We start from the raw sequence: 144,179 nt of genomic DNA, 5'->3' as shown, positions 1-144,179 counted from the left end.
GATGTACAATTGTAGACTTCAAGTTATCGATTGGTTCCTTGACAAAATGTACAAGTAACCAGTAAATTAACAACAATATCGACCGAATCTACAGATTGATAAATGCTCTAGTTTACATCAATAGATCGAATCCTATCCTCCAATATTTAACATTTGCAGTAGACTACGTCGAAACTGGTGGATGGATTCCTTGAAAGGTCGATCAGACTGAAGGAAGATATCCACCACCCTATGTCCCTCTGGATTGCCGTCCAACCACTGGAGCACGAAGAGCAGGAAGTAGAGCAAGAGCGACCGCAGCACTGTCGACGTTGTTGGATACGAGTTCTGCAGGAAGTCCAACGCGAGCGCGATGGGCACAAAGGCGGCACAGCCAAACATGTACGATGTACGTGACTACGCACCTGCACCACTCCGCCGCCTCCGCGGTGTCCGCCATGGATTCCGTTGGCCGTCTTGAAACCTAGATATCCCAACACTGGAAGGTCGGTCGGTCCAGCTGCATGCACCCAATGACATGCGATTATAAATCCAGCGTGTACGTGGAGTTGTGGACACGTAACTTACTTATCAATTATCATCATCCAAGTATAAGGTTGTGGTTAGGTCTCAACCGACTGAGATTTGACAAATCTCAGTCAAGTGATACAACATGCAAAGGAGAAAAAGTAAAAAGTAAAAAGAAAATTTTGCATGATTTTTTTTTGAATGGTCATGGGGTGCGGGATCCCTCCTCATCTGAATATATTGCTCAAAAAGCTGTCAAAGTCAAGAGTCACTCCTTTAGCTTTGGCTGATCCGGTTTATAAGGGAAACGAGATCGAAAACCTGAACAAGTTAGCCCTGTTTATGAGGGAAACCGGACCAAAAACCATACAAGTGTAACGGAAGAAGAACGAAAAAAGACGCCCAAGACAAGGCACGCCTAGCTAACAGACAGAAAGACCATCAGCACGGAAGACACAAGTATATATGGGGTGTTGTTGAGGGATCACAATACCAGAACTTTGCAAGAAGCCTGACGCACCGCACTGGTGTGCATGCCGAGCCCCACAGCACAACTACTCGGGAGCACCCACAACCAACGAATGCAACTAAACATGAACTTTGATTGGGAGCTCTGCCACGGAAATTCGGAATGATTAGCAAGCTGGGGAGACATCTTGCGTCATCAATGGGCAAAGATGAACCGAGACATCACCAAGAGCACAAAGCTCGCCCCAACACATCGGTAACCGTGGGAGGGTCTTGAGCACGGCAACAGGGCGAGACACCTTCATGAGGGGAAAATAGATGACTGCGCTGCGGCGCCAAAAGCACCGCCGCTGAACCCCAAAGAACACCGAACAACCACTGTCGACCCCAAGCGGCCGCACCACCACCACCACCATCATCACCGCAGTGAGCAACAAACAATCATCGACCATACAGCCCCAAAGGTGAAGCCATCAAGAAGGTCCACGATGCCGGTTACGCCGCCATCATCCGTATCTGGAAGATCTGGACTAGGAGTTTCCCCCGCAGTGGCGGAGCTACGGCAAGGCCGAATTGGCCGTGGCCCGCCCAGCCCATACGATTTTCCTGCAGTATATACGTATTTTTGGCCAATGAAACACAACCCCTAGAGTAATTTCCTACGGCCGGCCCGCCCAGATTTCTGGGCCAAGCTCCGCCACTGTTCCCCCGGGGTGCCGACGATCAAACTGAATCTACAGATTGCCGTCCTAGCCTCCAATACTCTAGTTCACATCAATAGATCGAATCCTATCCTCCAATATTTAACATTTGCAGTAGACTACGTCGAAACTGGTGGATGGACTCCTTGAAAGGTCGATCAAACTGAAGGAAGATATCCACCACCCTATGTCCCTCTGGATTGCCGTCCAACCGGCAACCACTGGAGCATGAAGAGCAGGAAGTGGAGGAAGAGCGACCGTGGCGCTTTCAACGTTGTCGGCTACGAGTTCTGCAGGAAGTCCAACGCGAGCGCCATGGGCACCAAGGCGGATCAGCCAAACATGTACGATGTACGTGACTACGCACCTGCACCACTCGGCCGGCTCGGCCGCCTCCGCGGTGTCCACCATGGATTTCGTTGGCCGTGTTGAAACCTAGCTATCCCAACACTGGAAGGTCGGTCGGTCCAGCTGCATGCACCCACTGACGTGTGGTTATAAATCCAGCATGTACGTCACCTTACATATCAATTATCACCATCTAAGTACTTTCTCCGGTTCTTTTTACTCTGCATATTAGGTTTGTCCGAAGTCAATCTCATCCAACTTTAACCAAATTTATATAAAAAATTATAGACATTCACATAACAACACCAATATCATTAGATTCATCTTGCAATATATTTTCATATTATATTTATTAGATATTATAGATGTTAATAATTTCTAATATAAATTTAATCAAACTTAGCAAAGTTTGACTTTCGGCAAATCCAATGTGCAAAGTAAAAAGGACCGGAGGGAGTATAAGGTTTCAGTCAATTGACATTTAATCAAGTCTTAGTCAAATGACACAATATTCCACAAATCTTAATGTAAGATATCGCGGAGATAGCATCGACTGAGAAAGTCTCAGTCGACTGAGATTTAAGACTGTAAGTATAAATCTAGTTAGAGTCGTCAACACGTACGACACGGTCTAAAGTGTCGATCGATGGCCGATGTCATCCAGCTGAATAATCCCAGCGAGGACGACGACGCCATTTAGGTGGTCGCGGCGAAGCCGAACGAGTGCAGCCGGCTTGTGTTCATCTGCATGGTGGGTTCCTTTTTCCTCGCGCTCGGCCTCTTCTACTGGCTCGCCGACAATCTGTTCCACGGCTACATGATATCTCGTCATACTTTGGTGGGCATGCTGCTAGATTTTCCTGCGTTCTTCACCATGGTCCCCGCCATGTTATGGATGGGCGTTGCCTTCGTAGCTCTCGTGGTCTAGTCTCGAGTGGTGCGCCGGCAACCCGGAGGGGCAACGGCGGGTGGATGTATCACGAGCCGAACGAGTGCGGCAGGCTTGTGTTCATCTGCGTGGTGGGTTTCTCCTTCCTCGCGCTCGGCGTCTTCTCCCGGCTCGCCGACTATCTATTCCAACGCTACGTGGTATCTCATCATACAGTGGTGGGCGGGTTGCTGGACTTCCCCGCGTTCTTCAGCGTCGTCCCGGCCATGTTCTGGCTCGGAGCCGTCTTTGTAGCTCTAGTGGTCGAGTGGTGCGCCGGCAATCCGGAGGGATGACGAGTGGTGGACGTGCTGATCCAGTCCGATGGATGGCTGTATCACGAGACCATCGATCAAGTTCTGCAACGTGTTTTTTTCAATGAAGGGTGGTAATACGTTGATATTAAGTTCTATGTCCTTGGTTGGTTCCGGACTGATATTTTATTCATCGGAATTGCTAAATCATATCTACATGAAATTTAGTGATGGCTCGCCGTTAAATTTATTTGTGCTCTAAATCTCGTCTAAGTTCCAGTCCGTCCAATTTATTTGTGCTTTAAATCTCGCGCAACGTTTGATCGTCGGTTTGTTTGTCGGCGCGTTGTCGCTTGCGTTGCTTTGTTGGCTCGTTTCATTCTTTTTGGGAGTGTCTATTTAGCACTTGACTGTTTTTCAATTCGGTAACATTCACATTTCCTGACAAATAAACAAAGGACACTTGTATGCTAAACTGCACCTGGTTTCAACTAAACCTGAACCACAATACCCTGGACCACAGCGAACAGCTGCTCATCAGCTTGTGACCCACCAAACAGTCAAACATTGGCGGAAATCCCAGGAAGATCAACAGGTCAGAGACACTTCTACTTGTACCCAAATTCTTCAACTTCTTCACCCGCTTCACCTTCTTACATCGAAAATCTGAAAAAGAAAGGCATCAGAGAAACTAGATACAAATTACAGTCCAAGATTTACACTAGCAGAACTTGCCAACTTACACTGCAACTGCCTAACAATTACACTGCAATAGTCCAAGACTTGCAGTGTAAATCCCCTAGAAATTATATTCCACATACACAGGAATTGACACTGAAAACTACCAGAGATTTAAACTTGCCAAAACTTGTCAGCTTACACTGTAAAATACCTACAAATTACGGTGCAACTGCACAAGAAATACAGTGGAAATTGCCTAGAATATACAATGTAAATTACGCTGTAAAAATGAACATTTACACTGCAAGAATGTGGATGATCCAGGGTTTACAGTGAAATAACCCAGGAATTACAGTGTAAATTGCCCCTATATTTACACTGTAACTTCCTGGGCAATGTAAAAACACATGGACTTACACTAGAAAAAACCATAGAATTACAGTGTAAAAGCATCTGAACTCACAGTGTACATACAGACTAAAAATACAGAGTAACTACAGCCATACTACCATAATAAATACAGTGTAAATCACCAAAGAATCTATGCTAGAAATACCCAGGAACTTTTAAAATACAGCGGAAATACCAATATCCTCCTAATTCTCAACTTTTTATACAGATCCAGTTAATTCATGGGCTACTTGCACTATTACTGATAATTCTTTTCCAAAAACGCAGATGGGGAGCATGACAAGAACAATAAGGAGAAGACGATCTACTGTCAATGTCACAAGAAGATCTCATTCTAAATGTGATTATCACTAAATGGCAAAAACACAGAAGAAAATGTTGTGTACATCAAAATCAAAATAGCTCAGACAAAAAATACATTGCAGGAATCGTTTTCTTTTACCACGCTCCTACAATCAGACATTATATACAAGGTAAGAAAAACAACTTTGAAATACAGTAGTGGTACCAAACTGCTTGACAAAAGGAGTGTTTTCTTAGTTATGCTATTCCAGCAAGAACTCCAGTTAACTTAACATGTTGCTTGCAGGTACATTCGGCAAATGGGGCTACATCAACAACACAATTAAGAGTAGAGGACTCCAGTAACAAAACACATAACAGCAACAACCCAACAATGCATTCTAGAGTAAGTGAAACTATTGGTGAAAAACTCATGATCTGACAAAAAAGTGACAAACTTACATCTTGAGAACTCCGCTGCAGACATTGGAAGAAATGCAAAACGAAGCTACACCAAGCGAAGAAAGCGCAGCAGAACCAAACCCCTGGAACGCAGGCCTGTGTGCCACCATGAATTTGGAACAGGTGGGCACATTAATAAAATTTCAGAAACAAGTGCATATCATACAAGTTGAAACTAGTAAGAAAATAAAACTGAAACAAAATACTAAGTATGCAGGAGACTGAAGATGTCCACCCCAGTTCAGCAGCAACAAAAACAAACTCAAACACTTGGACATAACAATGAAGAAAGAGAAAGGGGAGAAGCGGATCACTCACAACAAATGCAAACTCCAAAGATGATACTAACGGAACGTCCTGGCGAGAGACTTTCCGAATCTTACCCATTAAACCAAAACCTATAAATTACAGAGCTGAAGCATGAATATTACACTACAAATTAGGACATATCCAGAAATGATCACATAAATGTCAAATTATTAGTTACATATTTCTGAAAAAGTTGACAATCTATTGCATGAATCATTTTCAATTTTTGATTCACTGCTTTGCTACAATCTGACATCATATACAAGGTAAAAAAGAACTACTGTTATGCATAAGGGAAAAAGGTGTAGAACATTTAGGTTACTCTGGTAGTACGTGATTTGTACAAAAAGAGGAGAAATGAAAATTCATCCTGATGCTTGCAGGTACACTCAGGAAATGGCCCTATGAACACGTATCAGCTAAGGGAGGGAGACTCCAGGAAACAAGCCGATAGCAGCAATAGCGCATAAATGGACACAAATGTAAGTGAACTTCATGCTGAAAAATACAAAGGAAATAAAAGAAATAACAAAGAATAGATTAACTTACTCTGCAGACATGGCAAGAAATGCATCAACAAGATACAACAGCCGCAGAAGAAGCAGCAGAAGCCCTGTTTGAGAACACGGATTTAGAGTAGGAGACTGAAGATATTGATCCTAGAGCAGCAGCAACAACAGCAAACACTGATCTTACAGCAAACACAAATAAATAAAATTTTACAGAGCAATGTGGCTGAAGTACAAGCTAAATCTCGGAACAAAATACACTGTAAGGGAGCAGAAAATTACAGAGCATGCCACACAAATTATAGTCCAAAAAATCAGTGCAATTACAAGGCAAAAATTGGGCACATTACAGCGTAATACTGAAGAAATACAGTGTAAGTACGTCAGGCATAATATACTGCAAGTACCACTAAAAATACAGTGTAAAAACCAATATAAATACAGTGAAACTTTGAGCCAAATTACACACTAAATTAGGCAAACCAGAGTAAAAAGGCATAAGAATTACACCAGCTAAAAACTGAATATAAATTATAGAATAAATATGGGATGCAGAGGAAAAGCATAGGAATTACAGCGGGCCATTTGGGGAAATTACAGTAAAACGCACAAACTCTGAGAGATAAATTACAGTGTACATATAAGGTAATTACAGTGGAATAGCACATGAATTACAGTGGGCAATTCAATAGGGAAAATTACACTAAAAAGGCACAGAATTACACTGGCATGGGGATTACACAGTAAATAGGGTATATTGCACTGTAATTACATGAAAAATACACTGGAATTACAAAGAACATGGGGACTACACTGAGAAAAGGCCTAAATTACACTGTAATTCTAGGGCATATTACACTGATATTACAAAGAAAGAACCATGGGAACTACACTGAAAAACTGGGTGAAATTACACTATAATTCTAGGGCATATTGCGCTACTACTAAGTACTGGGTTTTTTAACAGCCCTGAAATCCCCATCTCCTCGTCCAAGTCACTCCTCTCCCCCGTCCCTCTCCTCCTCTCTCTCCATGGCGCTCCTTCCCATGCGCGTCTCCTCCTCCATGGCGCCCAATGAGGCCGTCGCCTTACGCCGCCGGAATCCAGGAGCTCGCCGGTCTTCCCCCTCGCCTCCCGCCACCACACCGAAGCACCTCACCACCAACGACTAGCCCCGGTGCTCCCTCCATCTCCTTCCTCCCTCCCTTCTTTCTATTTTCCCCTCTGCCCTCTGGTTTCACTTGCCCTCCCATGTCCATCCCCGTGCAGGTCATCGCCATGGATGAATAAGAGCTCTCTACCTTGGCTGTCAAGAGGATCCCCACACCACCGCCTTGCTCTGACATGGATCTGGTCCCTCTCCAGCAACTGCCACGGTATCTGGTCTGCCACTGCCCGTCCGCGCCATTGGAGACCCCTACCGTTGCTACCTCTTGAGCACTGCGTTGGTTTTTCCCCGAAGAGGAAGGGATGATGCAATAGAGTAGCATAAGTATTTACCTCAGTTTTTGAGAACCAAGGTATCAATCCAGTAGGAGGCTACGCGCGAGTCCCTCGTACCTGCACAAAATAAATAAATCCTCGCAACCAACGCGATAAGGGGTTGTCAATCCCTACACGGCCACTTACAAGAGTGAGATCTGATAGATATGATAAGATAATATTTTTGATATTTTTTATGATAAAGATGCAAAGTAAAATAAAAGCAAAGTAAATAACAAAGTATTGGAAGATTAATATGATGAAGATAGACCCGGGGGCCATAGGTTTCACTAGTGGCTTCTCTCAAGAGTATAAGTATTCTACGGTGGGTGAACAAATTACTGTTGAGCAATTGACAGAATTGAGCATAATTATAAGAATATCTAGGCATGATCATGTATATAGGCATCACATCCAAGACAAGTAGACCGACTCCTGCCTGCATCTACTACTATTACTCCACTCATCGACCGCTATCCAGCATGCATCTAGAGTATTAAGTTAAGCATGCATCTAGAGTATTAAGTTAATGAAAACAGAGTAACGCCTTAAGCAAGATGACATGATGTAGAGGGATAAACTCATGCAATATGATGAAAACCCCATCTTGTTATCCTCGATGGCAACAATACAATACGTGCCTTGCTGCCCCTACTGTCACTGGGAAAGGACATCGCAAGATTGAACCCAAAGCTAAGCACTTCTCCCATTGCAAGAAAGATCAATCTAGTAGGCCAAACCAAACTGATAATTCGAAGAGACTTGCAAAGATAACCAATCATACATAAAAGAATTCATAGAAGATTCAAATATTGTTCATAGATAGACTTGATCATAAACCCACAATTCATCGGTCTCAACAAACACACTGCAAAAAGAAGATTACATCGAATAGTTCTCCACAAGAGAGGGGGAGAATATTGTATTGAGATCCAAAAAGAGAGAAGAAGCCATCTAGCTAATAACTATGGACCCGTAGGTCTGAGGTAAACTACTCACACTTCATCGGAGGGGCTATGGTGATGATGTAGAAGCCCTCCGTGATCGATGCCCCCTCCGGCAGAGCTCCGGAACAGGCCCCAAGATGGGATCTCGTGGATACAGAAAGTTGCGGCGCTGGAATTAGGGTTTTGGCTCCATATCTGATCGTTTGGGGGTACGTAGGTATATATAGGAGGAAGGAGTATGTCGGTGGAGCAACAGGGGGCCCACGAGGGTGGAGGGCGCGCCTAGGGGGGTAGGCGCGCCCCCCTACCTCATGGCCTCCTTTTTTGTGTCTTGACGTAGGGTCCAAGTCTCCTGGGTCTTTTTGTTGAGAAAATCACGTTCCCGAAGGTTTCATTCCGTTTGGACTCCGTTTGATATTCCTTTTCTTCGAAACCCTAAAATAGGCAAAAAAAACAGCAATTCTGGGCTGGGCCTCCGGTTAATAGGTTAGCCCCAAAAATAATATAAAAGTGGATAATAAAGCCCAATAATGTCCAAAACAGTAGATAATATAGCATGGAGCAATCAAAAATTATAGATACGTTGGAGACGTATCAAGCATCCCCAAGCTTAATTCCTGCTCGTCCTCGAGTAGGTAAATGATAAAAACGGATTTTTTTATGCGGAGTGCTACTTGGCATAATTTTAATGTAATTCTTCTTAATTGTGGTATGAATATTCATATCCAAAATATTCAAAATAAAAGTTCATATTGACATAAAAATAATAATACTTCAAGCATACTAATAAAGCAATTATGTCTTCTCAAAATAACATGGCCAAAGAAAGTTATCCCTACAAAATCATATAGTCTGGCTATGGTCTATCTTCACCACACAAAGTATTTAAATCATGCACATCTCCGATGACAAGACAAGCAATTGTTTCATACTTTTGACATTCTCAAAACTTTTTCAATCTTCATGCAATACATGAGCGTGAGCCATGGATATAGCACTATAGGTGAAATAGAATGGTGGTTGTGGAGAAGACAAAAAGGAGGAAGATAGTCTCACATCAACTAGGCGTATCAACGGGCTATGGAGATGCCCATCAATAGATATCAATGTTAGTGAGTAGGGATTGCCATGCAACGGATGCACTAGAGCTATAAGTATATGAAAGCTCAACAAAAGAAACTAAGTGGGTGTGCATCCAACTTACTTGCTCACGAAGACCTAGGGCAATTTGAGGAAGCCCATCATTGGAATATAAAAGCCAAGTTCTACAATGAAAAATTCCCACTAGTATATGAAAGTGACGAAATGAGAGACTCTCTACTATGAATATCATGGTGCTACTTTGAAGCACAAGTGTGGTAAAAGGATAGTAGCATTGCCCCTTCTCTCTTTTTCTCTCATTCATTTTTTTTTATTTGGGCCTTTTCCTTTTTTTATGGCCTCTTATCTTTCCCTTTTTTTCGTCCGGAGTCTCATCCCGACTTGTGGGGGAATCATAGTCTCCATCATCCTTTCCTCACTGGGATAATGCTCTAATAATGATGATCATCACACTTTTATTTTCTTGCAACTCAACAATTACAACTCGATACTTAGAACAAAATATGACTCTATATGAATGCCTCCGGCGGTGTACCGGGATATGCAATGACTCATGAGTGACATGTATGAAAGAATTATGAACGGTGGCTTTGCCACAAATACGATGTCAACTACATGATGATGCTAAGCAATATGACAATGATGGAGTGTGTCATCATAAACGGAACGGTGGAAAGTTGCATGGCAATATATCTCAGAATGGCTATGGAAATGCCATAATAGGTAGGTATGGTGGTTGTTTTGAGGAAGGTATATGGTGGGTGTATGATACCGGCGAAAGGTGAGTGGTATTAGAGAGGCTAGCAATGGTGGAAGGGTGAGAGTGCGTATAATCCATGGACTCAACATTAGTCATAAAGAACTCATATACTTATTGCAAAAATCTACAAGTTATCAAAGCAAAGTATTATGCGCATGCTCCTAGGGGGAATAGATTGGTAGGAAAAGACCATCGCTCGTCCCCGACCGCCACTCATAAGGAAGACAATCAATAAATAAATCATGCTCCGACTTCATCACATAACGGTTCACCATACGTGCATGCTACGGGAATCACAAACTTTAACACAAGTATTTCTCAAATTCACAACTACTCAACTAGCACAACTTTAATATCACCATCTTCATATCTCAAAACAATTATCAAGCATCAAACTTATCATAGTATTCAACACACTCATAAGAGAATTTTATTATTAATCTTGTATACCTAGCATATAAGGATTTTTTAAGCAAATTACCATGCTATTTAAGACTCTCAAAATAATCTAAGTGAAGCATGAGAGATCAATAGTTTCTATAAAACAAATCCACCACCGTGCTCTAAAAGATATAAGTGAAGTACTAGAGCAAAACTATATAACTCAATTGATATAAGCGAAGCACATAGAGTATTCTAACAAATTCCAAATAATGTATGGCTCTCTCAAAAGTGTGTACAGAAAGGATGATTGTGGTAAACTAACAAATAAAGACTCAAATAATACAAGACGCTCCAAGCAAAACACATATCATGTGGTGAATAAAAATATAGCTCCAAGTAAAGTTACCGATAGAAGTAGACGAAAAGAGGGGATGCCTTCTGGGGCATCCCCAAGCTTTGGATTTTAGGTGTCCTTAGATTATCTTGGGGGTGCCATGGGCATCCCCAAGCTTAGGCTCTTGCCATTACTTGTTCCATAATCCATCAAATCTTTACCCAAAACTTGAAAACTTCACAACACAAAACTTAAAGTAGAAAATCTCGTGAGCTCCGTTAGCGAAAGAAAACAAAAGACCACTTCAAGGTACTGTAATGAACTCATTCTTTATTTATATTGGTGTTAAACCTACTGTATTCCAACTTCTCTATGGTTTATAAACTATTTTACTAGCCATAGATTCATCAAAATAAGCAAACAACACATGAAAAACAGAATCTGTCAAAAACAGAACAGTCTGAAGTAATCTGTAGCTAGCACAAGATCTGTAAGCCCAAAAATTCTAAAATAAATTTCTGGACGTGAGGAATTTATCTATTAATCATCTGAAAAAGTAATTAACTAAATAGCACTTTCCAAATAAAAATGGCAGCAGTTCTCGTGAGCGCTAAAGTTTCTGTTTTTTACAGCAAGATTAACAAGACTTTCCCCAAGTCTTCCCAACGGTTCTACTTGGCACAAACACTAATTAAACACAAAAACACAACCTAAACAGAGGCTAGATAAATTATTTATTACTAAACAGGAGCAAAAATCAAGGAATAAAAATAAAATTGGGTTGCCTCCCAACAAGCGCTATCGTTTAACGCCCCTAGCTAGGCATAAAAAGCAAAGATAGATCTAGGTATTGCCATCTTTGGTAGGCAATCCATAAGTGGCTCTCATAATAGATTCATAAGGTAATTTAATTTTCTTTCTAGGAAAGTTTTCCATGCCTTTCCTTAACAGAAATTGGAATCTAATATTTCCTTCCTTCATATCAATAATTGCACCAATCGTTCTAAGGAAAGGTCTACCAAGAATAATAGGACATGAAGGATTGCAATCTATGTCAAGAACAATAAAATCTACGGGCACATAGTTCCTATATGAAACAATAAGAACATCATTAATTCTTCCCATAGGTTTCTTAATAGTGCAATCCGCAGGGTGCAAGTTTAGAGAGCAATCATCAAAATCACGGAAACCTAACAAATCACTCAAAGTCTTTGTATCGTGGAAACACTGGCACCCAAATCACATAAAGCATACAATTCATAATTTTTAATCTTAATTTTAATAGTTGGTTCCCACTCATCATAAAGTTTTCTAGGGATAGAAACTTCCAATTCAAGTTTTTCTTCATAAGATTGCATCAAGGCATCAACGATATGTTTACTGAACGCTTTATTTTGACTATAAGCATGAGGAGAATTTAGCACGGATTGCAACAAGGAAATACAATCAATCAAAGAGCAATTTTCATAATTAAATTCCTTGAAATCCAAGATAGTGGGTTTAGCAACATCTAGGGTTTTAATTTCTTCGATCCCACGTTCATCAATTTTAGCATCAAGATCTAAAAACTCCGAATTCTTGGAACGTCTTCTAGGTAAAGGTGGATCATATTCAGTCCCATCATTATTAATATTCATATTGCAAAACAAAGATTTAATAGGGGACACATCAATAACTTTTAGATCTTCATCTTTATTTTCATAGGAACTAGAGGAACACGCTCTTATAAAGGCATCTTTTTTAGCACGCATCCTAGCGGTTCTTTCTTTGCACTCATCAATGGAAATTCTCATGGCTTTGAGAGACTCATTGATATCATGCTTAGGTTGGAATAGATCTAAGTTTCAAAGAATCAACATCAAGAGCAATTCTATCAACGTTCCTAGCCAACTCATCAATCTTAAGCAATTTTTCTTCAATCAAAGCATTAAAATTCTTTTGCGAAGTAATAAATTCTTTAATATTAGATTCAAAATCAGAGGGCCTATTATTATAATTTCCATAATAATTGTTGTAGGAATTGCCATAATTATTAGAGGGATTACTAGGATAAGGCCTAGGATTGAAATTTCCTCTATACGCGTTGTTACCAAAATTGTTCCTACCAACAAAATTCACATCCATAGATTCATTACTATTCTCAATCAAAGTAGACAAGGGCATATCATTAGGATCAGAAGAAACACTTTTATTAGCAAATAATTTCATAAGTTCATCCATCTTTCCACTCAAAACATTAATTTCTTCTATCGCATGCACGTTTTTATTAGTAGATCTTTTAGTATGCCATTGAGAATAATTAGCCATAATATTATCGGGGCGCCGCCCCTCCCTCCTTGTCCAATTCGGACTAGGGGGAGAGGAGGCGCGCGGCCTGCCCTGGATGCCCCTCCTCTTCTCCACTTTAGGCCCATGAGGCCCATTAACCCCCCGGGGGGTTCCGGTAACCCCCCGGTACTCCGGTTTTATCTGAAACTTCCCCGGAACACTTCCGGTGTCCGAATATAGTCGTCCAATATATCAATCTTTATGTCTCGACCATTTCAAGACTCCTCATCATGTCCCCGATCTCATCCAGGACTCTGAACTCCTTCGGTACATCAAAACATATAAACTCATAATGAAACTGTCATCGAAACCTTAAGCGTGCGGACCCTACGGGTTCGAGAATAATGTAGACATGACCGAGACACGTCTCCGGTCAATAACCAATAGCGGAACCTGGATGCTCATATTGGCTCCCACATATTCTACGAAGATCTTTATCGGTCAGACCGCATAACAACATACGTTGTTCCCTTTGTGTAACGCCCTCGATGCGGCTATATCTCCCACGTGTCGAAGCACGACTTAGAGGCATAACCGCATTGAAAGCAATGTCGCAAGTGAGGTAATCTTCACACAACCCATGTAATACATAAGGGAAAAGATACATAGTTGGCTTACAATCGCCACTTCACACAGTTACATGAATGAAGTGTTACAACATCCAAATACAGTCAAGGTCCGACTACGGAACCAAAATAAAAGAAGAACCCCAAATGCGACACGGTCCCTGATCGACCCCAACTGGGCTCCACTACTGATCAACTAGAACGAAACAACACAAAGGACAAGATCTTCATTGAGCTCCTCCTGAGCTTGGTTGCATCATCTGCACGGACTCAACGGCACCTGCAAACTGGTTATGGAAGTATCTGTGAGTCACGGGGACTCAGCAATCTCACACCCTCGCGATCAAGACTATTTAAGCTTATGGGTAAGTTAAAGGTATGAGGTGGAGCTATAGCAAGCGACTAGCATATATGGTGGCTAACATATGCAAATGAGAGCAAGAAGAGAAGGCAAAGCACGATCGAGAAACTATGATCAAGAAGTGATCCTAGAACAACCTACGTCAAGCATAACTCCAACACCGTGTTCACTTCCCGGACTCCGCCGGAAAGATACCATCACGGTTACACACGCGGTTGATGCATTTTAATTAAGGTCAACTTCAGGTTTTCTACAACCGGACGTTAACAAATTCCCATCTGCCCATAACCGCGGGCACGGCTTTCGAAAGTTCAAATCCCTGCAGGGGTGTCCCAACTTAGCCCATCACAAGCTCTCACGGTCAACGAAGGAATAGACCTCCTCCCGAGACATTCCGATCAGACTCGGTATCCCGGTTCTACAAAACATTTCGACAGGGTAAAACTAAACCAGCAACACCACCCAGATGTGCCGACAAATCCCGATAGGAGCTGCACATATCTCGTTCTCAGGGCACACCGGATGAGCAAGACGTCGGGTAAGCCAGCCCAGAGTTGCCCCTGGTAGCCTCGGACATCGCTCAGTTGGACCAACACTCAGAGGAGCACTGGCTCGGGGGGGGTAAAATAATGATGACCCTTGGGCGCGCGACCCCCAAGGGAAAAGAAAAGGCCAGGTGGAGAATGGTAAAACCAATGTTGGGCATTGCTGGAAGAGCTTTACTTAAGGCGAACTGTCAAGGGGTTCCCATAATAGCCCAACCGCGTAAGGAACGCAAAATCCGGGAACATAACACCGATATGACGGAAACTAGGGCGGCGAGAGTGGAACAAAACACCAGGCATAAGGCCGAGCCTTCCACCCTTTACCAAGTATATAGATGCATTAATTAAATAAAATATATTGTGATATCCCAACAAGTAAACATGTTCCAACAAGGAACAACATCTCCATGTTCCAACAAGGAACAAACTTCAATCTTCACCTGCAACTAACAACGCTATAAGAGGGGCTGAGCAAAGCGGTAACATAGCCAAACAATGGTTTGCTAGGACAAGGTGGGTTAGAGGCTTGGTTCAACAATATGGGAGGCATGATAAGCAAGTGGTAGGTATCGCAGCATAGGCATAGCAAAAGAGCGAGCCACTAAGCAAGCAAAGATAGAAGTGATTTCGAGGGTATGATCATCTTGCCTGAAATCCCGCAAGGAAGAAGAAACGAGTCCATGAAGAAGACAAACGGACGTAGACGAACGGTTCCTCACAACGCGACATTATCGGAACCAACCCGAAGAAGCAACACCAGAAAAGAGCAAACAACCTAGAAAATAACCACCACATAGACATGGCATGATGCACAACCAAGTATGATGCATGTCCGGTTTAATGTAGCATGACATGGCAAAGAGCACAAACAATCCTACAAATTAAGTGGAGCTCATTATGCAACGGAGTTGCATATTGAAGAAAACACCACATGACTTATTTAGTTCTCTCTCGTTTATGTACCCAACAAGATTAAATGTTGTTAGCATGGCAAGAGGTGAAACATGAAGAAACTATCTAATCTAGGCAAGTTTAAATGAGGCCGGAAGCAACGAACAACAATTCCGGTAAATCCCCATATGCATATTATAGATTTGGTACTGTTCTGCCCTAAACACAATTTTAGAGTTATTAAACATGCAAAGCAAGTACACCATGTTAAACTAGGCATTTTTCTACCCCAATTACATATAAATTTTATTAAATTCGGAGTTACGGTTATTTAGTTACGAAATAAACCGTTTTAGCAAGTTATTCAAGCAAATTTAAACAAACAACATTTTAAACATTTTAAACATAGATGAAAGTGGCATATTATTAAATTAGACAAAATTCTAGAAATATTACATATAAAGTTTGTTTTAATCCGATGCACGGTTATTAAGTTATTATATGCATGAAGTTTAGGGACCTCTATGTAAAACAGCAAACTCCTGGATAATTAGGAAAATCTCTAGAACTGAAAAAAAACGTAACAGGCTGAATCAAAGGCATGTTGGGCCAGCAGTGCGCAGGGCGCTGGAGGGGTTCTGCTCACCTAGGGGCTTTGGGCCAAGTTGAAGAGGAAGCAGGCCGGGGCGCTTGCTGGGCCGGATCTACAGGCGCTGGAGGGTTGGCAGCCCAGGCGCGCGCTTGCATGAGGCGCAGTCAACGGGGCGAGCGGCTCCGCTCGTCTTCGATTTAGAGGAAGCAGGGCGCGGCGCTAGTCTTCTCGTTCGAAGCAGAGGAAGCCAGCAGCAAGAACTGCAGCGGCAGGCTTGGCGCGAGACGAACCCAGGCGGACGCAGCAGGCCTCCGGCGAGGTCAGCAGGGCGAGGACGGCGGCGACCGGACGCGGGAGCGGGCGAGGGAAGCAGCTGGGTTCGGATCCGGCAGCCGGCGTCCCGTTGTGGAGCAGAGGACAACCATGGCCTCGGGTCTCTATCGATGCGACGACGACGGGGAGGCAGCGGCAAGCTCCATGGGACGGCGCTAGAACAGAAGGAGAGGAGGGCCTCGGCGTTGTCTCTCCGACGAGGCGGCGGCGCGGGGATGGTTCTGGCGAGGGTGAGGAGGCAGGAGGCGCTGGAGGTCCACTTCAACGGGGACACGGCGGATCTCGCCGAGGACGGAAGAATTGGAGGTGAGGCGGCCGGGTCCGGTGGGTGGCGGCACCAAAGCTTGTCAGACGGGACGGGCTGGTGCGACGGTGACCTGCAGGAGCTTGACGGCGACTGCTGCTATAGAGAAACAGAGAGAGATATGAGCGAGGGACAAGGGGAAAGAAAAGGCACGGGAAGATCCAGAGGAGGGGGACGCGACGTTCCTGCTAGTTGCTGGCGAGGAGTGACTTGGAGGCCTCGGCACGAGGAAATCGGCGAGCGGCGCGGGTTGGTTGGCTGCAGAAAACGAGGTGGATCTGGATCAGGGAAGAACCCGAGGTGGGAGGAGACAAGAGGAGTGGCTTCGGTTGGCTGGAGATTTGGATCGGGAGGGATGGATCCCGAGAGGGATTTGGTGGAGTGGCGGCGGCGATGGGACAAACCCCCAAGATTTTAGGGTCGCTGCCTAGGTCTATATATAAAGCACTGGATTTTTGGTTAGGGGCTATTAGGACCCTCCGATCGCAATCAGACGATCGTGAAAAAAAATAGCTAGGGGGTCCAAATAAGAAAACGGTGACGTTTTGTAGATGTTTGGGGATGATCCGGACACAACGGTGGCGACTGCTCGGGTCGGGTCCGGGACAATTTTCGGACGCGCGAGGGGTGGGCCGTGGGCTCACGAGAGAGGTTAGGTTGGACCTGGCGGTAGGTAGCCTGTGCAGACGGTCTCGAGCTGAGAGAAGAGAAGAGAGGGAGGCCCGGCGACTGTTTCCGGAGACCGAAAACGTCCGACGAAAAGGACCGGCTATACTGCCGCTATAGTTATCCGTTGGGCTATCAAACGAACTCTGAACGCGATGAAACTTGGCGGGCGGTCTACTGACAACAAAACAACACCACACGGCAATTCTCATCCCATTCCGAGAACATTTTCCGACCACTTATAAAATACTATTTCAGACATGCCGCGGGTGCGTGCAAGTGTGGTTGGGCTCAGAACGGACAACAGAGAGAACTCGGAGAACCCGGACGAATGCAAGTTTTAAAACATGATGATGCAGTGCACATGATGACATGATGAGATGCAACACGCAAGCAAATGACAAAGCAATAACAGCGAATAAGCGGAGGACACCTGGCACATCGGTCTCGGGGCGTCACAACACTCCACCACTACGAGAGGATCTCGTCCCGAGATCTAGAATGGCACCTGAGGGAAAAACGGAAGATAAAGAGAAGAGGTAAAACTAAGTTGCTTCTTTGACAAATGAGTGAAACCAAAGAACCTTGCGAGGTTGAACAAATTCGAGACAGAATACAACGAAGGTGAACAAGGTTGAAACCTCCGTTTGGGAAGAGGAACAAGGAACCTTACTAGACCCTTGTAGGTTGAAAGACATAAGAAAAGTGTTACGATGGACAATAGGTACATGCAAGCACTCCGATTGAAACGAGATGTACAGGAACAATAAGGATCAATTTACGACAACACTCCGATTAAAAAAAGATAGAGAAGGAAAAAGAATGATATAATTTGGGCAGCATTCCGAAAGAAAAGGAATTGAATATGAACTTGACAAGAAGAGAGTATGCTTGATGAAATCAACAACACACTGTCTTCGGAACTATTGAAAGAATGGCCCAAGGGGTAAGAAAGATCTCAGACAGCACTCCGGTTGAGAAGGGAGTCAACATTTGATAAGATGAGAGAGCTCAAATGAAAACACGACACTCCGGTTGGATGGATAAGCAAAAGAAAGAACATGAACTTCACAATACGAGATGATGAGTGAAGAGAGCATCATCACAATGCCTCCGGAAGAAATATAAGAATGGAATGAACGAAGGGAAAAAAATGAGAGCACGCTTACAACAAATGCTAGAACGGAGTTGTTGGAAAACCAACAACGAAAAGAATAAGATTGATATGGTCTTATGGAATACATCCCAAATTATGAGGTGACAACCTGCCACTCACGAAAAAAGAATTGGATTGATAAGAACAAGGGGACGAGAAACTTTTTTCACCGGGAGGATAAAGAAGAACTTGGGTCCTTTATAAGCACCATAGATAGCAACAATCCCTAGGGAAAGCTTTAGGTGAAATATAACCCAAGGTAACTCCAATGACGAGATTGATGGATTTAAAATACCTCATTCTTAATAATATGTGAATCATGAAACATGAACTCAAATTATCAAGAATGGCATAATACCACCTCCAAAGATACGGAAGAAAGAATTGCACTCCGGATAGCAAGATGAAGAATGCTTGAGCTCCCTAGAAATGAATCTCGATGAAAACTTTGAGAAGGAATTAAATCCTTGATGGATCCATCATGTAGAACCTTCATGAAGAACTCCGGTAATAAAAGAATGATCCAAACTAATTGAATGATGACAAGAATAAGATTGAAGCCTCGCAATGATTTAGATAGAGATCTCCGTGACAATATAATTGAAAGAGGTTGGAACTCCAGGAAAAAGATAAGATGAGCAATTGTGATCAAGAATTTGATGAACCTCCGGAATAATTGAATTAATCACTTGGATGGAGCAAGAATAAGAATTACATTATGCTTATCCTTCACGAATTTAAATTGATGACAAGCAACAGATTTGGCATACTACTTATTCTCATAGAAAAGGATTAAAATAGATATGGCGCAAACTAGAGAAGGTCTTCAACGAACCACCGGAAGGATTGAAAACAACGAATAATTGATATGATACACGAAGGAAGAAAAACTCTTGAACGAACCACCGTAAGGATTGAAAATGAACGAAGAAAAGATAAAGAAACACCGGGAATAATTAACAATTAAACGAAGATGCTTGAGAGAATTTAGATGTATGAGAACGAAGAGATTATGAGCTGATTAGAGAATCCTTGAACGATGCACTGGTAAAATTTAGAGAATGATAGCTGAAAGCTGAGAATGAATAATCCCGAAATGATGGCCTTCGGAGAATCAAACTGAAAAGACTCCTGAATTACTCCGGATGGGTGAGAAAGAATTCTGACAATCGAAAACAATTATGAGAGGATGGCAACAATCTCGAATGACGAATCTTGAAGAGAGTGGAGCAAGGTTGAAAGAAGAATCTTCTTCGGTCTTCCAAACTGAGAATGCCGACGAGAAATACCATCATGACTTATTTAGGCACTCCGGAAGAATCAAAACGAATAGGTTGAGCCAACGATGAAAAGAATTCGACAGATCTTGGAAAAAGACATTTGACTGATGATAAATCATTCTTACATCAAACATCGAAAATAATTTTGAGGATAGCTCCGGAAAAATAAGAAGAGTCAGGTAAGATCCTGGAAATAGACCTGTGGGTTAGAGCCCACTCAAAAGAAAACACCGTTGAAATGATTTAAAAGAGAGGATTGCGCCGGTTGAATTAAAAGACTTGAATGAGATAACATCCTCGAAAGAACTTGAACGAATGTAGAGTGGAAACACGAATCTTCGAGATATCTTGAGCACTCCGGAACAAAAGAATAGCAAGCGGGGAAGATTAAGAGGTGCACCGGCATAAGTAAGCATTGAAACGAGGAAAAAGATATGCTCAACAAAGCTTGACTTGAAACCACCAGAGAAGAAAAAGAGCAAATAATGATGAACTTGAGGCTCCGTTAGTCTCTTCATGAGAATCACCGGATAAGAATATTGACGGACAATGATGGAGAGACTTCACAAGAATAAAAAGGATACTTTATTAAGAAATCTTAGTCCTTGAAGAAAACAAGGGTGGGAGGGTGGAAAAAACAAATACAATTTGGAATGGATGCAATGAACACCGTTGAGAAACTTAGAATTGATCTTGCGGATGTTGAAATGATCGCATCCACTTGAAGAGAAGCATGCCGGTGAAAAAGGATTGACATGACAATCTCAATAAACGAGAAGGATTGGTATCCACATAGGAATATGAGAACACCACTTGGGGAAGGTATGAAATCAACATTTGACTTCGAAGCAACTCGAATACCACAACTCAAAACAAAACAAAGGATTGGCTTGCAGAATAAGCCGGAACAAACATATGATAGAGATTTCGTCCGAAGTTTTCGTGGTGGGGCCTACAGGGGCTCGATCGTACAACACCATCATGTACAAGGCAGTGCACATGACATACGAAGCGTCCCCGAGTCGGCATAGCCAAGGACTCTTTAAGACACAACGATACCACTGTAAAACCGACCGTGAATAGGCGGACCACTAGACGTCGAACCCCAATTTCATATCATACGTCTGTCGGAAAGATATCCTAAGAGCTACTTGAATTCCCACTTATAAACTCCCGAAATTTTCCGGTTATGCAATCAGGTGTTGGGGATACAGGGGAAGCATAACATCTCACCCAAAACTAGCAAATCCTACATCCAGCTGTATCCATCCTTCAACACATAACCAAGCAACCTTCGGAAATCATCTACCTCAACCTTCGAAAAGCATCCGTTATACAAGTTATGGCAATACTCCCGAACTCCCGCCCCAGTACTGGGTGGCGTCGAGGTTATCTCACCAACGAACTGCATAAAAGAGATTTTCGATGTCGGCGTACTAAACTCAGGTATTCCAGAACTGCAACGATAAAATTATGACGACAACACCTCGGAGCTCAACTCCCCAGGACACTTCCACAAAACCCCTGACAGGAGGCACCAAGACAATGTTCTCGTCACAAAACCATCGAAACGATTCCAAGATACCCGCGTGATCCTAAAATTTTTTTTAGTGAAATTTGAGAAGAGAAGAGTCAAAACTCTACATCAGGATGCCTTACCAGAGCGATGAGGAGACTAGGAAGTAAAAAGAATTCCTAAACTCTCCGATATATAATTCCTAAATGACTCAAAACATTTTTCTAGACTCAACAACGGCTGCTAATAACGATCAAGCAGTGGGGGCTCCTAAGGTCGGGGAAGGCTCTGATACCAACTTGTAACGCCCTCGATGCGGCTATATCTCCCACGTGTCGAAGAACGACTTAGAGGCATAACCGCATTGAAAGCAATGTCGCAAGTGAGGTAATCTTCACACAACCCATGTAATACATAAGGGAAAAGATACATAGTTGGCTTACAATCGCCACTTCACACAGTTACATGAATAAAGCGTTACAACATCCAAATACAGTCAAGGTCCGACTACGGAACCAAAATAAAAGAAGAACCCCAAATGCGACACGGTCCCTGATCGACCCCAACTGGGCTCCACTACTGATCAACTAGAACGAAACAACACAAAGGACAAGATCTTCATCGAGCTCCTCCTGCGCTTGGTTGCATCATCTGCACGGACTCAACGGCACCTGCAAACTGGTTATGGAAGTATCTGTGAGTCACGGGGACTCAGCAATCTCACACCCTCGCGATCAAGACTATTTAAGCTTATGGGTAAGGTAAAGGTATGAGGTGGAGCTGCAGCAAGCGACTAGCATATATGGTGGCTAACATACGCAAATGAGAGCGAGAAGAGAAGGCAAAGCACGATCGAGAAACTATGATCAAGAAGTGATCCTAGAACAACCTACGTCAAGCATAACTCCAACACCGTGTTCACTTCCCGGACTCTGCCGGAAAGAGACCATCACGGTTACACACGCGGTTGATGCATTTTAATTAAGGTCAACTTCAGGTTTTCTACAACCGGACGTTAACAGATTCCCATCTTCCCATAACCGCGGGCACGGCTTTCGAAAGTTCAAATCCCTGTAGGGGTGTCCCAACTTAGCCCATCACAAGCTCTCACGGTCAACGAAGGAATAGACCTCCTCCCGAGACATTCCGATCAGACTCGGTATCCCGGTTCTACAAAACATTTCGACAGGGTAAAACTAAACCAGCAACACCACCCAGATGTGCCGACAAATCCCGATAGGAGCTGCACATATCTCGTTCTCAAGGCACACCGGATGAGCAAGATGTCGGGTAAGCCAGCCCAGAGTTGCCCCTGGTAGCCTCGGACATCGCTCAGTTGGACCAACACTTAGAGGAGCACTGGCTCGGGGGGTAAAATAATGATGACCCTTGGGCGCGCGACCCCCAAGGGAAAAGAAAAGGCTAGGTGGCGAATGGTAAAACTAATGTTGGGCATTGCTGGAAGAGCTTTACTTAAGGCGAACTGTCAAGGGGTTCCCATAATAGCCCAACCGCGTAAGGAACGCAAAATCCGGGAACATAACACCGATATGACGGAAACTAGGGCGGCGAGAGTGGAACAAAACACCAGGCATAAGGCCGAGCCTTCCACCCTTTACCAAGTATATAGATGCATTAATTAAATAAAATATATTGTGATATCCCAACAAGTAAACATGTTCCAACAAGGAACAACATCTCCATGTTCCAACAAGGAACAAACTTCAATCTTCACCTGCAACTAACAACGCTATAAGAGGGGCTGAGCAAAGCGGTAACATAGCCAAACAACGGTTTGCTAGGACAAGGTGGGTTAGAGGCTTGGTTCAACAATATGGGAGGCATGATAAGCAAGTGGTAGGTATCGCAGCATAGGCATAGCAAAAGAGCGAGCCACTAAGCAAGCAAAGATAGAAGTGATTTCGAGGGTATGATCATCTTGCCTGAAATCCCGCAAGGAAGAAGAATCGAGTCCATGAAGAAGACAAACGGACGTAGACGAACGGTTCCTCACAACGCGACATTATCGGAACCAACCCGAAGAAGCAACACCAGAAAAGAGCAAACAACCTAGTAAATAACCACCACATAGACATGGCATGATGCACAACCAAGTATGATGCATGTCCGGTTTAATGTAGCATGACATGGCAAAGAGCACAAACAATCCTACAAATTAAGTGGAGCTCATTATGCAACGGAGTTGCATATTGAAGAAAACACCACATGACTTATTTAGTTCTCTCTCGTTTATATACCCAACAAGATTAAATGTTGTTAGCATGGCAAGAGGTGAAACATGAAGAAACTATCTAATCTAGGCAAGTTTAAATGAGGCCGGAAGCAACGAACAACAATTCCGGTAAATCCCCATATGCATATTATAGATTTGGTACTGTTCTGCCCTAAACACAATTTTAGAGTTATTAAACATGCAAAGCAAGTACACCATGTTAAACTAGGCATTTTTCTACCCCAATTACATATAAAGTTTATTAAATTCGGAGTTACGGTTATTTAGTTATGAAATAAACCGTTTTAGCAAGTTATTCAAGCAAATTTAAACAAACAACATTTTAAACATTTTAAACATAGATGAAAGTGGCATATTATTAAACTAGACAAAATTCTAGACATATTACATATAAAGTTTGTTTTAATCCGATGCACGGTTATTAAGTTATTATATGCATGAAGTTTAGGGGCCTCTCTGTAAAACAGCAAACTCTTGGATAATTAGGAAAATCTCTAGAACTGAAAAAAAAACACGTAACAGACTGAATCTAAGGCATGTTGGGCCAGCAGTGCGTAGGGCGCTGGAGGGGTTCTGCTCACCTAGGGGCTTTGGGCCGAGTTGAAGAGGAAGCAGGCCGGGGCGCTTGCTGGGCCGGATCTACAGGTGCTGGAGGGGTGGCAGCCCAGGCGCGCGCTTGCACGAGGCGCAGTCAACGGGGCGAGCGGCTGCGCTCGTCTTCGATTCAGAGGAAGCAGGGCGCGGCGCTAGTCTTCTCGTTCGAAGCAGAGGAAGCCAGCGGCAAGAACTGCAGCGGCAGGCTTGGCGCGAGACGAACCCAGGCGGACACAGCAGGCCTCCGGCGAGGTCAGCAGGGCGAGGACGGCGGCGACCGAACGCGGGAGCGGGCGAGGGAAGGAGCTGGGTTCGGATCCGGCAGCCGGCATCCCGTTGTGGAGCAGAGGACAACCATGGCCTCGGGTGTCTATCGATGCGACGACGATGGGGAGGCAGCGGCAAGCTCCATGGGACGGCGCTAGAACAGAAGGAGAGGAGGGCCTCGGCGTTGTCTCTCCGACGAGGCGGCGGCGCGGGGATGGTTCTGGCGAGGGTGAGGAGGCAGGAGGCGCTGGAGGTCCACTTCAACGGGGACGCGGCGGATCTCGCCGAGGATGGAAGAATTGGAGGCGAGGCGGCCGGGTCCGGTGGGTGGCGGCACCAAAGCTTGTCAGACGGGACGGGCTGGTGCGACGGTGACCTGCAGGAGCATGACGGCGGCTGCTGCTACAGAGAAACAGAGAGAGATATGAGCGAGGGACAAGGGGAAAGAAAAGGCACGGGAAGATCCAGAGGAGGGGGACGTGACGTTCCTGCTAGTTGCCGGCGAGGAGTGACTTGGAGGCCTCGGCACGAGGAAATCGGCGAGCGGCGCGGGTTGGTTGGCTGCAGAAAACGAGGTGGATCTGGATCAGGGAAGAACCCGAGGTGGGAGGAGACAAGAGGAGTGGCTTCGGTTGGCTGGAGATTTGGATTGGGAGGGATGGATCCCGAGAGGGATTTGGTGGAGTGGCGGCGGCGATGGGACAAACCCCCTAGATTTTAGGGTTGCTGCCTAGGTCTATATATAAAGCACTGGATTTTTGGTTAGGGGCTATTAGGACCCTCCGATCGCAATCAGACGATCGCGAAAAAAATAGCTAGGGGGTCCAAATAAGAAAACGGTGACGTTTGTAGATGTTTGGGGATGATCCGGACACAACGGTGGCGACTGCTCGGGTCGGGTCCGGGACAATTTTCGGACGCGAGAGGGGTGGGCCGCGGGCTCACGAGAGAGGTTAGGTTGGACCTGGCGGTAGGTAGCCTGTGCAGACGGTCTCGAGCTGAGAGAAGAGAAGAGAGGGAGGCCCGGCGACTGTTTCCGGAGACCGAAAACGTCCGACGAAAAGGACCGGCTATACTGCCGCTATAGTTATCCGTTGGGCTATCAAACAAACTCCGAACGCAATGAAACTTGGCGGGCGGTCTACTGACAACAAAACAACACCACACGCCAACTCTCATCCCATTCCGAGAACATTTTCTGGCCACTTATAAAATACTATTTCAGACATGCCGCGGGCGCGTGCAAGTGTGGTTGGGCTCAGAACGGACAATAGAGAGAACTCGGAGAACCCGGACGAATGCAAGTTTTAAAACATGATGATGCAGTGCACATGATGACATGATGAGATGCAACACGCAAGCAAATGACAAAGCAATAACCGCGAATAAGCGGAGGACACCTGGCACATCGGTCTCGGGGCGTCACACTTTGCCATCGGTATGTTACTTGCCCGAGATTCGATCGTCGGTATCTCAATACCTAGTTCAATCTTGTTACCGGCAAGTCTCTTTACTCGTTCCGTAATACATCATCTCGCAACTAACTCATTAGTTGCAATGCTTGCAAGGCTTATGTGATGTGCATTACCGAGATACCTCTCCGACAATCGGAGTGACAAATCCTAATCTCGAAATACGCCAACCCAACATGTACCTTTGGAGACACCTGTAGAGCTCCTTTATAATCACACAGTTACGTTGTGACGTTTGGTAGCACACAAAGTGTTCCTCCGGCAAACGGGAGTTGATAATCTCATAGTCATAGGAACATGTATAAGTCATGAAGAAAGCAATAGCAACATACTAAACGATCGTGTGCTAAGCTAATGGAATGGGTCATGTCAATCACATCATTCTCCTAATAATGTGATCCCATTAATCAAATGACAACACATGTCTATGGTTAGGAAACATAACCATCTTTGATTAATGAGCTAGTCAAGAAGAGGCATACTAGTGACGTTTAGTTTTTCTATGTATTCACACAAGTATTATGTTTCCGGATAATACAATTCTAGCATGAATAATAAACATTTATCATGATATAAGGAAATAAAATAATAACATTATTATTGCCTCTAGGGCATATTTCCTTCAATCTTAGCGGGAGGAAAATACTTAGAGATAAAAGCATCTTTGCACTTATTCCATGAATCAATACTATTTTTAGGTAAAGACGAAAACCAAGCTTTAGCATGATCTCCAAGCGAAAAAGGAATAGCTTCAATTTAACAATATCATTATCCACATCTTTCTTCTTTTGCATATCACAGAAATCAACGAAGCTATTTAGATGGGTAGTGGCATCTTCACTAGGAAGGCCGGAAAACGGATCTTTCATGACAAGATTCAGCAAAGCAGTATTAATTTCACAAGATTCAGCATCGTTAAGAGGAGCAATCGAAGTGCTAATAAAATCATTGTTGTTGGTATTAGTAAAGTCACACAATTTAGTGTTATCTTGAGCCATCGTGACAAGCAAGCAAACTAACACACAAGCAAATAAAAAGCAAGCAGGCAAAAAGAGGCAAATAGAGAAAGAGAGGGAGGATAGAGAGAGGGGGGCGAATAAAACAGCAAGGGTGAAGTGGGGGAGAGGAAAACGAAAGGCAAATGCCAAATAATGTAATGCGGGAGATAGGGATTGTGATGGGCACTTGGTATATTGACTTTTGCGTAGACTCCCCGCCAACGGCGCCAGAAATCCTTCTTGCTACCTCTTGATCACTGCGTTGGTTTTTTCCCGAAGAGGAAGGGATGATGCAATAGAGTAGCGTAAGTATTTCCCTCAGTTTTTGAGAACCAAGGTATCAATCTAGTAGGAGGCTATGCGCGAGTCCCTCGTACCTGCACAAAATAAATAAATCCTCGCAACCAACGCGATAAGGGGTTGTCAATCCCTACACGGCCACTTACGAGAGTGAGATCTGATAGATATGATAAGATAATATTTTTGGTATTTTTTATGATAAAGATGCAAAGTAAAATAAAAAGCAAAGTAAATAACAAAGTATTGGAAGATTAATATGATGAAGATAGACCCGGGGGCCATAGGTTTCACTAGTGGCTTCTCTCAAGAGCATAAGTATTCTATGGTGGATGAACAAATTACTGTTGAGCAATTGACAAAATTGAGCATAATTATGAGAATATCTAGGCATGATCATGTATATAGGCATCACGTCCTAGACAAGTAGACCGACTCCTTCCTGCATCTACTACTATTACTCCACTCATCGACCGCTATCCAGCATGCATCTAGAGTATTAAGTTAATGAAAACAGAGTAATGCCTTAAGCAAGATGACATGATGTAGAGGGATAAACTCATGCAATATGATGAAAACCCCATCTTGTTATCCTCGATGGCAACAATACAATATGTGCCTTGCTGTCCCTACTGTCACTGGGAAAGGACACCGCAAGATTGAACCCAAAGCTAAGCACTTCTCCCATTGCAAGAAAGATCAATCTAGTAGGCCAAAACAAACTGATAATTCGAAGAGACTTGCAAAGATAACCAATCATACATAAAAGAATTTAGATTAGATTCAAATATTGTTCATAGATAGACTTGATCATTAACCCACAATTCATCGGTCTCAACAAACACACTGCAAAAAGAAGATTACATCGAATAGTTCTCCACAAGAGAGGGGGAGAACATTGTATTGAGACCCAAAAAGAGAGAAGAAGTCATCTAGCTAATAACTATGGACCCGTAGGTCTGAGGTAAACTACTCACACTTCATGGGAGGGGCTGTGCTGATGATGTAGAAGCCCTCCGTGATCAATGCCCCCTCCGGCGGAGCTCCAGAACAGGCCCCAAGATGGGATCTCATGGATACAGAAAGTTGCGACGGTGGAATTAGGGTTTTGGCTCCGTATCTGATCGTTTGGGGGTACGTAGGTATATATAGGAGGAAGGAGTACGTCGGTGGAGCAACAAGGGGCCCACGAGGGTGGAGGGCGTGCCTGGGGGGGTAGGTGCGCCTCCTACTATTGGAGATCGTAGCAGAAATTTAAAAATTTCTACGCATCACCAAGATCAATCTATGGAGTAATCTAGCAACGAGGGGAAGGGGAGTGCATCTACATACCCTTGTATATCGCTAAGCGGAAGCGTTGCAAGAACGCGGATGAAGGAGTCGTACTCGCAGCGATTCAGATCGTGGTTGATTCCGAACTAAGCGCCGAACAACGGCGCCTCCGCGTTCAACACACGTGCAGCCCGGTGACGTCTCCCACGCCTTGATCCAGCAAGGGGAGAAGGAGAGTGTCGGTGTCAAAACCGGCGGATCTCGGGTAGGGGGTCCCTAACTGTGCGTCTAAGGCGGATGGTAACAGGAGGCAGGGGACACGATGTTTTACCCAGGTTCGGGCCCTCTTGATGGAGGTAAAACCCTACGTCCTGCTTGATTAATATTGATGATATGGGTAGTACAAGAGTAGATCTACCGCGAGATCAGAGAGGCTAAACCCTAAAAGCTAGCCTATGGTATGATTGTCTGTATATATCTATCGACTAGCCTGGCCTCGGTTTATATAATGCACCAGAGGCCTAGGATAACAAGAGTCCCAGCCGAATACGCCGGTGGGGAGGAGTCCTTGTCTTGATCGCCAAGTCTTGTGGAATCTTCCTTGTATGCGGCAGCTGTCTAAACTGGCCCATGAGTATATGGCCATGGGGGTCCTCGGCCCAATCTAACAGATCGGGAGATGACGTGGTGAGTACCCCCTAGTCCAGGACACCGTCAGTAGCCCCCTGAACCGGTCTTCAAGTTAGGGACGCTCCTCGATTCTTCCGAACCGTTCTTCATCTTCGGTTTTTGGTCTTGAAAACCGGTTCAACAAATCTTCTCATCTTCGATCTTGAGGGTCGCCGAAATGCATTCGACGAGTTTATACGCCGGGTATCCGAGGAGCCCCTTTAAGTTTCCGGCCTTTATCAATGCCTTGTTATTTTTATGCCAGACCTCGGGTTTGAAGTTGTTCCCGGGAGGCAGTGTCCTCTTGCGTCTGAGCTCCAACGCCGGACTGCATTCGAGGTATCTTTTGTAGACGAGCACCAACGCCGGACCGCTTCCGAGCTCCAACGCCGGAATGTATCCGAGCTCCAACGCCGGACTGTATCCGAGCTCCAACGCCGGACTATGTCCAAGCTCCAATGCCGGACTATGTCCAAGCTCCACCGCCGGACTATGTCCAAGCTCCAACGCCGGGCTGTCATAAATCACCTTGGTTCAAAAAATTTGAAGGAGTTTAGCCGATCTTAATGCCGGAAATGCCCTTTATGGAGCCAGCCACTAGCGCCCGAACTTTATGCTGGACTGCTTCCGAGGTGGTGCACCACCCCGAATGTGGGCCGATTTTTTATCAATATTTTTTATTGGTGTAGTTTATTCTCTGCCGAGATATACAGCCAGTAGCCCTCAAGGTGTGTATCGGTCTAAAACCCGAGATGCACCTGAAGGATGACGTAAGACCGCTGATCCCAGTAGCTGCTGAGACTCAAGTTGATTTGCAAAATCGGCCTGAGGATCAAGTCCTAGCTCAGCAGAATACTTCGGGACACAAAAAGCGGCGTGCTCAGTCCTCAAGACTTAGGTTGGGTGCGGTCGACCAACATGAGGATCAAAATCTCCTCGGAAACTATATTGCACATAAAATTTTCTGCATTGGACAGGCAATGCAGTAGCCCCAGAGACACTGGTCGGGTGGCAACACTAGATCAGGGGATCGATGTACCCCTTCAATATTTGTAAATAATAAGCCCGAAGCCCAGTAGCCCCCGAGCCTTAATGCGGGCACGGGTGGCTGAATTAAGGATCGATATCCATAGTAAAATCACAAATTATGTGTAATGACTCTATGTATCCAAGTACTTTACATCATTAATACTCGGATCCGCATTGTACAAAACTTTGTTGACCGACCATCGGCTTCCACCTCCTCGGCCAGTAGCCGAGGAGTGTTCGTTCTACTTTATAAAGCCTTTATGACGGCAAAGATTTACGACAAACAAGGCAATCTGAACACACGGTTTTATAAACAAAGGTACGCAGAGAGATATGTTATATTACTGTTTAACATAAGAAATGTCTTCCAAAGAAAATAGTTCCGCTATCGGTTCCTTTCTTTGGGTTGTCATGCTAAGCATGATCATAAAACCTCAGCTCTAATGTAAGAGCAAAATATCAAAGATTTAGTTTGGGAGGCCAGTTAATAGCCCCCAGTAGTGTTCGGCGACAGTCGAGGTCAAGCCGTAAACACTTCGGCCATTGTGATGAATGGCCCATCATTTAACACAGTCATCAGATCGCTGACCAGTTTACGCTTATTGTGACAGTCAGTTTTTGGCTTACTCCACTGAGGTGCTTAACCATGTGAGCTGGAAGCACAATCACAGTGGTTCTCCCTTTGCACACCTAGCCGAACAAAGCGGAACGTAGGAGGCAAGCGCAGGAGCCGGGCAACCCAACTATTGACCAAAGACACAATTCGAAACTGATGCATATATAGCAATATCCGAGAATGTTTTTGCCGAATCTCTAAAGGTGTCCGGCGTTGCACTGCGAGACTTGTGCTGAAAACACACAAATAGTTTAAAAGTGCCATAAGCTTGGAAAACCAAAAAACGTCAGTAAAAACTTGACGTCCGAACAAGATCAAGTGTTCGATGCCAATCCAAAAATTGGCCTTAGCAAAAGAAGTGCTTCTGTCGTGCTTTAACATGATACATCCTATCTCAAGACTTCAAGCGGGTCAGCCTACGGCTTCAACCTCCTATCCCGAGGGCGGAGTACTTCTCATTAGGCCAGTTTAGCAAACTAAACTCTAGCGGCTTTGAGAGAGAAATTAGGCTCCCCGGCTAGTGACCACACGCTCGTGTCAACAAAAGGAGTGATAGATGATGATGATGATGATAATAATAATAATAATAATAATAATAATAATAATAATAATAATAATAATAATAATAATAATAATAAAACTTTGCAACGACTAAGAAGAAGAACACTTATCATAAAACGGCTCATATAAATTTAAGAGCCCCCAAGTGACTTTGGTAAAAGAATGATTGCATGTACCGAAGTACTTATATCATATCTATGTTCAACCGAACTTTAAACGCGTCTTAACCGACCATCGGCTTCTCCCTCCTCGGTCAAGGACCAAAAAGTGTTATGTACTCCATCTGTCGAGAATATCGACGGTGTTTCCAATAACCAGGCAATCAGGCCATAAGGCTATAACAGACAAAGCGCGCTCAGGGAACTTATGCTATATTACTGCGAAGTGTAAGAAGCATCTTCGAAGAAAATAGTACCCCCACCGATACCTTTCTTCGGTGCTCATTGTTATTATGAGACTTGTGCAATAGATTTTTTGTACTCATGAGTTTCGTTGTGTGCCGACCATCATTGAAAACTATAAGAGCGCTAGCTTTCGGCTTCACCCAGTCTGAGGTCCGGCTCGGATGGCCCGATCGTGACAATCGCAGAGGTGCTCCCTTTACTCCCTAGCCGAACAATCGGGAACGTAGGGGTAAACACAGGAGCGAGTCAACCCAGTTTGCAAATCGCTTAAGTCAATATGGTGCATATTGTGGCGTAATACACGAACAAGGAACGAAGTCGTACAAGTATAATCATATGCAAGAGGAAAAGCTTCATGAAGGAAGCCCCCGGATGAATTGGGTATTTGAATTTATGCATCACAAACAAAGTTTGGACAAGGAAATTTTTTACAAGCAACTTTTTTCCAAAAAAGTATAATGCTTGGTCGAACCGAACACAAGTTAGAAATTAAAGTTTTGAGAATGAAAGCGACTTAGCTGGTTAATGTGTTCGGTATTGATGACGTGGTCCGAGCTTGACGCGGGGCAAGGTTCCATCCCCCAAGCCGGTCCCAAGGTGGTGGAGCGAAGAGCTCGACACGCCGAAGTGGCGACATAGCATGGTCAATGCAGACCGGCAGAGTGATGCCGAAGTCCTCGGATCATTTTCCTGTGCACAAAAAATAATGCAAACCGGAGATAATAGTAATAATGATAATTAAAAAAATCGTTGTATAATAAATAATTTATGCAAAGTAAGTAATAAAAGAAATATGGTCTGGCACCGAAGTCAATGTCGATGCAGGGCGTCGGCGTGATGCGGTAAAGGCGTGACAAAGCCTGAATTCACAGGTCGGTCCGAGCTCCGGATGCGGCGTTCGCCGGACTATGTACGGAAACTGACCGAACCACCATGCGACTGTCGTTAATGTGGCCACCATTTGATAGGCCTGTGTACATATGATGGACAAACCAGAGTAATAATTCCTTGGGAAAAATGAACCCAAACAAGCAAAAAATACTGGAATTAATAGCACCTGGTTTATTTGTTGTAGCAATCCGAAGGAAGGTGATTCCCAAAATTGGGACTTCCTCCGCACACCCATTGCCTGATGGGCGATAAAACGACGGCATGGCAATGCTGGCAAAGGTTGGCTCGCCGAGGCAAAGCCCTCGGCCCAGCTAACGTGACGGAGCTGGTCGGCTAGTGACGCCGAAGTGTCCGGAGTAGGTTGATGAAGAGATGACGAAGCCCCCGGTCCAGCCGAGATGTCGAAGCCTCGATGTCAGCCGATGAGTCGAGGTAGGTCGGCATGATGGACACTAGCTTGAAGAAGCAATAGTGCGGCCCTATCGATGCAGGTCGTGACGTGGTCGATGCCGGCTTAATGAAGTGACCGTGCGGCGATGCCGGTATGCCCGCTCCGTGTAATCTGTGGGGCGGCGATGTTGGTGATGATTTATCCTTCGCGATGCCGGACTCTTGTTCGGCTTGCCGAGATGATGATCCGAAGAAGTTGAGTTCGGCTCAACAAAGTGACGACGTGTCTAGCGCAGGTCGGCAGCCGTGGAGTAATATTGCCGGACTGGTTTGACACCAGCATGATGTTGAAGATCATGTTAAAAGGATCTTAAAGTTGCTGGGATGTGTTCGGGAAACAAAACACAATACCCCATACAAAACTTCCTTCAAAAGGGATGTCCGAAATCCCGTTCATAAAAAAGACGAACTCGGGTCGGATTCGTTTTCGCGCAGAAAACAGATCCAAAAAGTGATGCACTAATCGGAAGGTTCCCAGAGTTTGGACAGTAGGATCGAGCTGAAATTTTGAGAGGTGGTAGATATAGGAATTCCGCAGCCGATCAACAGTTGGATCTTTCAAAGGACGTCCGAGCTAGAAGCTGGACACCATGCCCTAAACTCATCCAGATTCCCGTCCAGATTTGACAAGGCTCTGGTATATCGCGGATTGCCAGAGATTCCTCCATCGGAACTCGACGAAATTTTCCAGGGTTGTTGTAGACTCAATTCCGCACAATTCCACCAAAGCGATCGTCAAAGCGATACTCGAGGAGGTGGTGGCGGCAGATACGAGTTCGCTGTCCAGAAAAACAGCACGGTCGCTTGAGGGCAATGTTGACGTTGAGCCCCCGAGCTCCATGGATGATTCCTCCGTGATCTTGATAGAGATCGGAGTTAATGTTTAATGAAGGCCCTCGTCCGAACATGGTGATCCGAACACGGGGCGCAGTTCTTGGTCGAACCAAGGTGACCAGTCGAGCTGGTGACGAAGATGCTGAAGTCGCAGTTGATCTGCAGGTGAGCCATCGATCCTTTTGCCGATCACATAGCAGAACTCTCAATGAAAGCACCAATGTCGGTGTCAAAACCGGCGGATCTCGGGTAGGGGGTCTCGAACTGTGCGTCTAAGGCGGATGGTAACATGAGGCAGGGGACACGATGTTTTACCCAGGTTCGGGCCCTCTTGATGGAGGTAAAACCCTATGGCCTGCTTGATTAATATTGATGATATGGATAGTACAAGAGTAGATCTACCACGATATCAGAGAGGCTAAACCCTAAAAGCTAGCCTATGGTATGATTGTCTGTATATATCTATCGACTAGCCTGGCCTCGGTTTATATAATGCACCAGAGGCCTAGGATAACAAGAGTCCTAGCCGAATACGCCGGTGGAGAGGAGTCCTTGTCTTGATCGCCAAGTCTTGTGGAATCTTCCTTGTATGCGGCAGCTGTCTGAACTAGCCCATGAGTATATGGCCATGGGGGTCCTCGGCCCAATCTAACAGATCGGGAGATGACATGGTGAGTACCCCCTAGTCCAAGACACCGTCAGAGAGGTTGGGGAAGACTCCGTCCAGCAGCAGCACGACGGCGTGGTGGTGGTGGAGGAGCGCAGAACTCCAGCAGGGCTTCGCCAAGCACTACGAGAGACGAGGAGGGAGAGAGGTAGGGCTGCGCCAAGAGAGAGATGATCTCGTGTGTCTTGCAGCCCCAAATACCTCAAGTATATATAGGGGAAGGGGAGGGGATGCGCCCCCATCTAGGGTTCCCTCCCTAGGGGTGGCGGCAGCCCCAAAACCCATCTAGGGTGGCGGCCAAGGGGGGGAGAGGGGAGGCGCACCTGGGATGGGCCTTAGGGCCCATCTGCCCTAGGGTTTGCCCCCCTCCCCTCTTTTGGAGCGCCTTGGGCCTTGGTGGGAGGCGCCCCAGCCCACCTAGGGGCTGGTCCCTTCCCACTATTGGCCCATGTAGGCCTCCAGGGCTGGTGGCCCTACCTGGTGGACCCCCGGGACCCTCCCGGTGGTCCCGGTACGTTACCGATAGCACCCGAAACTTTTCTGGTGACCAAAACGGGATTTCCCATATATAAATCTTTACCTCCGGACCATTCCGGAACTCCTCGTGACGTTCGGGATCTCATCCGGGACTCCAAACAACATTCGGTAACCGCGTACATACTTTCCCTATAACCCTAACATCGTCGAACCTTAAGTGTGTAGACCCTACGGGCTCGGGGGTCATGCAGACATGGCCGAGACAACTCTCCGGTCAATAACCAACAGCGGGATCTGGATACCCATGTTGGTTCCCACATGCTCCACGATGATCTCATCGGATGAACCACGATGTCAAGGATTCAATCAATCCCGTATACAATTCCCTTTGTCTAGCGGTACGATACTTGCCCGAGATTCGATCGTCGGTATCCCGATACCTTGTTCAATCTCATTACCGGCAAGTCTCTTTACTCGTTCCGTAACACATCATCCCGTGATCAACTCCTTGGTCACATTATGCACATTATGATGATGTCCTACCGAGTGGGCCCAGAGATACATCTCCGTTACATGGAGTGACAAATCCCAGTCTCGATTCGTGCCAACCCAACAGACACTTTCGGAGATACCCGTAGTGCACCTTTATAGCCACCCAATTACGTTGTGACGTTTGGCACACCCAAAGCACTCCTACGGTATCCGGGAGTTGCACAATCTCATGATCTAAGGAAATGATACTTGACATTAGAAAAGCTTTAGCATATGAACTACACGATCTTGTGCTAGGCTTAGGATTGGGTCTTGTCCATCACATCATTCTTCTAATGATGTGATCCCGTTATCAACGACATCCAATGTCCATGGTCAGGAAACCGTAACCATCTATTGATCAACGAGCTAGGTCAACTAGAGGCTTACTAGGGACATGGTGTTGTCTATGTATCCACACATGTATCTGAGTTTCCTATCAATACAATTCTAGCATGGATAATAAACGATTATCATGAACAATGAAATATAATATAATAATAACTAATTTATTATTGCCTCTAGGGCATATTTCCAATAGTCTCCCACTTGCACTAGAGTCAATAATCTAGTTCACATCGCCATGTGATTAACACTCATAGGTTACATCGCCATGTGACCAACATCCAAAGAGTTTACTAGAGTCACTAATCTAGTTCACATCACTATGTGATTAACACTCAATGAGTTCTGGGTTTGATCATGTTATGCTTGTGAGAGAGGTTGTAGTCAACGGGTCTGCAATATTCAGATCCCTATGTATTTCGCAAAACTTTATGTCATATCGTAGATGTTGCTACCACGTTCCACTTGGAGCTATTCCAAATTGTTGCTCCATTATACGTATCCGGTATCTCTACTCAGAGCTATCCGGATAGGTGTTAAGCTTGCATCGACGTAACTCTTTACGTCGAACTCTTTATCACCTCCATAACCGAGAAACATTTCCTTATTCCTCTAAGGATAATTTTGACCGCTATCTGGTGATCCATTCCTGGATCACCTTTGTACCCTCTTGCCAGACATGTGGCAAGGCACAAATCTGGTGTGGTACTCAGCATGGCATACCGTATAGAGCCTATGACAAAAGCATAGGGGACGACCTTCGTCCTTCCTCTTTCTTCTGCCGTGGTCAATCTTTTGAGTCTTACTCAACTTCACACCTTACAACTCAGGTAAGAACCCCTTCTTTGACTGATCTATTTTGAACTCCTTCAAAAACATGTCAAGGTGTGCGCTCTTTGAAAGTATCATCAGGCGTCTTGATCTATCTCTCTAGATCTTGATGCCCAATATGTAAGCAGCTTTATCCAGGTCTTCCTTTGAAAAACACTCTTCAAACAACCGTTTATGCTTTCCAGAAATTCTACATTATTTCGAATCAACAATATGTCATCCACATATACTTATCAGAAATGTTGTAGTGCTCCCACTCACTTTCTTGTAAATACAAGTTTCTAGCAAACATTGTATAAACCTAAAAGCTTTGATCACTCCATCAAAGCATATATTCCGACTCCGAGATGCTTGCTCTAGTCCATAGAAGGATCGCTGGAGCCAGCATACCTCTTAGCATCCTTAGGATCGACAAAACTTTGATTGTATCACATAAAACTCTTTCTTATGAAAACTGGTAAGAAAACTTGGTTTTTGACATCCATTTGTCAGATTTCATAATCGAAAAATACAGCTAATGCTAACATGATTCCGACGGACTTAAGCATCGCTACAGGTGAGAAATTCTCATCGTAGTCAACTCCTTGAACTTGTGAAAAGACTCTTTCCCACAAGTCGAGCTTCATAGACGGTAACATTACCGCCCACGTCCGTCTTATTCTTAAAGATCCATTCATCTCAATGGCTCACCGATCATCGGGCAAGTCCACCAAAGTCCATACTTTGTTCTGATACATGGATCCTATCTCGGATTTCATGGCTTCTAACCATTTGTCGGAATACGGGCCCACCACGCTTCTCCATAGTTCGTAGGTTCATTGTTGTCCAACAACATGATATCTAAGAAAGGATTACCGTACCACTCAGGAGTAGTACATATCCTTGTCGACCTACGAGGTTCGATAGCAACTTGATCCGAAGCTTCATGATCACTATCATTAACTTCCCATTCAACAGACGTAGGCGCCACAGAAAACATCTTTCTGTGTTGCATCACTCTCTGGTTGAAGTAAAGGTTCGACAACCTCATCAAGTTCTATCTTCCTCCCACTCAATTCTTTCGAGAGAAACTCCTTCTCGAGAAAGGACCCGTTCTTGGCGACAAACAATTTGCCCTCAGATCTGAGATAGAAGGTGTACCCAATTGTCACCTATGAGGATGTGTTTGTCCTCTTTGCGTTCGAGCTTCTCCGGCTGAAGCCTTAAGCATCGCAGCCCCAAACATTAAGAAACGACAACTTTGGTTTCTTGCCAAACCAATGTTCATACGACGTCGTCTCAACGGACTTAAATGGTGTCCTATCTAAAGTGAATGCAGCTGTCTCTAATGCATATCCTCAAAATGAAAACGGTAGATCGGTAAGAGACATCATAGATCGCACCATATCTCATAAGGTTCGATTATGACGTCCGGACACACCATTACGCTATGGTGTTCCAGGTGGCTTCAACTGCGAAACAATTCCACAATGTGATTGCCAAACTCATAACTCAGAAAATCCCCCTTTGATCAGATCGTAGGAACATGATCTTCTTGTTATGATGATTCTTAACTTCACTCTGAAATCGCTTGAACTTTTCAAACGTTTCAGACTTGTGCTTCATTAAGTAAATATACCTATATCTACTCAAATCGTCAGTGAAGATGAGAAAATAGCGATATCCATCGCACACTTCAATTCTCATTGGATCACAAGCATCAACATGTATGATTTTCCAACAAGTCACTTGCCCGTTTCATTGTACCTAAAAACGGGGTCTTAGTCATCCTGCCCATGAGGCATGGCTCGCATGTGTCAAGCGATTCAAAATCAAGTGACTCCAAACATCCATCGACATGGAGTTTCTTCATGCATCTTACGCCAATATGACCTAAGCGGCAATGCCACAAGAAAGTGGTACTATCATTATTAACTCTACATATTTTGGCGTGAACATGCGTATTACCATGACCGAGATTCAATGAACCATTCACATAGGGTGCATGGCCATGAAAGGTATTATTCATGTAAACAGAATAACCATTATTCTCTAACTTAAATGAATAACCGTATTGCAATGAACATGATCTAATCATATTCATGCTCAACGTAGACACCTGATAACATTTATCTAGGTTCAATACTAATCCCGAAGGCAGATGGAGCGTGCGATGGTGATCTCATCAACTTTGGAAACACTTCCAACACACATCGTCACCTCGCCCTTAGCCAGTCTCCGTTTAGTCCGTAGCTTTTGCTTCAAGTCACCAATAATAGTAACTGAACCGGTATCCAATACCCAGGTGCTACCAGGAGTACTAGTGAGGTACACATTAATAACACGTATATACTTTGTTGAAGTTGCCAGCCTTCTTATCTACCGTGCATTTGGGGTAATTCCGCTACCAGTGACCGTTGCCCTTACAATAGAAGCACTTAGTCTCGGGTTTGGGTTCAACCTTGGGTTCCTTCACTGGAGCGGCAACTGGTTTTCCATCCATGAGGTTTCCCTTCTAGCCCTTGCCCTTCTTGAAACCAGTGGTCTTGTTAAACCATCAACACTTGATGCTCCTTCTTGATTTCTACCTTTTGCGGTCTTAAGCACCGCGAACAGCTCCGGGATCAACTCCATCCCTTGCATGTCATAGTTCATCACGAATATCTAGTAGCTTAGTGATAGTGGCTAGAGAACTCTATCAATCACTATCTTATCTGGAAGTTTAACTCCCACTTGATTTAAGTGATTGTAGCACCCAGACATTCTGAGCACATGCTCACTAGCTGAGCTATTCTCCTCCATCTTGTTGGCAAAAGAACTTGTTAGAGGTCTCATACCTATCAACACGGGCATGAGCCTGAAATCCCAATTTCAGCTCTTGGAACATCTCATATGTCTTATGGCGTTCAAAATGTCATTGGAATCCCGATTCTAGGCCGTGAAGTATGGTGCACTAAACTATCAAGTAGTCATCAGGATGTGTCTGTCAGGTGTTCACAACATCCACAGACGACGTTGTAAGGGTTTGCACATCAAGCGGTACATCAAAGACGTAAGCCTTCTGTGTAGCAGTGAGGACACTCCTCGGACTACGGACCCAGTCCGCATCATTGCTTACAATATCTTTCAACTTGGTCTTTCTCTAGGAACGTATTGAAACAAGGAGCTACAACGTGAGCTATTTATCTACAACATATTTGCAAAGATAATTTAGACTATGTTCATGATAATTAAGTTCATCTAATCAAATTATTTAATGAACTCCCACTCAGATAGACATCCCTCTAGTCATCTAAGTGAAACATGATCCGAGTCAACTAAGCCGTGTCCGATCATCACGTGAGACGGACTAGTCAACATCGGTGAACATCTTCATGTTGATCGTATCTTCTATACGACTCATGCTCGACCTTTCGGTCTTCCGTGTTCCGAGGCCATGTTTGTACATGCTAGGCTCGTCAATTCAACCTAAGTGTATTGCTTGTGTAAATCTGGCTTACACCCGTTGTATTCGAACGTTAGAATCTATCACAGCCGATCATCACGTGGTGCTTCGAAACAACGAACCTTCGCAACGGTGCACAGTTAGGGGGAACACTTTCTTGAAATTATTGCGAGGGATCATCTTATTTAAGCTACCATCGTTCTAAGCAAATAAGATGTAAAACATGATAAACATCACATGCAATCAAATAGTGACATGATATGGCCAATATCATTTGCTCCTTTTGATCTCCATCTTCGGGGCTCCATGATCATCGTTGTCACCGGCATGACACCATGATCTCCATCATCATGATCTCCATCATCGTGTCTTCTTGAAGTTGTCTCGTCATCTATTACTTCTACTACTATGGCTAACGCTTTAGCAATAAAGTAAAGTAATTACATGACGTTTATGTTGACATGCAGGTCATAAATAAATTAAGACAACTCCTATGGCTCCTGTCGGTTGTCATACTCATCGACATGCAAGTCGTGATTCCTATTACAAGAACATGATCAATCTCATACATCACATATATCATTCATCACATCCTTTTGGCCATATCACATCACACGGCACATGCAGCAAAAACAAGTTAGACGTCCTCTAATTGTTGTTGCAAGTTTTTATGTGGCTGCTATAGGTTTCTAGCAAGAACGTTTCTTACCTACGCCAAAACCACAACGTGATATGCCAATTTCTATTTACCCTTCATAAGGACCCTTTTCATCGAATCCGATCCGACTAAAGTGGGAGAGACCGACACCCGCTAGCCACCTTATGCAACTAGTGCATGTCAGTCGGTGGAACCTGTCTCACGTAAGAGTACGTGTAAGGTCGGTCCGGGCCGCTTCATCCCGCGATGCCGCCGAATCAAGATAAGACTAGTAACGGCAAGTAAATTGACAAAATCGACGCCCACAACAGCTTGTGTTCTACTCGTGCATAGAAACTACGTATAGACCTAGCTCATGATGCCACTGTAGGAGATCGTAGCAGAAATTTAAATTTTCTACGCATCACCAAGATCAATATATGGAGTAATCTAGCAACGAGGGGAAGGGGAGTGTATCTACATACCCTTGTAGATCGCTAAGCGGAAGCGTTGCAAGAACGCGTATGAAGGAGTCGTACTCGCAGCGATTCAGATCGCGGTTGATTCTGATCTAAGCGCCGAACAACGGCGCCTCCGCATTCAACACACGTGCAGCCCGATCACGTCTCCCACGCCTTGATCCAGCAAGGGGAGAAGGAGAGGTTGGGGAAGACTCCGTCCAGCAGCATCACGACGGCGTGGTGGTGGAGGAGGAGCACGGAACTCCAGCAGGGCTTTGCCAAGCACTACGAGAGACGAGGAGGGAGAGAGGTGGGGATGCGCCAAGAGAGAGATGATCTCGTGTGTCTTGCAGCCCCCAATACCTCAAGTATATATAGGGGAAGGGGAGGGGCTGCGCCCCCATCTAGGGTTCCCTCCCTAGGGGTGGCGGCAGCCCCAAAACCCATCTAGGGTGGCAGCTAAGGGGGGAGAGAGAGGAGGCGCACCTGGGGTGGGCCTTAGGGCCCATCTGCCCTAGGGTTTACCCCCCTTCCCTCTTGGAGGCGCCTTGGGCCTTGGTGGGAGGTGCCCCAGCCCACCTAGGGGCTGGTCCCTTCCCACTATTGGCCCATGTAGGCCTCAGGGGCTGGTGGCCCTACCTGGTGGACCCCCGGGACCCTCCCAGTGGTCCCGGTACGTTACCGATAGCACCCGAAACTTTTCCGGTGACCAAAACGGGATTTCCCATATATAAAGCTTTACCTCCGGACCATTCCGGAACTCCTCGTGACGTCCGGGATCTCATCCGGGACTCCTAACAACATTCGGTAACCACGTACATACTTTCCCTATAACCCTAGCGTCATCGAACCTTAAGTGTGTAGACCCTACGGGCTCGGGAGTCATGCAGACATGGCCGAGACAACTCTCCAGTCAATAACCAACAGTGGGATCTGGATACCCATGTTGGTTCCCACATGCTCCACGATGATCTCATCGGATGAACCACGATGTCAAGGATTCAATCAATCTCGTATACAATTCCCTTTGTCTAGCGGTACGATACTTGCCCGAGATTCGATCGTCGGTATCCCGATACCTTGTTCAATCTCGTTACGGGCAAGTCTCTTTATTCGTTCCGTAACACATCATCTCGTGATCAACTCCTTGGTCACATTGTGCACATTATGATGATGTCCTACCGAGTGGGCCCAGAGATACCTCTCCGTTACACGGAGTGACAAATCCCAGTCTCTATTCGTGCCAACCCAACAGACACTTTAGGAGATACCCGTAGTGCACCTTTATAGCCACCTAGTTACGTTGTGATGTTTGGCACACCCAAAGCACTCCTACGGTATCCGGGAGTTGCACAATCTCATGGTCTAAGGAAATGATACTTGACATTAGAAAAGCTTTAGCATACGAACTACACGATCTTGTGCTAGGCTTAGGATTGGGTCTTGTCCATCACATCATTCTTCTAATGATGTGATCCCGTTATCAACGACATCCAATGTCCATGGTCAGGAAACCGTAACCACCTATTGATCAACGAGCTAGTCAACTAGAGGCTTACTAGGGACATGGTGTTGTCTATGTATCCACACATGTATCTGAGTTTCCTATCAATACAATTCTAGCATGGATAATAAAAGATTGTCATGAACAATGAAATATAATATAATAATAACTAATTTATTATTGCCTCTAGGGCATATTTCCAACACCTACCTTGTGGCCTCCTCTTTTGTTGACGTAGGGTCCAAGTCTCCTGGGTCTTGTTCGTTGAGAAAATCACATTCCCGAAGGTTTCATTCCGTTTGGACTCCGTTTGATATTCCTTTTCTTTGAAACCCTAAAATAGGAAAAAAAAACTACAATTCTGGGTTGGGCCTCCGGTTAATAGGTTAGCCCAAAAATAATATAAAAGTGGATAATAAAGCCCAACATAATGTCCAAAGTAGATGATATAGTATAGAGCAATCAAAAATTATAGATACATTGGAGACGTATCAACCGTCAGTGGATCGAATCATTGCCGCCATTAACATCATGCACGGGATCGAGAATTTTTGTTTTGTTTTTGAAACTAATAGTAGTAGCGCGGGTGGCACCCACGCTACTACTAACACACGCATAGTAGTAGCGCGGGTGGCACCCGCGCTACTACTAACAGTTAGCTGTAGCGAGCTAGTAGTAGCGCGGGCACCCGCGCTACTACTAGCTATTTAACCCGCCCTACTAGTAGGCTTTTTCCTAGTAGTGGACCCTCGACCCCTCACTGACCTCTCGAACACCTTCATTGTGAGCATGGTGCGGCTATTTTCATGGCTTAAAATGCGGACATGCCCGAGCTGAAGGTCATCAGCGCGGGCAAACTGCTTCCATCCGTTCTTCACGCACGGAAGGAAGCAGTTCACCCACGCTCATGACCTTCAGCTCGGGGACGTCCTCATCTTAAGCTACAACACCAGTCGGTCAGCACTCGGACTGGAAGATCCTCGACCCCTAGACCCTCGGCCCCTCAGCCCTCAACCCCTCGGCGACCAGCGATCCTCGACCCTTTTCCCCGACCCTCGACCCCTTGGCGACTGGTGATCCTCGACCCTCTGCCTCGACCCTCGACCCCTTGGCAACCGGTGATCCTCGACCCTCTGCCCTGACCCTCGACCCCTTGTCGACCAGCGATCCTTGACCCGGTTCCGTCGGCACCGACGCACCCCTAACCTCGACCCTCGACCCCTCGAAGAAGAAGAAGAAGAAGAAGAGGAGGAGGAGGAGGAGGAGAAGGAAAAAATGCTTGTGTGGCTGGAGGTGGACCCACCTGATCAGCAGGTAGCATTGCTGAACTAAAAAGTAGGTATCGGTGTTTCCTAAATCTTGCCAAACCATATGAGCTTGGGATCAAAAGAACACTTTCGCACTCAGTCCAGTTTAACATCCAGAGAGAGTGCAATGTTCAGGGGTTAGTGTAGCTGTGTAAATGGTACCGAGCATAGCCATGGGAGCTCAATACCAATCTCCAATGGTTTCACACATGGCAACAATATCCAGAATTAGAGTATAAAAGCGCTTACTGAAGTAATCTAACATTTTTTGTAATCGGCAGCAACCTAGATTTAGTTAGTTCAGCGGTGAGCAAAGAGTGCATTTTCCTTCCTTTTTAGAATATGTACTGTTTATCAAAAGAAAGTTTGGTGAGCAAACTGGTATTGATAAACTTATGTAAATGCTCCCACTTCGAAAATCCATCTCTACACCCAAGCTCATCTGCACCTGCGTTGACGAAAGAAATCAAAACAAATACTAGAAAATTCAAAAAAATCCATTTTTTGTGCAGTAGACAATTTGGTGTGTGAGGTCCGCTCCAATTTTCAAAGCATTTGGACATCTGAGGAGCTCTCAGCAAAAAAGACAAATTGATAGTCTATAAAAATGTTTACTCTTCATGTATTGTTTTGACCCGATTTGTCTTTTTGCTGAGAGCTGCCCAGATGTCCAAATAACTTGAAATTTGGAGTGGGCCTCATGCATCAAATTGTCTACCGCACAAAAAAACCTTGGAATTTTTTGAATCATATTTGAATTTTTACGAATTTTTTTAACCGGGTGCAGATGAGCCTGGGCACCGAAATGCCCTACTCCTCCCTCTTTACATACTGCCCCTGGTCCCTTTTAAAAATGCTTTTAGAGAAGCAGGAGCATATATGAATGACAGATAAATAGTTGCATGTATAATCCCTTTTAGAAATGCTTTTATAATTCAGTCTAATTTCTTCTTTCACTTCGTATTGACCTAATTTTTTGTTTAAAATAGGACGGTATATATTTGGTTTCGTTTCTTAAGCTTATGCACTTCCTTGATCATTCTCGGGTGTAGCTATACTTTGCTGCACATTTTCAAGGATGTAACTTAACAAAGTGCAATTTTAGGTGCCTGAATTTGATATATAGATACCATTTTGGGATAATGTACTTGCACCCTGATTGTTTTCATGTTGGCTTGTTTTGTATTGTAAGATGCTATACACCTTCGACCAAAACTTTAGAGGAGGTATGGAAGAACATGTACATTGTGTTGAAACCCGAAACCCTGCCTCAATGTTGAGATGACCCATCTAGATGTCCGTTTGCCATCAAGCTAAGCATCAAGTTTTTCGTTGGATTCAACCTGGCAATGTGTCCAGGCCTACAAATAGTTCAGGTTCTTAGTCCATCCTTTCTCAACAGTGGAACACTGAAGAAGTAGGTTGAGCAGAGAAACATTGTGACTTTGTGAGTGTCTCCATGTTGGATGACAACGTAGTTGAGAACAAAAAATCTCGGTTCACATTGCTTAACTTACTATATTTAATCTGCTAATATAGGTACTGAACTACCAGGTTCCTTCTATTGCAATCTATACGAAGGAAAATAGTGAGTGTTTCTTGAACCAATGTGTTAATGCACAAATCGGTGGCCTCTGTCTTCCAGATGACTATGATGTAAAAATTGAAAACGAAACAAGATTGTGTTGTAAAATGGGGCGACATAAGCTAATTGTTCGTTGCTAGGAAGTGCTTAGTTTTCCTTATTTGTAAGTATTTGTAAATATTTTAAAATTGCCGGCACAATGTTTATTTTATTTTTAGAAGTTTAGAATTGTTTTAGACCTTACATATGAAGTGGCTACTTCTACAGAAGCACAAATTTTCTTTTCATATTTACTGCTACATGCGCTGATACAAATTGATATATACAGTAAGCTCGAGAAAGGGTTCAATAGAAGTTTGATCATGTGATGTTTATATTAAATTGTTTTTTGCCAGACCAATAATAATTAATTTGACGGGCTCTCGTGGGTGCGGCATGCCGCCACGCCTCTGCCTGCCAGTAGACCATATTTATACTTAACTTCTATATTTATTTAATTTTTTATCAAACTACAATTTTCACTAGGACGTTCTTCCATAACTGTTAACATAATTAAGTAAACAAAAAATTACTAAATGTTAAGTGTGATGTTATTTGTTATACAATTGTAATGTCTATGTAGAAAGCATACATTTAATGTGCGTTTTCAACGTACTTCCCGTTAAAAAGATCAATAATTTGATCATAATGTGTGAAAAAATAGACAAAATTGCAAGCCTTCGTGGATAAATTTGAAATTTTTGTGTAACTAATATACATATATTTGTGTGTGTACTTGTTTGTTCGCATATCATTATTATCCTTAAATATCTTGGTATAGATCTCCAAAGATGTCAAGTCTAACAATTTCAAGTGGTTTCTAGTGTACCTATAACTTGATAAGCATTATCTCTTCTATATAAACTTGTTCAATATTTAGGTTAGTGTTTTCTTTAATGGTTGGACAACGTCGGATGCAAAACACGTTCGGGCCGTCTAGTCCGGACGATTGCGGACGATTTGAGAGTCGGTGTTGGAGATGGCCTAATGTAAGGCTTCGTGTTTCACTTTTCTTCCCACCATCCTTTAATCCAACCTTCCTCGCATGATGATCAATCACCTTAATTACTTATCTTCTAAACCAATTTCGTTTTAATTTAGTTAGCAAATGTCTCATCAAACAATATTACAATAAGGTAAACGACGAGTAGGATTGGATAAACATTTATTTACACAACCGCATTAATATAGGCAAGTAAATCATAAGCGAACATACTAAAATATTTATATACTGTTGCGACACCCGGGCATTGTCCTAGTTGAGATTAAAAAAAGTGAGCAGAAACCAAAAATGAGAGAAGGTGTGAGGATGAAAAAACCGGGAAAGAAAGTCAGACGAATCTATAACTTTCCTTTCAATAATCCTACACATGCAGGGGTTTTACAGGTCTGCTACAGACTCCCTCTTGCTAATTCGCTCGCCCCCCCCCCCCCTGATTTTCAGGGGTGGGCCCCTCCCGCTAATCCTAAGCCAATCTATTTGCTCCACATCATCCTGTACGACGAAACATGTAAAAAAAAGCCTGTAGCTCTAGCATTACTGCTTTCCTTTAATAGTAGAATGGTAAAATACCTTCCTCGGTCTCATGAAACGGTGACTATGTCATCCAACTTATTCCGTCTCTCATGTGCTCATGGCCATTGGTCAGCCCCCTAACTACTATGGCCTCGGTTAGTTAGGCCTTGTACAATGGGAGGTGCTTAGAGAAATAAATCAGACTTTCTTTAAGCACCGATGCTTATTTGTACAGGATAGACGCTTAACTAAGCGTCTCTCCCGTAGAAATAAGCACCGGTGCTTCAAAAAAACCCGGTTTATTTTTCTAAGCATCTCTCTAAGCACCTTCCATTGTACAAGGCCTTACTAGCCAAAACATAGCTTCTCTTTGAGCTACGAGCCACTGCACTGCCAAATTGAAAATCCTTTGTTGTGCCAAAGTTAAATGAAGCCCCTTGCCTAGTTTTATCGCTGTGATCTCGAAAAAGGATAGACGACTTTTGCTACTCAGCACTTTTATGAGGCTTTTCACCAACTAAAGAGTGCATAGAAATTGAAAAATAAAATATGTAATTTTTTCGGAGATTTTTTTAATCTATTCATCAACCGTTAAGGTAGTACAAAGTACACTAGAAGTACACCCGCAAAAGAAAAAAAGAACACTAGAAGTAAAATTTACCAGGTCCGTAGACCACCTAGCGACGACTACAAGCACTGGAGCGAGCCGAAGGCGCGCCGCCATCATCGCTCCTCCCACGTTGGAGCCGGGCAAACATTGTTGTACTAGACGGTCGAAAAGTCGTCATGCTAAGCCCCAATAGGACCAGCGTACCAGAACAGCAACCGTCGCTGATGAAGAGAAACGTAGATCGAAAAGATCCAACCTGTAGACAAAAGACTGGATCCAGACGAATCCACCGAAGACAAACACTGACCGGACCCCATGATATCCGCCGGAGACACACCTCCACATGACATTCGACGACACTTGAAGCATCACCGGGACGGGGCTAGGTGGGGAGAATTTTATTCCATCTTCAAAAAGCCACCGCCGCCCCGTCTTCTTGAGCATGGCACAAACCCTAACGAAACTCGAAAAAGAAACTATTAACAATGAGATGAAATGATTATAAAATTCATGATGCTATTAAGTTGTACATACATATTCAACTATATAACATGATTCTAAAGTTTTATGCCGAGAAGGACAATCTCGTGTCATGAGCAAGATAAATGAGTCTAGTACTCTACAGAAAGGAAAAAAAATGGACAAAATTGTCTAATTTTGCACAGGGTGAAAAAGTCGACCATATTTCCATATATTTTTATAAGCACATAAATAATTGAAACAAGAACATTGTATTTTCTTTGACACTGATTTTCACCATGGAAAATAGTTTTCCTTCATCATGTGCTTTCAGATGCACCTTCCATTTCCCTCCGAAGACCTCGTGTGACGTCAGCAACGCCATCCAACTCCCGACCTCTCCACGTGTCCATGGCCCCCACTCGCCTGCTGGCCATCGCCGTGTCTGCCTGTCATTACCAACTAGCGCACAACTCCTCCTCGTGTCTGGTCATAACCACCACATATACATGCCAAGATACCGATTTAGGAAGCATCCTATCTTGCTCTGTCATATCAAAGGTCAGATGATCTCCAAACAAACCTTCTATCCTGATCAATACTCTAAGATGCTAGATGCACCTATTTTCTTTTCATCCATAGAGATGCGCACATGCATAGAAAATGAAAATAAATAGAAAGAACGAAACAAAATCACACGAAAAGAGAGATGAAAATCACATGAAAGAGTGGAGAAAAATGTATCAATGATGAGACAAAATTTGCAAAGTGTTGTGGGAACCAAGGAAATTGAAAAAGATAAAAGCATCAACAGTGAGATGAGATGATTATAAAGTCTATGACATGATAATGCTTGTGCATTCAAGTATATAACATGATTATGAAGTTCTTACGTCAAGAAGAACAATTTCGCATCACGAGCAAAACAAACGAATCCAGGGCTCTAAAAAAGGAACAAATGCACAGAATTTGGCCGTTTCTACACAAGACGGGAACATCAGCCATATTTTCGTGTACTTTTATAAACGCGTGAACAATTGCATTTTCGTTGACACTAATCTCATCGGGGTAAAATCTTTTCCTTCATCGGGTCACGCGTGCTGCCGGATGCACCTTCCATTTCCCTCCAACGACCTCTTGTGATCTCACTTGGCAGCGACTACGCCATCCAACTCCCGGCCCTCGGCCACCCCCTGGCCACCGCGGCCTCTGCCATGTCATCACCGGGCAGCGCACATCTCCTCTTCATGCCCAATCAATAACCGCCACATAAAACACACCACATCAATACCAATTTAGAAAGCATCCTACCTGGTTCCGTCGCGTTGAGGGGCCACGCGATCTCGGAAAAGGGCATTTTCTGCGCCCCCAAGTCAACACTTCAATCGGCTGAATGCACCCTTTTCTATCTATCTGGAGAGGAGTGTACGTTGTTATACATTGGAATAAAAGTAGAAGGATGATTATAAATAATAAAGTCACGTGAAAAGCGAAGGGAAAAAGAAAGACGGTTTTTGTTTTTTGAGGGAAAAAGAAAGACGAATTAACACGTAGGCAATTTTTTTGCAAACGAGAGAGGCGAGTGACGCGACGTCGGCCACGCACGCACGCACGCGTCCGCCTGCGTCTCCCACCGGAAATCTCCACGATCCAAAATCCAACTCCACCAGAGACAGAGAAGAGAGCCGAGATCCAAAATCCAGTTCCCCTCCACCGATCCGCCTCCTCCTCCTCCTCCTCCTCCTCGATCCATCGCGCCGAGATCCAAACCCTAGCCCTCCCTCTCGCCCCTCTCCCTGGAGGGATCGGCGCCGGGCGGATGGGGTCCGACTCCGACGACGCCGACTTCTTCGACAAGCTCGTCGACGACGACGACGACGACGCCAAAGCGCCCCCCTCCTCTGCCGCCGCCTCCGCCAAGGTGCCCCCCTCTGCCGCCGACGAGGCCGCCGCGGCCGCGGACCTCGCGGCCCTCACCCTGTCCAACGGCGACGGCGACGGCGACGAGGACGCCCCCGCCACTGGAGGGGCGCCGGAGCCCGAGCCCGCGGCGGCCGTGGTGGCCCCTCAGACCGCGGCTGAAGCCCCGACTGACGCCGCGGATCCTCCGCCTCCCGCTCCTCAACCCGAGGCTGAAGCCCTGGCAGCGCCCCGTGATGCTGAGGTCCTGACCGCGGCCCCTGATGCCGGGGTCCTGGCCGCGGCCCCTGACAACGAGGTTCCGGCTGGGCTACCCGAGGTGAAGGCGGTGGCCGCTGCTGACCCCGAGGGCAGGTCGCCGGGTTCAGGGTCCGGGTCAGGCTCCTCCAAGGGCGTCCGTACCACGGTCAAGCAAGTGCAGTGGAGTCTCTTCGGCGCCGACATCACCAGCGGCACCGAGCCGGATCCGTTCAGCGACCTCCTGGCCGACGACGCATTTCTCGGAGCCGGGGTCCAGGGAGCGCAGGTGTCAGGTATGGGTGCCAGCAGTGTCGGAGCCGTGGATCACAGCTTCTTCAATCGAGCGGGCAGCAGCAATGCCAGTTCCCAGCTGGGCTGGGGGACTGGTTCAGGGGAATTCCTCGCGGATGGCGGTGTTGGTGAAGACGCCTTTTTCGGGGTGCAGGGTTCGGCTGTGGGGACTGCTGGTAGCATTGTGGCGGCGGATCATAGCTTCTTCAATGGAGTGGACGGCAATGCCAATTTGCAGTCGTATATGGGTGCTGGTGTCGTGGAGTCTGCGGATCATCAGAACACCAGTGCACAGTCTGACTGGACCGCCGGGGCTGTGGACCCCTCAGATCCCTACCCTGGCTGGAAGTGGGACGTGGCAACAGGGCAGTGGTATCAGGTGGATGCAATAGGTGCTCAAGGCTTTGCTGATCATGGCGGTGCTGTAGCGGCCTTTGGGAGCGAAAATGTTCAGCAGCAGCACCTCGGTGTTTCGTACCTGCAGAACTCTTCACAGGCAGGGTTGGAGACCATCACAGAGGAGGGCAGTGCCGCTGCCGCGAGCTGGGGCCAGGATCAGAGCAGCGCAGCCGCAGCGGAGTACCCACCAAACATGCTCTTCTATGCTGAGTACCCTGAACATTACTATGACACCAACACTCAGCAGTGGTTCACGCTCGAGTCATATCAGCAAAGTGTCTTGCAAGCTGCAACTCCGGCATCAGCAGTAGATGCATTTGCTGGGGCAGGTCACAGTGTAGCTCGTACTGGGAATACTCAGGCAAGTAGTTTTAATCAGCAGAACCAATGGCAGCATGGTTCGGTAGCCAACAGCATGCAGCCTTATACCGAGAATCAGATTAGTCAGCCGGCGTATACTGAACCTTTGAAGCCCTCTACAAATTATGGAACTGCTATCAACACATTCGTGCCTAATATCAACACATTCGTGCCTTCTACAAGTCAATACAGTGGTAGTGGCGAGGGCCACCAGGTTAGTAACAAGGTCTTCCAACCTACCAGTTATCAGAGTGCTGCTCACAAGGGTTTTGAACCGTATAAAAACAATCAAAGTGCTATCAACACATTTTTGCCTTCCACAAGTCAATACAATAGTAGTGGTGAGGGCTACCAGGTTAGCAACAAGGGTTTCCAACCTACCAGTTACCAGACTGCTGCTCATAAGGGTTTTGAACCGCATAAAAACAATCAAAGTGCTATCAACACATTTTTGCCTTCTACAAGCCAATACAGTGGTGGTGGTGAGGCCCACCAGGTTAGTAACAAGGGTTTCGAACCTACTAGCCATCAGAGTGCTCACAAGGGTTTTGAACCATATAAGATCAATCAAAGTACTTCTGCTAGCCATGACAGTGGGTCCAGGGGATTTGAGCCTTCACAAGGTCACCAGGGGTTTAAACCTTTCACGAATAACCAGAGAAGCACAGGATTTGTACCTTCCACAAGTCACCAGATTGCCCACAAGGAATTTGAACCTCCGAAAGATAATCAAGCTCACCATGTAGCACACCAATCTTCATCAGGCCATGGTTATGACTATCCAAATGGCTTTGTTGAGCCACAAAAAGGTGTTCCTGTAACAAGCATGTACCAGATGCAAACACAGACTGATCCTGCCACACACATGCATTTACCAAATAACTATGTGAGCAATGAGAACTCCATGAGCTTTCCTCAGCAGCTAGCTCCATCTCAACAACTCGGTTACTCCCACCACGAGGAGAGGTCGTCAGCTGGACGCCCACCACATTCGCTGGTTGCGTTTGGATTTGGTGGGAAGCTTGTAGTTATGAAAGAGACCAGCTCGATGACTACAAACTTTGACAGTGGAAATCAGGTATCTTCATCACAGTCTTTATAATATTCTTGTTTGCAATTAAGTTGTAGCTAATAGCTTTTACCGTTTCATTGAAGGGCAATTCTCAAGGCACGCTGTCAATTCTTAATATATCGGAGGTTGTTGCTGATAAAATTGATCAACAAGGGGTCCCTAATGGCAGTGCACTTAGCTACTTCTATGCTTTGTGTCGTCGACCTATTCCTGGCCCCCTTGCTGGAGGAAGTGCTGCAGCAAAGGACCTGAATAAATGGCTTGATGATATTATCGGAGGCTACGAGTCTTCTGTCAGCGATTTCCAAGGAGGGGATATTCAAAAGCTGCTTATATCGTTGCTGAAAATATCATATCAACACTATGGAAAACTCCGTTCACCCTTTGGGCCCGATCCATCGCGTGAGGTATTTTCTGTTTCGTCTTGGTATATTCTGTTTGGAAGTATCCATGCTTTTCCTTGAGCAGCATCATTGATTTTAGGGTACTGTAAAATCTTCACGGGAGCAATCAATGTAGTACACTGTGGCACTGATAATCCAGTCTTGCGCTGCAAGCACATACCAAATATACTCTCTCTAATACTTTGTAGGGACCTGTGATACAAATTTGGACAGAATAAATAACTTCTTGATCTTAAAAATTAGGCCTGGCACTTTTATGGGCCTGTATTCAATCACTTCTGGGCCCTGCTGGTGGATGCAGTCCTACATCGTTGTCTGCTTATTTGTTCTTCTGCATATATCATGTTGAAAGAAAAACGAATCTTGATGCTGGAAAACAGTGACATGTCAGAGTTATGTGGTAGCTGTCTACTTCTCTGATAGATGCACCCTAGGTTAGATACCAGATTCGCAGCAATCACAGGTTAACCCTGATCCTGATTGCTTGCTGGTGGCAAATTTGTCGATGCCTACCTGATGGCAAGGGCCAGGAGATATCCTTGGCACTCTCTGCCTTCTTTCTGCTGCCCTCACAGCCGGATATGGCGAGGTTAATCTCTATCCTTGAAGAGAGCCACATCCTTGGCATCCTGGATGAGATTTGCGGGGTGAGGGTTTTGGAGAGGATGGGTTGCATGAGAGGGACTAAGGGGGAGATGATCAATAGACAGTTAGGGTAGTGTGGCCGTGTGAGCGATCGAGAGGAGAAGTGCTGGCACAAAGGGAGAGGCGAGCGACAAGGACTTGGGGTTTCCTTCGCATTCAAGGGGCATTGCCGCACTGGGTTTGTTGTGTGCATCTGTCTCAGTTTGTCCTTTTCATTTATTTTTCTTTTCCATTTTATTATCATGTGGGGATCTTCTGTAGTTGTAAGTCTATGGTTTGATTGGTGTTTTGATTTTAAGTATAGATCAATATTTGTATATTAGAGCCCTTGAACTGAAAGTGTCCGGTTTAAATGAAAGAGGTATTCTCCCATTGAGCCTTATAAGTGGTGTACCACGAACTGCAGATCTAGGAATTACTCTTAATGAAACGATATTATGCTTTTCATTAAACAAAAGAGGATTCCACATTAAAGCCATCCTTTGTTAGATTGTGTTCTGCTTGAAATGGCTTCAAGTCAATCCCTATTAGCTACCTATAAGTGGTTTGTGGCCTTTTGGCCCATGCGGCATTTTTCATATGCCAAGTATTTTGGCTCATGCCTATAAAGCAGCGCTGTAAGGATTTACATTGTGAACATCTACAAGTAACTCGATTCAGCTTTATCATTTCTCGTCGCGTGCTTGAATGTCTCTTTTTAATATGATATGATATTAAAATTATCCCATGTTGCCCCAAGCCCCACCCCCAGGTGGAATAATGAATGTCTTTGAATTATTGGTAACAGGGTATGGATGACCTCATGTGCCCATATGGAATAACAAATTTATTTTTGAATTGCTGTTAACAGGGTATGGATGGCCCAGACACTGCAGTAACAGCGCTTTTTTCATCATGTAGTAGTAATAGTGCCCGTATGAGAGACCATTGCATGAAAAATATCCCCTCAGAAAACCAGATACAGGTAATTCTGTTTTCTTGGCTATCTGTGCTGTCTCATCTAGCAACTATGGCCTTGGTTGAACCAACTATTCTACTGCAGGCTACTGCTCAAGAAGTTCAAAATCTTCTAGTTTCTGGTAAAAGGAAAGATGCGCTTCAGTATGCGCAGGAAGGTCAGCTTTGGGGACCTGCACTGATCCTTGCTTTACAACTTGGTGATCAGGTCTGCTTCACTCTGTAAATCTGCTGTCCCTAGACTGCTTGGTGGCTTTGCCTTTCTTTTTTCCCTGAACAATTGATGATCTTTTCATTGACTGGTCATGCAGTTTTATGCGGATACTGTGAAGAAAATGGCTTACTGTCATTTCAAATCTGGATCACCTTTGAGGACATTGTGCCTTCTTATCGCTGGACAACCAGCAGATGTTTTTAAGCCTGAGAACCCTGTCGATGCCAATTATGCCACTTTACATACGCAGCAACAGCCTGCAGAGGTAATACACAAGAACTTATTTATTGCATTCTTGCCTGTGATTTGAAGGAGCAACAGGATGCATATTTAAATGGAACCTCCACATTTATTACTCTTGAGTTTAAATGACTTTCACTGGAAGGAATTGGAACCATGCTGTCCATAGTTTTTGTGTCATAGTGTGCTGCCACACAGAACTCTGGATCTTCTTTAGCCTGCACAATGTTTTTGTTTGTCATCTTTTAAACTGCAATTGCTTTTTAAATCCTGACATGGATTTTGCCTGACTTCTCTCGACTTCTCATTTCATGATTCTCGACATTTTACGTGGAGTGCCCGTTCTTTTTTCCATTTTAGTTACTTTGAAGTTAAATGTAGTGTGGCTTTTCTGTCCGACAGGGTACTCCTGTGGGCATGCTGAATGACTGGCAACAAAATTTGGCAATTATAACTGCAAACAGGACAAAAGCAGATGAGCTTGTAATCACTCACCTTGGGGATTGCCTTTGGAAAGAGAGAAATGAGGTTTGCATCTGTTTGAGTGTTCGTTTCCTTTACATGTTTTAGCTGAATACCTTATATTATTATATATGTATATGCAGGTTGCAGCTGCTCATTCATGCTATTTAGTTGCTGAGCTAAATATCGATCCATACTCCGAAAGTGCAAGAATGTGTTTAGTCGGAGCAGACCATCTGAGATGTCCTCGCACATTTAGCAGCCCTGAAGCTATACAGGTCTTCTAAATCTGCACACTTTACTTTGTGTATGTTTGTGGTTGTGGACATGTGCGAGCACACATGTGATGGTGCATTTGATCTTCTATGATAATAGTTGCTCAGATAAGAATAGTTGTGTATCTTGTTTGGCCCCCGTCCCTCTCCCACCAACCCATGGTCGGGCTGCAGATTAGATATGTTGCAACATCTGTCAAATTGGGATTTTATTATTTTGCTACTTGCTCTTTAGCATTCCTTTCTGGTTGGAAACTATAGTTTTTAAACTAGTGGGAGAAAAAAATATCTGCATTTCCTTCATGGGTGTTGGTCACATCTTTATTTTGCTTGGTTACTGCTCGTCCTCTCGTAGCAAGTACATTAATTTTCACTTGTCATTTGCTGTTCCTGAACAAACACTGCATTCCTTTCATTGTCATTTGCTGTTCCTGAATAAATACCACATTTTTTTCATTGGCATTTGCTGTTCCTGAACAAATACCATTGTGAACTTACAGAGAACAGAGTTGTATGAATATGCGAAAGTTCTTGGTAATTCTCAGTATATCCTCCTGCCATTTCAACCATATAAGCTGATATATGCATACATGCTTGCGGAGGTTGGGAAGGTCTCTGATTCACTAAAGTAAGTTTCTGGGCTATTTCATATCTCCTTGTATCCTAGTTATGCAAACTCATTTTAAAACTTGAATGTCCTTCCTAAGGTACTGTCAAGCATCTTTGAAGCTGCTGAAATCCTCTGGCCGTGCGCCTGAACTAGAAGCATGGAAGCAATTGTTTTCATCTCTGGAGGAGCGGATACGCACCCACCAGCAGGTATGACTTCTGTGCAGTTAATGTTGTTTATTGATCTTGAGCATTTTGTCCTGTTAACTGAGAATTGACTTGGCCACTTGTAGGGTGGATATGGCACAAATCTTGCTCCAAAGCTTGTTGGAAAGATTTTCTCAACATTTGATAAATCTTTGTCCCGCATGATGGGTACACAAACACAACCCGCACCAGTGCCGCCATTGTCACAGGGCTCTTTTGGTGACAGAGATTTCTATCCTGTTCCTCAAGTTACAAATCCTGCTCCTCCGGTTACAAACTTTGTAAATAGTCAGTCACCGATGCCTATGTCATCTTCTACTTCGGAGCAGTTTATGAGTGAAATAGCAGAAAATAGCGACCCTGACAAGAAAGGCGCTCATAGCAGAAGTGTCTCTGCACCAGACTTAAAGAAAAAACAGGTAGGTTATAAGGCATATGATTTTTCCTATCTTGTTGCATATTATAATGTGTGCATTTGAATTTAGTGGTGTATTACCTTGGTCAAGATGGTGTGGCCACTATATATCTTCTTGTCTCCTGAATTTGTCACTAACCTAATACATATGCCCACTCCAAATATACTTCTATGTGCTCGCAAACGAAGGAGCACATGTTACATTGGAATATTTTCTGGAGGTTTTTTTCATTTCTCTGTCTGACATTGACCGTCTAACAGGGTGGTGGATCAGATAATGCGCAAAGCACATCAGGTTCAGGCAGTTCGCGATTCGGATGGTTGCTGCAGAAAACAGTGGGGCTTGTTTCGAAATCTTCCAACCAGGTGTGTGCTGATAACTTCCATACTTATGCATACCTTTCGCTATGTGCAGTAACTAAAATAATGTTCTTATTGTCTGAAGGCCAAGTTGGGGGAAGAGAACAGCTTCTACTATGATGAGAACCTGAAGCGGTGGGTGGAGCGAGGTGCTGCGATCCCTGCTGCTGCGGAGCCTCCCCTTGCCCCACCTCCAACAAAAGCCTCATTCCAGAACGGCGTTCCAGATCACAACAACTCGACTGGGCCCCCCAGCGGCGGAGGTTATACACCTAATGGATTTTCAGAAGCGAAGCCTCCAAATCCTTCGGAGCCGGTTTCAGGGATGCCGCCGATGCCACCTAGCCAGAATCAGTTCTCAGCACGCGGGAGGGCGGGTGTTAGATCAAGGTAATTTTGTTTAGTTCCACCGCCACTGCCTTGCATTTTACTTCTTCACCAAGTGGCCAAGTGGGCCCAAGTGGGCTATAACATACCCTAATCTGTGTAGATACGTCGACACATTCAACAAGGGTGGTGGTGGTGGAAACTCCTTCGGAGGGCCGTCATACAACAGACCGGCCATGCCATCGGTGAACAAGCTGCCCGCCGCCAGTTTCTTCGTCCCAACTCCAGCCGCAGATGCTTCATTGCAGCCGACCGAGCCAACAGCCGACGCGCACAGCGAAACCGCAAACCAGGACGGGCCATCGTCCTCACCGGCAGTTGAGTCCTCATTCTACGCCTCCCCGCCGCCCCCAATGCAAATACAACCAGGCATGCAGCGGCACCCGAGCATGGACAACATCATGACCCCCTCTGGCAGTGGCAACGGCTCCTTCTCGAAGTCACGGGCAGCATCATGGAGCGGGACATACTCGGAGCAGATGAGCAGCACCGCCGCCTCGAGATCGCCGGACGGGCAGACCATGCAGTCCCCGCCAATGATGCCCGGCGTAAGACCTTCCCACAGCCGCTCCCACAGCAACTCGTCCCTTAATCGGTTCAACAGCGGTGGGTTCGGGGAGGATCTCCAGGAGGTGGAGCTTTGATACTCGAAACAAGGTTATGGAGAAAAGCGCAAGCGAGCGAGGCCGCCAGATTTTTCTTTCTTCTTGCTGATAGTTCGTTCTGTATTTAATATCCGTGATATATATGTCGCTAGAAAGGTACAAAAAAAAGGAGAGGAGCGGCGTCCCTTTTTTCTTTTTTTGCATGGGAAGCGTGCGGACGCCATTGTACATGATAGTTGTTCAACCATCATCTCAAGCCAGATGTTGGAGAGAAGAAATAAATGAGTATCCAGGGAGGAGAGGAGACTTGTAGCAGTAACTTGTTAAGATAGCAAGAAAGAAGCATGCACAAACTAGGTACATTTTAGAGCCTTTGATTCATCTCATCATTATGTAACTTGAGACTTTGGATTTCATAATCGGTCGCGGCTGTTCGGTCACTGCTCTTCTTTCAATTCTTATGCTGAGTATCATTTTTGCGTTTGGAATTGGTGTATATACTGTCCTAAAAGAACTATCTTGTCACATAGCTTGCAGTACTCCACCCGTAAAGAAATATAAGAGCGTTTAGATCACCACTTTAGTGATCTATGAAATATAAAAGCGTTTAGATCACTATTTTATTGATATTTACAGAGGGAGTACATAATAATATAAGAGCGTTCTTCTTCATGATCGGAATCGGCAGAGTTGATTGCGCTTCTTGACCAGTAGTGTGGACCATGGTAGGGAGACTAGAGGTGTGGTTGCGGGACGACGGGGTGGTGGCGAACGAGCTAGGTGACAAAGGTGTAGTGCTGCGGCGACAAGTCCGACGACCATGGAGGACTTCTCTCCGGTAACACTCCTCTTTCCCTGCTCTCCTTCCAGCTCTTCCCTTTGCACCTCCTCAGCCACCTCTCCTCTCCTCACCCTACAAGATTAGCACAAGTTGAAATTGCAGACACCCCCATATCTTAAGTTTCGTGGACGCTGGCGAGAGTGAAGATGAACGGATGATGACCACGGTCGTACACACCGTCCGCAACATCTTCTGCATTGCACGCGGAGGCGGAGCCATCGTCGGATGGAAAACTTTTCCTGTCGGCACTTTCTAGGGCAACTCATTTATGCCGGGAATACTTATTGCCGACATATTATATGCCCTTTAAGGCCACTTTTGCCGGCAGTTTGACCGACCTTAAATAGAATGTCATGGCGATGTAGTGTTTGCCATACTAAAAAAATAAATCTAATGTTTGATTTCTAGCGAAATCCTAATTCAAAACCCTGCCTACTCAACATGAGCACATGACATTAGGGAATAGGGAATCCAGCAATAGAATCTCTCCGACTGATGGTGGCAAAGATTTGCGGTGACTGAGAAAATCCAAGTACCATCCGAATAACAAACCAATCATGGTGATCGCCATAGAAAATCAATTACGCCTGGTGAAAGACAAGTACAATGCCATTAAGTCAGGGGTAATTATAAAATCAAACCAGTGTATTAAAAAAATACAAAAAAGTACATCATGGATAAAACATCAACATAAGACAAGAAAAACAATGAGTGAGCCTTTAAATTTGAAACATTATTCGTCCAGAAATGGGAAAGGATATACTATCCGGAATGGAGGTAGTAGCACATTAAGTTGACTGGTGTTGACAAAATGAGCAACTGGTCATGGAATATGTGTACTGTGCATGAGCAAATATGCATATATATTATGACTGTGATGTCCAAATATTGAAAAATCCTAACAGTGTGTTCCCGGTGTTTATAGTAAAAAGGAGTGTTCCAGTTGATAACTAACTCTATACTGGCACATAAGAAAATGTCACATGGTATACAGTCAGTCCATAAGCACATCATAACAATGTGTTCTGGACCGTCTCAGTTAATACTAAATGCACAAACAACAGTCTATGTGTACAGAATATGACATACCTATGTGGCAACAATATTTCAATGTAAATAGAAAATTGTTTCATCATCTCTAGGAAATGGGAAATGATCAGTAGTTGTAGACGCTGCTCACAAAAGAGACGGTATATATTCCAATAAACCAACTATTAACAGCATCGTATTTTTAAAACCGTGGTAATGTGAAAACTAATTATTTCAATGGGCGTGCAATAAATACTCCAATTTCTATAAGACATAGCTTTATCAGCCTGGTTTGCAAAAAGAGGTCAATATCTCTTTTTAAAATATACTGCAAAAATACTATACTACGGTTTATAAAAACATGGTATTTGTTGGTGCCAAACACATAAAAAATATTCAAACTATGGTTTCTACATAATCACGATATTCTAAAAAAATCCAAAAATAAAAACTTTGCTGCCAAATGCAGCTGAAGCTATAAAAGCCCCGCATATTTGAGATCAAGGACGTACGGCGTCAATCTACCAGCAACACATAAAGAACAAGCGGTATGTGGTAAGCAATCCAAACAATTAAAAAAATGATACCAGTTAAGCATGAATAATAAATACAGTAGATTAGCAGCAAAAGTGTTGAAATTTAAGCAAGGCAGACTATACCCCTATGCGCCACTTTCCCTTCACTCGCCACCTGCACGGTTTCTTCCGGTTGCATAATTGTCCTTTGTTCCTGAAACCAAGCAGAGAAGAATATCAATCAGCTCGCCTCATTGACTTGTAGCAAAAATCATGAAAAACAATGCAGAGATAGATGAAAAAAAGAGAGGTGGTACTTTTCTTTAGAAAAGAAGGATGGCTCCTGGCCTCAGCATCTCGGAGATGCATGCATACACTTTATTAATTATTCAAAAAGAGAGGTGGTACTGATCTGACTCACCAGTATTCACGAATGCAACATGTGTAGATTTGGTAGATAAGGCAACAGGGTCCAAATACGGGGCCATGTAAGATGCAACCATCCATAGGCCGTGACCAAGCGTGGGTACTAAGGTTGTATTCAGTAAGTGACCCATTTGCCAGGCTGGCCTGAACAATGGTGTTGCTGACAACAGTGGGCAATGCCCCATTGGAGGAAACAGACAGGCTCCTCACATTGTCAAGGAACAAGGCCTTGTCCCCAATGTTTGTTACCGGAATCGGGTTTTCCAATGTAATTAGATCCGCAAGCCTATGGATGATCATATGCGACCATGAACGATCGGTGTAGCCGGTCACACGGATCTGCGAGCCGCATTCTACTAGGTGGATAGGACGGGTGAGCTTGTCGGTTGGAATTGTGGCAACCAACTTGGGTGGTGGCAATGTGGAGCCATCCACATGATCGTCGTCTGGTGGTGGTGGTGGTGGATCAACTTGGAATATATCCGAGTTCTCTTTGGGATCGAAGCTCATTCGCGCCATGTATAGTTTTCCTTGAAACGATAAGGGTGTGTTGTAACCAAGGGTGTGTTTGGTTCGGGAACGAAGTGTAATGGAATGTCATGGTTCCGTTCCACTAGAATGGGTCGGTTCCATCCTTGTGTTTGGTAGGGGTAGTTCCAAGGAATGGAATGGTTACGTTTTGATGTTTGATTTGATGGTTTGGTACATGGAATGAAATGGATTTGCAAGTTCCTACAACTGCAGTCTGCCTCGCTGAACTGAACCGGACAAGAAGTATTCAGAGCGACAAAGTCTCTCCCAGTTAACTATACAGAGAACATAGCTCTGATTATTATCACAGATTTTCCTCGGATCCAGTAAAATTAATTTGCAGAATAGAGTTGTGAGCATCACCAAATCAGACTCAAGGAATTCTGTTTTGAGCATCAATGGATCGAATCCATACATCCAGGCAACGTACAAAGGTGTGAACGACCAGAACCGGACTCAACCATGAGATAAACAGCAGCTACAAGAACAGAATGCGACAGCTGAGCGCGGCGGCCGGCTGGATGCGCGGCTTGGCGTTGGCTCCCGGCGGCGCGAGCTCAGGCCTCGGGCGCGGTCAATAGCCGGCGCTTGTAGCGGCTGCTTCGTCGCTCCGTGCCGTGTGCCGCCGCTGTTGCCCCACCGCAAGACCGCCATGCACCTGCTCCTTCGGAGGAAGACGAGACAAGGGAGCCGGCGTTGCAGATCGAAAGAAGAGGGCTAGCGGCGCAGACCAGAGGAGGAGGGCGGGCGGCGCAGACCGCGGGAGGTGGGGAAATAAGAGAGACGAGCGGCATGGCAGAGGATAGGGCTGCGCCGTTGCGGCATGCGGGAGTGCGAGGAGAGGAGCGGTTCCGCGTCGTCCGCCCAATCTGGAGGTATCACCCCGTTTCGGATCTGGGCCGAATATTCGTTCCAGGGGAACCAGTTGGTGACCGTTCCACCTCTATACCGAACATGAGAACGAGGCCCAGGAACGGGTTGGACCCGTGACATTCCGGTCCATTACTGTAACCAAACACACCCCAAGTGTCCAGGTTGACATGTGCCATTGCTGATCCCGGGAGGTGGCGAAGGCGACGCGGCCCATCCGATGCAGCGCGAGCAAGACGGTGACGACTCCGGCGGCGCTGACGCTGAGGGAAGCGCAGACTCCTCTGAGGTAGTAGCACCTCTGCGCCGGGAGCAAGGCCCCGGGCAGGCCCGAGTCGATGTGCGGCGCAAGGGTCGCGAGCCGCGGGAGGTCCACGACGTCGCCCGTGAAAGGGTGGAGGAGGCGAATGGCTGTGTCCTCGTCCCTATGCATGACCAGCAGGCCGTCCACCGAGTCTAGGACACAGTGGTCCTTGAAGGCCAGGAGCTTAGCGCAGATGGGTTGAAGAAGCGGATGTAGCCGTGGAGCTTGGTGTGGGCTGGGTGCAGGCCGTGGCCCTCTGGGAACATCATCCAGCGGCGCGGGTGGAACCGTGGGTCGACGACGCCGTGGCCGCGTGGACAGACGGTGCTGGATCGCCAGTGGGAGCAAACCGCGCGGAAGCGGATATAGTCCAGCAGGTCGCCTGCCAGCACCCGCCAAGCGATCAGGCCAAGCAAGTCTTCGTTCATCGACGCCTAGGGGGAGGCCGCCGCCGTGCCCGCGCCAGGGCAGACGCTGGATGCATGTAGAGTGAGGCGCCGTCGTCGTTTGCTGCTGTTGCAGGCAATTGAGGACGATCGCGCCGAAGGGGAACCTTTCTGATGGTCCAGTAGAGACATTTTGGATCACACAAATCTTGCTCTTCACCATACAATATGAAAACACTGTCTTTAATAACCCAAGAAAAAGAAATCCAAACTTTACTGGTTTCAGCAATATAATTAGGCTACCTGTAATGGGAGTTTCATAACTACACTCTCCGTCCTAAAATAAGTGTCTCAATTTTAATACAAAGTTGAGACACTTAATTTAGGACGGAAGGAGTATCATATATCATGCATGTCAACTAAGTAAGTGTGATGATGTGACATAAAATTAAGGGTCCCGATAACTGCCACACGTGTGGTGTATCGGGTAGTTGTGCCACACGCCTCGTGTGGCCAGGGGCGGAGCCCAATGGGCCAACCCTGTAGCACAGGCTACAGGGTCCGATTTGTTTTTACGTACCAAATATCAGGTTTTTGGCCCAGGGCAACAGGGTAGGCCGGAAAGAGTGCTACAGGGCCCATAATACCAGGCGCGCCAGGCCTCCTTTGGTCCGCTTCCAGCAGCCCATCACCACGAAGCCATCTAGCAACTAGTCAACGATTTTCTCAAGAAAAAAATTAACTAGTCAACGATCTATGTGGCTTCCCATATAGCGAACAAAACAATCGATCTGAGAAAAAAGGCGTACCGCCGCGCACAGTGATTCGGCAACGTGTGCAGCGGCCGGCGGCGATCGGTCGATCCAGGGATTGAGAACCTGTGCAGCAGCGGCGGCAATCGAACCAAGACTCCAAGAGGCAAGAGCTAGCTAGTAGGTACTTCTACTGCAGCTACTCTTTCTACAGGGTTCGATTTAAAATTTGGAATTGATCTATTCCTGAGTCCTGACAAAGTGACGATTCGAAGCAGCCCGCAGCAGTAGTACGGATCCGTTCCTGTCTTCCTCGTTGATCCGAACGTCCGCACAGCAGCGGCAGCCGGCACCGGTGGCGTCGTAATTTTCTCTTCTTCTCTCTTAGCAGTATATCAATGTGTTTTTGATTTTTTTTTGTCTAGATTAAGATCATCTATTGAGTCAAATTTACCCCTTATTTGTGTTGTTTGTCCTACATATTTTTGTATGTTGCCACAATCAAGTCAATGAAATTGTTGCTAGCAGATTGAATGACCCGGGCAAGATAAAATTAATAGAACATTATCATCCAAAATCTGAAAGATCTACTCCCTCCGTTTGTTTTTATAAGACGTTTCAGAAAGTTTGCTTTGTACTGTTTTGAACAGTGTCTGAATATCTAAAACGTCTTATAAAAATGAACAGAGGTAGTACTTGAAACTGCAATTCTAGTTTTGTTATTGTAGGTTATTGAGCCTTGGTGTCTGATAATGTGTTTTGGAATTTGTGAATGCAAGACATCCTTTCAAGAAATTTTGTCGTTTATTTTAGCATTATATTGAGCAGTGTGACTGTTGGATTTTTTTAACCTTTTATAAGTCGACTTCTATTATGTTTGGTAATCCGTGTTACAAGCTATGAAACACACCTTTATTTAACGCATCGGTTGCTAGATTTATTTTTGCAATGGTTAAGTGGTGCATCAGGGTAAGATTAGCTCCAGCTCCGCCCCTGCGTGTGGCATGGACAGCAACCAGCCCATACACCTACGTGTGGGCAAAACAACTAATGCCTACACACATCTTTTTTTCCCTCCTGAACCCTCTCACACGCGTGCATGTGGACGAAGTTGATAACGCCCACACGCCCGTATGTCAGGCCTCGTACCCTTCTAGTCCCGCATGCGACGCGTGACGCCCACCGCGCGCCCGCAGTTGGCATGGTCCAGACCCTCGTCCATGTTCGTTTATCTGCAGTTGCCATGTCGCTGAACTACGGTTGCCATGTCGGACAACTGCAGTTGCCATGGTTGCTCAACTGCAGTTGCCATGTATGGTCTGATCTAATGTAGTTGCCATGATTTCATAACTTTAGGAGTTGCCACATACTAACAATAGGCAGTTGAGAGAGTTGCCATGTGCTCACAAGCATGCTAGGGCAGTTGTCATGTAAAAAGGAAGAGTTGCCATCTGCTTACATGCACGTTAGGGCAGTTGCCATGTACGTGCACGTTGGGGCAGTTGCCATGTACCATGCAAAAACACATGGCAACTCGATAAAAGAGAGTTGCCATCTGCTTACGTGCACACTAGGCAGTTGCCGTGTACCCTGCAAAAACACATGGCAATTCAGGTAAAAAAAGAGAGTTGCCACCTGCTTATAAAGCACACTAGAGGCAGTTGCCATGTGCGCTGCAAAAACACATGGCAACTAGTAGCTTACGTGTGGGAGAGGAGACGGGCGTGTGGGCGAGATGGCAAATGCCCACACACCAGCCCTTGTGCGTGACTGAAAACTGGTGTGTGGGTGAACTGCTAAACGCCCACACACCGGCCCCTCCGTGTGGTAAAACGGATGTGTGGGCGAACTATGTCACACACCACACACACGCCTTGTCCTACGTGGCACAGAAAATCAGCCAGATTGTGTCAAGATTCGTGCATATAGTATTAGACGATGATGGATGCGTGTGGTCGAGATGGTCAACGCCCACACGTATGGGCGTTAACATTTCCGAAAATTAAATGAAAAAAGAAGTGATTGAGTATCATGATAAAATTTATGTTACATGTATGATTATAATAATAAACGAAAAAAGGGATTGAGTATGATACTATACATGATACTAGTATATGATACTTCACACTATACAACCAGCCTTATGGATTCGACAAGTCATAAATCTTGATCTAGAAACTCTTTGGGGGTATCAAACTGCAAAAGATGGAGCACCTACGCACCTCGATCGTGACTGGCTTTTGTCCGGGAGGCGCAGCTAATGTAGCCCGGTACTGAATATTTATGTACCACCGGATAGAATTGGAAGCGGACTCGAAATCCTAAGCGCAGCAGAGAACGGATTGCTCCATGGGTTCCCGTCGGCCTGGGCGGGGAAGGAGAGAGAAGGGACCTAGACAAGCCTGGGTTAAGCCGGAAAAAAAAGGCGTGGGTTAATAATCTGCGGCGACGCGTTTGGAACACGGCAACGATTCGTTTCTGGACGCACGCTCTCCCTTTTCGATCGATCAATCGTTTCTCATGAAAAAAAAGAGAGTCCTTCTGCAAGGAGAAAGAAACGTCGCAATTTTTTTTTTGGTGCTCGTATCTATTTCTTAATTTATTTCAGTATTTCCGGCGATACATGTTCAGTGGGAGGAGACGTTCCCGTCGACTACGAGGTGTTTATAGCAACTTCGTAAAATCTTAAAATGATATGCCGGCTCAGTCTCTCGAAGAAAATCATAAGAATGGGGTATGCGTGTGTGCATTCATACGGGTGAGTGTATGCGCGTATATATGAGTACTTCTGTCTGTATTGTGTTAAAAAGGAAAACTGTTTTTCTGGTGTTGCTCGCGTCGGGCAGGGGATCGTCGCCATGGTCTTCTGCTACGTCGTCCAGATCGGGGGCGTGTGGGTGATCTCGTTGTAGACGAGGAGGGGGCAAGCACGTGGTTGCGTATGAGAGAAGTAGAGTGGCGACAGAGGCTCCTCTACAAGGCTCACGACGACGTCGTTGACCATGGCGAGCTCCCGTGCAGGACGATGTGACGATTAATTATCTCTCTTCTCTCATTTTCTCTCCATGCACAAATCTCGAGGCATGCTAACGGATGGCATTGATAAGGTCGTTTGGGATAGTAGTCAATATCACACACACACACACAATATGTATTGTGATGTTTTGTCAATTGCAGGGGCTTAAGAGCATGGTTAATACTCCCTCCATTCCGTTTTATAGTGCGTATAAGTTTTTGACAAAAATTCCACAATGTAGTGCGTATCTCCTTTCTCGAGCGATTTTGGACGAAAATGCCCCCCCACCTAATCGAACAGCCAGCGCCCCACCCAGCCCACCGCATCGCTCGCCTCTCTCTCTCTCCCTTATCTCTTTCTTCTCGCTGCTTTCCCCACCTCCCTCCCCACCTCGCTGATCCCCACCGATCTCCCTTCTTCCTCGCTGATCCCCATCGATCCCCACCTCCCTTGCTGATCCCCAACTCCCACAACGCTTCCTCTCCTTCTCTCATCGATCTTCTCCGCTTCACATCAGTAGCCGTCCAACAGATCTGGGCCGAGAGGTGTGGCGGAGGCGGCGGTCTTCATGGGCGGAGGAGTTGAGGGAGAGGTGAGGAGGAAGGTCCTGGCTCTGTTGAAGGAGGCAAAGGTGGCAATACAGCAAATTGAGCTGTTGCTAGGCAAGACGCCCAAGCTGGACGGACGAGTTGCTCAACGATTTGGCAAGCGGCAGCGGGAATTCGAAGACACCGAGGGGGAAGAAGAGGAGGAGGTCCCTGGCGAGGGCTGCGCTGGAGACTGGCTGGATGCCCTCAGTAAGGAGGACCTGCTGGAGTACGTCAACGGATTTGATGTCAGCCACACCAACCAAGGTTCGCTTGTGACCCAGGATGCCGATGTCGGCGTCTGTGTAGAAGATGCCTCACCCATGCCGCTCAGTTTCATTCAACAAGGTGTGCATGTCCTTGGCGGCTGCCCAAGTACAGGAACAGGATGCATGTACGGGAACAAGCTCAGTTGTTGCCCAAGTAATGGCGTGCATGTCCTTAGTACATCGAGCTTGCCCATCTTGGCCGGAAAAGAAGTGTCACCCGAGGATGCTGAGACCCAGGACGGCAAAGAGGTGTTGCCCGAGGACACCGAGACCGACGGCGTCGGAGAGTTGCTGCCCAAGGACGCCGAGACAGACGGTGTCGGAGAGTTGCTGCCCGAGGGCGCCGAGACCAACGGCGGAGACGTGTTACCTGTGGACGCCGAGGCCGACGATGACTTAGAGTTGCTGCCCGGGGATGCCGAGAGTGACGACCGTGAGGAGGTGTTGCCCGAGGACGCTGAGACCGGCGACGGCGTAGATGTGGTGCCTGAGGATGCCCAGAGTGACGACGGCGTAGAGGTGTCGCCCGAGGACGCCGAGACCGACGACGGTGAAGAGGTGCCGCCCGAGGATGCCGAGACCGATGTATTATTTGTGCCTGACTCCATGCCCGCTCACGGAGGCGACTCGCTCGATGAACGAACAATGGAGGTAAGGGATAGTATGCTCAGGTTATTAATTCCTGGTTATCTGATGTGAGTGTGTTCACCTCAAATTTGGTTGCATGCATGGACATGGTGATATGATGTGATGAGTATTTTGTTTGAAAAGTTGGTGTTGTGTAGTTTCTCAAGTGAATGTAGATAGTGTCCTCAGTAGCACGAATTGTCCTATGATGTGTATTTTTCTTATTGTCAAATGAATGCTGATAATCAGATTTCATTCACTTGCTTGCATGGACCATGACCAGAACAAATTACTCATTTTTGCTTGGTGGTTAGCTCAGTTTCATGCATGGTAATTATCATTGATCAACTAAACAAAAAACACGTCCATAATACATTGATTAATATGTCCAGATTACATTGATCATTTGAACCCAAAATATGCCCAGATTGCTAGTATGATCAAGTGAACCCAAAATATGTCCAGATTCATTGATCATTTCTTGCCAAAATATGTCCAGACTACATTGATCCATTGAACCCAAACTATGTCCAGATTGCAAACAGCTGCATGCATAGACAATGACCATGTCTAGATGGTGGCATTTAGGAACTCAATCGTGGCATTTACAATTGCTGGATCACATGGTAACCTAGGAGGGAGAAGACCAGCTCCTGCTAGAGCCATCTTTCTCATGTGTGGAACCTTGTAGTGTTGGCTGCCATTAAGTTTGAGTATCTCCCGCATACAGGACTGCAAAGTGAGGAAGATGCGGTTGCTCCTCTCAGGGGGGTACTCTCCATATGCTTGGAGCACCTTGGCAACAATGTCATCTAGTGAACCTGGGAACAACTTCTGAAATAAAGCTTGTAGGGCTGCAAAAAAACCTAGGTCCAATATGTTCAGATCGGGAGAATTTGGTGGTTGGCACATCAACGTAATGTTCCATCCATCTGCCATTGCGGCTGCACAAAACATAGGATCATTGACGGGAATATGAGTTTTGGCGTTGTCCTGTTGTATGATTATAGGATAACCGCGTTCCGAAGCAGGCCACTTCTCCTTAATGGCAGGCAGAAGTTTGTTCACCATGTAATCTTGGCTAACTTTCCTTGTCACCGCGGGCAACACCTTAGTAACAATTGTTCCCGCATCACGGTTCTTGCTATCCCTCTTAGCCTCCTCTAGGAATGTAAAAGGCCATATGCCAATCTTGCCATCAAATGTCATGTTGCCATCATCATCATATCGAGGCCTCGCCACCGCAGCAAGGAACATCACTTTTTCAATGTAATTCTTGTTTTGTGTGGTACGCTTCGGATCTTCCTCATTGAGACCCAAATAGAATTTTTGATTCTTCCGAGTGCGATAGAACCACTTCTCATCTATGTGGATGACATTGTACATTCCATCAAATGTTGGCTGTTGTGGGATGCTTAGTGGCTGAAACATAGACAAACAAAACTTAACCCTAGCCCTCTTGTTTTCTTCTGTCAATGTTGATTTGATGGCATTAGAATGCCGCCTGAGTCTGCCCTCCTTCAAACGCCTGAATAAGGTAGTCTTTGCCATGTTCAACTCATTAGCAAGATCTTGGAGACTTGTTCTTTTTCTTAGATCAATATCCTTTATAGCATCTTCATTGAAAGCAATCCTCTTGCGGCCACAATTCTGGGTCCTCTTGCTCAAGACTCCCTGGAATCCACCAGCCTTCTTTCCCTCCAGCCATCTCAGTTGTATAGTTCGCAAAGGAATGTTTGTTTCTTCGGCAATAGCTTTAGTAATTCCATGATTCAGTTTACCCAAAGAAGACCTCTCCAAGATCATGGCAAATAGATTTTGCTTTTCTTCATCTTTGTACTGCCTTCTCTTTTTCTTGCCTTCATTTGCAAATAAGTGGCATCATACATTTATTACATTGCTAACTATATGAACAATCATGTAGGAACCAGTACATGTATGCATGAAGCAGTACAAGCATGCATGATCCAGTATACATGACCACTATAAGCATGCATGAACCAGTATCCATGAACCAGCACACATGCATGCATGAACCAGTACATGCATGAATGATCCAGAATCCATGAAGCAGTACGCATGTATGCGATCAGTGCAAGCATGCATGATCCACAATGCATAGCACACATGTATGCATGAACCAGTACAAGCATGCATACCAGCTGGAGCTGGATGTCCCTCGTCGTTTCCTTCAACATTTTCAGCATCAACTCCGGCGTCGACTACATCAAGTTCAACATTCAAGTCAATGCCAAGCATGCCATGTCCGTCTTCGTCGCCGCCGCTGCCGCCGCCGGACTCCACATTCAAGTCAATGCCAGTATCGACATGAACGGAAGGTTGGCCGAGGCCGGCGTCACTGAGTGGAGGTTGGCTAGCCTGCCACCTAACAGTTGGTGATCTTCCAATGAGTCCTAACCTCGTTCGTCCGCGTCCGCTCTGGCCATGACCGCGTCCACGACTGGCGTCTCCGCGTCCACGGCCGGCATCTCCACGGCCGGCGCCTCCGCATCCACGGCCGGCGCCTCCGCGGCCGGCGCCTATGCGTCCACGGCTAGCGTCTCTGCGGCCGGCGCCTCCGCGTCCACGGCCATGACCGCGTCCAGGGCCAGGCTCAGCTTCAGCATACACATGCTCGTGAGGTTCGTCCTCTGGCAAAATAAATCAACAAACCAAGGTGGTGAGCAAATGATCAGCAAGAAGACGAGAGCACCAACAAAAATATGAACCTCGGCAGGGAGAGAGGACGTACCTTCATCCGAGACAATCAGCTCCAGATCGTAGTCTAGCTCTCCGGCAAGACGGCCGTAGTCTTCTTGGACATCTTCCCAGTTGATCTGGTTGTTTAAATCTAACTGTGCCATTGCAGGGTGAAGAACTAGAGAGAAATGAGATGCAGAGAGAAAAATGGTGTACTAGTACACTCTTGGTCCCGTCCTAGAGAGCTGATTCAAATTTGAAAAGGCTGAGCGGGCGTGGGTGGGGCTGGCCACGCAGACGTGGACGCGGGAATGCGCTGAACTTTCCCTCCAATTTCTCTCCGTGGCGGGATTACACGTGGCTGAGGTGATGTGCACATGGGGCTGGACAGAGTTAGTGGAGGGGTATATTAGACCAAAGTACATGTGCCAGCTCACTCATTGGTATTGCCGCTGGAAACTATACGCACTATAAAACGGAATGGAGGGAGTAGTATAACCAACAATCGGCTATGAAGTTGTCACATCATCTATAGCGAATCTAATAGCCAATATGTAAAGGACGTATTTACAAAGTAGTACTACTTCTTAATAGATGACCCACCTTACAATCTCACATTGTTTCTTGAAGCACGTGTTGTAGCCGGCTCTTAATCTACAATCCGTTTCCCTTCTCTTTCCTCTTCTCTTTCATACAACTCAACAAACATACAATATTTTAATCCTTACAGCCTGCTGACTGTACCTTTTTATACTTGCTCTAAGACAGAATGTCTAAAGAAAATCACTTTTGTTACCTTATGTCAGTTCTGTACTCGGCGAAGGTAGCATTTACGAGTGCGGCTCTCGGCGACCCCTGGGCAACCCTGGCAACAGAAACACTTTCTCGAGAGCCGCCGCACTAGGACATGTGGTAGAACCTGAGAACACCTATGAAACTATGACGGGTGTAGAAACCGGGAGAAACATTTACTAATAGAAAGAATGTATTTGTTGAAATTATTGATGAGTCCACGATATTGGGTGCTCGACAAACATTTACTGCACGTCAAAAAGTATATTTAAGAAAATGATTGTCGATTATCAGTTACATGCATCTCGGGACACGTGGTCTTGACATCACAGAGCCGTCAAGCATAACCTATCGTGCCACACGGCACCTGTGTGCCAAGGCCAAATTGCTTGTTCTTGGCATATGTTTGGTGACCTGAGTTTTCTTCGTTTGTCGAGTGCTCTTTGGGAGGCCCTCAGCGCAACGTCTTGCCTATGCCGTGTTTTACTGATTACCGAGATTTGGGCTCGGCTACATCGCGTTTTCCGTAATCTGGCGTGTTGAAGCTCGGCAAACATGAAAGAACTTGGTAAAGGCCTCTAGTCCTTAAAAGAGGTAATAATACCAATGATGCTTGGATTTGCCATAGATCTTTAATTTAGTGTCTAAACTTGAAAAATACGTCAAACTTGTTCTAAAACTTGGCATGAATGTGCAAATACGGTGCTAATCCCAATCATAGACGTAAAGTGTGTCATAGACGTAAAGTGTGCTGACGTGACACTATATTTGGCTGACATGGATGGGGTCCACTTCTAGAGACAAAACATAATTTTACTTGAATACTATGAGTCGGTTTGGTTCACGTCCTAGCGCTCGTGCCTGGGAGGAAGTGGTGCCTGGCGTGGACGTGCGCTGATAAAAATTTCAGCCTGCCCAGGCTAGCACGAGGAAATGTGTTTGGTTTGTGCCTGACCGGATGTACTAATATGAGTGACTAGCAAAAGAACTGCAGAAAAACCGCTATTAAAGACCGGGCTGTTGTTAGCCTGTACCCAGGCAGGCTAATGACCATGCCTGGTTATTCAGGTCAGGCTCGTATCAAATTTTTGAGGAAGCGAACCAGGCCGGGCTGGAAGCCACCAGGACACAAACCAAATTAACCCTATCTCTCTATGAGAGGTGGGTCCCGTCTGTCAGTACACAAGAAAACTGTAATGCAAAATAGTACTTCTTTGAGGTAAATGCAAAATAGTACTTACCTCACAGTGTTCGAACCTGCGAACTTTTTTTTTGAGACACTTGAACCTGCGAGCTAGAGTGGGCTAATTATGCTAGGCTGCTAGCCAACTTTCATGTGCTTTGTTCGGCCCCTCAGGCTTAATGTACTGTAAAACAAAAACTTGTGCTACTTAATGTTTCAAAGCACATGTTAATGTTAATGTTTCAAAGCAAACCGCAAAAAGAATGTAAATTATAAATCATAGTAATAGAGATTTTAATTTTTTTTCATGGTATTAATAGTTATAAGTATTATGCATATAAGTAAAATAACTAAATTTCACAAAATGTTCATGTAATACTTAGAATATCACATATTGTAACAACATTCATATAATTAAAATAATATATATGAACTATTAAAATATTTGTATTATATAAAATATTTAAAATATTTTTAAAATTACAGGTTGTAAATATTGTTTTCATTATTCAAACATTTTATTATTTATGCACACATTTTTATAATTCATAAGTATTTTTTATGAAAATATTTGTATAACTAATATTATTCAATTTAAAATTTAAAATGTATATATCAACATTAACTTTCGGATTATATTTACATTATATTAAAATCAAGAATATAAGCCATGAGCAAAATTATACACCAGTGAATATTTCTAAATATTTAGTAAATGTTGTTATCCATAATTTCTATAAATTGAATATTAGTCGTGCATGTACAAAAATGTTTGTACTCACTATATTTAAAACAGTATTTCATAAATAATAAGTTAATATTTCGTAAAATTACAGGAACATTTTTAGTATGTTATTTTATTGCATATATTTATATATTTATATTATGTGCACACGAATATTTTTGTACCACAAATCTTTCCCTAATAATAATAAAGTACGGATTGACTCCGTTGGTTCACCGTCACAATGCGCTTCTTCTTGTAAGTTTACGCTTTCACTTTGAATTTAAAACATATACACGAGATGGTACTAAAGTAAAGTTCCCAGATATTGGCTCTTTTTCCTCAAGCACCCACAATCGGTTTCCCAAGCACGATCGATCCTTCCTGACCAATGCCTGATCAAATTGTTCTAGCCCATGCGGCCCAATGAAGCCTGACGGCCCAGCTGGATAAGGATGGCCCAGTGCAGTCTGGAGGAACCAAAAAATAATGGCTGGTTTTGTGATTTGAACACACGACCTGGCAAACAAATACTGTCAATACCAGCTAAGGTACCACGAACTATGCGTTGTAAAGGAAGCCTGACCTATATATTAGTCCCACCTCGGTCCCTTACACGCAATCCTCTCAACTTAAATACGTCCTTGAATTTTCTGGATATCAAAGAGCCTTCTCAGGAATCAAAAAGGAAGGAAATAATTTGTCATGTTCAGATAAATAAGGAATGAAAGAGAATATAAGGAAGGAAAGGAGAATAAGCCGGTCCGTTCCTCCACATGATTGGAAAGAGAATAAGAAGATGAATCCTGCTGGTGAAATTAAGGAAGGAAGCAAAATATCAGTACTATGTGACGACGCACGTATACAAAGCAAGTACGGTCGACTCTTTCCTGTGTAAAAACACACGTACACAGGAGCATTAGCATAATGATGAATACACTCGCATGTAAGCCAACGGGACGACTAAATGCACCTTGTGAAATCAGTTTTTCCATAGCTAAATTAATTGATTACACAGGAAGTTACAATTCTACAAGGAGGAGGAAAGAGGGTTTTCTTTTTATGTATGAAAGAGGAATTTCGTAGAACGCAGCGATTCGGTGCTCGAGCTTAGCTGCACCTGAAATTGCTGGCGTTGGCTCGGGTCTCGTGATTCGGGAAACATACACTGGCATGTGTGCGCAAAAGTAGCGGAAATAGAGAATACAACACAGGTACGACATGAAACAGTGTCAAAGAGTGGGCCCGAAACGTATGGCTGGACGTGCGTCCCCGCGCCGATTTTCCTGGGCGGCGGACCAGAATGTTTACTTTTTTTCTCCGACCCGTGGAACAGTTCGCCAGTACGCGACGGCCGTCCGCTGCGCCTACCGGACGTCATGTGCAGGTCCGGCTGGAGAGAGGCCGGCACCAAACCCAAACCCAGATCCAAACCCTCTTGACTAGGTCGTTCTCGAAGGGGGATTGGATGATTTGCCCCACTTTATAAGGGGTTGGATGATTTGCTCCGTGATTGTCTCAATGACAGTGGCCCCGGTCCCCACCCGGTAGCCTCTCAGGGGAGCAAATGATCTTATGAAGAAGTAAAGTAGGGCAAAAGATCCAATTTCTCCGTTCTCGAAGCCTGCCGCCGCCGTGGAAGGCTTGTCCAAATCCAGCGGGGTACGGCGAGCTTCGCTAGCTCCGGCCAGTGAGGGATGGAAGATGCTAGGCTCGAGTTCCTGCTTGATGCCGTGGACAGGTAATTGAATCCTGCCTGATTGGAGATCTAGGAATTCAAGGATGGACACAGCCAACGACTGACGCTGATTCCGGCGCCCCTTGTTGACCTAACTTGCAGGATTTCGCTATGTGAAGGGTTCGCGGACAGTTTAGATGATCCAGATCCAGTCCCTCTGGCGGTGTTCCCACGAGTTGATGTAGCCCCTACTGCTCAGGTGGACTCAAATGACGGCTCAGGTTGCGGGCAAAGATGTTGGGTGCGCAGTCGCAGGGGAGCCGCAGGCAATCGATCTGATCAATCAACGGACAGGCTGAACGCGAGGCTCCGGCTTGGGCAAAAAGGTTAGCCCTGTAACTTGCTTTGTTAAGCTGTTCTTATTTTTTGCAAATGCTGTGATGGTTTCCTCCAGCTCTACATGCTACGCGGTGTGCTAGTTAGTTGTCTTAATGATTGTAGAACGAAAACAAAATGGAATTGCTAGTTTATTTTAGTTATTTTTGTGATTCATATGTAAGCTTAGTTCAGCCGGCACATCAAAATTACTGTTGTTCCCCTAATTTGAGGGTGCATAATTAGATGGGTGTTTGTTTGTGAATTCAGGTTATCGGCTTGTCATTGTGCAGCGTGTGCTGAACGAGAAGTGTGGTTCAGTGTATTTGTCGTTGCTTCTTCTTGGATGAGCAAATGATGGTAGCTGTTAGAATTGGCATCATCCTGAAAGATCTGCACTGCATTGAAGGGACACTTGCATTGAGCAAAACTGCACTAGTAGGTGCCTGCCAATTTCTGGAGACATTTAAAAGTTCAGGAGAAAATCATTGAGCAAAATTGTATTGAAGGGTTAAGAAATTATTTTTGTACATAGGTTGTGGCATGTAACTTGCATTTTCTTGTGTATCCCACACATCTCAAACCTTGTCTTTCCTTTTATTTCCTTCTTATTGTGTATTTGGCATTGGTAAATCTATAACAGGAACCTTCTTAATATTGCTAATGGTTCATCCTTATTGTGGTTCTGAAGTTACTAAACTACAAGACTATGAAGAGCCAAGGGACGGAGGGAGTGGTGGCACAAGAAACGTTGAGGAATAGTGACTACAACGAGCAAGGTGGAGGTGCAGCCAGCGATGACGAGTCGACGACGACTGTCGCATTCTCTATGGTAAGGTCTCCATCTTCTCTCCCTTTTTGTGTCAATTTGAATAATACACAAGTGCAAACAAGTTCCACTCAAGAGAAGTATAAACAAGACACAACCCTCTTAACAATGCCTTGCTGCTGGATGTACCTGAAGCCTTCTTGGCACTTGATTCAGCAGATTCTCGATTTCTTGTCACTTATTTTCTTATTTCTTGTATCACCGCACTCCCAGGTACAACCAAAGACGACGAACTGTTTGATGGTTTTTTTTGTCTTTCTCAGCTGTTGTTATATCTTAATTAGGAATTCACTTTTCATTTAGTGTTAATCTGAATACGAGAGTGGATTGAACTAGGAGTAATCTGCTGCTTCTTAATGTTTGATAATTTGATCGAGATTCACCCTCTCTAATCATTATTAGCTTGGTATATTCTTGAACCTCAACAAGTCATGAAGAATCCCATACTTCTTCCCAGTTTAATATTGGCAATTCACCCTTGTTGTTTACATATCGCTAATCCGTTACCAAATTACCAAATTGTCTAAATTTTCTTCCTCCAGTACAGTGTTTCCTTTTCGTTTCCAACTTTATTAAATCATAGTAACTTTACTGATTTGGATGAGCTGAGGATGAAAGAAGAGATCAGTGCTGCCACATGGTGCTTCCCGTTCGAGCAATTGGGGTGTGTAGAAATGCTTTATGACTTGCATTCTAGCCGATGAAGTTGTTATGCTTGTATTGTCACATTAATTAGGCCACATTTTTGTCCTGTCAGATATCAGTGTATTTTTATTTGTGTTTGCAATTATTTTACTCTTTTATCTCAATTTCTATTTGGTCTATATGGACCACGGACAATCAATTTGGATGCCTATACCCCAGTCTAGATTATATATATTTATATATGTCTTGCTAGTAATCTTATCATCCTGGAAGATAACAGCACAAAAATGTGAGTGTGCTTTACGTTTTCATTGTCAACCGTCTTGGTTTGCTTATAGTTTTCCAGCCAGCATGTTTCTATGCCAAATATGTCATTTGACCACACAAGTGGGTGTGGCGACTTAACCAAGTATCAGTCGACTAAGATGTAGACTGTTAGTCAAAAGCCCATCTATAATTCAACCAAAAATTCTATAGAAGTTAGCAAACAACCAACGTAGGAAAAATCCCTGAAGATTCTAATCCTCTGAAATTCTTATGAAAAACATCTAAATCAGAGGAGCCCTATACTTGAGAAGACGTCAAATGTGCATGGCCCATTTAAGAGCTATCATGGAAGAGGGAAAGGAGAAAACCATGCCAATCATGCTTACGAACGGATGGAGCAAAAATGTTTTAAGAGAACTGGATAAGATACCATACCACTGGTCTGAGTCGAACTAAGTGGTTGTTTGCATAATGATGGTAATCGATCTGTTTTTAGAAAACGAGATTTAGGATTATTTTTAGCAAAGTTTGTTTTACTTGCTTTTCTGTTAAGAAAGACCTACACAAAATTATGTTTGGGGTCTCCTTTGGGCTTTTGAAAGATATTTAGCCGATAAATCAGGCCGTTACGTTGGACTAGGCGCTCAACCTAGATGCCCGCTTATGAGGTTGTTACCTCATTGAAAACGCATATATTTCCAGAATGGCTGGTCCGTGCTGTGTGGGGATGAACCGATAAGGACGGGCCGTGCCGGGTGGCCGTTAAGACGTCCGTGCACCTGACGGGTCAGCCTGGCACAGAAAAATAGCTGGTCCGCGCAGATTTTTCTGGTCCGGGGACGACGTTAACGACTGCCATCGCATTAAATGCGCCAGCTTTACCGCGTTTTCTGGATGGATACAGGCCGAATACTTCGTTGAATACACCGAACGGCGCGGATCCTCATGCGAGTGGACGGGAAAGATATCGAGATCATCTGAGCACGGGCTCAGAATCGAATTTTTGAATTTCGTATTCCTACTATTTTGAATTTTTCAGCTGTTGATTTATTTCTATCTGACTTCATATGTGTTTTTCCATAACTCGAAGAGTGCTAGAGAGATATTTTGCAAGAATTGGGATCCTCAACGCAATGCATACCCTAATACTCCCTCCGTCCCATAATATAAAAACGTTTTTTACACTTCCATAATATAAGAACGTTTTTTACACTATACTAATGTCAAAAACGTTCTTATATTATGGAACGGAGGGAGTAGCATTCATGTTCCCTTTTCTGTTCATCTCCAAGGTCAAAATCTTTTATTTTCATACTACTTTCGGTGCAGAAGAAAACCGACATTCACTTAGACTAATTTGCATATCAAGCTAGGTATGCGAAGGAGGAACTCAACAACTACACATGCAAGATCACATTGATCAATCAATGTGAGCTCTTCTATAATATTAATTGTTGAATAGTTATGCAGAGGTGTAGCATTTTTGCAAAGATGGTTATACTGAAAGTACATAATTCTTATTCATGGCGGGAATAATTGAAGTGTATCATAAATGAAAGAGTAAATTCCGTTTTTACCCCTAAAGTTGATGCTTGTGACAGAAAACATCACAAAAGCATACATTTAGGTTTTTGCTTATGTTTTATGCCAAGTTTAGGCTTAAATCATTACATGCTTACTGGGATAGGAGAGTGAAGTGTTTTTTGTTTCTTCCATAGCAATTGATGGACATATTTCGGTGGTACCTTTCGAATGTTGTTATGAGACGTTGGCGGTCAATAAACACAAAAAAGTCTACCCCATTGGGAAATATGCCCATGCGTTGCAACGGGAGAAAGAAAATACCACATCTCTAAGAATGATTCAAGACCATTCACTCAGGTCCACGTTCTCTATTTTAACATAGCATCGAAAATGTCGTCACTTATCCTCCCTCCCATCCTCCCCTCCCTTATGTGTGGTCCGTAACTGCAATGCTTTAAGACTAAAGTAATATTGAAAATCCTATTATCCACAATATTCCCACGATATGCAAAAGTAATATTTGATTGTAATATTCATAATTTATTATCCATAATATTCTCACAATATCCAGGAGTTTAAAACATAAGAGCCAGTAGGTACCAAATATGAATATTTCTTAAAAACACGGGGAAAAATCCACTCAAACAACTTTACAAGTAACAAAAAAAAACAAAGCAAGGCAGCATTATTCAAACTATTTTGGTTGAAAATATAGTAAACATGCCCGTGCGTTGCAACGGGAAAAGAAAAATATCACATGTCTTTAATCCAATAACGACACCACATCTGTATTAATCTACACGGTGCTGGCATGGTTGAGCGCAAAGCCTGGACGGGTTTGAAACAGCCTCCGGCTGGCATCACTTGAGCAGCCGCACCGTGTGCAGGCCGACCATGTCGACGTATTCCCCTTGCGAGATCTACATCAATTTCTTTGGCTCGCTTTTCATGCGGCTCCTCCCTCCTTACGGCCATTGATCGGTAAAGGCGAACTTTGGGAGTTGTTTGTCTGGTGATGTTGGTGATGATCACGACTACCGGCAGAAGTGGAGGAATTTTGCCATACTTTTGAGCTCGGAGGAACCAGACCAATTTATATCAGAAGCCTGATAAATCATTTTACAAACCAATAAATCTGCCCAATGATTAACACAGCCGATATGGCATAATTTTAGTTACCCAATGGCTGCACCTGCCAATAGGAATTGAGCCCCCCATTAAAATAAAGGAAGGACATGCACTGCTTGCAGATTGACTCTAATTAATCCAACAAAAGCGGAAGGACATGCACTGTGCTGACTCACTCTAATTAAACGGCAGCTTGGTTGGCTTGTGTGTAACCTCGTGAAAGAGAATCAAGCCGTTGTGTGACTCCGCTAGCGCATTTTACTGACTATCTTTTCGGTGCTGCTTTTTCATACTGTCAATGTTTTTATTTCTCAGCGATTTTGCTACGTTAAATGGGAATTTGCTGCATATTTGCCAAAAAATATCTGGTTGATCTACATGCAGTTTCGATCAACGTCGCTCCAGCAAACAAGACACACGACATTGCAAGCCCAGTTAATGCTGCTACAAGAAGTACACAATGCTCCAAAGCTGGACCACCGTTGTTGATGTAAGGAGGACCGCATGCTGCAAAGCTCGACCACCATTGTTGTGAATTCGGATGCCACTATTGCAACAACCTTCTTCTTCGGGGTCAATCACAGGTTACGCCTAGCGACACCTATGTCATGGGTACAACTGCATATAATTTAGTTTCAACAGTAGAAGTTTTGGTGGATATGTTAATTTTTCTCCCGTTGCAACCCACGGGCATATGTGCTAGTAGTTATAATACATGACATGGCATGGGGCCTGGTTTATAGACCTTTATAAAATAATACATGCACATGAGTTTTTGTATACCACGAGATAACTACTAATATCACATGAATATTTGAATCTAACTTTATTATTATTATCTACAGATGTTAACGTGTGCACAATGCAGAGTGGCAGCATGTATATTCGTGTGATTATAATTTATAGATTTTTTTATATCTTATTTTGAAAATAATACTTCCTCTGTAAAGAAATATAAAAGCATTTAAATCACTAAAGTAGTGATATAAGTGCTTTTATATTTCTTTACGGAGTGATTATGTGCTAAATGGGCTGCATTGACTGCAGCCATCCGCACAATCATTAAAGCTGTGGGGCCAAAGTTTACTACATTTGAGCTTAGTGGCTGGCTCGCCAACCAACATACATCACTCTTTCAAACCCTGTCGGGAACCATTTTTATTTCAGTTTTCTTTTGTACTTACAGACGTGGCCCACTAGTCATAGACACATAGTATTCAACTAAAATCTTGTTTTTCTCAACAACAAAAAAAATCATGTTTTCCTTTTTTTTGCAAGTGAACTAATCCTGTTTTTCTTTTTTGCGGGTGAACTAAAATCCTGTTTCGTCACTACAAGTGGATCCTATGCCGTGTCAGCCAAATACGATGCCATGTTAGCACACTTTACATGTACGAATGGCATTGGCATCGTATTTGCATGTTCCCACCAAGTTTTAGAACTGGTCTGATATATTTTTCAAGTTCAGACACTAAAATGAATATCCATGGCAAGTTCAAGCACCACGCGTGTTATTACCTCTCCTTAACAAAAAAAGTTGCGTTCAAATCCTTGCACATGCACCGCGATTATTCTATTTGCACCGGTCCCAACGTTTGAATTCAGAAACTTTCACCTACCGACCAGAAAAGTTTAAATAAATAACATTTAGTTCTGCACAGGGATAAAATAACATATATTCACTGCCATGATTATTCTATTTGCACCGGTCCCAAGCATTTGAATTCAAAAACTTTACCTACCGACCAGAGGAAAGGCTCAATAAAATAACATTTAGTACTGCACAATGATAAAATAACATCTACTTACTGCCAATCAACATTTTTACTCGAGCATCATTGGGCGGAATCGAGATGTAGCTAGTTTGCTATCCATTTCTCCCCCCGAAACTGCACAGACGACATACAGCCGAACGACATATCCAACGGTGCACCGGTGCTGCTGCCGTGCGACGTATGGTGTGATCTCCAGCGTCGTCCACAAATTGGCTATTAGCGTCGTGTGTATAGCAGTGCTGTTTCTCCCCTGAGGAGGATACTGACGGAGACGAGATTGATGTGCCCACTGCATCCGTGATTATAGCTATAATCCCCGGCTGGTTCTGGTTTGGCTGCCGCCCCGCCAGCCATGAGGGTGAGATTATAGCTGAAAAACTCTTGCTGATCTGTAGTAGCCGTTGCCCTCTAGCTAGAAGATACTGATTTGCAGACCTCCATCGGTTGCTCATCTCGTTTTGTTGTCCTGAGGATTACAGCAAAAGTTGGTGCTGAAGGTGGACTTGCGCGACAGCAAACAGGAAAAGAAGGCGCTCAAAATAATCTCCAAACTCCCTGGTACTGCTATTATACTTCTCTTCTTCAGGTTTTCTGTCCTTGCCACTTTTGTTCCTGAATCCGACTCTAACGCATCAGGTCTCGAGTCGGTGAGTGCGGACTTGAGGGATGGGAAGATCACAGTCATTGGGAACGGCTTTGACCCGGTCAACGCGGTGCAAAAGCTGCGAAAGATGTTCGGGCACGCTGAAATCGTCTACGTCAAGCAGTTCGATAAGGAAGATGACGGCGGCCATGAGGATGAAAGCGGTGCGACTCACCCGTACGAGTTTACAGCCAGGTTCTTGAACCGTATCACAAAAAATTTCTGCAAGGAGCGTATCATTGGTTGCGGTCGGCAAGGAGTGGTCTACAAGGTACTACTCCCTCCGTTCCATAATGTAGTGCCTATAGATTTTTGCAAAAGTCAAACATTACAAACTTTGATCATATTTATAGAGAAACGTAGGTACATCTAGAAATACCAAATGCACATCATTGGATACATCATGAGTTATATTTTCAGAATGTGCATGTTTAATATTGTAGATGTAGATTGTTTTCCTTATACGCTTGGTCAAAGTTGGCAAAGTTTGACTTCCACAAAAATCTATTGGCACTACATTGTGGAATGGAGGGAGTAGTATTATTTCTCTCAGGAGCACAAAGTCTTTTTTTCCAAGGATTTTTCTAAGAGAATGAACATAGATTAATCTTGAGAACGGTGAATTTCATTGGAAATGCTAGCTTTCCTTGCCCAATCTTGATATATATATGGACCTGATAACACAAAGTGTCTCCAGAGATCTTGCCCACTTATGTTATTAGAGTCTAATAAAACGAAAAGAGAGCAGCCCTTCTCATCTTTGGCAATATCTATTATTTGTCCTAAACCATAACTGCGCTACAAAGAGCAGCAGGACCTAATCAAACCATTCCCTCTAAAACCTGCCATATTACCATCTTTGAAAAGCTCCTACCAAAGATTCAATTTCTGCAAACCAACCTTTGTGATGAAAGTTCTCAGGCACCCCATATGTTCTGACCCATACATAGAAAAGCCTGCAACATCTCCTGACCACCTAGCAACCGTGACTTAATGCATATGTTTTAACAGGGAATACAGGACAATGGAGTATGCATTGCTGTGAAGAAGCTTTATCTCATGCCAGGGCTTGACAAAGAGGAATTTAAAAATGAGTTTAATAATCTTATGAGGGTCCAACATCAAAATACTGTGCAGTTTGTTGGTTATTGCCATCATAAAACACAAGTGTTTGTTCAGCACAACGGAAAATATGTTTTTGCTAAAGTGGAAGAAGTATCTTTATGCTCCGAATACCTGCAAGGAGGAAGCCTTGACAAGCATATTTCTAGTATGATTATGCTCTACTTACACTATTATTTTGTAAGGCAATGATCCCTACACTTTACATCATGCTAATAAATATATTTTTTTAACTTCTGTAGATGAACCATGTGCTCTTCTTTGGCACACATGTTACAAAATAATTAAGGGAATGTGTGAGGGCTTACATTACCTTCACAAAGGATTCGAGTATCCTATTTACCATCTGGAATTGAAACCTACGAAAATTTTGCTGGATAAGGAGATGATGCCCAAAATTGGAGGTTTTGGTTTCTCTAGGCTCTTTGATTCAACAGAAATCACCAACACATCAGAAGTTACAGGAACAAGGTATGTTAACAACCATGCGAAGTAATCAAATTCTTGTATGGAACTTCTGTGAATATTTAAAAAAAAATTGTATCATGCAGAGCATACTTGCCACCAGAATACATCAGTAAACGGCAAATCACACCAAAGTTTGATGTATTCAGTCTGGGCCTTATAATCCTGCAACTAATGGCAGGAAAGAAGAGCTACAACAAATGTGTAGATACTTCTCCTGAAGTATTTATTGAGCTTGTAAGAAAAAACTCTATTATGAAGTGTAACAATTTTCAAAATTTCATTAATATTAGGCTGTGCCATACATATAGGTTCTCATGCCAAGAAATTATTTTTCAATTCTACAGGTACATGAATTCTGGTTAAACAGGATGCAGGGCACAATATCAAAGCATACTTCACGTGAAGTTAAAACATGCATTGAAATAGCTCTAAAATGCGTTGAGTTAGGTCGAGAGAAGAGGCCTACCATAAGCGAGATCATACAGAAACTGAATAAGATTGATATTGTTGAGTGCTCATCTATAGGTCAGTTATATAGAACAAGGGAGTTTTCATTCGAGTTCTTAGAAAATATTACAAATGGTTTTTCTGAGCAAAACATGGTTGGCCGTGGTGGATATGGAGTTATTTACAAGGTATAGTTATTACTTCATCCTCTAACTTACAAATGAACCCTGCCGTTAACTACAAGATTGAACGTTCCATAAAAACTGAGATTTTTAACAGGGAGTGCTGGACAATGGAGAAGAGGTTGCTGTTAAGAAACTTCGTCAAATGTTGTGGATTGATGATGAACAGTTTAAGAATGAGCTTAATAATCTAATGAGGGTCCAACACAACAATATCGTACGGTTAGTTGGCTACTGCCACCATACATCACAGATATTTGTTGAGTACAAGGGAAAACATGTTTCTGCTAGTATCGTAGAAAGAGCAATTTGTTTGGAATACGTGCAGGGTGGAAGCCTTGACAATCAACTTTCTGGTATGATCCTGCTCTACTTGCACTAAAGTATATTTGAATTTCCTACAATATAAAGGGTTGAGAATACGACGGAACTATTTTTTGCAGCATCTAGAGGGGAAACTTAGGTGATACACACTTGATAAGACTATTATACTTGTTATTTACATGGTAATACTAACTTTTTTTTTCACTTCTACAGCTGAATCATGCAGACTCGATTGGAACAAATGTTACAAAATAATAAAAGGAGTATGTGAGGGTTTACATTACCTTCATAATGCTGATACTCCCATTTACCATCTGGACTTGAAACCGGCAAATATTTTGTTGGATAAGGATATGGCGGCAAAAATTGGTGATTTCGGTTTGTCAAGACTTTTTGATTCAACACAAACCTATATGACACAGTCCCAAGATATTAAAGGAACATGGTAAGTTAATAACCCAGAAATGAAAGAGAGTATTTTTTTTGAAGCTCGGGCTCCATGGCATCCCTTATCCTTACCCCTCCAACATTGCTTTGAGATCTGTGCTAGCCAACTAACTTACTACATCAAAATTTCACTTTTTTGTTCTCAAATGAAACAACATCTGTACTTCAAACTTTGTAGGTCAACCAAACTTTAGAACTTCAATGTCTGAACAAAAATTTCAATTTTTTTGGTCCGACATAAATATACAAGATTAGATTTTGTTTTTGAGTTAAAAGGTTATTTTAAATATTTGTGATGCATGTAAATTTACGGAAGTTTTTTCTCTGTTGTCCTGCAAACTTTGAACCTATTTTTTTTTTAAAAGGAGGATGACCCCGGCCTCTGCATCTGGGTGATGCATACGGCCACTTTATTAATTATTCTCACAAGACCTTACAAAGTCATACAACAGTAAGACTAAAGCCGCCGTCTAAGCAACAAACTGTCGCTACACCTATCCAGTTGATGAAGGGGCGCAGATAGCCTGGGCCTAATACCAAACAGACATCGCAGCCAAGCCTAACATCTAAGACCTGAGACCCCAACCTAGCCACTTGCCGGGTCTGGGGCACAAACTGGTCCGGCGTGCTCTCAGAGGCCGCCGCCGCCAACTGCCACCGCTCCATCTTCAGAACTGTATTGATGCATCAACCTTGCTCGGTCTAGCTACCGTCGACGCCACCACGGCGCCCAACGGCACCTCCTCCCTGCGCGCAAACAGCTGAGCACGTCGCGGTCACCACTGATACACCTCAGCGCCATGCTGCGAAGTACCACCAGCCGACATAGCTTGAAGTCCTTGGAAGATCTGTCGTGCGTAGCACCTGCCAACCAGGCATGACAAAGCGTAGCACCTGTCGGTCAGGCATGACTTGACATCTCCACCGAAGCTCCATGCAAGACGAAGCCGCTCCACCTCCTGCCTCGGACTTCCTGCGCTGCTCCGCAAACGATGCTCCCAAGAGAGAAACGACACCGCATGCCGCCATCGTCCGATCTGGAACACCAGATCCTAGGGTTTCCCCCGGAGCAGCACGAGTGGGTCGACAGTAGTTACACGACAATGCCTCCATCAAGGTAACGGCGAGAACGCCGCCATCGCCTGCTGTCGGTTCGGTTTTCACCGGCAACCATGTCTGCCCTACTCGCAGCTGGGACAAGATGATGGATCTCGAGATCCGATCACCAAGCCTCTGGCCGGCCATCTCTAGAAGAAGATGACCACCACGTCCACCAGCGTCACCGCCGGCACCTCCATGGTGCCTAGAGGTCGACAAGCCCCGACGAACAGCACGCCTCGCCAGCCGCCATGGCCCAGACCCAAGCACCACCAGATCCAGATCGGATCGGGGTCAAGGGCCCCAAGCCACAGCCGCTGCGGAGGCAGCACCACCGGACGGTGCCCTCCCCTCCACCCCGCCGTAGGACCGAGTCATCGCCGGAGCTCCGCCGCGCCACGCCGCCAAGCCGCCGCTGGAAGAACTCGCCCTGCCGCCAGGGGAGAGAGAGAGAGAGAGAGAGAGAGAGAGAGAGAGAGAGAGAGGCGCCAGGGAGAGGCCCCGCCGCCGCCGGCACTGCGTGGGCTTTGCTCGGCTGTGTCCCTTGGCGGCGGCGAGGGGGGAGGGAGGGTGTTTGAGGGCCGGCGTCGGAGGGAGCTAGGGTTCCCCCGAGTCGCCTCAGAGAGGGACGCGAGGGACGCGAGGGTGTTTTATTTGGGATAAACGAAAGACACGAAAGTGCTTACATGGATCACAATGCATAAAGTGGGTGGCTAGATAACGGGTGCCATGGAGCTTGAGCTCTATCACAACTTTCCTCGGAAATAATCATAGCATCTTTTCTTGAACTTTCAGAAAAATAATTGTATTTGATCAAATGCAGTGGATACATGCCACCAGAATACATCAACAGACAGAAAATCAGTCCAAAGTTCGACGTATTCAGTCTCGGGGTCATAATCATACAAATAATGGCAGGAAAGGAGGGCTACTTCAGTTGTCCATACACCCCTCGGAAAGAATTTATTACAACTGTAAGAAAAAGGATTTCATATTATGGAAAACATTTTTTCACAATTTTTTTATTGTGCCTTACCCCTGTTCCCCACTTTTGGTGTTATTATGTTTCAATTATCTAGGTACGGTGAAAACTGGCGAACAAAGGTGCAGACAACAATGTCGCCCCATGCATCTAAAGAAGTGAGGACATGCGTCGAAATAGCGTTGAAATGTGTGGAGGATGACCGAACGCGAAGGCCTACAATAGCCCAGATTGTTAGTGAACTAAGCAACATTGGTGTTGCTAAAAGTTCACGCATCAGCCAGGTACATACTCTCTGCTCCCGTGGATCATCTCTTTTTCACCAAGACTGGCCTCATGTCTTTTGTCATCCTACTTTTATTTATATGTTCACTGCCATAACCTCTAGCTATCGACACGTGCGCTTGCACCGGTAGGAATTTTAAAGTAATAACAATAACCAATTAATGTAAAAATAATAATAATTCATTTTTTCTCTCGATTCCTACGTCATTTAACAGTCCTTTCTGGATGCAGTGGGCGAGCAAGCTGACTGCGTTGAAGACCTTGTTGTTACCCACTCACTTCAAACATTGGCTGTTCCTCTTTGTCGCAGTGATTTCCATGTTTTTCGCATGGGCTCAATTCTGCCCAGGTATATGTTGATGCATTTGTAGACGAACATGATTAATTGCTTGAAGGCACGAGTCTGTTGGATTCTATTAATGTGCAAAAACCTTCAAATTATGCAGATTCATGGTGCCAAGGCATCACAAGGAGAACGTAAACAGCAGCGCCTACTGAATGCCTTCGTCTACACGCCACAAAAGGCGGCAGCGGAGAGAATAGTTTCTGTATGAGTGCTGCTAGCGATTTCCATATTAGTTTCTTCTGTCAAGCAAGGAAATGGCTATCTTCAGTCAGTAGAGTGGTATTTCCCCTGATGTCCCAGCCGGAGCTTCTCGAGCCGAGCTGCGGTCTCGAGCTTTGGCGTGAGGCCTGCAATCAGACCATGACACCTCCCCTCTGACCACCACGGCGAGCTCCCTCCCTCCAACCGAGGACTGGCGCAAGGTGTTCGACGAAATGGTCAGAAGGAAGGCATTTTGTTTCCTTTTCTCTTCGCCTTTTTTTGGCAATAATGTGGAAATATATTTGAAATTGGTTTTATTTATGCAAAAAAAAATTTATTTGTGGATTAGCAAACAATTTCTTTGGGCATTTAAGTTTAGAGCAAGGACCAAGTGCAAGAAAGTTGAACTCCTCAAATGTTAGCAGGTTGAACCTCGTCCTCCTGAAGAACATGCTCGATTGGTGCGGCCATCTCCAACATCTTCCACCATCACGAGCCCTGCTTAAAGAAATTAAACCTTTGCATGGTGCGTGTCGCATATGACAATGTAAAAAAAAAATCTGGATGCCAACCATGTTATGAATTGGCCATCTGCATCAGCTTGTACTGAATCTGTGTGCTGGCGGTTTTCATGGTTTTAATGGGATGCCATAGCAGCGTTCCTTACAAAAAATTGAGCAAATATTCGATCATGCGCACGAATAAATGGGCCTCAGCACTGTATAACACAGTCAGACCCTAAAACTACTGGCAGAGCCTCCCTGCAAAATAAATAGGAAGAACTATCGACAAAGGGTGACAAAGGGTGTCGGCAGCGGCAATATCTTGTCTTCGCGGCGTGCGCGCGACAGGTCCAATGTTACAGCTTACATCAAGAGAAGGAGGAAGTAAACACGATGTTGCCAGAGGCAGGATCGAAGGAGGCCTCCACAAGCGCAGCCGAGTCGTCGGCTGGGTTCACTTCCACAGGCTTGCTCAGGAGCTGCACGCCTTGCTTCCAGTATCTGCTATCTGAGAGGGGTCAACAATACCAACAACACCATCAGGGAAATGCAGTAGACAACCATCAGTCTCGTTACACTTACATCTTATATGTCCCAGATACAGTTACAAACAAGGTATGAGATGAAGGTAAGATGTTTTATTTACCTGGTCCCGTGCTTATCACGATGGAGTTCTTCTCGTCGAGCACCCAGTCGATCCAAACCGCAAAGCCGTGGCACGTGCCAGCATCGGCAAACTCGATCTACGAGACCACATATGTAATACATCAGCCAGAAAACTATGTGCATATCAGGGCACAAAATTCAGTTAGGAAATTGCATGCATACTGTAGCCACCAGAGGGGCGCTTTTACATTGTGTATCTTAGTGTGCATGAGAGGCCCAAGAATGAATGATACCCGGGTTTCCTATGCATTGCATTTATGTAAACCAAAAAAGGTCAAGGCAGAACAAAATCGCTCCCAGCAGACACCTTGCAAACAACTTTGCGCTAGTATGATCTAAGTTAGCGAGATGTCATGCATTCGCATCTTAAAATTCAGTTAGAACCAGTGACAGCGTGGACCTAATAAAACTCGAGGATCTCTGTGAAGTTGAAGTAACTACCACAAAGAAAAACTCTTATTACGTTCATGCCACCAGAAAGATAACAGCAAATACCTTTGTTTTCCCAAAGCAGGAGTGAATAGGCTCAGAAAAGTTGAAGTCCATGAGAGAGTACACTTTGCTTAATTTCTGCTCAATTTTGAAAGCATCGTTAGTCACTTCTAAAAGAAATGATATGATACATTTTCAATGTGTTCAACCTCGAGACTGTATTTGTTGTACCTTCGTATAACCGCATTGCCATACATAATAGGGAAGACAAGGACCTTGCTGCTCTCCAGGAAGATCACCGCAGGCTCCTAAAGTCTCGTTAACAACCAAGTGGTCAAAACCCTCGACATCTTTAAGGCTGCGACGGCTCCTCCACAAGTCCTGCAGCACCCCAGTTATTTGAGGAAAAAAATAACTCTGTTCTTTTGCCCAAAAGAAAATAAAGAGTGATTTGTGGGAAGACTAACCGGAAGAGACATGGCGCATAACTTTAATACTCCTTTGCAAGGCATTATGAGTGCATCCTCGGATAACATTGAATGAAACAGAGTTCTTGCATTCCTAAAGTAAAAATAACAGGAGCAGATATTGGCATCTTCAATCGGCATTACAACACAGAACAATAGACATCAAAGGCCTTCTCATTTAAAATGTGGGTTCCATGTTCTAAAAAATATGATTAATACTTGGTGAATTCAATGAAAATTAGATGAATAGGTGTGTTTATCCTACAAGGTACTCAAAACAACAATATGACCCTTCCAGCCTAAACTTGGATCAACAAACCTAAAATGGTGGCAACAGTTAAAAAATAAAGCCTATTTCCCTAGTGAAGAGGATATAGAAGTTCGTTTCTTCGCTTGTTAGTTAAGGCATATGTGAACAGATGCATGAACGTATACGAGCAAACATGTGCTTCTCTGTTCAAATTGAGGGTGCATTATTTTCTTTTACAATACTATGTTGCCACAATTGCACCATACTAGTACTAGAAGGAACTCTCAAAATAAAAGTACTAGATAAAAGGAAACATTTAATAGGGTGCCACATTTTCATTAAAATATGGGCTTGAGAATAACGAAATTATACTCCCTCCGTTCATTTTTGTAAGTCGTTTCAGACAACTCAAAATAGGCTATTTTGCACATTGTCTGAAATGCCTTCAAGGCCTTATAAAAGTGAACAGAGGGAGTAGTATAAAAGTGAATTTTAACTATCAATCAGAACTACATCAGTTTCTGCCAGGCCGGAAGAATCGATGAGGAACAAGGAGACAAAGAATCAAAAGAAAATATACTAACAGAAATACAACAAGTAGCACAACATGGAACGGTGTTTGAACTTAAAGTGCAACATCAACTGACTGATTTGTTAGTAATGGTGTGAAGCTTAATCTGTTAGATAATGAGTACTAGAATTTTGAAGTAACAAACCAGAAACGCAGGTTTTGCCATGGAAGCATTCCTTCACTGCCACAATAAAATGGTTCGCCCACTAATAAGTTAATCTGTGGAGATAAAATGATAGAAGATCATGAGAAATTCATAATAAAAAAAACAGTACGAATCCTTGAACTACTTTTGAAGCCAGAGTATAGACTAGCAGCAAACCTTTTTATGTTCCAAGTCATCCGTTGAAATAGATGCCGCTCTTTTACCAATCACTTGAATTTGATCCATGGAGAAATTGTTTGCCTTTGCAACAGCTTGGAGATATGTTGCACCCGTGTCCCGTAGACCAGGAAACATGGCAATGACTTTTGAAGATGGTGAGAGAGAAGAAACTAAGAGAGCCAAGAATATACTGTCATCAGCCACGAAACAGGTTTGCGGAGATCTGTCACTCAGCTGGGCAGAAAAACATTGAATATGAATAGACGATGTTAGAATAATGTAGGTAATCTGTATCAAAAAGAGAATGTAGGTAGCATAAACCATGGAACTGATCCTGTGCTCCAAGTGAAAGATACTAGATTCCATGAACTAACAAGGCAACAATATAGCTTCCAGATTGTCGAAAGGGTAAAAATCCCTACAGTCCATGCCCGGAGGGACCAGCTAATATTATGAATTGAAAATTTGAATATGATTATGCAAGCACAGTTTTTTCTTCTGTTTTTCAAATGGCCAAACTGCCAAACTGCAGAAACTATTGAAACCCTGAATTCATTTCCAAATGTTGGCAGATCATTAGAATATTTTTTGCATCAGCAGATCTGTGGAATTCTTTTAGAACGTCGAAGTCTTAAATTAACATCCTGATCCATTCCTAACAGCGGAAAACAGAAGTTTGTTGAAATCAAGTGTGCAATGCAACAACATAATATCACAATCAAATGAACTGGTGTACTTACAACATTTTTAATTGCTGTTATCAAAGCTGATCTCCAATATATATCACCATAAAGTGCTATCCTTTCTGGCAACAATGTTAGATTGTCAGCTTTCAAGCTTCCATTGCATGCTTCATCATTGGGGTTTAGTAGCTGATAAGAGATGCTAGTTAGATTATGACTAGCCCTTAGAGAAAGAGTTTGATCTTTCATAACAGGAGTACCCATTCCTTGTGTAAACCAAACACAGTGCTTCCAGTGATCACACCAATCCTTCGTGTCTATAAAGATAAAAGGAAGATATCATTTTAAGTAACTTTAGAATGCGAAACAGGGTGACTTCTATAAGGTCTACATATCAAATACGCTAGTTCAAGCAAGTGGTGTCAAATGCTAGTGAACTTAAGAAGAACGTATATTCTGAAAACAATCATATGCCCAAACCAGTTACTTCTTCAACATATTAAGGCATAACACCGCTATATGACTTCAACATATCACATCACTAACAAATAACAATACTTGCAGCAATGCTATTAACATCGCTAGCATAACACCGTGCAGACACATTAAGGCATAGGTAAGCAACCATGGATGTGCATTGGGACACTATCCTGAACATTCACGATACACTATACCAGAAAAAAAAAAGCACTGATTCCATTTAAACCTTTGCAGTGCAATTGTGAACTTATATATGGTACTTAGTTCCATGGATCAAATGCACAATCCCCTTTAAAATTTAATGGTATGTTGACATTTAGAATTTTATGTTTTTCAAGTAAATTGTAGGCCAAACATATGGTGATATAGAAATTTCCTAGGTTTTGTACTGACTGCTGTGTAAGTACTATATAGGTGCAGTGTTAAAGAAAGCTATTTCTTCAACATATGGCAGTCAGTTCCACATAACATCATTCTAGATAGTAGATACCCACATGGCCCAAGTCCAACATTACCAATACATCAGGGAAATGCAGATAAATGTTGGCCAAAACATGCCAACAATATTAGCCTATCAATCTAGGGAAATGCAAAATGACACTGAAAAATGCAAAAGAACTACTTAAGATGACAAAAGTCTTGATTATTTAACCAACCATCAGCGCATTGTGGTAGATCCTTGATACTTGATTGCCTCACCCATTTGGGAGCTGTGGAGTAGAAGATTGACCCAGCAGAATCTAACTGAAGCACCCACCTACATTTGAAGACAAAATATTCATTCAGCGCACTTTTAACTATAAGGTGATGAAAGAGACTACCAGATGCTGTACTTGCCATGAAATAATAGCATGAACACAGCCATCACCAGTTGTTTTAATCGTGATCTTGTTTTCACGCTGGCTCTCTGGTCGTTCCGAAAAGTCAAATTCAAAAACTTTGAAGGGTTCTGACAGCTAAAGCAAAATAAGTTAGGACCTAGGACAACAAATTTCCTGAACATGCAAAATAATCGTGCATAGCATACCAATCGTATCTCATCTTCTAATGGGTCACATTTCATTGCATGTTGTTGCAGCTTCACAGAAACAATATTTTCCATCCCATCAGGAGTAAGCCAGACACCATCTGCAGCATTTGCTTCATTGCTGTGCAAATCATGCATCTTCCACAAGAACGGACTTTCGACTAACTAGGATGCCCAAATAAAAAAAATCCAGTATAAACCAATCACACATTGCTTCCATAGAAAATGTTATCCAGATGAAGTCGTATTGAACAAGTGGAGGGAACGGACCTGCCCGTATGTAGTTGCTCGATATGGGACTGTCTTTGGATTTTTCACCAATAACGAATCATGAGCTTGCTGCAGAGTAGGTATCAGACCCTCACCCAACAGCTCAGAGTCAAGAATTTCACTCACCTGAGAAACATAAGATGTTTTGTCAACTATAATGAACTTTATCTGCAATAGCAGGACAAGCCTAATGCAAAAGAAGTGCCAACTCCGCATAAATCCCTAACTGCATGAATAATAGCTAAGGAATATCACAAGAAATGTTAATTCATCAAATAAATAAATAAATCAATATAACTTCTTCCTAATAAGGAAAGTGCCTACTATGTTGTCGCTAAGTGTGAACTGACAACTGAAATAGCCAAATCTGAATGATGCTGGCAATCCAGATTTAGAATGTAGTGATACAGTTGAATTATATGACAACAAGTATGAGTACTATACTAGGTTATTTGACTGAGCATAAATATGTATAATACTGGAGCAGGTTCATGTAGTAGAACAAGAAAGCCAGTTGAGCTAAAACAAAAGCATACCAGTACATCAGCTCGTGAATCAAGCTCGACTCCAACTTCAAGCTCATCTGACCGCTTATGGAAGAGTTTCACCTTATTCTCCATCCCGTTGGCTCTCAGTACCCTGCGCGTCAACTTGCCCATGGGAAGGTAGGATTCACATGCCGACACGCTGCCCCTGCCTTCGCCTCCAACAGCCCCCAAAGCTCGCGCAGACATCATGGAGAGCAGCCCTGTCCCGGCTCTGAGCCATCATAAGCATTAGCATCCACTCTGTTTTCTTTGTGATATCATAGATCATGTAGCCAACACAGCTGATTTGTTTTCTAAACCAACATGTCCTTAATTAACAAGAGGACCAATTAAATGCTAATGGTTATTTTTCAAATGTTAATGGCCTTGATAAACTTGTCTGAATGTCCCAATGTGACCCAAAGTACATGCTCCAATGAGTGTAAATGCATCGATGGGCGCTCACCCGATGTCGAGGACGCGGGCGGAAGGGTCGGAGACCGCGGCGTCGATGGCGCGGCGGTAGGCGCGGTTGCGGGCGGCGTCGTTGAGCATGTCGAGGTAGGAGGTGGCGGCGAGGAGCTGCCTCTGCGTCTGGGGAGGCGCCGCCCCCTCCTCCCCTTCCTCGTCGACGACGAGCCACTCGGAGTCGCCGGTGAGCGGGTTGAGGCGGAGCTGGAAGGCGCGGGACGGCGCGGCCGCGGAGAAGGCCATGCGGCTGCGGCCGCGGAGCAGGAGGTGGAGCGCGGCGGGCGGCGGAGGGGCCAGGCCGGCGAGGCAGCCCGGCATGAACGGGGGGCTCCGCCGGCGGCGGCTAGGGTTTTGCGGGCGGGCGGGCGCGAGCTCGGCCGCCGTCGGGAGGGACTGGGAGTGGCGCTTTCGCGGAATGGTGCTTGGGGACCCACGTATTTGTGCCTTGAGGGCCTGTTTTGAATACAAGGTTTTTTTAGGGGCCATTAGAAGAAAAAAAAAACATTCCCATGAGGGCCTTCCCAAAAATGGAGAAAACATTGCGCTTTTTTCCGGGTTAATTCCAATATTACGGAGCTACAGTCGATATGCAAGAGTTTCGCGATACAACTATACAAGGGGGTTCTTCATAAACACACAGCCATGATACACTCAACACGACTATACTTGGCCAAGCAATCTGCCACACCATTTTGTTCCACGGTGTAGTTATGTGGAATAAACTCCTTGTCCTTTGTTTTTGCCTTCTCCTTCACAAGATGTCCACACACGAAGCGTGAGAAAATCATTAGAAGATAAAGCTGTAAATGCCTCAGAGGAATCCGACTGAATAATGACTGCTAAGGATGTATGTTGGGCAACTAGTGTCATACCCTGCATGATCGCATGCAGCTCTGCCTTCAAAGAATTATTATAGTTGAAAATATATCGATAAGCCAAGAAGATAATTGGCCTGTCGTGCTTCCTGAGAATCATTCAGACTGGTGTCGCACCCTGTGAGAATGACCCGTCCATCGACAAGACCACCACAGTCACAAGCGGTGCAAGCCACCGAATGGCCGACATATGCCCAGAAGGTTTCGACATCGACAACCTCCAAGAATCATAAGCTGGCATCTTATACCTTTTAATACCTCCTTAGTGGTATACTTTCGAGCATGGCTAATTGATTTATAAATTATAACAATTGTTTAGAAAAGTCACTGTCTCATCGACACGTGGGATTTCATTATTATGGATCAAGTCATTTTTGTAACGGTTAAATCCAACATATGAGCATAATTAGCATATATCAAATAGGCTCCAAACAAATTAGTAAAACACTGAAGAGTCATTATTTTCCCTTGTCCACAAGTTGCTCATTCACGGGAAGCGGCCATATGGTTTGCATATGATCCCAAATCAACCGTGCATGGGCACACGTCATCAGTGCATGCAAACTGCATTCATCCTCCATACTTCAAAGAACACAAGTGTTCTTGGTAGCTAGATGCCGATGAAGTTTACACACGAGAATAGCTAAGTGTGCCCATGACAGCCTTCCATGTCGTTGTCTTCATTTTTTGTGAAACTCATACTTTGCAAAACAAGATTCCATACAAATCTGTCACCTCAAGGACAGAATTAGATGCTCCTTTAGAGAAATATACATCATGATCAAAAGTAGCAAAACGATAGGCGTTCTTGACAGAAGAAATTCCGCTCTTTCCCAGTTGCCAAGCGAAGAATCCTGGCGTTGTCTTGGTGATGGGAGAATTTTCAAAATTCCATGAACATCTATTAGCCAGAAAGATTCATTTAGCCATTGAATGTTTTAAGCACCATGCTTATCCAAGAAGTCCGCCACCCAATTAAAACGATAATTGCGCTTCAGTGTAATCAGTCTGAATGAGGGCCTTCATGGAATCTACGGATACCTCCAAATCGAACAACCATCTCCCACTCGTCAAATAATTCCTTTTGTTAACAAGATAAAGGCTATGAACTACACCCTTTCACAGAGCCGTAATATTTCCTGAAAAGACAATACACAAGTAGAACGATATTTTACCAGCGTTCAGGGGTATCTAGTAAGCGCCAAGCTTGGTTAAAAACTCTAAGTCACAAATTCTCATCCCACCTTTGCGCTTAGGCAACCTCATCTTGTCCCAATTTAATCACGTCATTTTCTTTTTACCATTCTCCACACCACAACATCATTGCCACATGAGTAGAGTTAACACATCACAGACTGATGCAAACAAGCAAAAAACATTCATCGCATATATTGAAACGACTTCGGCTACCGATTTAATAAAAACATTGCACATGATGTGATTTTGATGTTGCTTATATGCCCCAAGAGCATGTATTGTATTCAAGCTAACCGAAGCGCAAATTGACTGGAAGATGATTAAAAAACAAACACCTTTTGTCTTCTTGTGTGCAGCGATGCATCATTGGGCATAATTAAACTTCTCATTTCCTTATAGCTAGTGTCCACGTGTTGTGTTGGTCAACGCTCCTTCTTTTATGGCATTTTAAGTTGTTTTATTTGATACTTTAAACATCAGACATGAATGATAGGCAAGAAAAGTCTACTTCAAGTTCTCTTGGGCTACGTCGACATCAATCATCAAATAAAACTCGTCTTAGCTTTTGAAAACAATTACTAGAAAACGACCTCAAGCGAACCGTTCGTTGATTGATTGACTTATAAAATCAAATAATTCCACAAAAACAATGACCCGCATTTTTTCATTTCGACGCCCTTTGGACACGTAGCAGATACACAAATGCTTTCTCTGCATAAAGAAGTGCTGGCACTTGGATGATAAACGATACTAGTATATATTAAGCAAATTAAACAGTGTCCCCATCTTGCTATTTTTTAGTTTGATGAGGTGGCAATGCCATGAATAGCAGCCAGTGCGAAATGACAAAATGCTCCCTTTATAAATAAAAAAAATAAAATAGACAAGCCAGAGAAAAGGAGCAGGGGCGCCCTCCTGACCGCGCACCAACCGCTCCTCCCTCGCCTCCACGCTCGATTCCATCTGCGAATCTCCCTCTTCCCACCGATCCCCGCCGCGCAGTCGCCGGCGCCGCCGCCGCCATGGCGCTCCTCCTCCGCCACTCCCGCAAGGTACCCCCACCTCTTCCCCTCCATCCGTGCCGTCGCCCCAGCGGCGCCCCAGTTTGTCGGACGAATTCGTGGCCCGGTGATCTGTCCCTGACCCCAAATCCCCCATGGCTCCCACCTGATCCGATCAGATTCGATCCTGCCTCGGGGACGATGGCTTAGAATCGGACGGTGACGATGGCCGCGGCCGCGGGTTCGCTCGCTGGCTGCCCCCCCTGCGGCTGCCTATGTCAGATTGATCACACATACCCCGCTCATGCATTCCCACCTTAGCGACTTGGATTGTGGAAAATTAATGTCGATAGGTTATTCTGAGTAGAGATGTGTGGCTGTGGATCGACTGGAACAGATTAATCTGGACACGGCGGTGTTCTGATTTTTTTTAGCACAGGGGAGAGAGGTGGCAGATGTAGACCATACATAGGTTTTGGTTGATGTGAACGATGTAATCGTGTGATTTTTTTTCTTGGAACCGTAAATCCCTGGCTCGTTTTCATGTGCTCATGGTTGCACACGTTTCGCTTGTGCAGCTGCGAAGAGTGCACGGCGTCCTGGACTGCGAGCGTGGGAGCATCGCTCGGCACTTCTCTGTCGCCGCTGCAAAAGAAGACGGTACGTGCTTCTCTGTCTGTATTCCCGTGGCATTTTGATAAGCTAGCTTTTTTTGAAAAAACTGAAACCAGTATGCTGCCCAAGTCCCAATGTATGTTTCAATGTTTTGTCAGCCAAGGACCCATGGCATGGAAGTGTTTCCTACACTTCACCTCAGTGCTGCACAAGGATGCAGCTGTTTTTATGCTTATGGTTCAGTACCCTGCCAGCCTATTACCATATTTGGTGCTGGAATAGGGTTCGGGGTTTAATTATCCTTGTATGGTATATCAGCCATGACAAGCTCCCCCTCTGACAGTAGTGGGGCGCAATCTGATGAAATTTTCTTCCTAAGATTTGAAAGAGGTAGGGCCTACACCTCTAAAACAGAGTTACTGCTTAACAGACCTTCTAGCCTTTAAATTCAATATGAAGTGAATGCTCATTTCGTCCTCTTATGTTTAAACAACTGAGATGTCAGCAATGAAAATACAATTAATTGTGTTGCTATTTGAATGGCCATTAGTTTTTCTAAAAGGAAACTCTAGTGTATGTCGGTTATCTCCTAATACGAACCTTTGCAACACATACTGTTTTGGTTTCAGTGTGTGGAACGGCAATTTCCTCATTTACGGGCTTGCTTACATTAAAAATAATCGGTCTTGCCCTGCTGCAGCTGTCTCAAGTTCTAGTGTTCATGGGGAGTACGGGAAAAAGGTTGGAAGGTCGAGCATTTTCCTAGACAGGCAGTCTGAAAAAGATCTCCATGCCTTCAAGGTTATGCAGTTGTGATTACAATCCTACTTATTTAATTGGAGCCTAGTTGTGTATTCTGACTTCGGTGGGCTGTCTCATCTATTATTCGCAGGTATCATCACGAGAAGCAAGGGGAAGCTACAGCTCCAAACGGATGCCAATTGCTGCTACTGGGGTCAATAGCTTGTTCTCATGGTATGCACTCTCGTTTATGTCTTTTTCCTGAATTTCCACGTCCATATATTCTATGCTAGTTCATCATAGCTGTAACCATGTTTTGACTGTCTGTTGCTATTTTTCAGTGGACAGGTAGTTTCGGCAAGACATTTTTCAAGTGGGGCAGGTACCTCTCTCTTGTCAAGCTATCTGTGTATTAAAATCATTTCCAGCTTTGAGTTATAAGATGATACAAACAAGTTGATATCTAACATTTTTAACAAAGTTATCAACCATTTATAGATTTGCCACCACATGAGGCTATCGGGATGCCTTCTCTTTCCCCTACTATGACCGAGGTAATTTACTCAAAATTGGAAATAAATGCAAAGTGCTGACAGATAAAACATAAAGCATGACCAACGTGCATGTGTTTCTTCGATTGTCTATGTGGTTAAAAAAACTTTTAATGGCCTGTAGGGAAATATTGCAAAGTGGGTGAAGAAGGAAGGAGACAAAGTTTCACCTGGTGAAGTTCTTTGCGAAGTGGAAACCGTAAGTTTTGTTTCTTGTCATTTACTCCCAGGGCACAACTTGTGCTGCTAGCTAATTGTCGAGCACATGTGTGGTCACCAGGATAAAGCTACCGTGGAGATGGAATGCATGGAGGAAGGCTATCTCGCTAAGATAGTTTGTGGAGATGGCGCAAAAGAGATTAAAGTTGGCGAGGTACATATATGCTATATCCTGATGCATAGGAGACGCTTCTTTTTGCCACTGTCTCTTAACATAGTTGTTGGACTAACGACCACAAGTTTTTTTTTTTGTGAACTAGATTATTGCCATAACTGTGGAAGAGGAGGGTGATATTGAGAAATTTAAGGATTACAAGGCTTCGTCTTCAGCTGCAGCTCCAGCTGAATCAAAACCCCAATCTGAACCCGTGGAACCAAAAGAAGAGAAGAAAGAGGTTTCCAAGGCCCCCGAGCCAACAGCTACAAAGACTGAAGAATCTTCTCAGTCAGGGGATCGCTTATTCTCCAGTCCCGTTGCCAGAAAGTTGGCAGAAGACAACAATGTAAGCCCTTACATTTCAGATATCCTGATTGTCCATAAGAAATGCAGTTTTTGACCTTCAGAATTGTGCCCCAAACAGGTACCGCTTTCAAGCTTAAAAGGTACTGGTCCAGATGGGCGTATTTTGAAGGCAGACATTGAGGATTACTTGTGTATGCTCTCTTCTGTCTATTTTTGTCCTTGCCAGTGCGAACAAAAGTCATTGAGTCCAAAAACTGAGCATGATTAGTCATGGAATTTCTCACCTTTTCTCCGCCACCATTTTTTTACTCACCGCCACTCTCATTTGTAGGATAATTAGTGGATGGTAGAAAAGGTGTATTTAAAGTGTTTAATCTGCATAAAAATGTATCCAGCAAGTAGAAGGGTTCAGTCAACTGATAATGTTATGCTTATGCTTGATGAAGCTTCTGCAGCCAAGGGTTCGAAGAAGGAAGCTGCAGCAGCTCCAGGACTAGGTTATGTGGATCTTCCAAATACACAAATACGGAAGGTAAAATCAATGCTGTGGAGTTCTTCAAATGTACGTGTCACTTATGATATGCTCTACTGCAATTGACGGCATCTAATTTTGTTTTCCTCAGGTTACTGCAAACCGCCTGCTGCAATCTAAGCAGACTATCCCTCACTACTATCTGACAGTTGATAGCCGTGTTGACAAACTTATCAAGTATGGACATCGTTCGTACATTTAATAATTTATCTTACACATTACCCATTTTCCGTGAACTAGATGGATAATTTGCTCAATCATTGTTTGGGTAATCAGCCCTATCTTTTGCCTGCACCATTATTTTGCTTCTGACACGGAAGATCCATCCATTATTTTGTTTTATTCTAGATTGCGGAGTGAGTTGAACCCGATGCAGGATGCATCTGGTGGGAAGAAGATATCTATTAATGATCTTGTTATTAAGGTAAGTTTTGACGTATGGTGGTTTCTGATGCTCCTTTTTATCTTTAGGCAATGTGTTTACTTGAGCGGTAGGAAATGTTATCTGAATAAGTTTATTGTGGGTTCTTCACACAATTCTCAGTTGCTTTGTGTATCTCTACACTACAGTATTGAGCTGATTGCTGTTTACTATGCAGGCTGCAGCATTGGCTCTTCGTAAGGTTCCTGCCTGTAACAGTTCCTGGATGAATGATTTTATTCGCCAGTAAGATATGGACAGTAGGTCAATTAAGATTGGAGCTTCATTTTCATTAGTCAGAACGTAATGTATTTCATCTGTTTCCCATGCAGGTATCACAACGTGAACATTAATGTTGCTGTACAGACTGAGCACGGTTTGTTTGTTCCAGTAGTTAGGGTGGGTTGCTCGACTCGGAACTAAGTTCACCGTGGCATTCTTCATATCATCTGCCCCTTTGACCTGTGTTGTTTATACAGGACGCGGACAAGAAAGGCTTGGCCGCTATTGCTGATGAGGTGAAGCAGTTGGCTTCAAGAGCAAAGGATAACAGTCTAAAACCAGAAGATTATGAGGTATAGAGCGGAACATATATCTAGAATGCAAGAGTGTTCAATAGTATTCGTCCTTGATAATTTTGATGCTACACTTTGCAGGGTGGCACTTTCACCGTCTCTAATCTGGGAGGCCCTTTCGGAATCAAGCAATTCTGCGCCATCGTAAACCCTCCTCAATCGGCAATCTTGGCCATCGGCTCTGGTAATATGCTGCCTAATAGTTGGGGATCCTTACCGAAACCCCTCGGTTATACTACTTACTCTGTTACTTACCACGCGGTTGGATTTTTTTCTGGAGCAGCTGAGAAGAGGGTAATCCCCGGGGCGGCTGAGGGCCAGTACGAAATCGGGTCCTTCATGTCAGCCACGCTAAGCTGCGACCACCGGGTCATCGACGGTACGTTTTTCTTTCTTGCCGACTCTGAACCAGTGGATGATGATTCTCATTCCTATGTATCTATGACAAAGGTTTTCTGTTCATTATCTACCACTCTCACGTTTTGCAGGTGCCATGGGTGCGGAATGGCTCAAGGCATTCAAGGGCTACCTCGAGGACCCGACGACCATGCTGCTGTAGGAGTTCTTTTTCTCTGCTGTAAATGATGATGATTGAGAGCAGTTTTTCTGTGTAGGCTCTCACAAATAAAGACCACAATAACCACGCCTCATTTTTCGGCAATGAGGGCTGGAAACCAAGAGCAAACAAACAGATCATAGTCGGCACGAGATGTTTAACCTATTTATCGGCAAATGGTCGATACACCTTTTTTCCCTTGCGTTACTTGACTGGTGGAAAATTGTTGCCTAGCTACTTTTGCGCCGTGTTCTACTGAATCCGATTCAAAGAAGATTGGGTATCGTATTGCTGCAAGGTGCCAGTCTTCTGTTGCTGAATTTTTCTTATATAGTTTTGTGGCGTTTATGCTGTGTACTTTTTCTCCTAACCGCGCAATGTGAGGATGAAATAAGAGCACGACTATGTGTCATGGCCCCTAGCCTAGCCTCGCGTGAAGGACACACAGAAATGGGCCAGGCCCAGTTAACTTGAAGCATCCCTGGTAAAAGGGTGTAGCGATAGTGCGTCTTCCATAGGCCACTGACATACCTTTTCCTCATTCGTTTTTTTTTTCAATGGTGAAAAGGATTATGTCTGATGTGAGATTGCCTTTTTTGTCAATGATGAAAAGGATTATGACACATGTCGAAGATTGATCAATGGTGGGTTGTCTAGTTTGTTCTTCCTTACATGTCCATTGTGGTCTGAATGTTGTGTATACGGGTGTATTTCTTCTGTGTTTACCCAAGATTGTGATCTGAATGTTCTCATCTCTTCAACTTGTGCGCGTTCGTCATTACTACTCAGCAGTGCGTCGGCGAATTTCCTTAGACCAAACTGTGGTTTGAATAGCAACTTGTGCCTCACGACCACCCGATTTGGGATGAATGAAGCTCCCAAGAAATTAAGTTTTGCCATAAGCGAATTTCTTTAGATCAAAGCCAGAGGCATTCAACACACTAGTGGACGAGCTCCCAATAGAAATAGCCAAAAAGTACTGTCACATGATCTTGCTTAGTCGCGTAGATTTACAAGCGTTCGCCTCATGCTACCTTTTCTATTGTAACTCTAATCTTGCTTAGTCATCTACTATTCCGAGCTTGCAAAAGCGTCTTATATTCTGGGACGGAGCGAGTAATTGGACAGTGCTTATAAATACGTGCACACCATGGATCGTAACACTCCTCAACACCCTATTCTCTGCCATGGCATAAGCTGACCCGCGCCACCATCCTCCTCCTAGTCGTGTCTGCTGACGCCGGGTTCCCTTCAACCCATGCCTAACCCCGTTGATCCCGAGCTCTCACCTGCCACTGCGGCAGCTACGCATCGGCCTGCAGGTCCAAAATCTGGCGTTCCTCATCATCTACATATTCATTGTAATTTGATCTTTTGAACCCAAATTTTCTGTCAACTCTGTGTAAATGCGTATTTAAGATACTTGAAATAGTTCCCCTAAAAAAAGATACTTGAAATAGGTAAGTACTAAGGGGAAGTTTACGATGCTTGCTTATAAAGCTGAGCCACACAAATTAGTCTTTCTTTTAATACAGTGATGTTAGTTGCTTCTTTTATTCCAAATAAGGAACCGGATGATTCAAAGAGACTGAGGAATTGCAAACAAGCAACGGGGGACTACATGGAAGTCTGAGGGGGCCGTGCCCCCCGTTTCTATTTTTCAGTACACAGGTAGTTTTGGCCAGACATTTTTCAAGTGGGGCAGGTACTTCTCTCTCTTGTCAAGCTATCTGTGTAAAATTGTTTCCAGATTTGAGTTATAAGATGATACAGACAAGCTGATATCTTCATATAACATTTTTAACAAAGTTATATACCATTTTAGATTTGCCACTGCATGAGGCAATCGGGATGCCTTCTCTTTCCCCTACTATGACCGAGGTAATTACTAAAATTGGAAATAAATGTACAGATAAAACATAAAGCATGACCAACATGCATGTGTTTCTTCGATTGTCTTTGTGGTGTAAAAAACTTTTGAATGGCTTGTAGGGAAATATTGCAAGGTGGTTGAAGAAGGAAGGAGACAAAGTTTCACCTGGGGAAGTTCTTTGCGAAGTGGAAACCGTAAGTTTTGTTTCTTGTCATTTACACCCAGGGCACAACTTGTGCTGCTAGCTAATTGTCGAGCACATGTGTGGTCACCAGGATAAAGCTACCGTGGAGATGGAATGCATGGAGGAAGGCTATCTCGCTAAGATAGTTTGTGGAGATGGCGCAAAAGATATTGAAGTTGGCGAGGTACATATATGTATCATAAAGGAAATCCATATAGATAGAAGCTTCAGTGGTTCTTCAATTGGTTGCAGGTTTATGTACAGAAAACCATATTAAGTATTGTTCTTTAGATGTGTTAAACATGTACTAATTGGTTGGCTATTGTGAGAAAAAAGATCATTCATCAGGTAAATAAATAAAAGGATAGTTCAGTGTCTATGTCAGCTGAAGTATAGCTGGATTACTACATTTATTTATCAATATGTTTTTGCTGTTGCTCACTGCCCTTGTAGGTTTTCTATATCATGTGCTTTGTGTTGTTTTTCAGACCTCAATGGCACTCTCTACCTGGCCAGTGGCATTGTTCAAGAGAAAAAATTCTAATTTTTTTAATGTAAAATATGTTCCCAGAATTTGAAAAGTATTTGTAAGATTCAATGAAATATTCATAACATTTATAAAATGTTCACAGATTCAAGAAAACATCCATGACATATAAAAATGTCCATACAAATTTAAATATTACATGTATCACCTATAAAATATTTTTGAAAAAATTAAAAAATGTCAACACTCATATGAAACAACTTTTAACCCGTATTTAATAAATGTTCAACATGTACTTGAAAAGGTTTTTATGGAATGTGAAATTTTGTTCACCCAATTTTACGAAAAAATCTCATGACATATTTAAAACTATATATTAATTTGAAAAGGTTTTGCGTGGGAATTTTTCACATCCTTTTTTGTTTGTGATAGCTTAGTTTCATGTCCAGATTTCTTTATTTTCTTTCATTTTTTGAATTTACCTCTTTATTTTTATTTCCCATTTTTATTTTAATTTATTTTTATTTTTTCTCTACTGTTGTCTTTTTTTTCTTCTGTTTTTCCATTTCCTTTTGTACTCTCAATTTTTCCACAAGTACACAAAACAAATTATGATATATCCACATTTTTTGGAATACGTCAACTATTTTGTCTTAATATGAAACAACAATTTTCATGTATTAAAAATGTTCTTCGTGTTTAAAAAAATGTTCCTAGTGGTTGTAAAAAATGTTCGTTGTGTACTTCAAAAATGTTGATTACACATTTAATAAATGTTCATACTTTTTGAACAATTTTTATCATGTATTAATTTGGTTTGCCATCAATCAAGAAACTATTCATCATGTATTTAAAAATGTTCACCCTTTTTAAAAATTATTGATAGTTTGTTTTAAAAATGATCATAGTGTAGATCAATTCGACCTTCTGCAATGTACCAGAACAAGGATGTAGATGAGATCACGAAGAGGTGGCAGCAAAATACACGATAAAAATGCAGGAAAGTTTTTTTTTGATATATACCCTATCGGGCATTGCCAGTTGTTTGGGAAGCCATGGTGGGCCCAAGCACCCACCTAGGCGCTCTAGTGTTCTACGCGTTTGCCCCCTGTGGCACCCCAGTTTGCTTTTGTTCACAGTAGATCTATGGTGACTTGAAACTTATCCTTGTATTTTTTCGTTAGTCGAAGATACTTATTTCCCCTTAAAATAGAAACCAGGTAACAGAAACTGCTCGTTACACTTTATTCATATTTTGACCCAAATAAACTTTAAAATTTTGTAGAAACGATGATAACTAACATGAACAATAGAAAAAAATATCAGCAAACTTAAGAAGGGCAAGAGCAGACAAGTGGTTCACAATATATCTTCCACATCGACATGATCACCCTAGATTGAGAATGGTTGAGAAACATGCAATGCAAACTTGCCAAGCTTCTCAAAATGTTGGGAAATTTACACATTTGACTTTAAGGTTATAAGATTTACCATAAGTCTGCATCGACTCGGGAAAAGAGGCACCTCGAGCAGGATGAGGCGGCGCAGTAATGACACTGGTAGCGGGTGCGGATATAGGGGAGGTGGGTCGGCGACGTTGAAGAAGTGGTGTTTAGTGGGATGACCGGCGGTGCGGCGACTTGGTAGAAGAGGTGGCTCGAGCAGAATGAGGTGGTGTGTTGTGATGCCGACTGTGGGTGGTGGATACAAGGTAGGCGGGTCACCAACTCGGGAGAAGTAGGGTTTACAAGGATGGCCGATGTTGTGGCGACTAGGCAATAGAGCCGGCAGATAAATCACAGCCGAATAGGGAGAGTAGAAGACAGAATAAGCAAGAGGAAGCAATGTGCAATTTAGACATCATTCAATATAATGTTTATCAATAACAACAACTTTAGATCAGGACTAACTGACAAAAGTTAATTATAACTGGTTAATTAACTCTCGCCACATCACATTCAATAGTCTAAAAAAATGGTTTGCCTTTTTAGGAATGGAGTAGGTTAATTCTGGGGTCTCATTGCGAGCAAGCAAAGTAAAGCCAATACCAGACCGGTGAACTGCACTCATGCGCTGCTGCACATCTTCAAACAATAAGAATGGTATTGAACAATACTAAATCGATTTACCAGATGCCTGGTTTTGATGGTGTTAATCACGTCGACACTATTACTGAAAATGATTATTCCTTTTTATTAAGTCAAGGGTCTACTCCAGCTTCATCACTACCAAAATTTAAGAGTTTTTTTACTCTACCGACATACCAACCTAAGCAATTTAAGAGGTTTATACTTTGATTAATTCAAGAGTTTTTATTAATTTATAAGAGGGAGGGACGGAGGGAGTTGGGGCGTACCAACGTACAATCCCCAACTCTCCTTTAGTACTTACTAGCAAAGGTGCCCGTGCGTTGCAACGGGAAACAAATATCCTCACATCCTCCTACCCAAAGAACACGTCACGCAATGTGTGCGGATCAATTTTTGTAGATGTGGTACAGATAAAATAACTTCTGAGACTTCTCGAGGGCGCAAGCGACACACTTTTTCTCTTTTAGAATGAGCCCACACAGAAATTTGAGTTCACACTGATGTTGCTTATATCTCCAATTTCCCACGAGTGAAGTGTTTAAGCGGCAAATCGTATCGTATTCTTCATACCACTGAAGAAGTCCAGTGCAAAAACGTGAGAGGTGAACTATAGTAGGGAAAATTCAGTCATACTATTGAAAAAGTCTAGTGCAAGAACATGATAGGTCAACTATAATAGGGAAAATTCAGCAATATATAAAATAGGTGCCATGCACATTTGAAGTTTGTTTGCTTGATAAAGGTGAAATCTTCCAGATGCATACACATAACTCATGTCTTCCTCTTTTTCTCCTCACAATCTCCTACGTCTCTCTCTTTATCCCAGCCGAAAGGTATGTCAGCACGATCGAGTCGTTATTTCCTAACCTACTTATTATTCGTTGACTCCTCGCTTATGTATAAATCTATTTTTAAATCTCAGCCGTCAATCTTTTAAAGTTAATACAAAATCAACAGATATATAAAAGGGGTGACGAATAGAGAACTACGAAAGCTTCCGTCCTTAGGTAAAGATAAAGATATTATGGGAAGGAGGGAGTAGTGAAGATGTAAGAGTTTTTTTTTTTACTTTGGCACAGCAGCCGCATGCAGCAACTAAACCCAACTAGTTGAATGCCCGTGCGTTGCCACGGGAATACAAAATATGATGTAAAATGGTAACTCGACGTGAATTAACAATATCCATATCTATCAGTAACACATTCTGCAAAGTGAAATACATATACAGCTATATGAATTAAATATAGTACTACCATTTTTCCGGCGAATAGTATCATAATTCATATGCATCATGAAAAATAAAAGGTTAAAAGGACAGACATCTAAGAAATTTAATAGCCCTCACAGACCGTCTAAATACCTTGGTTCTACTCCCTCCATTCCTAAATACCTCGGTTCGAATATGGACTACACACGGAGCAAAATGAGTGATTCTACCCTCTAAAATATGTCTTTGTACATCCGTATGTCTATATCTATATCTATACCTACTAATAAAGCAAGGTGCGTTTCGCCAATTTTTTCATCCGTTCACCGCCGAAAAGAATTATTTTTTATCCGAGGTGGTACTAAATTCTTATGCGTTCGTCTGCTAAAAAAGGCTTTTCCAGAATTTCATACTTGGGCCGCGTGCTGTGGCCCAGCGAAGCCAGCCCACTTATTTTTTTGCCCATGCAGCTGGGAAAATTCTATTTTCCGCATGAAGCGACAAATAGTTGGAATTTCGCACAGGACAATGGATAAAGAGCTGGCCCAGTTTTCTTTGTTTCTGTATTATACTTCTATTTCTATTCTCCTTTTCCTATCTCTTTTTTCCCTTTCAAGTTTATTTTTCTTATGTAATTTATTTTATAAATTCAAAATTGTCAAAAAACTTTCAAAATAAAAAAAATCGAATTATAGAAAATGTTCGGAATTCCAACATTTTGTGGCTATTCTGAGAAATATTTGGAACTTGAAATTTTTTCCCATGTTTTCAAAAACTTTTATTTTTTTTCAAATTTGTTCGAGATTTCTAAAAAGAACAATGGAATTTTAGAAAATGCTCCAAATTCAAAAAATATTCTTGTTTTAGTTAAATTTTCACAAGTCAAAATAATATTAATAGATACAAAATTTCAAAAATCTCATGCATTTTCAACACATGTTCCTGTGCTAAAAATATGTTCACAAATTCAAATAAAATTCATGTTTTTATAAAAAAGTTGGTGTTTTCAAGATTTTTTTATGAATTTTAAAGGATTTTCATGTTTCAAATTTTGTTCGTGTTTTTGTACAATTCAAAATAATGTTAAAACATACACATTTTCAAAAAATGTTATGAATTTTCAACACATGTTCCTATGCTAAAAAATGTTCACTAATTCAAATAATGTTCATGTTTTAATAAAAAAATTGGTGTTTTAAAAAATATTTGTGAATTTTAAAAGATGTTCATGTTTCAAATTTTGTTCCCATTTTTTTTGAAAGTGTACATAATTTTCAAAAAATTGTTTAGGATTTAGAAAATAGTTCATCTTTATAATTCAGAAACTTCATACCTTAAAATCTCCTTAATTAAAAGGAAAAGTAGATTGAATAATTCATGGGCCTTCTCTGGCGTACAATGACGTAATAAAACTCTTAAATGCCCTTGATCAATGAATGGAAAATTAGCAGATTGATTACTTCACACCCGGCGAAATCAAGAAGCTAAATATTCTTTTTTCACGTGCACACAGGATTTTGCTTGCACATATAATTCTCACTAACTTTAAATGCATGCTATTTTTTCTCCCGATGCAACGCACGAGCATATGTACTAGTAGTTCTTTATTGAAATCTCTAAAAAGATTTATACTTCATATTTAGGAATAAGGAAGTCCAGCTGTGACTCTCACGGTCTCACTCTCTCCTCACCGCTCTCACTTTCTCCTCACCGCCCTTTTCCCTTCACGCTATGAATACATTTCACATTCCAGAAATACCCTCCCACCACTGCTCTAACACACTTGAGCTCACTCTCTCGTCCCCCTCTCACCCGCCCCTTCTCGCTCCCCTCCAGATCCCCGTCGTCGCCGGCCTCTCCTCGACTCCCTTTCTCTCCACCACCACGCACCCCGTACCGTAGGTCAAAAGCTTGATTTTTTAGGCGTCGGCGACGAGCTTCTGGGCGACGAAGGCTGGATCCGCGTGCGTCCACGCCGGCTTCGCAGCGGCGCTTGATGTGGAGCGGCGCTGGAGCAGCGGAGCGGGGCTTTCTTCCTCACCTCACAGCGCCGTCCTCCTCCACGACCACGCAGCCGCAGCGGCGGAGGAGCCGAATCCCTAGCCAGCGAGCTCAGGGAGCCATGGGTCCATGGGTACGAATCTCTCTTCTTCTCTCTCTCTCTCTCTCTGACCCACCCCCGTCTCTTCTCCCTCCCTCTCTGACCCCCGTCTCCATGACCAGGGCGACGCCATGGAAGGGCCACCAACTACAGCAGCGAGGAGAGGAGAAAGGGAGTAGCCTGACGGTCGTCTTCCACCTCCGCCTACGCCCCCGCCGGAAATAGTACAATGGCCAAGGAAATAGGCAGGAGGCGCCGCTTCCCGGATGGATATGGACAGCTTCTCCAACTCTGCTTCTTCCTGGGTCGCCATGGAAGGTACTCCATGTTATGCTCTGCTATGCTCCATGTTATGCTTGCTGCAACTTACTGATGCATAATTCAGTCAAGATAAAACTGTAGAAATCTCAAACTTTAGCATGGACTGAATAATGTTTGTGCATAATTCAGTTAAGGATTTTGTTAGGATTGTTACTAGATCATCCATGGACTGAATAATTCAGTCAAATTCAGCCAAGACAATTCAGTCAAATTCAGCTAAGATCATTCATGGAATTTTTCTTGCAATCAATCACGAGCTTCATTCATTCAGAGGGATAATTGTTTACAACCTGTGCAAATTGTCCATTTTTTGATTTGTTACCATCACTCAGTCATCCACCATTACACTTTCCTTGTCCTGCCTTTTTCTTGTGAATTGTGCAAGTTGTGCTTGCTTTAAATTGCAGTAGGAAGAACTTGCTTTAACAGAATTTGCTTGCAGCAGCAGTAGCTTACAATTTTGCTTGCTTGCACTACTTGCAGTGCAGTGCACTGCTTGAGTAGTTCCCCCTACAGACTCTGTAGCAAGTGTAGTAGTGTCCTCTCTCCCTCTCTTCTTTTTCAGTACAGTAGGAGCATTCTCTTATCTGCTTTAACTGTAACTTTGACTGAAACATTTTTCTATTAATTAAAATAAATTCAAACCTTTTCCTTTAATTAACTTAAACCTTCTAATTTACTCCTCTAGTAGTAATTAACTGAAACCTTTTGTGTTAACTCAAATTAACTAAAACATTTTTTGTTAATAAAAATAAACTGAAGCCTTTTTCCTTTAATTAACTTAAATCTTTTCAGTTAAGGAGTACTCCTCCAGTAGTATTGGTCATTCAGGAGTAGTTATATCTGTCATTCAGGAGTACTGTTAATTAGGGAGGAGTAAAATTAACTTGTGCTTGCAGTATAAGGCTAGCTAGATGAGTAGTATCGGTATACAGTTAGGATTTGGTTGTTTATTTAGTGAGATGAGGATTAAACCTTTCCTGTTCGATCTGCCAATCCTGACCAAATTTTGAATTGTACACACCCACAATGCATTTCAACAAAGCAAAACACAATGGCAGAATCATACAGATTTATGCAACGTAACCTGACATAAAAGTCAGTACTCTACAATGGTGACAGTCATACTGATGTACCATTTGTAAAAATCGAATGCAAAGCTTGGTCTTCATCTTTTGGCAAATAGCTTAAGGTTGATGTTTCTAATCCTGTACATGGTACTTTGGAATCACCTTCTGCATTGAATTTTGAGGCCTAAAATTGATGTTTAAGAACGTGTTAGAAATTAAGGACAGTTGCGTGCTAAATCTTATCACAGAGGTTCAGAGAAAAGCAGATCAACAGATTATGTTCCTTTTCTTCATATCGAAGTATCTGTCGCCTAGAAAAACTCATCCTTTAATAGTTGAGATGGTAGAGATATGAGGAGATCACTGATGGCTTCACTCAGCTTGGGTTCTTCATTAATTATCAGATACATAGTTCCTTATCCATGTATTTCTAACAAGAGATTCTATGCAATTGAAGCTTAAGTCAGTTTTTATATTGCTATATATGATAATAGATGCCACAGGTTTTTACCATATTAAAAAACATATGCATTATAAAGAAATACGACACCTTAGTATTTTTGTTCTTCTTTAGCAAGTCACTGTCCAAACATCTTCCTCCTGCATCTGTTTGAAATTTCATGCTGTCTCTTGTTATTTCCAGCTTAAACAAGTTAGGACCACTTTGGTTTAACAAATGTATAAATGCAAAGTGAAAAAATATCGCGTGTAAGGGCGATACCGATTGAGGTTTCCTATTGTTGTACTGGCTGAAAGGCCGTGAGATTGCCTGCTATAGGAACCATCATAGGCAGTTGCGTGGGCACACTGTCATCATCATCAGAAGATGAAACACTGTAGTTAGTAGCGCCCGCTGGTTCGCGTATGAAAAAAGCAGATGGTGGCCGGTGTGTATTCCTGGGTTGTGATCTCGGTGTCCTCTGATATTCAACAACTGATAATCTCTACTATGTAGGATAAGTTATGAAAGGTTATTGAATACTTTATGTGCAGACATCTGATTTGCATACACATACCTTTTTTCCCTTTATCATAGAGATGCCCTCTGTCCTGTGACATCTTTGTGTCGTATAGAAGCTTTATGTTCTGAACTAAACCTGTAGTCTTTATATGATTATATTATCAATAATAAGATATAGACAGTGACAAGAAAAAGCTAACAAAGTATGGTGTTCTACTGTAGGTAGTGACAAGGCTATTATTACTGCCAAAAAACAGAGATATTGTCTTTTAACCTGAGCATATTGCTGTTGTCTTTTAACCTGGGCATGTTACGCTAAAAAAACAGAGATATTGTCTTTTAACTTGGGCATCTTGCTCTTGTCTAATAGTGCAGATTAAAGATTTGTTCAATAAATATATTATCTTCACCATACCATTTTCTCTTCTATACAGAAAGCAGTAAGAATCTAAGAAAGCTGAAGCCTTCCAGCACACTGCAGCAATAAGAAGAGCGCAAGTCGAACAAGGACACAGCTCACACACTACGGTGGACAGAAAGGTATTTAACTGTTGGTACAAAGCTGGTTGGAGATACCTCTGTCCTGTGATGCTTTTTCAATGTAGTTGGAGTTCAAGTTAAAGATGCATTCGAGTAGTACTGTAATATGCAGGTAACTATGTTGCTGAAACAGTTGATGATGGCAAACCTAGGGCATGATGGGCACCGTTGAACATAACAAAGGTGGATCTCCGTCCTTTGCAGCAACAGGATCTCCGTCCTTTGCAGCAACAGCCGTCGCCTCGCAACAGCCGTCGAGCGAAGGTTGTGGTTCGGACGCCGAGGTTGCGGTGTAGTTGTGCTGATCGCACAGCTGGCCTCGCATGTGAACAACGATGTGGACTGACGGCGACTGAAGTGCCGTTTCTCTTCTCGGCGCATGCGCGGGTCGGGTCGTTGGAGCTCGTACGCGAGGAAGAACTGGCGTTTCTGTCCTTGGTGGCGACGTGCGTTGGCGGGTCGATGGGTCGATGGAGCTCATTCGATGGTTTGATTTTTGGTCGATGGACCTCGTTCGTGGGTTGCCGAACTGTTTTGCTGTTGGCTGGGCGTGTGATCGTGGGGTTTGGTTCGTTTGACTGGTGGTCCATGGGCCGAACATCAGATGAGTTGCCCTTGGTTTTTTGGGCTTGCGGGCTGGATTTTGTGCGGGCGTGTGGGACACCGCGCAATGGCTTTTGTACGAGGCGGGGGGATCGAACGAGGTGGTCGAACCATCACGACGTTCGATCCCTCTTTAATAGTAGAGATAAGATGAGCCTAAAATAGGAAACACTGTATGAATAGAGACCGATGAGCTCTGCTAGGCATGTTCCAATTCCAAACCTGAACGAATTGCGCGCAGTTGTGTGCCACCATCAGATAGGCTCAGCATCAGATGACGTGTTTATTAGTATAACTCAAGTGCCCCAGCCGCGGAACAGAGGACGCTTTGCTTTAGTCCCACATCGGCAAGTTGAGGACACTTGACCTTCTTTATAATGGAGGCACATGGCTAGTCATTCGTGCCCGTAAAAGGTGCACACGAAACGGTGAGACGGTGACCCATTGTGCTGCACTGCACAATTAGCAACTAAAACAAATGATCAAGGTTAAAAATCATTGTCACCAGATTTACCCCCGCGTATGACACATGCGCTTGGCCCTTTCTTTAAAACAGGAACATTTGATGTTATATTTCTTTACCGACATCAATTTTAATTTGTCATTGTCCTTCTAAATTCAAAATTTCGTTTTAATTTGCCATTGTTCTTCTAGATTCAAAATTTTGTCCCCAGATTAACTCAGCACATAACATTTGTGCCTATCCTTTTTTATTTTATTTTTGGGCACCCCGTTTTAGCATTTTTTTTAAAACGGGAACATTTGATGTTATATTTCTTTACCCACATCAATTTTAATTTGTCATTGTCCTTCTAAATTCAAAATTTCGTTTTAATTTGCCATTGTTCTTCTAGATTCAAACTTTTGTCCCCAGATTAACTCAGCACATAACATGTGCGCCTATCCTTTTTTATTTTATTTTTGGGCACCCCGTTTTAGCAATTTTTTTTGGAACGGGAACTCCATCTTTTTGGGCAATTGCCGACAACATGTTTAACATGTTTTTCTTAGGGGTAAACATCTTATTTTATTTGGAGCGCTCCTTTTTGTGCAATTACCCATGACATGTTTAACCTCTTAAATCCGCGCGAAGTTCCTTTCATGGAAGACGGGAGCTGAAACAAAAGATAAACTCTCATGAGCTCCTCACGCCGCCTATTCCAGGGCAACCTGGGGCGTTAACCCTAGCAGCCGCCACCACCACCTCCTCCATCCTCCCCTCTCCCATCGTTGTCCCTAGACGTGGCCGCCGGGAAAGCCCGTGCGCCACTGGTGAAGAGGACGGAAGAGATCTCAAGTCCGGCGATCGTGGCGTGGCTGCCTAGAGGGGATGTACACGGCGGCACGAGATCTTCCTCCAGCGGCTCCTCCAGGTGACACGGCGACGCTCTGGTGACAACGTGGGGACAGTGGACTCAACCGGGGTGTGATATATGATGCAATGGCCCTGGAGCGGTGGTTCCAGTCACAGCACCGATGGCGGCCCTTCGCCAGGGTTCTAGGCCGGGAGACTTGCCGGTCCTCGGTGCAGTTGGAGCTAGAGGTTGAAATAACATACATCACTCTTTTGAAATAAACTCTTACACATTTTAAAATAATCAGTTTCACAAGTTGACATTTCAGTTCCATATTGTTTTCATTTTCAGAAACCACATTTCACTTTCCGTAGCTTTGTTTCACAAAAGTCATATATATTTCAATTCCACATTTTCGAAATAACATATTTCACTCTTTTGAAATAAACGGTTACTCATTTCCAAATAATCAGTTTAGTTTCATATTATTTTCATTTTCAGAACCCACGTTTCACTTTACTGGCTGATTTCACAAAAAGCACATCTATTTCATTTCCGCATTTTTGAAATAACATATTCTCTATAAGGTAATCTCTAAGATGATCGCTTGCCGCCTGAAATATATTCTCGATGAGATTATTTCCCCAGTTCCAAGTGCTTTTGTTCCTTGTAGGCTGATTACTGGTAATATTCTGTTGGCTTATGAGAGTCTACATACTATAAAGATTAAGAAAAAAGTCAAATGGGGCTACTGTGCAGTGAAACTGGATATGCACAAAGCTTACAATAGGGTGGAATGGAAATTCTTAAGAAAGACCATGAGCACAATGGGCTTTCATAATGAGTTTGTAGAGTTGCTGATGGCTTGCATTCAATCGGTCAAGTATAAGGTCAGATTCAACAACGAAGAAACAAATTTGTTTACTTCGGGAAAGGGTCTCCGGCAGGGTGATCCTCTATCATCATATTTATTCGTAAACCATGCAGAAGGTTTGTCTAGTCCTCTAGCTCATAGAGAGGAGGTTCGTGGCATTGAAGGGATCACACTACTAGGAAAAAACCTAGTAGTAGCGCGGGTTAAACAGCTAGTAGTAGTGCAGGTGCCCGCGCTACTACTACAGCGCTACAGCTAACTTGTAGTAGTAGCGCGGGTGCACCCGCGCTACTACTACACCTGTTAGTAGTAGCGTGGGTGCTACCCGTGCTACTACTATTAATTTCAAAAACTAAAAAACATTCTCAATCCCGTGCGTGCTGTCAATGGCAGCAATGGTTCGATCCAGCGCCGGCGGGGGTCGCCGGAGGTGCGGAAGGGCGGCGGCAGACCAGATCCAGCGGCGGCTGCTGCAGAGGACTCAGATCCATGGCCGAGCAAGGCGGTGGCGTGGGGCTCCTTTTTGCAGCCAAGGCAGTGAGCTCCTGGTCGTCCATGGCGACGACCTGCACGGGCAAGGACATGGGAGGGTGAGTCAATCCAGAGGAGGAGAGAGAGAGAGAGAGAAATAAAAATAAAGGAGAGAGGAAGGAGATGGAGGTAGCAGCGGGGATGGTCGCCGATGGTGAGGTGCTCCGCCGTGGTGACATAGAGGCGAGGGGGAAGACGAGCGAGCTCCTGGACGCCAGCGACGCGGGGAGGTGAACTCGTGGGCGCCATGGAGGAGGTGTGCTTGGGCAGGAGCCCCATAGGAGAGCCTAGAGAGAGGGGGAGAGTGAGGGAGAGAGGAGGGATTCGGCCGAGGATATGGGGACTTCACCTACCTCGTATTTAGTAGTAGCGAGGGTTAAAAACCTGCGCTACTACTATCAACTTAGTAGTAGCGCGGGTTTATACCCCTCGCTACTCTATGGCATGTCCCGGGGGGCACGGTAGAGACCGCTTAGTAGTAGCGAGGGTTAAAACTCCGCGCTACTACTATCAACTTAGTAGTAGCGAGGGGTATAAACCCGCGCTACTAGCAAACGTCTGCCTATAAGCTTTTCCCTAGTAGTGTCAGGGTTTGCAGAAATGCACCATCGGTATCACATTTACTTTTCGCTGGTGATTCTCTTATCCTTATGAAAGCTGACATGACTAATGAAACCTCGTTGAGACAGCTCCTAGAACAATATTGTGCAATCTCGGGTCAATTGGTGAGTGAAGAAAAGTGTAGCGTATTTTTAAGCCCAAACATTGATGTGGACATAAAAGCTGATATTTGTCTGGAACTCAATATCATGTTTGAAGCTCTATTAAATATTTGGGACTTCATGCTATGGTAGGAGTAGACAGAAGGGATAGCCTTGTTCATGTACTAAAGAGAATCATAAACAGATTGAAGAGTTGGAAAGAAAAGTTTATGTCTATAGGAGGGAAAGAAATTCTGTTGAAGGCAGTGATACAATCTATCCCTGTTTTTGCTATGTCCGTTTTTAATATTCCCAAGAAGCCATGTAAGGAGATAACAGATGCAATGGCGGAATTTTGGTGGGAAGATACGGAGGAAGTTAAACGGATACATTGGATGGCCTGGTGGAGGATGTGTATTCCCAAGAAGGACAGAGGTATGGGCTTCCGGGACCTACACTGTTTTAACCTAGCCATGTTGGCTTGGAGACTCATCGCAAATACTAATACATTGTGTGCTCAAGTTCTAAAAGCTAAGTATTATCCTCACTGCAATATACTAAAGGCAGGCCCTAATGAAGGATCCTCCTTCACGTGGCTAAGTATTGTGGCCGGCCTGGTTACTGTTCGGAGAGGACACATTTGGAGACTTGGCACCGGTGAACAGATAGATATTTGGGAGGACCACTGGATACCAGGAAGTCCATCTAGAATGGTGCAAACACCTAAAGGCCAAATGTTGTTGCAAACTGTAATTGATCCCGTTACTCGAAGTTGGGATGAGGTGCTAATTAGGGATGTTTTTAACCCAATTGATGTGGAGAGAATCCCGCGGATACCCTTAGGCGAACATCTGAATGAAGATTTTGTGGCCTAGCATTTTACAAAATCATATATGTTCACGGTAAAGTCGGTGTACTATATTGAATGGGATCATGCTCATAGACACGGACTGACTAGAGCGGATGGAAAAGGGACAATTTCACGCAATCCTGTCTCGGACATCTTATGGAAGCTGAAAGTGCCCAGCAAAGTAAAAATCTTTGGATGGAAGCCTTGCATGGCATAATCCCAGGCCTAGCAGTGTTGGCAAACAGACACATTCCTACTCTGGGTCAATGTCCGGTTTGCTCTTCAGGTCCTGAAGATATTAAGCATCTGACGTTCACTTGCAACCGGGCACAAGATGTCTGAAAATCACTGGGTCTTCAAGACATTATTATGGAGGCTACATATGTTGACCGATCTGGATCCATAGTTCTTGAAGAGCTGCTTAGTCGACAGAATAATAAATCACTGGTACTTGGGCAAGTTGGGTTGAAGGAGATGATTACTATGGGGGCGCTTGGTATATTTGGTGGCAACGTAGAGAGTTTGTAAAAGGGGTGGTTGTGGCCCCTCCACCTCGGTCTACTTTTGCTATTCAAGCAATAACAACAAATTATATGGGTGCTTATTTAAGATTTGAACCACAAGCAATAACATGGTGCAGACCACCAAGACTATCATATAAGTTGAACATCGATGCATCTTTTTTTTGAAAACAGAATAGGTGGAGCGGGTGCAGTGCTACGTAATGCAATTGGCGAAGCTATTGCAGGGGCTTGCTGGCCTATCAACTGATTACTTGATGCAGCAACGACAGAGGCAACATCGCTTGAGAAGGGCCTGTACAGTGTAGAACCGGGACTAATGTCCAGGCCGGCTCAGCCCATTAGTCCCGGTTCAGTGTAGAACCGGGACTAATGTGGGCATTGGTCCCGGTTCGTGAGCCCAGGGGGCCGGCCGGGCCACGTGGGCCATTGGTCCCGGTTCGTCTGGACCTTTTGGTCCCGGTTGGTGGGACGAACCGGGACCAATGGGCCTCGCTCCTGGCCCACCACCATTGGTCCCGGTTGGTGGCCCGAACCGGGACCAAAGGCTCCCCTTTAGTCCCGGTTCTTGCCACAAACCGGGACCAATGAGGTGCCTATATATACCCCCTCGTGTAAGAGCAGAGCACACTGCTCTGTTTTTTTCTGGCCGAGGGGGAGAGGGCTTGGTGGTGCTCTAGCTCACCTCCTATGCACACAAGGTGTTCGATGAAATGCCCGAGCCACACTACTTAAGCTTTCTCCACTTCAAACTCGACCTCCAAGCTCCATTTTCCTCAACATTTGTCTAGATTTAGCGGTCCGTCACGCCCCGTCCCCGTCTTCACCACCGTCGATCACCCGCGCCGAGCTCATCGCCGGCACCACCGTGGTGAGCCTCTTGTTCTTATCTTCTTTCTGAAAGGAAAAATATTCTTACTTGTATGTTTACATAGATACTTGTATTATTTTCTTACTTTTATTATTGCATCTTATATAGTGCAATGGTTTTGGTATCCGCCCCCGTCGGCCCTCGTCCTGTCTATGATTCGGATTTGGTATGTATATTATCTTCATAACTATTGGTTCGTTTATTGTTTATGAAAATTATGCCGACCAACGTGACATAGATTTTATTTATCTAGGATGTATGTGAATCGGAAATGCCAACCGACCCTATTGTCGAGAGGTTAAATTTAGTTGAAGAAGAAAACAATTTGTTGAAGGAAAAAATAAAAAAAATTGAGGAGGAGAAGATGATATTGGAGTTGCATGTTGCGGATGTCGTCGATGATCACAAGATCAAGATGGATGCAATGCGCTTGAAGATTAGAAAGATTAGAAAATATGCCATTCATATCGAGGCTTGGTATCATTATGCCGTTGGATCAATTGTTACCTTGGTTGTGATTATGATCGCATTTGTTTTCGCATTGAAATGTTTTACATAGTTTCAATGTATGGTTTAATTAATTAGATGCTCTGGAGAGCTATATGTTGTTAGATGAGAACTATGTATGCACTTTGGTTTTAATGTGATGATGAACTTCTATTAATTTGGACACTTAATTATATATAATGCACGCAGATGAACCGGCAATGGATGTACGATGACAGACACACCCGCGAGTACATTAAGGGCGTGCATGAGTTTCTCGATGCGGCTGAGGCAAACAAGCAGAATGGTTTTATGTGTTGTCCATGCACTGAATGTGGGAATACGAGGTCTTACTCTAACCGGAAAATCCTTCACTCCCACCTGCTTTACAAGGGTTTCATGCCACACTATAATGTTTGGACGAGGCACGGAGAAATAGGGGTTATGATGGAAGACGGCGAAGAAGAAGAGTACGATGACAACTATGTGCCCCCTGAATACGGTGATGCTGCAACGGGGGGAGCTGGTGAAGATCAAGAGGAACCAGACGATGTGCCCAATGATGCTGCCACGGGTGAAGCTGCTGAAGATCAAGAGGAACCAGACGATGTGCCCGATGATGATGATCTCCGCCGGGTCATTGTCGATGCAAGGACGCAATGCATTAGTCAAAAGGAGAAGCTGAAGTTCGATCGCATGTTAGAGGATCACAAAAAAGGGTTATACCCCAATTGCGAAGATGGCAACACAAAGCTCGGTACCGTACTGGAATTGCTGCAGTGGAAGGCAGAGAATGCTGTGGCTGACAAAGGATTTGAGAAGCTACTGAAAATATTGAAGAAGAAGCTTCCAAACGATAACGAATTGCCCGACAGTACATACGCAGCAAAGAAGGTCGTATGCCCTCTAGGATTGGAGGTGGAGAAGATACATGCATGCCCTAATGACTGCATCCTCTACCGCGGTGCATACAAGGATCTGAACGCATGCCCGGTATGCGGTGTGTTGCGGTATAAGATCAGACGAGATGACCCTGGTGATGTTGACGGCGAGCCCCTCAGGAAGAGGGTTCCTGCGAAGGTGATGTGGTATGCTCCTATAATAACACGGTTGAAACGTCTGTTTAGAAACGAAGAGCATGCCAAGTTGATGCGATGGCACAGTGAGAACCGAAAGAAAGATGGGAAGTTGAGAGCACCCGCTGACGGGTCGCAGTGGAGAAAAATCGAGAGAAAGTACTGGGATGAGTTTGCAAAGGACCCAAGGAATGTATGGTTTGCTTTAAGCGCGGATGGCATTAATCCTTTCGGGGAGCAGAGCAGAAATCACAGCACCTGGCCCGTGACTCTATGTATGTATAACCTTCCTTCTTGGATGTGCATGAAGCGAAAGTTCATTATGATGCCAGTTCTCATCCAAGGCCCTAAGCAACCCGGCAACGAAATTGATGTGTACCTAAGGCCATTAGTTGAAGAACTTTTACAGCTGTGGAATGGAAACGGTGTACGTACGTGGGATGAGCATAGACAGGAGGAATTTAACCTTAAGGCGTTGCTGTTCGTGACCATCAATGATTGGCCCGCTCTCAGTAACCTTTCAGGACAAACAAACAAAGGATACCATGCATTCACGCACTATTTAGATGACACTGAAAGTATATACCTGGACAAATACAGGAAGAATGTGTACCTGGGCCATCGTCGATTTCTTCCGACCAACCATCAATGTCGAAAGAAAGGCAAGCATTTCAAAGGCGAGGCAGATCACCGGAAGAAGCCCGCCATGCGCACCGGTGTTCACGTGCTTGCTATGGTCAATGATTTACACTACGTAATCTTTGGAAAGGGTCCCGGTGGACTAGCTGTTCCGAATGATGCTGAGGGACACGCACCCATGTGGAAGAAGAAATCTATATTTTGGGACCTACCCTACTGGAAAGACCTAGAGGTCCGCTCCTCAATCGACGTGATGCACGTGATGAAGAACCTTTGCGTGAACCTGCTAGGCTTCTTGGGCGTGTATGGGAAGACAAAAGATACACCCGAGGCACGAGAGGACCTGCAACGTTTGCACGAAAAAGACGGCATGCCTCCGAAGCAGTATAAAGGTCCTGCCAGCTACGCTCTTACAAAAGAAGAGAAAGAAATCTTCTTTGAATGCCTGCTCAGTATGAAGGTCACGACTGGCTTCTCGTCGAATATAAAGGGAATAATAAATATGCCAGAGAAAAAGTTTCAGAACCTAAAGTCTCATGACTGCCACGTGATTATGACACAACTGCTTCCGGTTGCATTGAGGGGGCTTCTACCGGAAAACGTTCGATTAGCCATTGTGAAGCTATGTGCATTCCTCAATGGAATCTCTCAGAAGGTGATCGATCCAGAAATCGTACCAAGGCTAAGGAGTGATGTGGCGCAATGTTTTGTCAGTTTCGAGCTGGTGTTCCCACCATCCTTCTTCAATATCATGACGCACGTCCTAGTTCATCTAGTCGACGAGATTGTCATCCTGGGGCCCGTATTTCTACACAATATGTTCCCTTTTGAGAGGTTCATGGGAGTCCTAAAGAAATATGTCCGTAACCGCGCTAGGCCAGAAGGAAGCATCTCCATGGGCCATCAAACAGAGGATGTTATCGGGTTTTGTGTTGACTTCATTCCTGGCCTTAACAAGATAGGTCTCCCTAAATCGCGGTATGAGGGGAGACTGACTGGAAAAGGCACTCTGGGAAGAGACTCAATAATATGCAGGGACGGATATTCTTGGTCTCAAGCACACTACACAGTTCTACAGAACTCTACCTTGGTGACCCCGTATGTCGATGAACATAAGAACAGTCTGCGCTCCAAACACCCGGAGCAGTGCGACGACTGGATTACATGTGAACACATCAGGACTTTCAGCAGTTGGTTGGAAACACGTCTCAGAGGTGACAACACTGTTTGTGATGAGTTGTACTTGTTGTCCAGGGGACCATCTTTGACTGTATTGACTTACAAAGGATACGAGATAAATGGGAATACATTTTACACGATCGCCCAAGATCAAAAGAGCACCAACCAAAACAGCGGTGTCCGCTTTGATGCAGCAACCGAGAGCGGAAAGGACACATATTATGGTTACATAGTGGACATATGGGAACTTGACTACGGACCTGATTTTAAGGTCCCTTTGTTTAAGTGCAAATGGGTCAATCTGTTAGGCGGCGGGGTACAGGTAGACCCACAGTACGGAATGACAACAGTGGATCTGAAAAATCTTGGGTACACTGACGAACCGTTCGTCCTAGCCAATGATGTGGCACAGGTTATCTATGTGAAGGACATGTCTACCAAACCGAGAAAAAGAAAAGATAAGGAAGCGAATACATCATACGATGAGCCAAAGCGCCACATTGTTCTTTCAGGAAAAAGGGACATCCTCGGAGTGGACGGCAAGACAGATATGTCTGAAGATTATGAAAAGTTTCATGAAATTCCTCCCTTCAATGTCAAGGCTGACCCAAGCATCCTGATAAACAATGAAGATTATCCATGGTTACGGCGCAATAAGCAAATGACACAAGCGAAGAAAAAGTGAAGACTTTCTCCCGCAATAAGCAAATGCTATGTGGGTGAAATTATGATACCATCCCAACTTTCAACTTTTTTAGAGTTCATTTGAAATGCTTTCATGTCTTATGGTTCGAAACTTTGATACTTCGAAAGTGATTGTCCATTTTGTACACGAAGTGCATCAAGTTTTTGTCGTAACCCTCTCTACTTTTTGGAACATGCTATGTGGGTGAAATGATGGCACTAACAGAAAGTTTATAATTTTTGTGACCTAAAAGCAAAAAGAAATCACTAAAAAACTGTAAGTATTTAGTTTTAAGTAGAAATAAAAAATAAATAGAAAAAAAATTCTAATTTTATAGTAAAGTTATTCATAAACTAGTGATTCACACAAATTTTTAAAAATTCAAATTTAAACTATTTAAAATTTAAAACTAATGGCACTAACATAAAGTTTATAATTTTTGTGACCTAAAAGCAAAAAGAAATCACTAAAAAACTGTAAGTATTTAGTTTTAAGTAGAAATAATAAATAAATAGAAAAAAAATTCTAATTTTATAGTAAAGTTATTCATAAACTAGTGATTCACACAAATTTTTAAAATTTCAAATTTAAACTATTTAAAATTTAAAACTAATGGCACTAACAGAAAGTTTATAATTTTTGTGACCTAAAAGCAAAAAGAAATCACTAAAAAACTGTAAGTATTTAGTTTTAAGTAGAAATAAAAAAATAAAAAGCCAAAAAAATATAGAAATAAAAAAGAAAAAACCAAAAAAAATGCCACCTACTGGGCCTCCACGGCCTGAATACGACTAGAAACCCTACATGGGCCAGGATTCAGGCCCGCAGAAGGCCCAATAGGCCCACAGGCAAAGCAGTGTCAAATTAGGCCCATAGGCCTGCTGTTCAGAGGAGTTCGAGAGGGAGGAGACAGCAGGGCTTATAAACCAGTGCCGGCGCCCTTCAGCTAGCGATGTGGGACTAAACTTATGGGCGCTGGCAGCACAAGGGCATTGGTCCCGGTTGGTGGCACCAACCGGGACTAAAGGGGGCTTTGGTCCCGGTTCGTGGCACCAACCGTGACCAATGCCCCCCTTTAGTCCCGGTTGGTGCCACCAACCGGGACCAAAGGCCGCCGCTTCCCGCCTTTTGGGCTGCCGAAAATTGGCCTTTGGTCCCGGTTGGTGGCACCAACCGGGACTAAAGGGGGGCAATGGTCCCGGTTTGTGCCACGAACCGGGACCAAAGCCTTTTCTATATAAGCAGAGACTTAGCGTTTTTTCAGATTTCATCGCCAGTTCCCCGCCCCGATGACACCGCCAGGCTGCCCGAGCTCGCCCCGACGACGCCGTCAGGCTGCCCCGCCGTCGCCGTCGCCTCACCGTCGCCCGCCGTCACCCGCGCCCTCGCCGTCGCCCGGGCCCCTGCCCCGGCCCGCCCCTGCCCCGACGCGGCCGCCCCGGCCCGCCCCCGCCCCCGTCGCCCGCGCGCCGCCCCGGCCCGCCCTCGCCGTCGCCCGCGCCCCTGCCCCGACACCATCCTCGCCGCCGACCTCTCCTTAGCTTGGTCCGGCCGCCGGCGCCATCCCTTTGCAAATTTTTGTTCATAGATGATAGATAGATGATCAAATGATGTTTTTTTTGTTCATAGATGCATGATAGATGATCAAATTATGTTTTTTTGTTCATAGATGGTCATATGATTTTTTTTAGGTTATTTTCATTTGTAGAATTTTTTTATGTATCTAGGAATATTTTTTTTATAGATGATAGATGATCAAATGATGAATATTTTTGTTCATAGATGATAGATGATCAAATGATGATTTTTTTGTTCATAGATGATAGATGATCAAATGATGTTTTTTTTGTTCATAGATGATCATATGATTTTTTTTAGGTTATTTTCATTTGTAGAAATTTTTTATGTATCTAGGAATATTTTTATTCATAGATGATAGATGATATATATGATGATGTTTTTTTTTCATATATGCATTTTTTCATATATATGATGATGTTAGTGGAGAGGAAAAAGTAAAATAAGGAAAAGGAAAATAAGTAGAGAAAGAAGGAGAAGAAGAAGGAGAAGACGAGGAGAGGAAGAAAAGGAAGAGGAGAAGAAGAAAGGAATAGAAGAGAAGAAGAGAAAATTAGAATATATATTCTATTTTCTCTTTTCTCCTCTATTCCTTTCTTCTTCTCTTCTTTTTTTTCTTCTTTTTTTTCTTCGACACATGGGGGGGGGTCGAGAACGTCGGACATTCATGAGAGAGGCGAGGAAGGGGAAGAAGAGGGAGAAGAAGAGGAGAGGAAGAAGAGGAAGTCTTCTCCTCTATTCTTTCTTCTTCTTCTTCTTCCTCTTTATTTTATCGGGAACGAGGGTTGTCGAGAGGTCGAGGAGCGGTAGAGGAGAAACCCTAAATAGAAAGTATCGTCGGTGTGAGATACATGTACCGTCGGTGTCGGACACTACACCCACATCCGACAAGTGGCGCGGGCTTCGACGCCCACGTCACTTGTGTGACGTGGATGTAGTGTCCGACACCGAAGGCCACATGTATCTCACACCCACGAAACTTGCTAGCTATTTAGGGTTTCCTCTACCGAAAAGAAGAGGAGAAATAAATAAGAAGAAGAAAAAAGAAGAAAAAGAAGAGGAGAAGAAGAAAGGAATAGTGGAGAAGAAGAGAAAATAGAATATATATTCTATTTTCTCTTTTCTCCACTATTCCTTTCTTCTTCTCCTCTTTTTTTTCTTCTTTTCTTCTTCTTCTTCTTCTTCTTCTTCTTATTAGCCGGAAGTAGAGAGAGGTTTCCTAGTGTCAAAGTATTGAAGAAATCCATGCCTTCATCATTAGCCGGAAGTAACCAGGGCATGTTTGTACGAAGTTCTGCAAAGTTGTTTTGGAATGGAGTCCCGCATAGAATAATCCGCCTTTTGGTACCAATTCAGCAAAGGCCTTCCAAATAGCGATATTCGGAAGGCTCTTGCTGAACTTTGTACCAAAAAGCGAATTATCCTATCTGGGACTCCGTTCCAGAACAACTTTGAAGAGCTTCGTACCATCATGCACATGTTACTTTCGCCTAATGATGAAGACAAGGTTTTGTTGAATCCTTTGACACTAGGCAACCTCCCGACCCCTCGGCGATCCTCTCGAACATGAGAGGAAGAAGAGGGTCGTCTAGGGGTCGAGGGTTCCAGGGTCGTCGAGGGGTCGAGGATCGCCGAGGGGTCGATAGAGGTTTCCTAGTGTCAAAGTATTGAAGAAATCCATGCCTTCATCATTAGCCGGAAGTAACCAGGGCATGTTGGTACGAAGTTCTGCAAAGTTATTCTGGAATGGAGTCCCGGATAGAATAATCCGCTTTTTGGTACGAATTCAGCAAAGGCCTTCCAAATAGCGATATTCGGAAGGCTCTTGCTGAACTTTGTACCAAAAAGCGAATTATCCTATCTGGGACTCCGTTCCAGAACAACTTTGAAGAGCTTCGTACCATCATGCACATGTTACTTTCGCCTAATGATGAAGACATGGTTTTGTTGAATCCTTTGACACTAGGCAACCTCCCGACCCCTCGGCGATCCTCTCGAACATGATGTAGTGTCGTCGTTGTCGATATATACCCCCTCCCAATAGCTTACTATGATTAGGTAGCTAGTTCTACGTTTGGCACTAATATATCCATCTGTCATGTTTGAATAATAATTGCCATGTTGTAAATATTTGTAGAAACTATGGACACCGCCCTAGACGAAGCAACAAAAGAAGCGTTGTTGAGGGACATAATCGCAGAAGGAAGTGATGCCATCTCGTTGTTTCTCAACGAAACCGATGGTCTGGAAGGAGAGGGTGAACAAGCTGGCTACGGTGACCTAATGCCGGTGCAAGAAGAATAACATGAGGACGGCTCCGGTGACCCAATGCCGGTGCAAGAAGGAGACCGTGATGACGGCTCCGGTGACCGAACCGAGTCCGGCCAGGTATATATATTAGTTAAGCCTATGCTGACTAGCTGATTGATGCATTCATTGTTTTGGTATGTACACATATTAATTAAGTCTTTGTTCTTTTTTCTAGCCCTCCGAATCGAGCACAACTTCGGTAAAGAGACGAGGCCCGAAGAAAAAGTTGAGCTCGGATGAAAAGTTTGAGATCATAGCAATCGCGCCCGACGGCCAACCTATTGAACCCCTCCGGACAAAGAGCACATTTGTTGCTCAGTGCGGGGTTCTAGTTAGGGACAAGATGCCGATAAGCATCCAGCAATGGTTTAAGCCAGCTACAGAAGACCCTGAGGTGTCTTATGTCAATGATATGCAGAAAAATGATCTTTGGACTGAGCTGAAGTCAAATTTCACCCTACCGCCTGAGGATAATCCAGAGAACCCAGTTAAAGAGAAATTAATCAAGTCTTTTGCTCTGAAGAGGATGGCAGAACTATTCAGGAGGTGGAAGAAAGAGCTGAATAAGTTTGTCGAAAATAATGAGACACCAGAATTCAAGGGCAGATATGAGAAGATCAGAGATCACTGGCCCGCATTTGTGGCCCACAAGACATCAGAAAAGAGTAAGAAGATGTCGGCGACAAACAAGCAAAATGCTGCGAAGAAGAAGCTTCACCATCGCACGGGGTCAGGTGGCTACCTCATAGCCCGGCCTAAGTGGTCCAAGAGTGAGAATGATCTAGTTCATAAAGGGATCAAACCAGAGACAAATAACTGGCCAGACCGTTGCCGGACTTGGTTCTTCGGGGCTGGCGGAACCCTGGACCCTGAAACAGGGAAGTGCATTTGGACGAACGATCAAATGGACATACCAGTCAGTAAGCTTAAGCAGTATATCGAAGCAGCGCATGAAGGGACGTTCTTTCCAGACAGAGAGAACGACGAGCTCACAATGGCCCTCGGGAATCCTGAGCACCCTGGACGGACACGAGGCACGCCAGGCTTCGTTCCGTGGAAGGTTGGGTTTCCGGACGCAGGCGGTTACAAATCCCATGATAGGAGGAAAAAAGTGCAGCAGACCCAAATGCAGGCGCTGAAAGCAAGGGTGGACGCGATAGAGGAACGAGAAGCAAATCACAGCAAACGTACTGCCGAAGCCTCCCCCGAAGCTACCCCGCCATCTCAGCGCAGAAGCAGCGTGGCTTCCACCGAGCTGCTTCAGCCGGAGCATGCCTTGACGGCTCCTGCCAGCTATCCCGTGGATGCTATAACGGAGTCTCAAAATTGCCACCTTATGACGCAATGGATGAATTTGAAGGTCAAGGCGGCTGTTGGCTCTGTTTTTCCTACTGAACCCGGCGCAACTTTTCACTGCCGGCCGATTCCAGAAGGATATGCTAGGGTGATGGTGGATGAGATAACGGAGGGATTTGAGGACCTCCAGCTTGACCACCCTACCGGTGAAGGGGAGACTCGGCTGGGGTCTGCTCTGAAGACTCCATGCCTATGGCGGAAGGAGCTCATCAACCTTCCGAACTGGACGCCACCGCCTCCTCCTCCTCCTCCGGCGAGTCAGGGCACTCCGCCTCCACCGCCTCCTCCTCCGGCGAGTGACGATCAGGGCCCTCGGCCGGCTCCTTCTCCGGCGCGCGGCGGCACTCCGCCTCCTTCTCCGCCTGCGCCGACGCGCCCGAGCAGCCAGCCTCCTCCTTCTCCGCCTCGTCAGCAAGGGCGGAAGAGACCTGCCGCCGCTCCAGCTGCTCTGGCGCGTCGTAGTCCTTCTCCTCCGCCTCTTAAGCAAGTAAAGAAGACAACCGCTACGTCTGCTCGGTCGGCGTCTAGCAGTACAACCAGAGGCGGGAGGACATACAGATTCGGTCCTTCTCTGAAGACTCCAGAGAAGTTACCATATGAGAGGACCCAGGAGGAGAACGCCGAGATCGCGCGAGAAGAAGTGAAGAAATTCTTTGAAGGGGTGAAAGCAAAGAAACATCCACCTCCGGAGGAGAAGGTAGATCGGGTGAAAGTGAAGCGCACTCTGGCTTCCCTGACAAAACCATCGAAGTCTGTTTCGCCGAAAGGAAACTATGACCGCATTATTGGAAAGGAATTTGCCGAACCGGAGCGGTCGGGAAGTACTGTCAGTGATCAAAGGCTGAAAGAACGACGAGCTGGGAAACAAATTGCCCAGCTCGGCGAACAAGCGAAGCAATCGTGCCCCCCGCTCAAGGTGCCTAGCCACAACGTCGCTAATGATCCGAGGATGGTGCCCGGTTATAGCAATCTTGCAGATTACCTGCCCGACGAAGTACATTATGAACCCATGGAGATGTAGATACAAAGATACGAGTACGGGAAGCCTCTCGTCAAAGATGAAAGATCTCTATCAACGATGATGCGAAGATTGCATGATTGGTACTTGAAAATCTGCAGAGACTCTTGGGGGAGGAGTACTTTGTATTTGAAAGTTAAAAAGGAGCATGACCTCGTTGGAATTGATCTGTTGCCTGTTCCATTTGAGGAGTTCTATCAGTTTTTCAATCAATTGGCCCTCGATAAAGCAACGGTCACCTGCTACTGTCTGTAAGTACTACTACTTCTGTCATTAAGTCTCTCCATATAGCTCAGCTCTTTCATTGCATGTATTTATAATCATCCTCACTATATTATGCAGATTGAAGATCGTCGAATTGAAGAAAAGACAAGTCGGTGATATTGGGTTCATTAACACATATCTCATAGATGCAACTCAGGTTAAATTTCATGCCGCAGAAACCGAGGCCAGCATGCTAGAATCGTTGATAATAAATCAAAACAAAGATATAATACTCTTTCCTTACAACTTCAAGTGAGTGTTACTGTCTTGTGCGTATTCGGTTTCCCTTATATATTAGTCAAGGTTATAGTAATGTAATTGATGAGTTATGCATGCGTGTGCAGTTTCCACTATATTCTCCTACATATTAAGCTTGAGCAGGGACTAGTAACCGTCTTAGACTCAAGACGAAAAGATCCCAAGGACTATGCCGACATGACTCAAATACTCGAAAAGTAAGTTAAATCGATCATTATCCACCATATCAGCAACTTTGTTCATTTCCTGATATATCAAGTAATTGTTTTCTTTGTCCGGCAGGGTTTGGAGAAAATTCACCAGAAAAGCTCCGGGACTGCCGAAGGAGCTGCAATTTAGACACCCGAAAGTAAGTACTAGCTATAGTAGCATTTTAAGCGCATCTACTAGTCATTCAAGCGCTAGTTTCATCAATACCATTTGGCATTCTTGCTTATCAGTTTGATTAACCTCTATTTCTTGTAAAGTGGTTGTGGCAGGAACAAGGGAATGATTTCTGTGGATACTATGTTTGCGAGTCCATCCGCCACACGACCTGTGAGCGGGGCTACACTGACGAACAATATGAAGTACGTAAATAACAACATTCACAATTTTATTTTATTACCATCATTTGTGTTGAGTTTCATTCATTCACATATATATATGTATTGACCCCCTTCTTTAAATTAGATGTTTCGAAAGCGGGATGAACTCCTAGCAACAGCTCGCATGCGAGGAATTCAAGAGGAATTGGCGGCATTCTTGACCACGTGATCCCCGAAGACGGAGAATTCTATGTGGACCCTGAGTCCGTATGATTATATTTGTAAGAGATAATTATTGTATATATGTAGCCGGTAGTGTCAGATAGATATACGAGAACTTGTTGTTCGACCAATCTCTCGGAGAAGGAGAGGTGGTCGATATCACTTCTCTCTGTATATATGCATATATGTTCATGACGATCTTTCTGTTTCCTTCGTTTGCTTAATTACTAGCTAGCTAGCGTGTCTAGTCCTCTCTATATACGTATGTATAGTACGTAGCGTCGACCAAGCACGGACATAACAGAGGACACTTCTCTCTATTAATTATAACTAGCTAACACAATATATGAAACACCTAAATTAACCCCCCAAAACCCCCAACCCCCCCCCCCCTTTCAAAATAAAAACAAAACCCCCAGCCACAGAAGTGCTGACGCGTGGATGCCTATTGGTCCCGGTTGGTGCCACCAATCGGGACCAAAGGGTCTCCTGGCTGGGCTCTGCGCACTGCCCACGTGGAGGGCCTTTAGTCCCGGTTCTGGACTGAACCGGGACTAAAGGGGGAGGTATTAGTACCGACACTTTAGTCCCGGTTCCTGAACCGGGACTAAAGGCCCTTACGAACCGGGACTATAGGCCCTTTTTCTACCAGCATGATGGAAACGTTGAGTTGTGTTTCGGTAATAGTTGAAACAGATTCTCTGGAACTTGTACAAACTTTTAATGGGTTCATTCAGGTGTGGAGTCCATACTCACCTATACTAGCAGATTGTTTTCAGATTGCATCTAGAATTGGGAACATCTCCAAGCAACATTGCAACAGGGAAGCGAACATGGTAGCGCACACATTAGCTAGATATGCTTTTATTTCTAATTCTTTTGTGTTTTGGGAGGGTAATCCCCCTAGCTTTATTGTCCCCTCTATAATTAATGATGTATCATTATTCAACTTGAAATAAAGTGCGCCATGATGGCTTTCCCACACACAAAAAAACACTGCTCATTATATTTGGTATGAGATCCGCCTGGTGAGTATTAAGCCTAAGCCCAACTTCCCCATGCCCCATTTATACAAGCTTTGATTGATGATGTTGCCACATTCCCTATTGCCAAGATGCGTCTGCCTGCGGATGCCCTCGATACTTCTAGTTGAGCAAGCAGGATCCTCTCATCCTCTGCATGACTGCACCACCATGGGATCTTCTCAGAGTTACCTGGAGAGCCTCCGCACACGTGCACTGCTATGGTGATCCTCTCAGATTTTGTTGGAGCCGCTCCTTCTATACATGACTAGCTGCACCGCCTCGGCGCCGACACGATGCAGCGGACATGGAGATCCGTGGAGAGAGAGATGCTACGTACGTATACCCAGCATGATGGCCGGCGATTCCCCATCGATGAACAACCGCGTGATCTAGCTGATATGAAGACGCGCAGAGCGAGATGTGTTTGGCTGGCCAGCAGTAGGAGGTTCCGTCAATTGTTTATACCATCAGGTCCTGACGCTCGTCCTCCCACTAGTCATGAATCATACTCCCTCCGTTCCAAATTACTTGTCTTAGATTTGTCTAGATACGGAGATATCTAGCACTAAAATGAGTCTAGATACATCCGTATCTAGACAAATCCAAGACAAGTAATTCGGAACGGAGGGAGTACATATATACTGCATTATGCACCTCAACTCAACATGTAGATCAGCAGCGCTGATGAGATCAAGTTCTACGTGCAGGTCTGCAGTGTCAGTTAAACGGATATTGTCGACACATAAACTATCTTGCATGTATGTCGGTGACCCCAGGAAGACCATATGCACACGCCGAGGTGATCAAAGGTAGGCACCGGTAACTACATAAATAGCACTATCTATTTCTCTATATAGTATAGCATATGGTGTATAGATTGTTATACAGTTTGATTTTTTGTTTCTTCTGTATTGCACTCGGTAGACCCCAGCAGTGACATAAGACGAGGTATGCAGTATGTCAGATATAATTTTTTGGCACGCCTTCTTTTAGAGGTATTGTGTGCATGAAAGATCATGCTTATACATTCGTGTCTCCTCCTTGCTCTGCCTACTCTCTGGGCTCTGGTTACGCGTTGCATCAGAATCACAACTTGATCTTGGTTAGGTCTGCAAACTTCTCCATGGAAATCATGGGAAAACATAATTATAAAAGCTTGGAGATAGAGAAATAATAGAAAGACTTCCTTCTCCTGCTTGGCTGTGAGGTCATGCGTCCAAACTGCTAGAAATCAAGAGAAATTTAAGTTTAGCAGCAATAAGGTGAGCTGCATATACCTTTCGATGTACATACCTACCCAAGCCCTGTGGTATGTATATTAGATGGCAGTATATTTTCATTGTTTCTCTTTGTGCTGGGGTAATTTGCGTTTTTCTCCTATGTACGTAGTCCACTATTCAGAAGTTGAATGATTTATACCAATGTTATAGACATAATGATATGTAATACGAGCTTCTATAAGGAAATCCTGGCAAAAAGAATTTGGTAAGCCTGAAGGTTGAGCGCCTCGCGTGTTTTTCTTGGTGTGATGATGTACATGGATAGGTTGCTGAAGGAGAACAAAAGGGAAAACACATGTGGCCGAGTGAGCAGTTCAGTGTTTGCCGGTCTGCCTCGGTCGTTCCACGCTAATTTTTTTTAAATAATACATCTTTTAATTAATTTGCACAAATATTACGCTCAAAAAATAATTTTCAAAAACAATACACCGTCGGCCCGCAGCAGGCCGAGTGGACCTAGTCGGCCCACAGCAGGCCGACTGAAACCCTATCGGCTAGCTGCTGGCCGATTGGCCTGTCGGCCACCAGTTTAGGTCTAGTCGGCCAGTAGTGGGCCGACAGAGCCTAATTGGCCTGCTGTGGGCCGACAGCGACTAATTGGCCAGCTGCGGGCCGACAGGGACTAATTGGCCTGCTGTGGGCCGACTGGTGCATGCCATCATTTTTTCCCGAACGCTCCCAGGATTTTTTTTATAAACTATGACGTATTTCGTGCAACCCTTTGCCCGTAATATTTTCCCGCCATATGTTCGCGCCAACTCTTTCCCGCCATATGTTCGCGCCAACTCTTTCCCGCCACCCGTTTCCCGCCATATGTTCGCGCCAGCTCTTTCCCGCCACCCGTTTCCTGCCAATCGTTTCCCGCCATACCGCAGTCATTCTTTTCCGCCATTTTATCATCCCTACCTATAAAATCCACTTCAGACAGAGGAGGATAAGCATTCCAGTGTAGTGTAGTTGAATGTCCCATTTTCCTTTTGATCGTAGTTTCACCCTGAGATGAGCAGGACTCTTCTGAGGCTAGCTACCGATTTCAGGATGGACAATAGGATAGTTCCACGGGACGAACTCACTGGTAGTGACACCATAATGAATGAGTTGGCTCACGAATTACGTATGTCTGGGTGGCCTGAAAGGACCTATGAGGAGGTACGTATAGAACTTCTTAGGTTGCATGCAAGGTGGAAGAATGTAGTGGAGCCGGAGAGTGAAACTTTCAGAAGGACTGCAGAAAAGCATCCATTTTTATGGACTGAGGAGAGCGAGGACGAAGATGATATCTTCATGCCGCCGCTTCCGGGTTCTGCATCGTCAAAGAGCAAGAGTTTTGCATCGTCCAAGGGCAAGAGTACTGCATCCTCGAAGGGCAAGAGTTTTGCATCGTCCAAGGGTAAGAGTTCTGCATCCTCGAAGGGCAAGAGTTCTGCATCCACAGAGGATGACGATGATGACTTCATGTAGTTTTTATGATGTATGTTGTAAGTTTAGTCGTATGTACCGTTAATTTAGATGTAGTTCTATCTAGTTGTTTATACTGTCTTGTTGTACGAGCATTATGTTCTATCTAAATATGATGTTGTAGTTCGGATAACAGAGTACTAAAATAGAGTAGGCATATGTCTCATACATAAGTACATAGTCATTTGTCTCATACATAGAATAGAATAAGTCTCATACATAAGTAGATGGTCATGTCTCTACTGATAGATGGAAGCGTCAGTGACGACGTCTGGCCTGGCGGGGAGGCGGATCTGGAAGCGGCGACCATCCCAACCTGTTAGGTGGCCTAATGTTACGAGGAGGAATTCCAGACTCTCCCTGGTCATGCTGTGTATCCTGTGTGGGGCCTGGTGGAGGAGTCGAATACATGTTCATCCACTGGGTGTGCTGCGACATCTGAGCATGTATGTTCTCCTCGGGATGTTGATCACCCCCCACGTATCATGTGATGCTGACATAGACGCATGATATCCGTAGTCTCCTGCACGATGGAACGTTTAGTCATGAAGAATGAGGTCGCCTCAATTAATATTGAAAACAATAAAAATGAAGACACTTACCTGCTGGTTGTGACGGCTGCTCTGGCTCAAACACGAAGCTCGACGAGGGACCGTGCTGCTGTGGCTGTGGAGAAAACACGAAGCTCCACGAGGGACCGTGTTGCTGTGGCTGTGGAGAAAACACGAAGCTCGATGTGGGACCATATTGCTGTGGTTGCTGCCATGTTGAACTGTCAGGTTGGTCAGGACGGGGTGGCCTGGTTGTCGGTTGATGTGCTAGACGTGGACGTGGTTGATGTCGGTGCATGGAGTGACGCGGCTGCTGCTGCTGGTGCTGAACAACGTTGGTTCTCCGGGTGCACGTGATAGCCTCGTACATAGTCCGTATCTTGTTCTGAATTCGTTCCAAGAAGGGCTATAGCACTGGACGGTGCTGAAGAAGAGGTCCAGACGATAGTGATCGTCCAAAGGTGGTCACGTCCTGGTAGAGTTCGTGTGTCAAGGTAGCCTACAAATTTCCATGACGATTAATAATGTATGTCTCTTGCACGTCAAAGTATGTGACAACATTACTTAAAGAAAATATATCTTACCGCGTACTGCCTAGAGCCCGAAGTGTCATAGCTCGGGTACATATCCGACGGAGTAGGATCCGGTATCTCCTCTGGGTGGGAGTGCTCAACGATGCGTAATCGTGTTCCGGTCATGTAGCGCCGCAAATAGAGATTGAATTTATCGAGATCAAAATTGTGATTCTCATGCCATAGATGTGTGTTTGCTGTCTCCCATTCTATAACATACGACTCTAGTCTAACTAGCCAGTCAGCAGTTGTCCTGGTCATGCCCTTCCTTGTCGTCCTAAAATTGTGGTGTGTGTTCAACAATTACCTAAAGCTTCGAATGGAGTACTATGAAAGATAATGCAACATTGAAAAATTAGTTAATACCTGTGGATGTGTGCTGACACTGGGTTCTCTATAGGGGGAGGCAGCTCCAACTGCAGAAGACCAAATTGCCTCATAACCCTCTGTTGTGCCATCTCCTCGACGAAGACATCGAAGATGATTTTTGATTTTGTCATCCAGTAATCTCGGTCCATTGTGCATAGCACAGACAGACCACCAGGGTATCTCGCTTGTATGGCTGCTTCCGTGTAGGGCTGCCAGATGACCCCGGTGTACGCATTGAACTGCTCGTTCAATGCTGTGTATGCCTTCCTGGTCTGATCACTAGCAAAGCGTCTCTGTAGAAAACAAAAGTTAGTATCCGCTAGCATCGAACTATCTCTTGTGCAGAAAAAAGTTACGTTAAACTATAACACGGTGCATACCTCGCGACGTGTCCAACACAGACCGAAAGTAGGCATGTCGATGCCGTCAGCATCAAACATGGCGTCTATAGGCTCACGAACACGTACATCTGGTCGCCCTATAGAGAACCTCTCCCACGACCATAGCGGTAGGAATAGAGGGCATCCAAGAAGGGCTGGCTTTCTCGATGTAAGCTGGCAACCGTTGCACATACCTTGGTATGTAGCCGCTAAGACCGCCGAACCCCAACTCCTCTGTCTGATCTGATCCGCCGTCTGAGCGCTCGCTATCTCGAGTGCCATAGGGATGTAGAGCGCGTTAATAGTGGTGACATGGTTCTCTGTGAACATCACCTTGCCGAAAAGCCACATTAAGTAGGCCTCCAGGCTCCGAGTGATCTGTTCCGCAGTCAACGGCGCCCGGAAGTTTTGGATCTGCATTAAGCAAAGAGAAAGTTTTAGTTAGCCGCAGTTATTTTCTGTAAAACCATATGCATGATAACTTGAAGATAAGATGTTGGGGGAAATTACCCGGAAATTGAGCAACCACTCATACTTAGGTCCGTGATGCTCCCATACCGGATCCGGAGCATCCGGAAAAACACCATGAAAACGTTGTGTAAGGGCTAGCTCCCAACCAGCCGGTGCGTCCAACGGTCCTATGGCATGACCTGCCAACGGTAGTCCGAGCAAAAGTGACACATCCTCCAGAGTAGGAGCCATCTCTCCCCATCGGAAGTGAAACGTGTGGGTCTCTGGCCTCCAACGGTCCACTAATCAGCTCAACAAGGACCCGTCGATGGCGATGCGTTTCTCACCCGGGATAGACTCAACCAGACGCGCGAAAGGTAAAAGGCCGGCCCATTTCAACCTTCATCAGAGAACATTTCAGTTAGTGTCTCCCATTAATATGCATGTCAGTGTGCAAATTAATAAAACACGTACCGCTGAAGCCATCCTGGGTGTATTATCCAGTTTTCTTTAGGAGTGCGAGTGACCAGAGGCTCAAGCTTGCGCTCATACCATATCGCACCACGATGACCCCTATCAATGTCCCCATTCAGCAACCACATTCCCGACATTCCTGCACATAAAAAAATTCAGAACATAGTGCCACACTTAATAAAAATTCAGAACATAGTGCCACACTTAATAAAAATTCAAAACATAGTGCCACACTTATTACAAATTTAGAACATAGTGCCACACTTAATACAAATTCAGAACATAGTGCCACACTTAATACAAATTCAGAACATAGTGCCACACTTAATACAAATTCAGAACATAGTGCCACACTTAATACAAATTCAGAACATAGTGCCACACTTAATACAAATTCAGAATATACTACTGCTAGCTTAGCTTCTTCCTCTCGCCCTTACTCCTCTACTGCCTCTTCCTCCTCTTCTTCCCCGGTTGCCTCGTCCACGCCCAGTGACGAAAGTGAGACAATTAGTGTCCCTATGGCCAAATTCATTGCACAGAATGCATTGCCTAGTCGGACCTCCTGCTTCAGATTCATCCATATCATTCCGGATGCGCCGACAATGCCGTCTGCCTCTACTTGTACGCATATGCTCTGGGTTTGGAATGTAACGCCTTTCAGCGGGGTTGACGCTGTTGAAATTACCCATTGATCGAAAACCCATCAGCTCACCTGTCCAGGTATTGAGGACAGACTCTTTCAGAAAAAATGGAGACACAAACGATATTGCGTCCATTCCAAGCTGCCCGCAAGCAGCAAGTACATGTGAGCAAGGTAGGTGAAGCAATTTCGGTTTGTTGCATGTGCACTCACACGTTGGCCAGACTTCATTACCAATTTTCACCTCATGCGTCCTCAACTCATTTGCACATCCGAATTTGTTGTTGGCTAAGCGGACCTCAAACCTTCTTTCTTGATTACCGATGGCGACTACAGTGTGTGATCTAGCTTTTTGCATCTTGTTGTCCATGTACTTCATGACTCTTTCACAATATCGTGTATTCGGGTTGTTGAAGATATGTTGCTCTGCTTTTTGACGTCTATCTCTGAAATACTTGATGGTGCCATAGAAAATACCCTCAACGATGGCTGTAAGTGGCAATGCCCGGTTTCCTCCGAGGACAAAGTTGTATGTTTCTGCGAGGTTTGTTGTCATGACACCGTATCGTGCTCCATGTGTGTCATGTAGCAAAGACCACCTCTCTAGAGGCTCATGCTCTATCCATTTCTTGAAGGTTTTAATCGACCTCCCAAGCCTTCTCCTAGTACCAGGTGGGTCAAAGCCTGGCAGGTCACATAGCCCAACAGGCTCCTCCTCCACGGCCGCTGTTCCTGTTGCCAACTGTGCAGCTACTGCTTCAACATGTGCCCTCACCGCTGCATCTCTTGCAGCTTTCCTGTCCCTCACGTGTCTCTGCGTGCACACATTAAGTCTGTCGCGTATCAAATTGTACTTCCATAGCTGGCTGGTTCTGCTTGCAGAGTTTTTTTGAACAGATTCATCAGGTTCTTATTTCTAAACTGCGAGAAGAAATTAGCCCCCAGATGGCGCATGCACCAACGGCTCTGCAAGTCCTGCCATGGAACTTGTTCGTCAGGGCCTGGGTTTGTCAGTGTCCTTATCGCACTGAGTATACCTGCATGCCTGTCATGAAGGATGCACACATTGGGCTTCTCCTTCACAACTGATATTTTCAACTACCTGAAGAACCATGTCCAACTTTCAATGTTCTCACTCTCCACAAAAGAAAATGCGAGTGGGACGACTTGATTTTGGCCGTCTTGACCTATGGCTGTCAGGATCTGACCCTTGTACTTGCATGTGATAAAAGTACCGTCAACACATATCACCGGTCGGCAATGCCTGAAAGCTTCGATGCATACACCGAAAGAGAAGAAGAGACGATGCAGCACCCTCACAGTTGGGAACTCTGGCATGAACATGTCTTGGATATAGATATAGGTGCCTGGATTCCGCTGCTGCAGGGTGTGGAGGAGCTGGACAACAGAGTCATATGCATAAAAATAAGAACCAAATCTCCTCTCAAGCGCCGCATGCTTAGCCCTCCAAGCCTTGCCATAAGAAATTCTGTACTTGAACCTGGCGAAGACTATTGTCTGGACTGCCTTCACTTCCATAGCTTTGCCCTGCACTATCTCATCGTAAAACAACCGAGCAATAAGCGTGGATGAAAGGTTGGCATGATCCTGAGGGATGCAGGGAATAAGACAAGTGTGATTAACTAAGTCACTTATCACCCAACTTGTGCCATACTTAGGGAGAAAGCCGTGCACCCTGGCAGGACAATCTGCGTTCTTGCATACCATTGTCAGGAATTTCTGACTGGACACCTAAGTTGTGAAAACCCTTTGCGTGGACATTGCCCAGTTAATTATTGCATCTTTCAGGGCTTGCTTGTTCGGATACATAGCACCCGTCGCAATATTGTTCTGGTGATATTGCCAGGCTGAATCATGTCCATCATTCACGGTCATTGCAGATGAGAAGTCATGATTCCACGATGCAGGATTCGGGACCTCCTCTTCATTTTCTTCTTCATCTGACTCGTCAGAATCATCGGCATGACCCCTTTCAACATCGATGTCTTCTTCTTCCATCTGGTCCTGCATGTGCCCATCTACCTCGTCAGCGTCCACCTCGCCATTGTAATCACCATCGGCATTTCCTTCTTCTACCTGACTACTCTGCCCTGGTTCATAACCATAAGCATTTCCTCCTTCTACCTGACTGCTCTGTCCTTGTTCGTAACAATCATCTCCAACATTTGACATAGATAACTGCCTTCCTACACTGCTATGATCAGGATCGTAGCCACCCTCGCCTTCATGTGTAGTGACCTCCTTCACGACGGGAAGAACTAAAGCAACAGGATTGCATCCCCTTCGTTCACAACCTTGTAACCACCGCACCCATTCGGAGTCTCGCTCTATCGGCCTCAAATAAAAGTAAATTATTGAACTTGACCGTGTCCACAATGCATGAACACCGACGGTGTGTGTTTCAGTATCAAGACCTAAACTTGCCGCAATCCATTCTTTCAACTGACTGACAGACCATGTTTGAGGTGCGCTCATTGGCACATCTATATGAGTAAATTCATTGAGATCTGCTCCCATCTCAGTTGTTTGGACAGTACCAGGACCATAGCAAAATCTGAAGTTCACTACATCAGACATCTCGGCTCACCTATTTTTTTCAACAACGAAATACAGGTATTAAGCAACAACTTAATATACCCTCACAAAGAAATATTAGACATGTCTATATATTAGCTAGCTATATATTACAGAATATTAACGGAGCAACTAATACAAGTATTAAGCAACAACTTAAAATGCTCACCAAGAACACCTAAATATTTACGTTTACTACCGGAGCAACTCCAATTACTGACACACCTAAATATATTTACGTTTACTACCGGAGCAAATAACAATAATCGCACACCGGAACCGGGAAATAAAATGCTCACCACGACCACCTAAATATATTTACGTTACTACCGGAGCAAATAACAATAATTGCACACCGGTACTGGGAAATAAAATGCTCACCACGACTACCTAAATATATTTACGTTTACTACCGGAGCAAATAACAATAATCGCACACCGGAACCGGGAAATAAAATGCTCACCACGACCACCTAAATATATTTACGTTACTACCGGAGCAAATAACAATAATTGCACACCGGTACCGGGAAATAAAATACTCACCACGACTACCTAAATATATTTACATTACTACCGGAGCAAATAACAATAATTGCACGCAACTTCGAAAATAAAAATGTTTGTTGAAATATACCCTTGTAGCGTGCGTGCGAACGACGAACGGCGGCCTTCAATCACCAGAACTGGAGCCGGAAACTCCACCAAACTACCGGAGCTTCACCTCCATCACACTGCCCCAGCTTCACCACCACCACCTCCACCTCCACCACCGCCACAACCTCCACCAATGCGCTGAAAAAATGCTCCAACAAAATGCTCACCACGACCACCACAAGCTACCCCATCAGTAGATCGAGGTCTCTTTTGGCTCCCCTAACTATGTAGAAGCCATTCACGGTGCCAAATCCGTGAAAAAACGGGGCATTTTGGTGTATTAATTGGAGCTAGTTCGTGTAAGAGAGAGGAGGAAGGAAGAACAGAGAGAAGCTTGCGGTGGGAGAAAGGGAAAGAAGAAAGAGAGGAGAAAGAGACGTGTGCTGCGGGGCCGGCTCCCTGTCGGCCAGCAGCTGGCCGATCGGTCGGCAGCTGGCTGACTGGGTCGCCCGTGACCCAGGCCGCGCCGACAGCCAGCGCCCGACGTGGCCTGGCCAATAGTCGGCCTCCGCGTGGCCGAGAAGCCACCTGTCGGCTCGTAGTTGGCCGATAAGACCCAGTCGGCCAGTTGCTGGCCGACGGTATATTATTTTTGAAAATAATTTTTTGGGCGTAATATTTGTGCAAATTACTAAAAAAAGTATTATTTTAAAAAAATTAGCTCGTTCCACATCCTAGAGAAGACGGTTTCGCCGCTGTCGACCTACAAAAGGAAACGCCATAAAGTTGTGGTTTTGGCATGATCCTCATTGACACTCCTGGAGTATATTCTTACTGGCTGCACCCTGCTCCTAGACAACAAACAGGTAATGGCAGGTTGATGTGTGCCTACCCACAATTGGTACTGTAAACAATGGCTCGATTACGATTTTCCATTCTGAAGTAGGAGCATTTACCATTACCCGTTTAAGCAATCATAAAATAATATCTTTCTAACAACATTAAATCACTAGTAGAAAACGGGCCTATTGTCCCGGTTCGTAAGGGCCTTTTGTCCCGGTTCCTGAACCGGGACTAAAGGGTCGGTACTAATGCCCTGTCCCTTTAGTCCCGGTTCAATCCAGAACCGGGACAGATGGGCCTCCACGTGGGTATTGTCAAATGGTATTGATGAAACTAGCGCTTGAATCACTAGGAGATGCGCGGAACATGCTACTATAGTACTTACTTTTGGGTGTCTAAATTGCAGCTTCTTCGGTAGTCCTGGAGCTTTTTTGGTGAATTTTCTCCAAACCCTGCCAGACAAAGAAAACAATTACTTGATATATCAGGAAATGAACAAAGTTGCTGATATGGTGGATAATGATCGATTTAACTTACTTCTCGAGCATTTGAGTCATGTCCGCATAGTCCTGGGGATCTTTTCGTCTCGAGTCTAAGACGGTTACTAGTCCCTGCTCAAGCTTAATCTCTAGGAGAATATAGTGGAAACTGCACACGCATGCATAACTCATCAATTACATTACTATAACCTTGACTAATATATAAGGGAAACCGAATATGCACAAGACAGCACTGTTCAAGATATCTTCCGATATTCCGATAAATCGGTCGATTTATCGCTTACCGTTGTCTGGCCGATAAGATAAATTAGCCGATAAATCAACCGATATGGCGATAAATCGGCCGATATGCCGATAAACTGGCCGATTTACCCCTTATCATGGGTCGACCGATAAGTTCCCGATAAGTGATATCCCCAACATTGTAAGACAGTAACACTCACTTGAAGTTGTAAGGAAAGAGTATTATATCTTTGTTTTCATTTATTACCAATGATCGTAGCAAGTTGGCCTCGGTATCTGCGGCATGAAATTTAACCCGAGTTACATCTCTGAGAT

At 44.2% G+C, this 144,179-nt stretch overlaps 8 protein-coding genes, 1 long non-coding RNA gene and 3 pseudogenes across 14 annotated transcripts; 7 read left to right on the top strand and 5 right to left on the bottom strand.

Moving 5' to 3' along the window:
• Nucleotides 1–50,017: 50,017 nt before the first annotated feature.
• Nucleotides 50,018–58,910, top strand: LOC125518991 (protein transport protein SEC16A homolog). The gene is made up of 13 exons (XM_048683876.2): nt 50,018–52,696; nt 52,774–53,097; nt 54,590–54,703; nt 54,782–54,904; nt 55,008–55,175; nt 55,553–55,678; nt 55,756–55,890; nt 56,388–56,515; nt 56,595–56,706; nt 56,790–57,122; nt 57,380–57,484; nt 57,564–57,868; nt 57,969–58,910. The coding sequence occupies exons 1-13, from the start codon at nt 50,228–50,230 to the stop codon at nt 58,507–58,509; spliced, it is 4,983 nt and encodes a 1,660-aa protein (XP_048539833.2). The 5' UTR covers nt 50,018–50,227; the 3' UTR covers nt 58,510–58,910.
• A 3,224-nt stretch (nt 58,911–62,134) lies between these two features.
• On the bottom strand, nt 62,135–63,432 carry LOC147956845 (uncharacterized; annotated as a pseudogene).
• A 4,079-nt stretch (nt 63,433–67,511) lies between these two features.
• LOC147956844 (uncharacterized) lies at nt 67,512–68,980 on the top strand. Its single transcript, XM_087536591.1, has one exon. It carries the CDS (start codon nt 67,709–67,711, stop codon nt 68,693–68,695), a length of 987 nt encoding a protein of 328 aa, XP_087392717.1. The 5' UTR covers nt 67,512–67,708; the 3' UTR covers nt 68,696–68,980.
• Nucleotides 68,981–69,193: 213 nt separating this feature from the next.
• LOC147956843 (uncharacterized) lies at nt 69,194–70,429 on the bottom strand. Its single transcript, XM_087536590.1, has one exon. The coding sequence runs from the start codon at nt 70,427–70,429 to the stop codon at nt 69,194–69,196; it is 1,236 nt and encodes a 411-aa protein (XP_087392716.1).
• Nucleotides 70,430–75,561: 5,132 nt separating this feature from the next.
• Nucleotides 75,562–77,762, top strand: LOC125521559 (uncharacterized). 2 transcript variants are annotated; one of them, XM_048686622.2, is made up of 3 exons: nt 75,562–75,763; nt 75,863–76,086; nt 76,767–77,762. In XM_048686622.2, the coding sequence occupies exons 1-3, from the start codon at nt 75,720–75,722 to the stop codon at nt 76,835–76,837; spliced, it is 339 nt and encodes a 112-aa protein (XP_048542579.1). In that variant the 5' UTR covers nt 75,562–75,719; the 3' UTR covers nt 76,838–77,762. The 2 variants fall into 2 exon arrangements, with proteins under 2 accessions (XP_048542579.1, XP_048542578.1); XM_048686621.2 differs by lacking the exon at nt 76,767–77,762 and adding an exon at nt 76,346–76,743.
• Nucleotides 77,763–83,897: 6,135 nt separating this feature from the next.
• On the top strand, nt 83,898–89,260 carry LOC125518037 (uncharacterized; annotated as a pseudogene). Its single transcript, XR_015611276.1, has 8 exons — nt 83,898–84,156; nt 84,251–84,479; nt 84,560–84,710; nt 84,821–85,111; nt 85,203–85,461; nt 85,643–85,874; nt 87,798–88,240; nt 88,473–89,260. The product of XR_015611276.1 is annotated as an uncharacterized LOC125518037 (transcript).
• A 324-nt stretch (nt 89,261–89,584) lies between these two features.
• PRMT7 (protein arginine methyltransferase 7) lies at nt 89,585–95,882 on the bottom strand. The gene is made up of 14 exons (XM_048688057.2): nt 95,456–95,882; nt 94,999–95,221; nt 94,463–94,588; nt 94,193–94,357; nt 94,003–94,121; nt 93,822–93,922; nt 92,743–93,002; nt 92,000–92,236; nt 91,823–91,896; nt 90,857–90,950; nt 90,621–90,770; nt 90,453–90,527; nt 89,938–90,034; nt 89,585–89,799 (listed from the first exon to the last, which is right to left on the bottom strand). The coding sequence occupies exons 1-14, from the start codon at nt 95,776–95,778 to the stop codon at nt 89,660–89,662; spliced, it is 2,184 nt and encodes a 727-aa protein (XP_048544014.1). The 5' UTR covers nt 95,779–95,882; the 3' UTR covers nt 89,585–89,659.
• Nucleotides 95,883–98,408: 2,526 nt separating this feature from the next.
• On the top strand, nt 98,409–103,503 carry LOC125523022 (dihydrolipoyllysine-residue acetyltransferase component 2 of pyruvate dehydrogenase complex, mitochondrial). Of its 4 annotated transcripts, none has more exons than XM_048688061.2 (19): nt 98,409–98,584; nt 99,112–99,193; nt 99,849–99,949; nt 100,041–100,123; nt 100,231–100,271; nt 100,388–100,443; nt 100,565–100,639; nt 100,721–100,813; nt 100,920–101,162; nt 101,241–101,262; nt 101,578–101,654; nt 101,746–101,831; nt 102,003–102,078; nt 102,254–102,321; nt 102,408–102,474; nt 102,555–102,650; nt 102,732–102,834; nt 102,934–103,029; nt 103,139–103,503. In XM_048688061.2, exons 1-19 carry the CDS (start codon nt 98,555–98,557, stop codon nt 103,207–103,209), a joined length of 1,566 nt encoding a protein of 521 aa, XP_048544018.1. In that variant the 5' UTR covers nt 98,409–98,554; the 3' UTR covers nt 103,210–103,503. The 4 variants fall into 4 exon arrangements, with proteins under 4 accessions (XP_048544018.1, XP_048544017.1, XP_048544016.1 ...); XM_048688060.2 differs by having other exon boundaries at nt 98,410–98,584; nt 101,569–101,654; XM_048688059.2 differs by having other exon boundaries at nt 98,410–98,584; nt 101,241–101,313.
• A 1,369-nt stretch (nt 103,504–104,872) lies between these two features.
• Nucleotides 104,873–106,118, top strand: LOC147956842 (uncharacterized). Its single transcript, XR_015611275.1, has 4 exons — nt 104,873–104,911; nt 105,032–105,087; nt 105,199–105,273; nt 105,355–106,118. It is a non-coding gene; the product is annotated as an uncharacterized LOC147956842 (long non-coding RNA).
• Nucleotides 106,119–114,146: 8,028 nt separating this feature from the next.
• LOC147956841 (uncharacterized) lies at nt 114,147–114,808 on the top strand. The gene is made up of 2 exons (XM_087531487.1): nt 114,147–114,152; nt 114,224–114,808. Exons 1-2 carry the CDS (start codon nt 114,147–114,149, stop codon nt 114,806–114,808), a joined length of 591 nt encoding a protein of 196 aa, XP_087387613.1.
• Nucleotides 114,809–137,129: 22,321 nt separating this feature from the next.
• Nucleotides 137,130–138,221, bottom strand: LOC147956840 (serine/threonine-protein phosphatase 7 long form homolog). Its single transcript, XM_087537192.1, has 3 exons — nt 138,030–138,221; nt 137,520–137,933; nt 137,130–137,432 (listed from the first exon to the last, which is right to left on the bottom strand). The coding sequence occupies exons 1-3, from the start codon at nt 138,219–138,221 to the stop codon at nt 137,130–137,132; spliced, it is 909 nt and encodes a 302-aa protein (XP_087393318.1).
• A 638-nt stretch (nt 138,222–138,859) lies between these two features.
• LOC147956839 (uncharacterized) lies at nt 138,860–141,684 on the bottom strand (annotated as a pseudogene).
• Nucleotides 141,685–144,179: the final 2,495 nt, after the last annotated feature.

This window comes from Triticum urartu, chromosome 7A (genome assembly GCF_056163025.1).
Source record: "Triticum urartu cultivar PI428250 chromosome 7A, HENAU_Tu73, whole genome shotgun sequence".
Classification (NCBI taxonomy): Eukaryota; Viridiplantae; Streptophyta; class Magnoliopsida; order Poales; family Poaceae; genus Triticum; species Triticum urartu.
This window is presented reverse-complemented; position numbering and strand designations above follow the sequence as displayed.

Bases quoted from the DNA above. Each gene is read 5' to 3' on its own strand.
- LOC125518991 (XM_048683876.2), top strand. From the start codon at position 50,228: ATGGGGTCCGACTCCGACGACGCCGACTTCTTCGACAAGCTCGTCGAC. The intron at 53,098-54,589 runs GTATTTTCTGTT...TGCTGTTAACAG, and splicing joins GGCCCGATCCATCGCGTGAG to GGTATGGATGGCCCAGACAC. The intron at 57,123-57,379 runs GTAGGTTATAAG...ACCGTCTAACAG, and splicing joins CAGACTTAAAGAAAAAACAG to GGTGGTGGATCAGATAATGC.
- LOC147956844 (XM_087536591.1), top strand. From the start codon at position 67,709: ATGGGCGGAGGAGTTGAGGGAGAGGTGAGGAGGAAGGTCCTGGCTCTG.
- LOC147956843 (XM_087536590.1), bottom strand. From the start codon at position 70,429: ATGATCTTGGAGAGGTCTTCTTTGGGTAAACTGAATCATGGAATTACT.
- LOC125521559 (XM_048686621.2), top strand. From the start codon at position 75,720: ATGGAAGATGCTAGGCTCGAGTTCCTGCTTGATGCCGTGGACAG. The intron at 75,764-75,862 runs GTAATTGAATCC...CCTAACTTGCAG, and splicing joins CTGCTTGATGCCGTGGACAG to GATTTCGCTATGTGAAGGGT. The intron at 76,087-76,345 runs GTTAGCCCTGTA...TTGTGAATTCAG, and splicing joins GCTCCGGCTTGGGCAAAAAG to GTTATCGGCTTGTCATTGTG.
- PRMT7 (XM_048688057.2), bottom strand. From the start codon at position 95,778: ATGCCGGGCTGCCTCGCCGGCCTGGCCCCTCCGCCGCCCGCCGCGCTC. The intron at 95,222-95,455 runs GTGAGCGCCCAT...ATGATGGCTCAG, and splicing joins GCCCGCGTCCTCGACATCGG to AGCCGGGACAGGGCTGCTCT. The intron at 92,237-92,742 runs GTAAGTACACCA...TTTTCTGCCCAG, and splicing joins TAACAGCAATTAAAAATGTT to CTGAGTGACAGATCTCCGCA.
- LOC125523022 (XM_048688058.2), top strand. From the start codon at position 98,555: ATGGCGCTCCTCCTCCGCCACTCCCGCAAG. The intron at 99,950-100,040 runs GTTATGCAGTTG...TATTATTCGCAG, and splicing joins AAGATCTCCATGCCTTCAAG to GTATCATCACGAGAAGCAAG. The intron at 100,272-100,387 runs GTACCTCTCTCT...AACCATTTATAG, and splicing joins ACATTTTTCAAGTGGGGCAG to ATTTGCCACCACATGAGGCT.
- LOC147956840 (XM_087537192.1), bottom strand. From the start codon at position 138,221: ATGGCTCCTACTCTGGAGGATGTGTCACTTTTGCTCGGACTACCGTTG. The intron at 137,934-138,029 runs GTAATTTCCCCC...TGCTTAATGCAG, and splicing joins AGTGGTTGCTCAATTTCCGG to ATCCAAAACTTCCGGGCGCC. The intron at 137,433-137,519 runs GTATGCACCGTG...TGTTTTCTACAG, and splicing joins TGTGTTGGACACGTCGCGAG to AGACGCTTTGCTAGTGATCA.